This window comes from Thunnus thynnus, chromosome 11, assembly GCF_963924715.1.
Source record: "Thunnus thynnus chromosome 11, fThuThy2.1, whole genome shotgun sequence".
In the NCBI taxonomy this organism is placed as follows: domain Eukaryota; kingdom Metazoa; phylum Chordata; class Actinopteri; order Scombriformes; family Scombridae; genus Thunnus; species Thunnus thynnus.
Genome location: NC_089527.1, coordinates 11,343,057 through 11,487,235, shown reverse-complemented (window position 1 = coordinate 11,487,235; position 144,179 = coordinate 11,343,057). Strand labels below are relative to the sequence as shown.

Here is a 144,179-nt window from a genome sequence, read left to right as displayed (position 1 = left end):
CCTTCCTCCATAAAACTGAAATTGTTTTACTTTCCATTTCTCAGTCCTTCAACAATAACTTTGACCAGTGTATAAAATCAGAGCTTACAGTGCAGTCAGTATAATGCATGAATGTGTTAATGTATGAATATGTTGCAGGGGTATTTTGCATATATAACAGCTTTTGTGCAAGCATATGCCACCTATTTCAAATGAAATGAGCAAGTGATCCAGATGACTTACAAAGTGAAAAGGGAAACAGAGGGATTGTCAAAGACTGGGATGCATATAATTTTGAATGCAATATGCCTCTCACTCGCCTGTTATGCCATCTGGAATTGTTTGGGGGAATGCTGCAAGGCACATATTTTCTAAGCGGTAAGTGAAAATGAAAATTTATTCTTTTTGTCCTTATCTTATGCACTTGTACAGTGTGTATTTCACGGAACGCCATGCAGCACAAGACACTTCCACTTCCTTGGGGTTCTGTTATTTGTTTGTGTGTCTACAAAAGTGCAATGTTGCAAAAAACACATCCTTTATGTATACTGGGCATCACATGTTTTATGTTTAATGTTCATGGGTTCAGGGTAAACCAGACATAGAAAACAAGACTGTATAAAAATGTATCCTCTCTAAATCCACAGTAATACACTTGACACTCTTATATGTCTCTGGAATGCTTGACGCTCAAGGTCAAGTTCATACTTTTGTCCATTTACTGTAAAATCCAGTTGAAATGGTTTGTTGAATGTGGTTATTTAGACCTTAGCCACAAATAATACTTGTTTCTGATTGGCCTGATGGTGGTCATTAAAATTCCATATCAGGATAGCTCAAAACTTCTAGTCAACAATTTAACCATTGATCTACATCAGTGTGTAAAATGTATTACAGTAAACTGCAGGTAGCTGTAGCAACAATTCGTCTTTTGAGCATTGAGATTCATTCTTGACCTTGGGAGCACATACAGAAACTTTTGACTGGTACTGTATTTACATAGTTGGAGAGCTTTCGACCATTTTCACAGCCTTTTTCATATACGACCACTTAACTTCACCATTATCACATAACTGAAGTTCTGTACTCAGGTCAAGTGTTGAAAACTGAGCAAGTTTCATTTACTGAAGAACGCTGCGCAATACAGTCGGAGGCTCTGGAAAATGCTAGTAAATAAACTTTGACTTTTACCACAAGTAATTCAAGCCAAGTCAAGTCAATTTTATTTATATAGCACCAAATCACAACAGAGGTTATCGCTGGGCACTTTTCTCATAGAGCAGGTCTAGACCGTACTCTTTAATTTACAGGGACCCAACATTCCCACATGAGCAAACACTTGGCGACAGCGGCAAGGAAAAACTCCCCTTTAACGGCAAGAAACCTCGAGCAGAACTGGGCTCTAACTTTGATTTCATGCAACATTGGTTAACTCTCACAGGCATGGGCATCGTCTGGCATGGGCATTTTTTTCTTTAGCCCCGAATAGTTCTCCACTTTGATCGGTTTGTCAGTAAAGAAGACGACTGTGTTGTAATTTTGTATCTGCAGTGAACAGAATGGAGGCAAGACCAATCACAGAGGGTTTACAGGAAAATACTTGGAAATAGTTGTGTCTTATTGGCTGACAGTTCTCCGTCAATTCTTCAGCTGATGGGGTTTCTATGTAAAATGCTAGCTGGTTGGACAATGGGCATTTAAAAGTCTTTGCCTTGATTGTAGATAACATTCTGTATCGATGATAATTATAAAAATGTTTGTTTTACTTGCAAACTTACAAAGTAATATTAATCATTCATAGATTTAAAGGCTGTTCACTTCCTTGCAAACACTGTTTATTAGCTTCAGAGAACAAAGTTCTATTTCTTTCTTTCGTTCTAACTGCAAATAAATTCAGTCATTTCATTTAATCTTAATCTATTATCTGTTTCCCTTATACTGCAGCCTGGACAAGTTGGGTCGTAACAATCCTGAAGGAGGCAAAATATAACCAGAAAATATAATTTCAAAAAGACAGAAACCAGTCATTGTCTTCATTTTTCCACAGGTAACAATATTTTCTCGTGTTTTACTGCCTGTACCATTGAGGTGGGAATTATGGTTCATATCGAGGAGGTCCATCGGCAATGATTTTGCAACCAAATTATGAAAGTTTACTCATTCACTCTGAGTAGTTATCCATTTTCAGCTTTCATTCAGGATATAGCCATTGTATTATGGGTTTTTAGGATTTTTCATCATGTAGGTCTAGTGATAATGGTATATATGATATGATGCTCACGTACGTTAAAGTGACTACAAATAAACATTGAGAAAAGATGAAAAGACTAGATTTGCAGTGGTATGAGCAAATGAATGCATGCCAGGCTTCAGCTTCACAGTGTAGCGTTCTTCAGCTCCATCTTGTTTGTTATTTAGAATATCAGGACACCTTTTCATGTATTAGTGCTTACTTGTCTTTGTACACACAATTGATGTTATAATATTTAAAAAATATATATATATTATTCATGGACTACCGGTGCTATTCATGAGCGCCTCATTATATTGTATGAAATCTGAATAATCTGCAAGAACTTCAAAATACTCTGTAACAACCCGTGTTTGCAATGACTGACCCACATCTTTAGAACTAGACTACATTCTTCAACCTCTGGGTTAAAATATACTGTACTTTTGATGTACTGATCTCATATTTGCATGCTTGAAATGTTTTAAATTTATCACGGTCATAATGTGGTTTGAATCTACATGGTTGCACAGTTGGAAATGACTTGTGTTTTATGATGACATGCCTTGCAGATTTTTCACTACACTTCACTACATCTTGCATTCACAATCACATTTGTACCTGAGTAATCTGCTTGGCTGCATTTAGCTGCATTATTCAGGTATGCCCTTGGTCTGCAGATTCTTTGGAACAGTGGGAAGCCACATTGTGAGAAGAATATTCATTTACACCTTTGAAATGCATACTGCATATATGTATGTACATGGACTAATGCCCATATACTATACAGTAGCACACCAAAATACCCTGTAATTTGAACTGGGCTTGAAAATCATTAACCCAGTGTCAGTTAAACACATAATAAGTGTCTATATCTTGATGAGCTAAGAACTCAATTACACAAGCTAGAGAATGACATGTAAAAATTGTTTTCATTCTTGAACAAGAGAACCAGATTTGCACTCATTGTAGATCCACCATAAAGTTTCTTTTCCAGCTGGATATCATCTCTCATTCTCAAGGCTACTGGCATAATGGTGGTATGCTAAACTGGATACAACTCACAGCCGATTGAAGGTTTTTATTTTGTACAATCTGAGATTAGAAATATTGCTTGGTTGACCTTTCATTCATCGTGCATACCGTAGTAGGAAAATTGAATCAAGACATCAGCGGATCACAGAGTTTCCTTTATTTGAGGATATCAGTTCTGCTACCTGTGCATCTCACAAAATTTACTGCCACAGGGACTGGACAATGTAATGTGCAGCTTGCTTTAATTAAAAGCTAATTCCTTTAAGAGCACTAGAGGAAAAATGACTGCATGATAAAAAGGTCAGCATGTCTGGGGCTTCTAAGTTTTGATGTGGATTGAGGCCTTTATTAAAATGAGCGTCACACAGTCTCTGCAAGGCTTACAGCGATCAACGGTTTTCACAGGGCAATTTGAGAAACCATCCATTTCCCAAACTAAAAGCTTGGTGTTTCGACTCACAGACTGAGAACATGTGATATCGAACTGGATAAGGTGTCTAAACATGGCAGCTCATTCATTCAGACAAAAGCAGCTCACCCAGGGCATTCACTAAGAAAGTTCCTATCACTTTCACCCATTTCTGGTCATTTTTAATTTCAAGAGCTGAATTTAAATGTTTGTGATACTGAGGAAATTGTCTTTACAGTATTACCACCACTTATTTGCAAAAGAAGTTGTAAATAATAAAATAAAAGCAGAAATATATAAAAAATAATCAGACTTGATTTCATTCTTCTATGCCTCTTAGCTTGGGACACTACATTGTTCTTCTTATTACTCAACATAATATATATTGTATATTTAAACACTGACATGAAATGAAAGAAAGAAAGTTATTCCAAATTGAAATGTGAGTCTGAAGTCAAACTCTCACAGCAGAACTGTGCCTTTTAAGATGCTGTCAGCACTGCAGAAGTCAGAGCAGCTCCGCTTTCATCTCCATCTAGTGCCACTAAATGAAACTGAACAATAGATAACAACGATCTCAGCAGATCAAAAGCCGAGCCGTGCTCTGGGACGTTTCCTGCATATTTCCCTGCTGCATCTCACCTTTACTGTAGCTCTCACGCTGCAGCCAGAAGGGAAAGTCATCACTAATTAACATGTCAGAGCTGGCTGCTGCCATATGAGCTCCAAAACACTGATTGACTCATGGCCTCAGGTCTCTGGCATGAACTATTCAAAGTGCACTCCAACATGTCTTCAGGCAAAGACAACAATGAGGCTTATGTACTATTTATATTATTTAAGCTGGCTCTTTGTGTCTCTGGGTGACTCTGTCCTTTATGTTGTGGTACAACATTTGCCACAATAGTTGAATGCATACCAGACAGAAAAAAGGGAACTTGAGGAGCAAGGTGATCCCAGTGGAAATATGGCTCATGTGCATCCAATCCCTCACCTGCAGATTTTCTTGCATTGCCCTGGTCCAGGTCATTTCCATTTAGATGGGCTGGGTTTTTGGTGGTGAACTTTCTGAGACAGAAGACACGAGTGGATTAGCTCCACACATGGTTTCCTTGTCCTCACTGATGTATGGTAACATGAAGGACAGTCCTGAAGAGTCTCATCAGTCTGCAACCCCTACCCCAGTACATCATCTGCACATATGTAACGTAGCCTTGGTTAACCTCCAAATGTAACAATTTGACACCATCATCGCTTATGTATGCAACACCAGTGGTGTGTGATGAAGTCTCCTCTCACCTCCCTGAGAGCTGCATGAGCAGCTGTTTGATTCAGTTAGGATATCAAGAACAGTGAAGCTACTACATAAACCCAATGTAAAATATTTGAATGCTTAGCTGGTTAAAACATGGAATGACAACTGTTACTTATAACTGTACTGCTACTTTGTGATGAATGAATGTATACATAGCATAGCTATTGTAAATGTCAGGTGAAATAGGCCTGTTTCATGCTGGCAAAAAAAAAGCTGCCAGTGAATGCAAAAATGTGCAGGCATGAGAGGAACAATGTGTGGTTTAGTTCTGTCAAACACAAAGCTGCTGAATAAGTGCTTAGATTTCTGCTCATGCCTCCAAACCCTGTCCATAAATGGTCTGCACAGAGCCCTGCAGGTATCGGGGGTACATTATTCATAAATTGTTTTAATGAATTACTGTAATTTGTATTCCAAATAAGTAATATGCGTCCTAAAATTAATCATTCTTGTGCACCATTTGTACCCCAAAACCCTGCATGTCCATGCTACGCAGACTGCTGCTTTAGAGCACTGGCTGTTTCAGTTCAAACAATGATTTACTGTTCTTTTCTCTGTGTGTTTCACATGAATTTAATATTATAAGAAAACATTATGAGAGCAAGATAACCACAAAGTACCCTCTGCAGGAGACCTTTTTGGAGCTTTTTTGATAGAAAAAACTAGGGAATAGGAAAATATAGCCACAACCATTTCTGGACATAAAAATATGCATTAATATTTCATTGCTTTCGACATCATTAGTATGAAACTATTGCATATACCAAACAACAACCAATAAATTTAGCTCATCTGCTACATGGGAGTAATTTGCAATCAATACCAAGCAAATGTATACAAATAAATCAAGCACCATTATGGAGCAAATTTAGCAACCAGCAGTACTAGACATTACAGTATGCAGGAAGGCAATAAAACCAGGACAATTCTTGCCTATAATAAATCGAATCTCAAGCCATGCCAGCAGCAAGTACAGCAGAAAAGCTAAGAGAAGAGAAAATAGCCAGCAGCAGCAGGCTTATTGTTAGCTTACTGACATTCAACAAGCTAAAGCAGACTGAGCAAAGACATCTCTAACAATGCATGAAAGAACAGCATAAGATAATACTGTATATCCCAACGACTGTTCACAGTCCAGATGATTGCAATTATTCTCTATCAAGTGTTATTTGTTATTAGATATGTTATTTTAAAATGATTCCTTTCCTTGCTGAGTCATTTTATGTTTCTGGTTTTGTGGATTTGTCTGAGTTGCATGCCACAGTGGAGTACCAACAAATGTCCACAACACATTTATTGCACATTTTATGTGTTTACACACCATATGGTCTATGTTAGATATGTGGGATGCACAGATCACAGCCCAGCTGTATGTATAAGATATTAAAAGCAGAGTATCCCATATGCTACACATACAGACAACTAAGACCATCCCACAGTTGTACATTTTGATACATATCACTCAGTCATTGGTAAATAATAATCCAAGGTTAAACCAGAAAAGGAGAACCAAGTGCTAATAAACTCCGTTAACTGAAAAAAAAAAAACTCTTGTGGAGTTTTAACATGTTAAAGTTCATTAATTGAATTCTGTAAATGAATTTTTGCAAATGTAAGGATTATTTATATTTCATAGCTAACAAGCCAAGGTCAGTTTTCATTTTTGTGATAGTGCCTTGTATTTTTGGCTTTAGGATCTATTGTTCTGTGTATCTGTCTCTATCTTGACTGACTGAACAAGAGGCAAGGGGTATCTAAAAATATCAAGTAGGGCTGAGACATCCCATACCACAATTTAGCTCACTAAAGTAACCTCTGATAGATGTGTTTATTTCAGACAAAATGTTACAATTCAATATCAGGACCTCATCAGATTTTAAAGGACTAATTACGCCTGGTAACAAAGAAGGTTTTTCTTCTAGTTTTTAACATATCCTATTCAATCTGATGTAACTGGACCAGAAACAGCAGTGATTGTGAAGGTCATTCGAAGTGGCTGTGCACATATTAATGAGCCGCAGTCATCACTAATGGAGCTACAGTAATAAATATTGACACTATTGAATCATTACCATGAATCCCAGGTCTCACGGTGGCTGTGTACTTGGTCAAGTTCATTTTTCCTCATCTGTTACTTTTCATCTTCTCCACTTTCACACCCCATTAGTGCATGCCTGAGTCTGGCACACAAGCAATTTCAGATCAATGTGGATACTGTGCCTGCACCTCCCCTCCGTTGTTCCTCATCCTTCACACCCCAACAATGAATCAACAATGGATACATGTTGGCCATCAATATCATAATCTAAAAGTTTAGAAGGCACTTAAAGTGCAACAATATGAAGAACAATACTCTTAGTTGCAGTAGATTGAATTGACTTTGCATTACAGCCAATCATCATCATCACTGTGGTACAAGCATTTCATTAACAATTTCCCAATAAAACGTGTTTTTACTGGCCCAATGCTTCAAATGATGCACGTTAGTACAACCTAATTACTTACACCTTACTTACATTTAGATGATGCATAAGCTTTCTAGAAACCTCAGCATTACAAATAATAAATGGACAGTAATTAATTGACAAACGCTCTGTTTCAACAGCAGTCTCCATGTGGCTGACCCATATACTGTCGTAACATTTATAGCTCATAACATCAGTGGAGGGACTTCTTTGATTAAGCATGGGTAATGGACAAGACAGAAATGCATTGTAAAGCACTATCGTGCTGGCTCCTAATTGCCTGATGACTTTAATTAAACTTCAGGCTCTTATTCTTGACTAATCACACAGCCTCACAGTACCCAACCCTCCTTTCAATGGTACTCGCATGACTTTTTGCAGATGTCAGCATTCTGTTAATAGGAACTTGTTTCAAAAAGTGGCACTTAACAGGACTCATATACTGTACACAGATGAAGCCCAAGTGTTGTCAAGTGAGACGATTTGTCAGTGCAACCATTACAATTTGTCAGCAAACAGTTACCATGGAGTACAAATCAATATGCTCTCAAACAGCTACCAATTGCATTTCATCTCTGAAATTAAGTATCACTTTATTTTATATTAATGACTCTTCATGGTTCCTCCCAGTGACACTTTGTAGCAGAAGTTGTAAATGTCTTCCTTTCTTTGCAACTCCAACAATGTGCAACCTACGAGGTTACCTACATTTCTTCACACCTATGAATAAGATTTTGTGAGCACGCTTTTTATTGTTTAAATGATTCAGATGAAAATTGCTCCCTGCAGTAGCAGAAAAAGCACTCAGAGGAGAAGCTTTTATTTCTAGAGGTCCAGGAGTTCATGCCTTACTTTTATATTTTGTAACCTTTGAAATTATTCCAACTTTGTTACAATTCTGCACACACATGCAGTTGTTCTGAATGTAACCTTTAAAAAATGTGCTAGCTATGGCCTGAAATAATTTACATTACTCATCAAGAATATTGTGGATATTATTAAAAATGTTGATAGTGGACAAAAATACACAAGGTACATGAGGTACATTAGGTGACATTGTAACTATATGTGGACAATCTACTTAACATTCACTTCTTTTTCAGTTTCGTCTTTATTTTGCCTTATGTAGGTCTACATATTGTACTCTCTGGATAGCATAATGTACAGGAAATGAAAATGAACTGACATTTTTTACTCAGCAGTTATTTTGACTTCCAGTTATAATAACATATAATAACACTGAGGGAAAGTATTTATTCAAAGTAAATAATTCAAATACACTATCATTAACAGGCTTTGAAAATTGAGAAGTGCAATATATTGAAATCTCTTTGGTAGATAGTCTGAACATTCACACATTTACCATTTGAAGAAAACTCTTAACGTCACTGGAGAGATTGAGAGATATACATAAGTGAATTTACCAGTAGGGTTTGTTGGACTGTAAGTAATAATGTATGATGGTTGCAAAAAGAGGTATACAGGATACAATCAAGCATGATCTTCACTCATCAGTAAATTTGAATTTGTTCAGTAGACAGAAAACATCACCTTTCACTTGTAATGTCATTAGCGATCCAAGCAAATCAGCCTTGAAAAGCTCAAACGTGTTTATTTGAACCTAAGTGCTTTAGCACCATTATGTGGTGGTAAGGTCTGACCCCAGTTACTGTATTTCACTTAGAGAGATCAAGTAGAGATGAATAGCAATATTGTATTTTTTTTTAGATACAGAAAACAGATGCATCTTCAGAGAGGCATAGGACTTAAGAGTAAGGACAGGATCCCCCTTGGGAGTCTAGATGCTGATAGAGGTAAAGGAGGAGTGGAAAGAATAAGGTTGTACCAGCTGGGAATATACAGCAGATCTGTATGATGATAAGAAAAGTGATGGTTTGTTCAATGCTCTGACATTGAGAGATCAATAACACAAGCCAGTTGGTTCATTGACTGCAGGAAGATTGCTGAATGTTTAGATATGATGATTTGTGAAATTTGTAAATGAGAGGCTTTGTGCTTTGACAGTGTGGTAAAATGGAAATGATGTGGATTCCAAATTTATGAATGAAAATGACAGCAGGGAAAGTTGCACCCATTGACAGATGAGGGGTAAATGTGAGAGAAATTATCTTCTTTGTTGAATTTTTGCAAAAGCTCTCTGACAAATTGTTCCAGTCTCCACAAAAACACCACGGGATATCAAAAGAAAAGATCGCTGGTCTGTGAGTTTGTGACAGAAATGTTTGAGAAAGTGAGAATAGGGCATCTTAGTGCCTTATCTCTCCAGTGAAGAGGTGGACTCAAACACTGAAAATGAAATAGAAGATTTATTTTGATGTGAGACTGACTGCTTCATCCCAAGTCATACAAAATCCTTCTCTTCTAGCAGAAAACATGGCAGATATCCTACTTTCATGTAGCGTATGTGGGTGTATACTGTAGGTATTTCTTTGATTCTTTAGTTCAGATATCAGAGAGCACATGTAATAACCTGGTAAATCAGAAAATAATACCACTAGGCAGAAGACATAGCAGGACCAAATCCATAACAGTGAAATGACTTTGTTTTTTGTTTTTTTTTCACCTGCAGAGGACAAGATTGCTGAACCATCCTGGCTCAGTGCTGTTATGACCACTGCAATATTTGGACAATAATTCTCCAATGAACATTTTCTTTTCCTGGGTATCAAGTAAAATGTGTTTTAGTGGTGCAGAAAGCCAGTTCACTCTCCAACACTGCTGTACCATATTTTTCCTTTTTTTTTTTTTTTTTTTATTAAACAAAGAAAATACATTGTAGTAGCACATAGGGTGCTGCAGTCAAGGAATATAATTAATGAACTGCTGCTGTGTTTCTCCCTATATGGGCCAACACGGTTGAAAGTCAGGTTCGAAATGATGCAAAGTAAAACCTTTCAACTCAACTCAGCAGAAGGCTGTGTGATTCTTTCAAGCTGTTAGGACCCTTGAGGCACACAGCAGCAGATCAGTGTAGAAGGTAAAAATGGGCATTTTCCAAAGCTGGATGATTATTCTCACCTAGCCAGTCATTACTAGAAAAGAAGAATGAAGTGCATTCATTATTCGTGCCACTGCACAGCTTCTAACATCTCAGAGCAACATATTACATGCAGGATATATACCCTACAGCTCGCATCGAACACTCTGCCACTGGACACACATTCCGTGTGAAGTCGTCTATCATGCTGAATCTGACAGACGGTTCAGGTTATTGATTTTATGAGGGAGGCTTGGTGGGAGATATCTACGGGTGCCATCAGAGACCAAAGAAACTCCCACTGCTTAACATTTATTGGTTCACCAACTCGCTAAAACTTCCTGTGGTTTTTTCAGTGTTTAGACTGTAGTGTACTGTATGTCAGGGAGGAAAGTAAAACTTCTACGTGACTAAACAGTTTTGAACCCATGAACTTAATGAGCAGTCTGACAAAAAATAAAATGCTCATTGTTAAAAAGTTTTCATTGATGGTTGCACACCCAGTATGACATTCTTTGTAATTCATGTTTGTGAAATTCTCACTTCAGGCTGCTTTAGTCCATCTAAATCAAGACTATAAATAAGTATAAGACTATGACTGTGCTGTCACGCTCCATAAGGTTGATGTGTGGTCTATTTTGCTATCGACTTCCAAGGGGAACTTAGAGGTAAGAACCAGCTCAAAGGCACCCGGAGTGCCTTTGAGCTGTATAAAATATGCATGCCTACTGGACACAGTATATCAGCTCTTCTTAATGTTTTCCTTTCCTGTATCTTCACATCTCATTGTCCTTAATGTATTTTGCAACTATTTTATAAATTTATAGTGTAATGATTGAATAAGTGTGATACTTTTAATGTAAAGATATGACAGACTGTTTTGCTCTTCCTTTAGTAAACCAGTTTACTTTTTTGTTCACGTGTTCATTAGCGATTCTGTTCAGGGAACTGGACATAAAGCAGGATCCACTGGACTCCACACCAGAAGGCAATAAGAAATATCAATAATTTATGCCTCTTGGAGTGCTATTAAAATGATGAAAACTGAACCTGACAACTGAAGGGCTTCCTCCAAATGTTTAATGAGCTATTATACTGTCAGGGATGGTTGTTGTTGACATGGATATGCACAAACAGGCACACACACACACACATTGCAAGACTGTTACTGGTAATTATATGAGAAGGCAGACATTTCTCATCTTTTGTCATATAAACAATGAGCTGTAGCAAAATAGGTCTCACAAGCCTGCTATCAATCAAGACAGAGGGATTAGAGCGGCTTTAGGTTAAGCTTTAATTTCCATACACCGGTGGTGGATGTAGTTTTGGTTCTATCTCTCTATTTCTTTACCACACACTAAAGAGGGATGGACTCCCTGAGGTCATTAGATCAATGTAGGTAAAGCAGTAGTGGTTTGAATTAGCCAGCTATGAGCAATAACTCTGCAGTATGGTAAGTGATTTAAACTTGCACAGGAAAAATGTAAAGATTCATCCATCTTACTACTCCAGAACATAGGAGATGCAACATTAAATAGTGTCCCCTTCTTACTACTGGAGATGATGTGGATTTGTGCACTTATGCGTCTAAATGAAATTCAAGTGTTGCATGTGGGAACAAACTTAAACTAAACAGTGAAGAAAAAAACCTCATCTACAATGATTGAATCTGTCAGTGAGAGAAGTATTAGTAGTAGTAGCAGGAGTAGTACTGGTGGTAGTTTTGCTGCTTTACCACCTTGACCTCCACCAAGAAAGAGATGGTAATGAAGTCCTTCAGGTTAAACCTGTCACTGCACTTGAGGTCATTAAAATATGATGTTGCCGAGTGCAGATATAACACTGGCATTAATAAACTGTGGTCATCCATGACAATTCCAGATTCATTTTGAATGAATTTTGAATGACTTTCATCTACAGTGCAGAAGCATTTTCATCACATCTATTTTTATACTTCAATCTTGCATTTCACTGCCACCCTTGTAGCATAACATTGGCTAACTTGATGGTGGTCAGCTTGTGGGATTGATGTCACTGGCTGCTGTTATAAACAATCAAATCTTTGGCTGCACAGTGCACTGTGGCTTCTTGGCTGAAGTGCCAGAATGTTTTCTGAAAGCAGAGTGATAGTCTGAAAATATAAACAGGACCTGTGACAGTCCTCTGAATTTATAAGCTAGAGCTTTTAGCAGCATGGTGCCAGGAGAAGCCCTGCTGCCTTAAGTGCCTACCTTTGCACTAAAAGGTTTAAAAATATAATAAAATCAAATCATAATGCTGTCAGTTACAGGGGTGTTAAGAAAATAATGTGCAGGCACGTACATGTAATGAATAAGGAATTTCAGTGGAAATAAACAATTATTGAAAACAACATAGCAATTAGCAGTATTTGTCCACCCTTCAGTGAGCCAGCATGCACAATACCAGGATCCTAAACCAACACCAACAGCTAGATGAATTTCAGCATTAATTTCAGCACATCATTAGTTGTATTATTAAAACCTGTGCTTTTCCGACTGTGACATGTGTAAATGTTTTCTGTGAAAAAGGCCTATGTGAAAGGAATCGCTCATTTAGACAAACCCACAGATAATTATGACCTGACTCTGCAGTCCCCCTCAGCCATACATAGAGATTTAGTGTCTCTCAGCTCAGTGTTTTTGGTTTTACGGCCCACAACTTTACATCACTTTCATCAGCTGTGTTTTCTGACACAGCAGGCAGCAGTTCTCAGTGAAAACTATCTGATAAACACACTATACACACTAATTATCATCATTTTGCATCTTAAAAATGTGAAACATTGCTTTGTGGGATTGTTAACAGAAAGTAGCATATATGCCATTGAAACTACTTTCTTTGTTCCATTGTGGATTTTTTGAGGACACTTAAATAAAATTGTGGAGGGTAAATATAGTAAATAGGGAGTGATTTTGTACACAGCCAGACTAAGTTGGCAACTAGCTACTAACTGGTGAATATAGACGAGCATCTAACAGCTAAGAGTGATATTTCCCCTCAAGTTGTGAAGGATTGGCTTATCATTTTAATGTGCAGAGTTGTGCAAGGATGATCATTTGCTCTGTTAATGCATGCATGTCTTTGAGAGAAGGAATGTGTTTTAGGAGGCCCACTCCTCTCTTTCCATTCTGGCTTAGACTTAGATAAGGCAACATCTTGGATCTTGGAGTAAACAGGACAGATTAAAGGGTCAAAGGCCGCATACAGGTTAAGGCTCTTGCCTTCCTGTGTCCTTAGGAGATGGGCACATACATGAGCATGTAAATATATACCTTGTGGCTGTTTGCCATTGGCTGTAATCCATAGGTTTGTATGATTTGACCGATCGGTGACCATTTCTTTGTCTCTGAAGACTATAAGAAGGTTAGTTTGACTTTGTATTGTGAGACAGGGGAATGATTCACTTTGTGTGAGTTCTGTCTCCTTATTGATCAATAATAATTCCATTAATCTTCAGATTAACCAGAGTCTGTGCTTTTATTTCTGTGTTTGTGTCCAGTGTTTTTGCAGCATTTCCACGACAAAGTTAAGAACAAAACAGAAAAAAAATGAATGATTTAATTACATGTTCGCTACATACAACAGGATGTGGTTAGCCTAGCTTTGCATAAGGACTTGAAGTAGCTAGTCATACTTTCACCAAAGTGAAAAAAGCCCACTAGCACCTCTAAATCTGACTAATTTATATGTTGTTAGGGGGATTGACATGATGTATAGTGATTATTTCTTGGCGGCATCCTGGGGTTTTGTTGTCAAGGTGAGTTTGCCAGATTTAGTACCATTATGTGTATACAGAGACCCACACAAAAAGCCTGTGCTCACAACCAAATCTGGTAACAGATGCTCAACAGATGGATAAACTACTGGTCATCAAAAAAGTGTTACAACATTCAGTTCCTATTGGTGTATGCATCAAGTAAATTAGATACGTGTTAATTGGTGAGCTTTAGATTTGTTGGTAGGCCTACTTTTAAACTTTGGAGAGAACCAGGCTAGCCCAAATGAACATTGAAATAGGTTTTTCTTGCCATAATAATTCCTCCTGTTCATACTGACCATTAGATGATCCCTTCATAATGCACTTACAATGTCGGTGATGGAGGCCAAAATTTTCAGTTTTCCTCCTGTGCAAAAATGTATTTAAAAGTTAATCTGAAGCTAATATGAAGCTTCAAAATGTCCAAATTAGTCAATTCAAGTAGATATGTCTTAATGTTACAGTCTTTTTAGTGCCAAAGTCCTTCTTTTTGTAACTATACTTCCACCACAGCTCAACAGGGAAACACTGTCTGAGGAAACACAAAGAGGGAATTTGATGCTAAAAAGACTGTAAATGTGGCAGATATCCACTTGATATGACTAACTCAGACTGCTGAAGCCTCATATAAGCTTCAGATTAACTTTTAAATGCATTTTTGCACAGAATGACTGTGTGGACACACTGTGGATTTTGGTCCCCATCACTTACACTGAAAGCGCATTTGAAGGGATATATTTTAATAGCTAGTATGAATAGGATGAATGATTACAGTAAGGAAAACGTCTTTCAGTGTTCATATGGGCACCTGACTTGAAAAATTGTAAACCTATCCTTTAAGCCGGTCAGTATTGTTATAGTTCAATCAGGAGAGACATTGTGAATGAAGTAAGAATAATTGTTTATTATAACAGATGATGTAGTGGTGATTAAGTCTTGGTTAGGAAACTCGTTGGCCCTTACACTCTACAGAGAAATTTTTAATCGGGGGGCATCAGCCCTGAGCAGCAGCATAATAAATCCCCCCATGGAGTCCAGTGGTGGTGGTGGTTGGCTAATGACTTCTGCTGAGGCTGATAAGGCTCAGGCTTACGAAGTGATGAAACTGATGAATCTGCGATGACTAGGTGGTAATGGCGAGGTAGAGGGGCACGCATAACAGCAGCATGAATGCATTAAATGCAGAGGGGAAAACATATTTAAAAAGACAGCAGGAAGATGATAGGCTCACAATGGAGGTGTGTCGCTGTGCTATTGGATAGGCATGAACAGCTGATGTGAAAAGCTGATAGCTCAATTGACAGGCCCAGATAATGACAGTAAGGGAAATTATGTGAGAGATGTGAATGGAAGGATAAAATGAGAAATATAACTACAAGCCTATGCATGCAAAAGATAGTCTTCCTGACAGAAATTTCGCTAATTGGTCCATTTACTCAACTCAAATCTAGTATTTCTTTCAGCTGGGGCAGCAGCTAAAGATCAAGTACCCATGATTATCATTTGAACTGAAGAATCTTATCACACATAAAAGAATTTACAACAAGGCCCGCTTGTGTATTTAGTCATATCTGCTCTTTGTCTATATAGGCACAGCATGAGTTCTACTTATCCACATATTAAGCTTTTATATAGGGGGGAAATGTATTTCCTCTCTCTTATCTAATGTAGATCAGAATCACACAGTGTTGTACAGGATGTGTGCATTTTTAAATTTTTCTGCTATGTATTCAGTGATGCTGGTCCCAGTATGTTTTATTCAAAGAGATGGGAATTTCACCCTTATAGTCATGGAAGGTAGCTGATGAGGAAATGCACTACATCTTTTATCTCCATCTTATTCTCCATCTTAGGCATGATATTTTCTCCTCTATTCATATCACCCAGCTGCCAGGCTTTCAAGGCAAGGACTACCTTTCTTCAGTGCCAGTGATGACATCATGAGACAGACCTCAATGTTCTGTGCTTTTTAAAGGGTCTCACAGTTTGCTCGCTCTGCTGTCTCTGGGTACAGTTTCGAAAAAGGAAAAAAAAAAAAGACAGTTCACTTTTTAATCCATTATACCTACTTAAACCTTTTAAGGTCAATGGGGTTACATGTATAGATGTTTTGAAAAGGAATCTCTAGCTTAGAAGAGAACATATTCAAAAAACCTTGGTTATGTAGTCTTCAGAATATACAGTAAGGAAAAGTCATCACATTTCTGATAGCATTCAAAAAGAATGTATAGTGTATAGCAGCAGTTTTCACAGAGCCTGTAACAAATTCATATCAGTTGACTTCCAGTGTAATTCTTTTGGAAGAGCATAAATCTGACAAATATTTGCATTGCGGCAAACATTTCATGATAAAATGCCCACTGTTATGCCAGTTCTGTAGATGAATGACTTTGCTTTTGAGTGTGTTGGTGCTTGCGCATCCGTGCATGCCTGTGTGTGTTACAGTTCCACTGCTGCTTTTTCTGTGGCGCGTGGAGTTACAATGCGGCTGTTTTAATACACACCGTCTGCATGACTTAGTCCTACTGTCTCCTATCAGCCAGCGGAGATAAATCAGGGCTTGTTGGGTGCTCGCTGAGGCACTAACAGTACCGGTTATTCTGATTCTCAATACATTTACACAGCTTACAAGCTGCAACAGTTATTCTAATTCAAATCCCTCATGCTATGGATGAAGAAACAAGATTTTTAGACATCTTTATTCAGCTGAGTCAGGCCCTCTGTGGCATAGCTCATATGAAGAAGGGCTGTCTACTGTATTCAAGTAAAATACTCTTACTTAAAGTATAAAAAAAACATACATAATGTGAAAAGCAAATAATGCTGTCAGACTTCAATTTCACAACTATACTGTTTTTTTGTTTTCATATTTTAAATCTGCCTTTCCCATATCAGTCTTTTCATACTATTTATGCACCTTGTGCTCTTTAATACTCAATATACAATCAGTAATATTTTACCGTCTAATTGCACAAAAGGACAATGATACATCAGCAGGGCTTTGCAGGTGTAATTAATCATTCCACTCACAGTTAAAATAACCTGTCTTGTCTACACTCCTTTGCTTTGGTTCCACCCCCAAGCCTGATTTTATTATTTTATCATTTTTATCTCTCACCGGTTTTTACAGCCAACAGTAAAACAGTAAATTCATTTTGATTCCCACACAGTGAATAGAGCTGATTGAAGGTTACTGTAACTATTGTTTTCTCCTGAGTGAACAAGCATTAAATCATTTTGCAAAGACATCAGGTAATAACTACAATCATTTTAAAACACTAGTGGCACTGAGATGGCAAGGGGCACCCATTCATGTGGGTGAGTAGAAAAGGCAGAGCAGCGTGGAGAATCGGCTCAACCTCACCTGTGCTGTGATTGTCTCACACACATCCAAGTTGCCTCCAAGTTAAGCCATAACTTCTGAGGTAAAGAAATGACGGGGCAGTAGGCAGATGAATTTTAGGGTCTTGCAAAGGTCCATAATTACTTGGCAGATATTTGCTGCTACTGTACCCCTCTACCCCAACATCAGAAAATAACAACTGCAATGGTAAATTCATCAAAAAAATTCATCAAATCAAGTCTCTATTGTAAAAATGCATGTTAGTTGTCTAGTTATGAGCCAATGGGATGGTAGGGCCTAGAGAAATAGGTTAAGGTGGAGCTGGGGGCAATTCTGGAGAATGTTGTTGAATTCCTCACGAGTGAATGTTGTACATTTGTAAATCAAAATCACAATCTGGAAACTACACTCTGTGTAAATGCAGTTTGAGAGCTACACATGTAACTACGGTTCTATGAATTCTGGATGACCACCAGAGTCCTCTGTCACTCTGTCACATTACGTCATGCCAGGTCACATTTGACTTTGTTGACATTACATACTCGACCTGCATATGTGCGAGACGGATAGCATCCAGTGTTAAGCACTGCCTCTGGCAGCCAGGAAGAATGAAATAGAACATTTAATTTAGTGGCTGCAAAAAAATCTCCAAGCTGCAACAAACAACTTTAGGCTTTTTCCCTCAAACTTCTGTATTAGCCTACAAAAAGATGCTGGTTAACTAGGGTAAGTTGATGTTGTAATTAGTGGCCACAAGTTTAAATTTGTGGACTATTTTACTAATAAACTGCCACTTGTGTTCTTAAAAGAGCTCTTTGGTATATTGCTATGTTCACATTACAGACCTTAATGCTCAATTCAGATTTTGTAGTCAGATCTGATCTTTTTGTGTTGATGGTTCACATTCATGTATGTAAGTGACATCTATCTGTATCAGCTCTGGTAGGAACACCACTCAGGTCCTAAGCTGCCATGAATGTGTACAAGAATAACAATAACGTCATTCATGTGACAGTCAAACAGAATAAAAATAGAATGAAATAGAAAATAAATAAAATAAATAAATAGAAGCTTCTCCGTAATTGTCCAAATTTGAAACTTCCTCATCTTTCCATTGACCCTTGTCACTATTGTTGCTCTCCACCATTTTTACTGGGCTGTGAGCTGCTGACACTGAATGATGGCGACAGGCAATATGCACATGTGCAGAGAAGTAAGACATTAAAAAAAAAACACATGAATCTGGTCTGAGATCAGATATGAATCAGATCTAGGACCACATGTGCAAGTGGCCAAATTAGATTTGGTTTGTTCACACTTCCATGAATAAATCTATAATGTAAACATAACCAAATTTACATGCTCAGAAATGAGTCACACAGCAAGTCTGTTCCTAAGACATGACTCATCTTTGCCACCTTGAACATTTCAAAGGTGGAAATTACAAGAGTTCAGGTGGTTGCCATTGTTATCCTGCAGTAATGTTAATACCACAGCAAAACTCCAGGATGCCATATATTTGAAATGAATAAAATGGAATCATGAATAAATGGAGTTTGTAAAAAAGTAAAAGTAAATTGAGAGCCAGCTGGCAAATAACACTACAAAATAATCCTCTTTTTATATTTTAAAAACAGTATTGTTAGATGTATTTGAGCAGCCAGGCTAGAGTGGAAGCAGTCTCCAGACCCTATTGTTACCTTGCAACTCAAAAGCTGCACACTTTTTTATTATAATAGGATGCTTTTTTGTGTCAAGTTAGGTTGATTGTTGGTGCAGCAGTGAAGTCCAAGAACAGTGTCATACCTGTTGTGTGTATCAGGGTGAGGGAAAGCTTTTGGGGAAAAATCCATGAAAGTAAAGCACAGCTTCTGAAATGTTTTCTGTGTCCTTGACAGTGAGAGCCCCACTGAATCCTATGTTTTCCACACTTTTTTGAATCCTAGGGGCCACTAAGGAACAGAGACAGGTTGTTCTTCTGGAGATATTCTCAATGATTCCTGTAGGTTTCTTAAACTTGAGGGGTCCAAGGAGTGATAACATTCTTATATTGGAAATTCTTTATTAGGAATAACCCTTTGAGATGTACCATCTCATTTTCGAGGGTGTCCTAAATGACAATTATACAATATAAGCACAATTAGACAAACAAAAAAAACAAAAATAATTAAAGATTAAAGATAATTAAACAATATGAAGGACCTGTACTAACTAATAGGCTATCATTTTCACTGAATATGTTTTCCTCAGGTACTTGGTATCACCATTTCATCTCATATCATATGAAGTTCATTCAAGGCTCTGATGATGTCGCTCCTAATTAATAACCCCACCTCTTTCACATGAATGCGCTGGATAGGAAAATCCAGATTTGACTGAGCTAGTTGACAGCCAGCTTCATGACACTGGTTATCTGGATGAACTGTGTTTGGCTCAGTGAAGTCAGATAATGAAAAGATATCCTGGGTATATTGAACTTGCTTTGTAGTACGGGCCCCAGGCCTGAACTACAATAACAACAACAAAAAACAGTATATATCAAATAATAAGACATACAAGATCAAGAGATCATACTACAAGCAGAGCAAACAGATCATTCATTTACAAAAAAGTATTAATGTCAGTGATAGCATTAAGTAATAAAGTCATAAAATATAATTATAGAGGTGTTATTATGGACATGTACAACTGATCTCATAATAAGAAGACAGGGCATTTTTGAACAAGAGGAAAGATGACATGGATCAAATATTTACAGGTAAATTATTCCAATCAGATGGAGCATTAAACATAAAGGCTTTCTTAGCTATAGACTACAGGAACAGAAAAAAGAGTTGTACTGAGTGTCTCAATAGATAATTGGAGGAGAAAGGTACCATGAAGTGTTATAAATAATGAGGGTAATTGAAATGTATACAATTAAAAATAACCTGCAGCCAATGTCACTGTTTTCATATGATGAGAGAGGGCCAATTAAGAATTTCATACATTGTACGATGATGAGTTATGAAAGGACAACCAAGAGAAAATCTGCATAGTCTATTATAAACTATATTGACAGGATGAAGATTAGTTTTGAATGCAGCCTGATATACAACGTCAGCGTAATCCGATATCGGTAAAATGAGTTGTGAAGCAAGCTTCTTTCTAACAGTACAAGAAAAACAATTTCTGGATCTGTAAAGAACACCAGTACCGAAGTTCATTTTCTTCACAATATGATTAATAAATGAAAATGAAAGTCAAGCCATAGGCCCAGGTATTTGGTGTGTTCAACTCTTTGCTGTTATGTACCATCAAGATAGGCAATAACACATGAATGAGCTTTAAATTTGGATTTAATGCTTTGGCGGGTACCAAAAATCATAATGTGAGATTTAGTTTTATTGAGTAGTCATTTATTAGCTGTGAGCCAGTATTGTAGGATATTAAAATCAGACCGCAAAGCTGATTCAATCTGTAATAAATTAGTTTTAGAAGTGTATATTACTGTGTCGTTATGGTCAAATCAGTGCAAATTAAAGTCTTGGATGTGACTATAAATGCATAACATTACTGAGCAAATCAACTTTGACTTGGATAAACCTGGGATAAGCAAATATCAAAGCTGGGATGCACAAGTTTTAGAGACTTACAGTTTGAAAGTTTCTCTCTGGTTGCTGTGTTAGAAGCTGCAATAAAAGAAAGCTGAAAATAGTCCACGTTCCAGTATATTTCACTGCTGTGTTCCCCATGATTAATTACCTCTTGGTCACAAAAACACGTCTACTCAGACATACTAGATGTCAGCATGAAGCTGGTTGAATTGGAATAATTTTGACCAGTCTGTCCAGCAGTGTGCAGTGATGCATAGATAAGCGAGAACCTGCAGGGAAAAGTAATGAAGAAAACACCTCACACAATCCAGCTTGGAGCCACCAAACAGCAACACAACAGATACAGGCATGACTTGTTGTGAAATCAAAGTTGGGGAAAGTGTATATTTTTAGCCACTAAATAAAACCTATTATTGACTCCTTGGATCAAGCTAAGAAAAAAAAAAGCTGAATTTAATGTGCTGCACAAAACCGCATGCACAAAATACATTTAATGAACTAGATATTAAAGACATATTCTTGATATTAAGCAGGAGCCCCACAGTATCGCCTGTCTCTTAAAAATCTTTCTCTGCCTGGTTTATTCCTCTTAATCTCCTCCTATGAAAGGGGAAATCAATAAGGCATGATGTCTTTCACCTCTTTCATCTCACCAGTGACAAAGGCAAAATGTCCTTATTGTGTATATTCTGTGCAATATCACCAATAACACAAACCCGGAGCATCGTATGCAAGCAAATGATAGTGCCAGATTTTAGCAGAAAGATGAAAATCACATCTCACCATATTATGTGTAACATAGAATTGTTTCATCAATCAACTGTATGCACTACTCTGATTCCAAGCGGTGTAATTTTAACAAGTGTATATACAGTATGTTGGTAATGAAAAATGAGAATCAGCACTGCTTGTGTGATTCTTCTGGTAGTAGATAAAGATGGTGGGTAAGAAATAATGAAAATAATCTTTCCTCAGTGCAGGAGCAAAATATTCCTGCAGTCTCAGTATAATCACCACTTTCTCCCACAGTGTTGCTTGGCTTCCTGTCTTTTTTTTTTTTTTTTCTCATCACAACCTCAGCTCAAATAATCAATGAAAATTACATGTTCTTTCTTCATGTTAGAAAAATCTCAATGATCTGTCCTAAAATAAAAATCTGAAAACCTTTATACATACCTTCATTATGTTCCATTTGGAGTATGACTGTTAAATGTCTCTCTTCTGCTGACAACATGTCAACATGCCAGATTTTTAAGGTGTTTAACCAGCACTAAACAAACAAGAAAATATAACTGCAATGCTAACATCACTTGACTGGTTAATTCTATGATCTTAGTCATTGCTTTCAAAGCACATTTCAGGTGCTTTAATTCCACATCTACTGGTTCATTGTTTTGCTTGTTCAAAGGAGAGAATAAAGAAGTTTTTACAGTAGCAGATGGTAGAGATGGTAGCAGATTAGAACAGGTTAGCAAATGCATTATCACCTTCATATTTCATTCTCTGATTCATTTTCATATTTCACTTGTTTTAAACGGCCAATTTATTTTATTTTATTGCATGTTATAAAGGAAATTGCTTTAAAGTATGCCGGTGAAAAACAATAAAAGGTAATTGGGAAATAATGTGTGGACATATAGAAGTATATATATATATATATATCTGCACAGCAGGAAAATTGGTTGTAAGTTCCCATAATGACCAGCTACAAGCTCAGCACAATTAAACATATGCATAAACAGGATATGTCATCCAGGGCTCTAATCAGAATTGCACATTATCACAGTTGTATAACAGACAGCAGCAATCTGATGGAGGCATTTTGTGTTCAGTGCAGGAAAACTTTCTAAACCTTGTGAGATGTTGATGTGATGTATCTCTGATGTGATTTCCTCCAGGCCTATATTTAATAAATGACTGTTAACCTTCAAGTCTTGCCCTGTCGCCTCTGTTTCCTGCATGATGCAAAAGGATAGAAATCAAATTCAGTTCTGTATCTGATGTCATATTCATCTTAAATTCTTTTTTCTTGTTGCCCTGTCCAAAGGAGGTCAGAGTTTAAAGTCAGCTCTTGATAACAGCACCAGAGGAGCACCAGCTCCGATATATCCAACTTAGCACTTAATAACACGGAGGTGCCTGAAATCCAAGCAAACATGGGCACCTTACGTCAGCCAAAGAATATCGTTGAATGTAATTAAACCCAAATTTAATGGATATAATGTAATTTTGTCAATGCACAGTATTTTAAATCCTCATTCGACCAACTCAGTTATCATACAACCTTCCTGAGTTGTCAGATGACATGAACACTTGTAAATCCTTACAGGGGACATATCATGCACATTTCCCGTCTCTATATTTATATTCTGGGGTTGTACTTGTACATCTTTGCATGATTAGCAGTTCAAAACTCAGTTCAGCCTCTGTTTGAAACAGGCTGTTTCAGCTCCTGTCTTTTTAAAGCCCCCCTCATGATGAGCCCATTCTGTTCTGATTGGCCAGCTTCCAGCTGCTAAACATCCGACATCATAACAGTAAAAAAATTACAGAAAATCACAAAAAGCATGAGATGTCCCTTTTAACATGGGAATCGTTCTGATCCTTCCCATCCATCCAACAGCATGGCCTGGACATCCTTTTTAGCTAGTGACGTGGCTCTATAGGGGTGACAATGCTGGTCTGTTGGTCGGTCAGTTGGTCGGTTAATCACTTTGGTCCATGCTGAAATATCTTAACAACTTTGTTCAAACATGCATCTCTACGGAGGATGAATACAATACTGACTTTAGTGCTCCCCTGACTGCTCCTCTAGCATCACCATGATATCGACTTTTTTGTTTTTTGTGTGCTGTGATGTAGTTCACAGAGATGTCTTGTTCAACATCTGTCCACTGTAGGTTTTCGCTAAGGTTATGTGGTATCTAGCAGTTTCACAACATAAGAAAACGTATCCAGTCTGGAAAACTTGACTCAACTTCATGACTTGTGTGGCAGGCTTTGTTCTTTAAATTGTTACCCAGATTTTAAAATATAAAATGTGTAACTTTCTGCAAACTGTCACTCTCATCAGCAGCAAGAGGTAATAAAAACATTGTTTAAACAACAGCAAAGGTGATGGAACTGTTGTTAATATTTGGGAGGAAGCCTGCTGTTTATTTGAATTAGCTTTTGCAAAATTTGACAGATAACCCAGCTAGCAAGGTGCAATTTTCTTATTCACAAGTGAAAATATTCATTTCCAGCATGCTGACTGTTTTGAACAGACTTCCTTAGATGAAGACAAAACAGATTATCAACTGATGAAGTTATAAATCTCAGTTTTTCTCAATGCCAACCTCAGTTTTACAAGATCAGCTTTTTATACAAAATTATATTTTTGGCATTTATAGCAAAAATATGAGGTTTCTAACTAAAACCAGACCTGGAGAGACTTGCTCATGCCTTTGTAACCTGTAAAACAGATGTAAGATGTGTAGATACTGTAATATCCTTCACCTCGGTCTGCCTCAGAGGATTGGGGGACAGCTGCAGCTCATTCAGAAAGCCAGTTAACAGGAACTGTGAAAAGGGAGCACATTGCACCTCTCCTCAAATCACTGCTGTGTACTGGTTTCCAGAATGAACAGTTAGCTTCTCTTGCTTCATATAAAGCACTGAATGTCCTTGGTCCACAATATGTGTTGGGAAATGCTTTAGAGCTATGAGCACTACACATTTCAGTACACTACACAAGCATTGTAAGGGTCTATTCAAAATCTTGTGAAGCTACTGTTAGTTTTTGCTTCTCGTTGCTGTAAGAGCCTTTCCGAGGACTTGAGATATGTTCAGACGCCCACCTCTTTTAAAAGTAGCCTCATAACATTTTTTTTTTTTTTTGGAAAATTCTTTCAACAAAGAGTATCGTATTGAATAGTAGAAAGAACATGCATGGTTTACTGTATGCTTGTGAATGTGTCTTTTTTCTTTCTTTCATTTTGAATTTCATGTAAAGCCTATTGAGTATTTCCTTTTTATATAAAATATGCTTTATAAATTTAAGTTTCCCTTGCCTTTGCTGTTGTCAGCCAGGATAGGACCCAAAATGTGGATTTTTTTTTGCAAACGCATAATATGAAGAGCATTTCTCGTCTAAATCTAACTTGAAATCTCAACTGCAGATGTGCTGTTTGTTATGTTATAATACAATACACAATACTGTAATACAAGAAGTAGAGTAATAATATTCATAATAAAAATTTGCATCATGGATGACATTTTCAAAGCTGTGCTGCAGAAGGAAACAGTCACTCAACAAGCACATGGACCTACACAGACAAAGGATAAGTGCAACATTTTGGGCACAGAAGGCTGATGATCTGAAAGAGGTGTGAAGGAATCCATTAATGTCAGGCGGCGACAATCATCTCTCAGCAGTCAGGGAGGACTGTGACTTCACCTCTCCGTTTTTCAAAGCGTTGTAATAACCCCACCATTTTTACACCAATTCATGCTCTTACACAACTCAAGCAACGTCCACGTGATGGTGTGACTGCCACAAAGGTTCAAATGCTTCTTCTTTGAAGACGTGACACCTTTTCAGTGGACAGAACATGTATCATTTTGGTTTTCATTTTTCATTTTCTTGAGATAGCTAACTTTTACTTGTTAAATACACAAACAAAGATCATTAGCCGATACTGTTACAGTTACTGTAATGTTGTTACTGTTACTGTATAGGCATACATCTCCTCTATGTATGCCTACAATGCCAAATTGCAATAATTATTTGGTCAAATTTCAATTAAGACTCAAAACTGACTCACTGACATTTTCTTTTACCACATGGTAAATAGCGATAAGCCATAGAAATATATAATTTCTGTAAAAATAACACATCAAATGTCCTTTATAACTGAAAATGAAGTGAAAGCTAGCTGTGAACAGTTAATTATTTTTTTAAATGAAATTTTCATTAAATTACATCTTAGTAATTGATTTGGTATTTCACATAACTTGAAGCAATAAATCCAATCATGACTGATAAAAGAAAACACACCTGGGAAACTCATCCGCTAAAAGTAACTCGCTTAGCAAAATATCATTTGAGCTTGATAAAATTGATGTGATTTGGTGTGTTAATCATCAGAATAATCAGCCTAAAAGGGAACAACATGAAGGCATTAAAACCTGTAAAAATAATATCTGTCTTGTAGTTTCACAGACCAGCCTCAAAACTTTTTCTCTCAACTTCAGTGGTTCTGTACCTGACTTGGATAAATTATCATGCAAATGAAGAATCTGCATGTGGTCTTCAACACATCCTTATACGAGTCAGCTAAATGTAAGTGCATGTTGGACGCCGGTGATGATTATTTGTTTGCCGTTCTTTAAAACGCATCTGCTTCACATCCATGTTTCATTAAACTGCTGATGATCTGACTGAAATGATCATATTCACCATGTAAAAGAATGAAGATGAAAGAGTGAAAACGGATCAAACAAAACCTTCTGGGTAGTTAATATATTCCCACCCTGTATTCAGATCTTCTGGCTATCATAGATTCTTCCCTGCACAAGTTTGAGTGATTATGAAAAAGAAGTCCTTTAAATATTGGAAAAGCTTGGAAGTCTTGAAAAAACAGTAATTACCCAGCAATGTCAAATTTTGTGTCATTGCTTCTGCATGAGCTATTCTTTGCAAGAGGCTTTATTCTTGTCAGTTTTTGAGAGAAAAATGTATTGAAATATGAAATCCCCCCAAATTAAATTTATATATTGGATATGTGGACACAAAGAACAACCTTAAGTCTACTCTTGTAAAAAGTATTTCCTGTTGCTTACATATCTGCCCTTGGTGAGGTTTTATTAATTACATTTTTGAAAATGTCAATATTCTTTATGTTTTGTATGGTTTTATTGAATATTTTTAAGTATAACCTGGGAAGAAGTAGTTATTTAATATTAAGTGGATTCCTCCTCCCTACTCCGCCATTCCTTACAAAAACAAACAGTTTTGTAGAGGCTTTTTCATGTCTTTCCACAGCCTGTCTGAGTCCCTAGAGCCACTGGTGCATAAATGGGCAAAAGAAAGCTGAGAGCTGCATGCAGACCGAACACTCACACACACACACACACACACAGCCTCTCTCTCTCTCTCTCTCTCTCTCTCTCTCTCTCTCTCTCTCTCTCTCTCTCCATTCCAGAGTTACAGTCATTATACCACACTCCAGGGAGACTCGTTAAAAACATTCTGGAGATGCAAACTTTCATTCCATTTGCAAGTTATCAGTGCGGTTTGTCACAGCCAAAGTGCTGTGATGTAGCTTTGGTGTTCCCGTGACGGCTCTGTCAAAGTTCCCGTTCACTTCTCGCACAGCTCCAACCCAATGTGTACCTCCAGCAGTGGCCTGTTAAGCCCTGATGATAGTGATTAGATGTACGAATAATCAGTGGAAACCCTTCAATAAGCAACATGAGCTGCAGCAGGTGGGATGGTAATAATGTGTGCTCGTCAAAGAGCTTTTTTTTTTTTTTTTCTTGACATGGAGCAAGAAACTAGCTTGTACCCAGTGAATAGCAGCCCTTAAGTCAATCAATCTTTATCAAAATAGGCCATCCATCCCTTTGCTCCCAGTCGTTTGTACACAGCTATCAGACCTGGGCCACAGAAGAGGGAAAAGGACAGGCAAAGAGAAAGTAATGATGTTTGTGATGAGCCTCAGTGTTGACTCAAGTTTAGCTGCTAAATCCCTCGACTCTCACAGCCAGGCCATTTCATACACTCGGTGTGGTCCCCGTAAGCTGGTGGAAGGGCTTTAAGGGAGTGTAGATGCTCTTATTTGAGGCTGTTTTTTACCACCAGATAACTCAGCCCTGTCTACAAAAACTGCATGTTTAACCCTTTGAATGATTTCAACTCTCACCCAATTTTGCAGTGCTCATCTTATCTTATGATTTAACTATTTAACTGTCTTGATTTTTTCTTGCTGCACATCTGCCTTGACCCCCTCGTTTTTAAATAGCATGGTGCAGCATATGCAAACAGCATGGCGCCTGAATTATTTGAGGAGAACCTCAGCTCCAGTTGGGTAATTTGAAATGATTCTTTGCTCACTGTTAATATTTCCTTTTTAAGTAGTCTATTAGTCTCAGTCTATTTGATGAAACATATAGTTGTCAGATCGGAGTTGATAAAAATGCAACACCTTTTTATCTCTGACATTATTGGGACTAGTAATGTCAAAATGAAAGTATATATGTTAACGCATACACACCGTTGCAGTTGGACTTGTATGTCTCTGGCCCATTGCCTTCCTTTTACATTATATCTGTTAATGTGTTTCTGACATAGGGGATGTCATTAAGTCACACTATATGCAAAGGTGCGATTAGAATATATCCTGCCAGCATCATCTATCAACAAATGTGACAACGTGGGTCTAGAAAACTAAGACACATGATCTGAAAGACCTATATGCTATTACCGTAGCAACAAATTAACTAAGATAACCAAAGATTCATCTGGGAATTTTTTGAAAGTCACACAGCAGCCATGGTCTAAAAGCTTCAAACCTGTGGTCGTCATCTTTGATTAAGCTGCTTCTGGAGTGCAGGAGTATTATACATGATGAATAACCTTGAATATAATGGTTTCAGGCCATAACATTAAAAAAGGCTGCTATGTGCTGCCTGCTTCCAAGAGACAAAGCCGGTGAGGATGGCAGAGTTATACCTCCAGCAACAGAGACCGACATGAGCTGAGTGAGGACAGCTGACAGACAACAGCGGGTGTCAGCCTATAACCCAAAAACTCTTCAGTCCTCTTGGTTTTAAGAGCTTAGCTGCAATTTCCTGTCACAGAGGTGCTCAGTTGTCCACACTGTAATATGGCTACATAGAGGTTGGGAGGCTGCACTGCTTTAGGATGTTTGGCAAAAGTTGATCCGAGAACAAATTGGCAGAATTTAGAGAGTCAACATGTTGATCCTCATTTCCATATTTCACCTGGGTGCTAAGCCCAGCATTAGAGTGGTCTCCCATAAATACAAAAGCAGCAGAGCAGAAAAAACTGGTCTGCGTGCAACACAATGCTGCTTGAAATGCAAAGCAAACAGATATCACTTACAATTTAAATTCAAAACAAAAACAACCCATCTTTTGTGCTCTGCACATCATGGCACAGTGGGGGAAGGAGGGAGGGGGGGGGTATTTTTGTTGAAAACCGGGTAATTATCGTAAGTCTCTCTCTTCTCATTCAAAAGAACCGTTGCCCTGTCTCCCTCTGTTTTCTGACAGCATTATTCAGATGAGTTCTGCATTGCAGTCTGAGTCATGTTTACTGACCAAAGCCGCAGTGTGAAATCCAGAATAATTGCTCTCCACAACTCCCCTGGCATTCCCTGGCACATTGTGCTGTTCTGTTCAATTCAAGCAGGAAGTCCAACTGAGAGAGAAATTTCCAAAAATAAATTAAGTCAATGTTCTGTTCCTCTATTTTTCTGACACATTTTTCAGTGTCATTGAAAAATTAATGATAAAAAATCAAAAATAAAAATCCCCATATATTTTTTTTGTCATTAATGCTGCAGGGTGATAAGATGAAAAACACAAAAAGTCACTCAGGAATGTAGACACCTCCAGCCTCCCTGTCACTGAAAAAAGGTCTCTACAGTATATTTAGCACCACCAACTTTCACACCTTGAGATACACCTGTGATAAGGTAAGAGACAGGTAAGCTTTGAGATACCTGCTGTGTATCCACTACTAATTGCTTAAAAAATGGCAGATAAGCAAAACAAACAGATGTGTCAGGGCACAGTGTGCACAGCTCATTATAGCACAGCCTTCTTCAATATGGAGCCATACTCTGTGCCTGTACAAAATGACATGCAGGGAGGAGCTCATAGTGTGTGGTGTCAAGCGAGGCAGCGCTGGTAACAAGCAGATAACAGTCCCACCAAGATGGCATTACCAATGCTTGGCACAGGAAGGGATGGGGTTGAGTGTATCATTGCCATTCAGCGACGCACAAGTGTAAATATGCGCATGCTCTCTCACACACAAATCTCACAAGCAGCCGTGTTTCCTCTTGCCTGCGTGTCAGTCTCCCCAAATTGTTTCATGTTCTTTAGAGTGACAAAGTAAAACCAAAAGGCAAACAAATCCTCCTGGGACAGAGAGGCAGAGAAAATACTAGTGTCAGATATTTTGTAGTGCCGCCTGTGCCTAATAGGTCTTTCTAGTCTTGTTTCTTCAAAATGGCATTTTCTAGTTGAGCTCCGCTCTAAGGCTTTAATAGGAGGAAGCATCTCCAAAGGACTTACTGCCATCTGTTGGTACTGAATGTAACTGATTATCAGTCGATAATCTTTGTGCTCTGCTGTACAGTACATTCCTTTGTGATATGCATGCTGACTTGGACTACTATTAGCCATTGTAATAATAATAAAAAAAAAGACCCTTCAGAAAATGTGACCAATTCTAATTCACAATGGGTTATTCAGCTACCTCTTTACATATGGATTTTCTTACATTCAAAGCCTGAATACTCGCCTGTATGATAGCTGGAGCTGAAGAGAAAAATTTACCTCTGGAAGCTGCAGTACATGAAAAAGGCTCAAACATACACAAATCCTTTCCAGAAATAATGGTTATTCCTCAACACCTGGTTGAAGCCCAGGCCTACTAATATAAAAAAACCAAACATCAAATATAGAAATTGTGGTTAGGAAATCAGAATTAAGTTTGCTGACAATGTAACATCACCAGTCAGGCATCGGTTTAAACATACCCACTGAAAATTTCAGGATTGTTTCGCAGCACCCACGACATTAAAATGAGCTGTCTGTTCTTTAGGCTTTGTAAAATAACTTGTCATAATGAATGTACGTGGATCTCCGTTTTCATAACATCTTGAATCACCATCTCACTTTCATTTTTGCATGCTTCACTGAACCATAATTACCATAGTAAGTAGGTTGGGAGTGTAGTGAATGAGATCGTTGTTTGCACCTCAGGTCACGCATGCCAAGCTGCCTTTCGTGATTACTTGATTAGGTGAGACTAGAAGCGACCAGTCAGTTGGACATTTTCAAGGGTGTACAGGTTGATCTCTGGCACAACAGATGGATTTTCTAAATGAACCTTTTTGTATGTTTGGCTGCTTATGTATGACTTTTCACACTGAGAGTTATTTGATGTGACTAATTGTACCCAGCAATAATAAAGACATCAGTAATGAAAACCATTCATTTCCTTTTATTTTAAAAAGTCAAACTGTATGGTAAAGGAAAACAAACTTACAAAGCTACTATGGTTCTGTTACATAAGATGTAAAGAAAAAAAAAAAAATTCATTTTGTGGGGCATTGTCATCGTCACCGTTGCTATTTAAAAATGGCACAGGTCCGTCACCAATGATGGAGAAGAATCTAAAAACGAATTCAAAGTTGTCACATAATTGGCAGAAATGTAAAATTAGGTTACAAAAGCAATTTGCCTTTCACAGGACCAAGATATCATGGCTACACAGACGGACCTCTGGCAAACTTGAGTTTCAAGAGTTCCGTGACTAAATACTATAGCTGTGAAATATGCCTTCAAACTGGGTAATTTTAAAGGGAACCATTCAAAAAAAAAAAAAAAAAATCAAAAAAAAAAAAAAATTCCCCTTTGTTACATGAAAGGGGTTTCAATCTATTTAGCTAAATGTGGCACTGTGACCGGCTCCCGAAGGAGTATAAAGAAGAGTACAAGTATTGAGTCAGACAGAAAAACATGTCTAAAATTAAAACAATTATTACTACAACTATTAAAGCCCTTGATGAGGAGGTAGAAGAGAAAAGGGAGAAAAAAAAAAGAAAACATAAACAGACTTCTGTAACAAACTCTTCTACTGCATCTGATTTTATGTTAATGTAAAAAATACAAAATCAGGATAGTAGAGGTTCTTCAGTCTGCCTCCTCTTCCTCAGACTCGGACTCTGGAAAAAATAAAAATAAAATAATAATTAAAAAAAAAAAACAACAAACACATCTGTCAGCACTACGCACAAACATCAAGTTACACTAAGCATTACCACCAATGACACATTGTCTTAGAAGGGGGACAGAAAGCAAGACAGCTGGTAGCACTAGTAGCTTAGAGAGAAATACAAGGGATAAATCAGTTTAATCCATTTGTGACCAAACCCATGTCAAACATTTAGGAGGTGAGTGTGAGGTGCTTACCTTCCTCTGCGCTCTTAAGCCATTCGACAAACTTCTTCATCTGCTCAAGGAAAACGCTCTTCCCTTTGGCTAAGTGGGCTTCATTGTACCACTTCAGAATTGCCTCCTCACTCAAGACATCCGCTAAAAAAAGTAACCAAAAAAAACAAACAAACACATACATAAAACAAACAAACAAAAAAAAATCTATTCAACATGACGCCAGAAGCACAGATGCGTCTGCAGGTGCCTGATAAACAAATGTCGCCAGGCAGGTTGACGACATCAATCAAGAAAAACTTTTGGCTATAATCTCTGGCCATCTGGCATCATTCATACGTGCCTACATAGCTTCCCAATACAAAAATCTACTTTTTCCACAAATGTGAGGATGGGAACAAAAAGGAGCCTTATGGACACCAAATAGCTTACCTTTGTAAAGTAGAACAACTATTTTCTGGAAGGCCTTCATGAAATGGATGTTGTCGTAGCAGTACTCCTGGATCTTTAGCAGGAGAGTGAGTTCAGAGAGACCCTGGGATGTAAAGGCCTTCAACAGTGGGCTGTATTGCTGAAAATGCACAACAGGGAAAATTAGAGTTGTATAAATTCAGAAATGGTGAAATTTCAGAGGATAGAATTATTTTCTAAATGCTTCCATTACTTCTACTTTTCTGACTGTTAGTAAATCAATTGTCCTCACTGCTTCGTTCGTCTACGTTCTGTTAAGTACATCTCTCATTTCTGAGAGTGTGCTGTCATGACAGCGTGAGAGCCAAGGAATAGCAGAGCCGTATAACGAGGGGGTCACCTTTAAATGTTTGATGGCTTGTTCTGTGACGAGCTCCTCCTTCTTGTTCCACTCCACAGAGCTCATTACACTGGACCAAATTAGTCCAATCATCATCTGCTCTGAGATGTTGTTCTTCTTGATCTCCTCGCGGATGTTGGCGATGATCTGTAAGGCCCAAGCCCAGAAATGAACTCACATTATTGGCAAAGCAGGCAAACCATGGCCAGCATATGCTGAGGCTTATTGCTTATCAAATCCTGCAGACGTCTGAGGTATGAGAACCCTGGCAGGAAACAGAGGCTTGTGGCAACAGATAATATGTGCAAGTTGACTGGATTTCAGCAACTTGTCATTGATTCATAGCATCCTTTTCTGCCGCACTCCTCAAGACAAAAGGGGGCAGAGGTTAAGTAGGAAGCGATCTTAAGTGCCACCCCTCAGTGGTGTGATTGAAAAGAGGGACCCAGTAAATGTAAAAGAAGCTGAAAAACTAACAAAGCTTACATCTTTGAGGGGTTCCCCACGTGACATCTGCTCCTCAAGCTCTTTCTGCAGCTCTTTGCGGGCACCTATGGACTGCTGGTTTCTGGCAAAGTCCGAAAGCTCCTTGAGCCCTGCGTCTGTGAAGTACTTCGAGAAGTGCTCACAACTCCGCTTGTTGGCAGGGAAGAGCTCCTGAAATAGCACACAGTCAAAGCTTGAGACAGACCTTGCTCAGCAGACAAGACCTCTTCAGCAATTAAGTACTGCCTTGCACACCAAACTCAAATAAATTAATGATTATTAACTTTTGTTTTCATCAAACAAACAATCTAAAAACTGCTTACACATGAGTAAACAGACTGTTGACCCTTATTAATCTAAGAAGCATAATGCTTAAAGGTTTCTGTTAAAGGTCCTGTTAAAGGACCAAATCCAAATCCTGTTAAAGGTTTGATATTTGAGATGTCACTCTCACCATGAGTCTGTTGTCCATGCCAACCTTTCGGAGACTGGCAGCAACAGAGTTGATGTCCTTTTCAGAAAGCCAGGATTTGAAGAGTTTTACAGCAAAGGATGTTGAAACACCTGAGCAAATGCATTCAAATGTGAGTCATCTGTTAGTAACAGACCTGCTGGGATAAAGTTAGGCCTGAGTAAGACATTGGTAAACACAACTCCAGGATGCGATTAGACAGGTTTTAACTGGAAAAATGATGCATGTGTCAAAGAGTAAACAAAATTGGTGTGGACCAAAGGCATTTAAAAGAACCCCTAAATTCAAAGAAATACCATAAAAAACAACATGGTTTCAGTAGAGCTGCATCAATTATTCAATCAACAGAAAATTAATCAACAATTATTCTGATCAATTATTCTGATTCTAATCAATTAATAATAAATGATAATCAGTTTTTAAAGAAAAAATGCCAAAATATCTTTGGATTGTGGACTTTTGGACGGGACAAAACAAGACATTTAAGGTTGCATCTTGGGCTTTGGGAAACAGTGATCAACATTTTTCACCATTTTCTGAAATTTTATCAACCAAACAACTAATCGATCAACCAAAATAATCGACTGATTAAATCGACAAGGAAAATACGTTAGTTAGTTGCAGCCTTAGATTTCAGTAACATAGTTTGAAAACATGAAATGGACAACCTCATTACAGAGCTCCCTCCCTGGTGTAAAGGCCATGACACATCAAGCCAAGTGTTGACAACAACAGAAACAAAAAAATCAAGCCATCATTAATTACAACATGGCTAAGTAACTCTGCTAGTGGCATCATTAGTCACTTCTCACCTTTACCACTCTCACTGTATTTATTCCTGCTGTCCATACTGGCTGTGAAGAGATATGTTCCTCAGGCAATTTTAATGCAAGTGATGAGGAACAAAAGTCCTCGTTTTGTGCAAAAATGCATTCTTAAGGTCAGCTGAAGCTAAAATGAAGCTTCAGCAGTGGGGAAATTGTAAAAGAGTGCAACTTTGGAAAATACCCACTTGAACTGACTAACTCAGACTGCTACGTTGACTTAACAAAGGATTTCACTCCAGTTCTCTGAAAGTGTGCCAATTTGTGAAGTCTTCCTGGGGTAGTGTCTGGTTAGAATGAAAATCTTGTTAAGTGAAGCATTTAGGCAGATATAAGGATGTAAATTTATGTTAATTCAGACCTCAATCCTTAAAATGTTTGATAAATTTGCAAGGAAATCCTCAAGAAGACAATAAATCATTAATTCAAAGAGGACAGATGATTGGACAAACTGTAAAAATCAATGAGAGAGAAGAAAAGAACACAGTTTTATAATGTTCTACAAGATTAATTTGAAGGTACACGATGCTCCTCCTCCCTCTTCAAATCTGCTTCTGTCTGTGGACCTTATCTTCTAAACAATGAACTAACAAATAAACTTGGTACGCCTACAAGGCAGAAAAGTGGGTACCTTCTTTGACCAGGTTCTCATTGAAGAGGCTGCTGAGAATGGATGCAGAGATATTGCTGTTGGCCAGCAGAATCCCTGTCAGCATGGCCAGCTTGTTGCGCTCAGACTCTGTGAAGCCCTTGAGAAACAGCAGCAGCTGCCAAAGAGCAAACATACAGTATCAACACAATCCTATAGGTTGAATTGAGTCAGACATATTTTCAGAATTTTCTAGCTTTGGGTTGTAATAAAATAGTCATGAAGACAAAAACTTGACCTGAAAAGCTTTTATACTATGTGTTAAAAAGACCTCCAGCCAAAAACAAACCTTTTTAATCTCCTCCTCAAGTCCTTTTTCCAAATATTTGTAACGTCTGATGAGCTTGTTGAGGACCTAAAAGGAAACACAAAGCATTTTTTCATGTTTTAATACTAACTAGAATAGATTTTTAACTTCCCTGCAATAACATTTACAATAGTGCAAGACTGAAATTCACCTGTGCATATGCCTGCATGGTCTCCATGTCCTCTTGTGCTTTGAAGAGACAGAATTCTGTGCAGGTCATGTCATCTGACAAGGTACCACCTGGGGCTGAAAAACATATTTTCTGAAGTGAGTCTTAAGCATTACCTCCTGAGTTACTTTACTTTGTGCAATTTTGTTTCCATGATTGTATAAAAAAATTTGAATGAATAAATCAATAAGTTCTTTTTTTCTTTCTGTAAACATGTTTTTAGAATTTAGTACACATTGTCCACACACAACTGCAGGCTCTTGTTTGCAATTGTCATGGGTACTATTGTTAGTTAGATGATAATGCTCAGCTGTTCAAAGGACTGATATCCTCACAATCAAACCAATAACAACACCAAAAAAGGCCCTCTTTAGATATAAGTGCAACTTTTAAAATCTCTCTGTGAAGGCAGAACAAATATGAACGAGCCCTGTCTCTTACCCAGCATTCCACCGGCCACCAGGATGTCGAATAAAGTCTCAACATAGCGACGGTAGTCAAGTTTGGCACCAGAGGCATCAAGGAACTTTGCGACAGCCTCCAAATCTGTGCCACTTTGGTTCAGACCTTGTACGATACTTTCCTGAAACTGGGTAGGGTCAAACCTCTCCTTTTCATCTATTGAAAGAAAAAAGGTTCACTTGAGTTTCACCCTGAAACTTACATATGATCTTTTGACATTCTGAAGGAAATATCAAACCCTATGAACAGTTCAAACATATAGAGATGTGTAAATTGTGACTTAAGCTCTACAAGCCAAAACACTAATACTAAGCTGCTACCTTACTGTGTGTGCTTAATCTTCATTGCCACTGAAAAAAGAAGACTCTTTCATGTATATTTATTTGCCACAAAACAGTTTTGGGCTAAGTGTAATCCAGTTGCTACACACATCATTTACGAGTCATCTTGAAGTCTCTCACCTCTTTTTCGTGTTTTGAAACGTTGGCCTGTTAGTGTAGGCTTCTGCTGCCTTTGATTACTCATAAAAGACACTCTGGAGGACACAGGGAAAAGCAGAAATATGATTGGGATTAGCAACCAATAATGATAATAATCATCTGTACCCCTTATACTCCCTCCATCTATCATGTTAAGTTATGCATGTGGCTGAAAACATCAGTTTCAGCAGTCACCTCATTTTATTAAGAAACTGAGGACATTGTTCCATACTACATTCCTTGGTGAAGGTCGTTCTTAAATGAACATTAATCAAAAGATAATGGAAACAAACAAGGGAACAGCAGTGGAGTTAAAAATGGGTGTAATGTCATGCTTATGTGTAATCACACAAGCAGTGTGGGGTAAAACAAGCCAGAGTTACTCTACTCATACCAGCATCAACGATAGGTAACGTTACAATTAGCTAAATGTAGTTAACATTGCAAACACTATCACATCTAATTAACTGGATAGAAACTAACTTATCTAACTTACTCATAGCAAGTCACTAGACGTTTATACAGGTGTTCACTGTTATGATGTGAATCTAACAAACGACATGACGTTAGTTACATATTTTCTAAAATAACGATTAAGCTAAAATTGACAAAGTAACATTAAACTGTGACAGTAATGAACATGTCTAATGTTAGCTAAAGCCAGACAGAGCCAAGCAGGACTTCAGTTAACACCGGGAAATGTTAGCCAACTCCAGCCAGCTTCCTTTATTTTCCTGACGCAGTGCCTCAGAAATCAAAAATATATAACCACCGCTCAATTACGTTGACCTAAAACGAACAGCAACTCACCGAAGTCCTATTTATGGGCAAAAACAGTCTGTGAAACAAAAAATATCGCCACTGGGTTGTAGCTTAGTACAATCAGTTCCAGACAGTGGAGAGGAAATTATAGTAACGACGCATGCGCGTTAATGCTAAATCTATTTGGGTCATTACACTCCTGTGGGGAGAGAGTACAGTCCACAAACGGCTAAAAGTTGACAAAATAACGTTAGAGTGAAATAACAATGGGAAATTTACCAATGAATGTAGTATTTCGTGCATTATGGCTGCATTACTTCTCTGCCTGTGACGTTGGCAGGAGTAATATAACGACAGTTCTTGTAAATTAACCCCCTGTGCATTTCCTAAAATTAACGGTCAAACAAATAGGCTAGCAGAAATGTTTCAACCCCGTTAAAAACTGTAATAAAACCACTTTCCTTACCGCAGAAAAGACGTTTTAATCTGTAATACAGAAACACCAAACTGCCCCAGAGCTGGTATCGTCAAATAATTGATTAAAAAGTCGTTGCTATCTAGAATTAAGACACAGGAGGGGAGTGTTGTGCTGTCCGGTGGAGTAGTAACCGTCTGTCTTTGGGATAAAGGGAAAACTTTCATGATGCGTTCACTGTTGTTATTTCATCTCGTAGATCTTGTTTCTGATTCCAGCAACTTCTTTTACTCAGATAAAATTAGATGTTTTTAGCAACGGATTGAAATTGGAACCTAACAATTCCCATAATAATTTTTATATGCTAAACAAAACGTTGTTTTTTTTAATCAGCCCATCATTCATTCATTAAGTTTCCAGAGAGTCGTGTATACAAGAAACACCCACCTAGTCCGTGAAAGGTTATGCAAATATGGTTTAAGATGTTTAGATATGCTGCTTCAATCAATCAATCAATCAATCAATCAGTCAATCAATTAATCAAACTTTATTTGTATAGTACCTTTTATACGGATTAGTGCAGTTCAAAGTGCCATACATTGAATGACAAGCCGATTATATGACAAAACAATTTGAGACCAATGTACGAGAGAAATACAAATGATGTAAATTTAAGAAAAGAAAATATATTGAAATTAAAGCTGGACTAAAAAACTAGATCAAATATTTACATTTCAACATTAGAAGTGACTGGTGTTAGCTAAAGGTTTGATGTGGTTAACGTCTTCCCTCTGTGGGATTAATAAGTGATTCACGTGGACAAAAGCATATCTCCCAATATTTCCGACGACACCCGAACGCAACACAACCCCACCTCTCCCCCCACGCTGGAGGTGATTAACAGACGCTGAACTAACACAGAGACGCCGCTCTGGACGCTCCCTTCGACCGGCGGACAGTCCTCTCTCCATCCAGAACTCCATTCAAAGTGCTGAGATCCAGATGAGAGCCCCATTTCAGCCCCATCCAGCACAGCAGACAGGCTCCGAGTTAAACTAAAGACAGCGGGGAAGGGCTTCAGAGCCACTCCAGACTTGGAGAGTCACCTCTGGGATCCTACTTTTGTCTGTAGAGTGGATTTAGGACGAGAGGGAGCAACTCTTGCGGAGATAAAGAGGCAAGTTTGACATCCTCTCTTGCTTGGCTAGGTGCTAAACTGCGAGTCCTTTTGTTACTGTTTGATTCATATGTTTCACTCGTTGTAACTTTTCTCAAAAGTTAGCTTTACATGGTCTTTAGACCGTCTGCTTCTTCAGCTCATTCATTCCTCTTCACTAGGTGAAGGGAGGGGGTTGGGATTTTTGTTTATCTTTTTTTCTTTGTGAAGGAATTGTAACGGTGAGATGGTAAAAACCGTGACCATGTCCTAGATTAGTTTCGCCGTTTGTTTCTGTCTTACAGGCTAGGCAACTCTAATCAAAGCTTATTCAGCGCTGTGAATCAAAAAGTGTGGTCGTTAATTGCCTACATCTGCGGGTTTAAGCACCATCTTTGTATTTCAAGAGTCAAACCACTGCAGACCCAAACGCCTAGGGCAGTAGCAGATGTGTCAACTCTGAAACATACTCATTCAGAGTTCAGCCCTGAAAGTTTGGTTTATGCAGCGTGGAGCATAGCAGCAGCAGCAGAAAGAAAGAAAGAAAGCCAGCTCAAAAACACCCGTGTCTTCTTCATACGACTGAACAATGTGTAAATGTACAGCTCAAGTCAGCTTTAAATCAGACATGCAGGGATAAATGAACACGGTGAACTGAACTCTGGTTTTCTCATTGGGGTTGTTCAGAGTGAAACGACCACCATCTTTCACACGTTTTGCTGACTAAAAGCATATTCATACCCTATGATCTATGGATAAACATGGATATGATATAAAGAAAAAGATCAATGTCAGCTTAAAAAGTGGATAAACTGTCTGAAGTTGGGCTTACTCTGTGCACCCATGGTTTTAAGACGTCTTTATGTCGCTGACTGGAATAAATGACTGCTCAGCACGGAATGCATGAATAAAACTATTCACCTCCTCTGAGAAACATCCTTAAGTTCCCCATGTTGGAGTCGAAATGCTTTCTTCCTGCTGGGGTCCCCTGAGGCATCCAGCCTGAAACCCAGAGGATCAAACAGGAGGAATACCTTATGGCAGTGGTTCTCAAAGTAGGAGTCCTTGAGGGGCTTCCAAGGGGTCCCCAGCTAAAAGGGGAATCATTTATTTTCACTGTAATTTCATCCATAACACAATGACAGAATGTGTGACTATTTTGGTCATGGGTTTCATACACTTTCTGTAACAAAACATCCAGCCCTGGGACAAAATCTTATCAAATGGGGGGGGGGTACAATGGTCTAATCCGTGTCACTTTAGGGGCCCTTGACGCAAAGCAGATTGAGAGCCACTGACTTATGAGAAGAATATTACTTTGAAATAACAAAACAAAACCATACTACATTAGATAAAAATAGCCTGTAGACTACAGGAAATAATTAAAATAGGGGAAAATTCTGCTCTCTGGTCATCCTGGAGTGCCATTGAAACTGTCTATGTGTGCATGTACTTCAAAAATATTGAAGTTAAAGAGTTTGTTTGTTAGTGCAGCCTACTTGGTGAAGAAGTTAAGCAAGTCTGCAGTTTCTAAATGGAAATAGCAACTCTTATAATTATTCAGATCTATGATTCAAGGCCTGCAGAAACTGCTGATTGTACTCAGTCTAAACATAAATTGGTCCTTGACTTTGACTCAGATTTTTTTTTTTTCTCTCTCTCTTTTTGGCAATAAGTAGTCAAGACCAAACTATGAACATTTCCATAAAGTCTATAAATAACCATGCTTCTGAATTAACGGCCTTGGCTCGACCCAAAACTGATTCAACACATAAAGTTAGTTGAAATCTAATCTTTGTTATGCTTTAAATGTCACATGATCGCCTTTGATGCAACACTTGTTTTTATGCTGGACTGTGTTTTTGAACGCTGCAGTTTTTCAACTCCTAATTCCATCCGTGAACTCGAAATCCCGAGAGGATCAGATAAGACCGTCTTTTATAAATGATGTCTGTCTCTTTGTGGTTTTCCACAAATATGTCCCGCCTCTATTGGCCCTAGAGTCCCACTCGGGGAAACCAGATGGGAACTTTATTACCTGCACTGATCAAACAAACAGTGATGTAAGACGACTGTGAGAGGTAGTGTGTGGTAAGCCCTCAGAGCTGCAGAAAGACTCTTGGAAAATATAACAACCGTTTAGCTCAGACTTGGAAGAGGGCAGTGTGTGAGTCTGTTTGAGCAATTGCCATTGTAGTAGCTCCCCTCTGTGTGAGCTTGTTAAGTTGCAGCTGCTTTTTCTAATGTGCCAAAAACTTCTTCACGAACACTGTCGGGTGACATGCTCTGATGTAACGCGGTGTGTATAAAGGACCAAAGTCCTGCAGCCAGGGCCATGGTGATGAATAGTGTTTGCACTTGTCTGCCCGTGCAGCTTAGTCTAGTGAGGCGTGTGTCTTGTGTTAGCCCTGCATGACAGAGATAGACAGGGGCACATGTGCAACTCCACAGACTGGACAATGAAAAACCTTCAGCAGCTTTGCTTTAAAAGAGGATTTCCTAAACCTAGGCTGCATGAAAAGTCCAGTGGATTAGTTGCATTTCCAGTTCTGTGCCTCGTCGGCATCATAGGTCTCAGATGTGAAATTTTCTGTTGTCTCACATAAATTTGGGATCGAAAGGGTCAAAATCATACGTGGTCTTCAACCGTCCCCCGTGCTGTTTGACTCCGTCAGAGTCCACCTGTTCGACTTGATCGCTCCAACTCTACCTCCTTTGTCTCCCCATGAAGCTAGAGTAATAATGCTGCACATTCTGTTTCAGCTCTTTGTTGCTTTGTTTAGTCCAGGACAGCTGCTTTCTCCATTTTTACTATATGAAACCAAGCCAGGCCAAGTGTTTGACTGCCTGTTGTGCAGACGGTGCAGATCCAGCTAAGACAGAGCAGCCTGGGGAACATTTGTGTGTATTTATGTACTACAGTGAAAATTTGTAAGCTCGCAGGGCTCTCCTGTGTGCATTCATTTCATAGCCGACATGCGGTCAGGTCACTTTAAAGCTGTTGTTTTGTGGTGAAGTGCAACATTTCGAACACCCGAGGATCGAGAAAGGAGTTTCGGCTGCATTAGTCGTACAGACCGGTAAGCCCCGCAGGCAGGGTTTTCTTTAAATCTCTACCTTGCTAGGCTAAATATATTCCAAAAATCAGGATGCAAGTGTCATCACCACAGCTGAGCGTTCCCTTAAGAGTCGTGAGCGAGCGCTCTGTCCAGAGGAATGTGCCGGTGTTGTATATTTTACCTCTCTAATTGTTTTGAAGGCATTACCTGTTGACTGTGGATAAATGTGAGCACGCTTCATGTTTGGTACCTAATGGCACTTCAGAGGACTCAGAGAACAGTTCCCTCACGTTGCCGTTTAGAGCTGCCAACGTGAAAAAGGTGCAGAGCACGAGGTTACCTGCTACCTGTTTCACGACGCAAGTTGAAATCAGAAGTAAAGGCTCATAGGTTGTTTACTGTAAATCACTCTTGCAGTGTGTTTATACCAGTAAGGGGAATAAGAATCCGCTGAAGGACACCATCCCAAGCCTCATTGCCTATAAAGAGGAGAGGGAAATGGGCCAAACATTCATCTGCTTCATTTGTGAAATAAATAAATGCATAAAAGAGTAAAACTCAGTCTTGTAACACAGACGGAAATTCTTTAAAGTCCTTGAATACTTTGTTTCTAAGTTTTTTTTCTAACATTATATATTCATGACCAGCAAAAAAATGGTATTATAAGAGTTTAACACACAAACATAAACAAAACAAGTCCACAATAGGCCATAGACATTTCGACATGTGACAGTGGGGGGAAAAAACACATGTGTGAATAATGAAACTGAATTCCACATAACTGCTTTTTGTTTCTGTGCACGCTGGCTCACTATCACACAGTCATGGCACTTAAAAATACAACAGGGTCATCGTGCTTTTCCTACAATGACGAGTCAAAACACCGTGGAAAAAAAAAAAAAGGCCTGTCGTCATCATATTTTGAATCAGATGTTGCTTAAATCTAATTGGTGCACGGAAATACATGACATCACCTGTTTCCCAAAAAAAAAAAAAAAAAAAAAAAATCAGTGAGAAGAGACGCAGACGGAAAGTACAGCGATTTCTCATGTGACGTAACCAAAACTGTTTGCTTTGTGATCACGCGCTGTATTAGTACCTTATCACTCAGTCAGAGAGGATAAAATATGTTTTTAGGGCCTTTTTAAAGCTAACACATTAATAATCATTCCCGGTCCCCTTTTTGTCAATAATGGTTTTATCTGCCCAGTGAATGAATGATGGTATGGTTCCTCGATCCTTTTGTCATCTTAATGTCAGCAGCAGGCTCATGTTTTGCATATCTACTCGTCTTAATCTCTGCCCGCAGTTCGAGCTGTATTGTAAATAAAGACCAGTGTTTGTTTTTGGGTCGCAGGTTTATATTTAACCGGGCCGGATGGTTGAAAGGGATTAAAACACCACACCATACCCACCCCGATTTACCGTGTAGGTCTACATTTTAAGTTTTATCTAACGTTGGCACTTTTCACAGTAGATGGAAATCATTTAATAGAAGTAATTAAGTGCGAAATGTTCATTTTGTTCAGTCATTTAGTGCGCCCACAAGTGGAATGACTGCCAGTTTGTTCGTGTGCCAGCCTGTGCTCACTCTCTCTCACACACACACACACACACACATACACTCTCCATCTCCACCTGGAGTGGCGTCGAGGACTCGTGGATTGGTGGTCACTTTCCCCAAGGCAGCAGCTGGCTCTCTGCTCCTCTCAAAAAAAAAAAACCTCTGTCCTCCTCTATCCCGGGCCCCGCTCTTTGGCACGAACCCATGCCACGCCGCTGCTCTATTAGGGAGGGTTTTTAATCTCCATCATTGCCAGCAGGCTGTGATATTGTGACTCTTCTAGCCCCGTGACAAGGCCAGCTTGATCTGCGGGGGAATTTACAGACTATTACGCGGCGTAATAGATTTTATTATCGTTTGTTAGCACATAGAAGCCGATGTGTTCTCAAACAACCGCTCCCAAGGTAGAAATGACACCAATCATCTCTCGGTGTAGCTCACACCATACCCATTTAGTCTCTCACATACCGCATGTCATTGTAGAATCTGAGCTTGCTTTGTTGATCGTGATGAAAATGAATGGCCACTCTGAGCTGCCTTCTTTTTTTTTTTTAAACAAAGTCAAATACATGCACAACAAAAGCTGGCGCATTGGCTCAACTCCTTGCATTTTCACTATTTGTTGTGTGTTTTTCATGCATGTGAGTGCTTGCACGGCTGTTGACCTTTTTTGGGGTAAGTGACTTGTCTCCTCGCTTAAGGGCAGAAAAGAACACGTGGCCCCAGTCTAGAGCCTGTAAATAATACATGTATGTTTTAATGGTGTGTTGTTTTTTTTTTTTTCATGGTTTTCCCCCATAGCTTGAACTGGCTGGGAAATCTGGGTCAATGTCAGAGGCAGGAAGAAAAGCAGGTCTCATAATATCGTTCCCAGGTCCAGCCCTCCACTCACTATCAGACTTTCAACGATAAAAATCTATTTTCATTCTCTCCTGTCGAGCATCTTCTAAATACAGCACTTTAATCCGCTGTACGGTAAAAATCCCAATTTTAAACGGTTAATTCTGTGACGTGTACAGTATTTTTGTATGCGGGATCAAAACGGTGACTCAATAGTGCCCTTCTGCTGACATTCAGGGCGTGGTGCATTTGATCTCGCCGGCACGCTGCATATTGCGTGACACTAAGGAGACGGTGAGGGGGGGTGGACTGCTTAATGGAGTGCCAGTGACGGGTATTAAGTTGAATTTATATCGCTGATATAGCTTTTATGAAAGATGGCAGATAGTTGTATCAGGATGTGCTAGCAAGAAGTCATTTATAAGTGAGAGAATGATATTAAACGTCTGTTCATTTGGCCGTACGGTTCAGTTATCATTCAGTAAGTGTGCAATAAAGTTTCAATTTAGATACAGCCAAGATGTTTCAAACAGACGCTGATGTTTGCCCTGCTTTTTGGTACATTGGTACTTAAGGTCATCGTGCTGGTGAGGTTTTGGAGAGCAGGCAACATACTACCAGACAAGAGTATTTGACCATAAGTTTTGCTACATCACCGATTCATCAGATTTTTAGATTTGAGATTAATAGTAAGCTAAACCATGTGTGTGCTTACTGGCCGAACATGCATCAGAGAGATTTCATCAATCTCTCTGATGTATTTTTGCATCAGAGAGATTGATAAAGCGGGACACTTCTAATCCAGTTTCTAAGTGTAATTCGCTAAAGGGTCATACAGGGTTCATTTTGATTCAGACTGATAAAATTAATCTATTCTATCATACAAGGTTGACAGCTGGTTTATTGTGGGTTGTTTTTGTTTTTTTGTTAGTTTTTTTTTTTTTTTTGGAAGGACAAAAAACAAACTCTTTTTTTTTTTCTTATGCCCTTCATGTGTACACCGAGGCAAACCACAAAAAAAACAGTTTTTTAAAATCTACCATTACAGACTAGTTATATTCCTCATCTCTCTACCACTCAGCAGCGAGGATAATCCCCCGAGTTTAATCAAGGCTGTCAGGTTTTTTCTCTCATTCTCCCTCTTTTTGGATTCAGTACAACATTTAGCAGCAGGCAGCAACTCTTATTAATGGGATTGTGTCACTGGCTGCCTGGAAGCCCCTTCCAAATCTGGGGTAGTGGGTTATCAACAGAGGAGCTGAGGGCATCCGGCACCCAGGCTGCAGACAGATGCAATATGTTGTCGGTCAGAACGGCATAGGCACTCAGGCGACATGGACACATGGTGTTCTCCCCCCAGGTCAGTAGAAAGGCGTCAGCATCTGTTTTCACTGAGGAGGAGTGGGCTCTGTCCTTTATACTCTTGTTTGTTCATACCAGAGACCAGACTCAGCACTTTCAGTGTTGCATGTCTACTCTCTTACTGTCAGGCACTGGGTTAGCAGAATCTGGGTAGTTAATGACTTTGTAGTAATTGGTGCAACCAATATTGATTGTGGCAGGCTCATACAAATATTTCTCTGATGCTCTGGATGGCCAATATTCAAAGGGGTCATGATTGTTTTTTAATTTGAATGTATTTTCATGGACAGAATATAAATGTAAGACTAGAACCCTTTTACTGAAAGGAATTTGTTTAATTGCATCCATGAAATATGTGGATGAATTCCAACTATTCATAAGGGAGCTCTCGAGACCATAAATATAAACAAAAAAAACTTAGTAGCCCTATGAGAAATGGCATATTGGCAGTGCGAAGAGAATTCACAAACCGACTAAAATGAAACCGAGGAAAAAGGGGGGGGGGGGAACAGAAGAATCAGAGCAACACAACAAGGCGAACGCGATGCTCAGTTCTTGTCGAGAACAAACAAATAACCCTGGAATGCTGTAGCAAAGCAGCGGCGTTATGAAGTCTCACAGAAAGATAACATATGGGGTGAGATCACAGAGCAGGTGAATGCCGTTTCATCTCTGCAGAGAATCAGCAACTATGTCAAAAGGAAATAACTCGATTTTAAAAACCGCGTTGAAAACAACCAGAGCAGCTGGTAGACACGAGCCTTCACAAGGAATGTGTTGGCACAGTGCCATCATACCCAGTACTGGCACAATTCAGTGTTTTGGTGGGCACAAAGTCATATACTCTGCTGGACTGCACGTTGACAAGCAAGCAAATATTTCTCCCCCCCTGTGTTTGGTATATATCTGAGTCCATATCAAGCATCTTTGCAGCATCCTCGCCATTTAAAATGTCTTAATTGCAAAAAAAAACATCAATCATTTTGGTGCATTCTTCCCCCTGTCTGTCTTGGCCCAACTTTTAAAAGTTTTGTTTTCGTGCTCAGTGTGACAGTGAGTGGTTTTAGAGTCTTAGAGTCTTGCCTCCTACTAAGAGCCTGGCAACTTCTTTATGGGCCAATAACATTGTGCCCTGCAGGGGAACAGAAGCCAGGGGAAAAGTGAAGTGGAAGTCTACCCAGGGAATCCATTTTCCATTTCCAGGAACTCACGCTGTTTCTAAGTTACTGCTAAAAGTAAGTTTGACAGCTGATAGAGAGTTATTCCTTTGAAACAAAGCGAGGGTTTTCTGCGGGAGCTTTAAGTCGCCCAGTTGTAGCTGTCTGCGTTTTGTTTCAGATCACATAAAACCCCTCTGATCCGGTTGTTAGATTAATATGCAGAGAAGTTTTGAAAAGTGTCAGATGTCGGCCAATTTTAGGGCTTTCTCTAATTTCCACTCGCATCACTGCTTTATTCATCGAAACACATGTCTAAAACATCAGAGCGCATCATAAATGTGTAGCCTTGACATATTTTCATTCAGTGCCCATCAGCGGCGGTTACTGGTTATGCAAAAAGAGTCATCTGTACTACGAGAGCGGTGAACAATGGTCGACTACATGGCCTCATCTATTGGCCCGGTGTGGACAGTCTGTCACAACAGCAGACATTAGGTTTTTGGTACAGCAAAGCCCTGTATCCAGGCCCTGAATGTATCCTAGGCCCCTCTTTTATCTTCAACCCTATAGCGTTGGGATTACTGTCCCAAAGGCAACGGGACGCAACGCTGGACTGAAAACTGCCACCCCCAGCAGTGTTTTTGTCTAGGTGCACTCCAGCCCCAGATCCTTTACCGGCCCCAAATATTATATTGCTGCAACAAGCAAAGATGGGTGGGGGGGGAAAAAAAAAAGTGATGAATTTGGGGGGGGCTATTTCTTTGATGTACAAAACACCCAGAAGTGGGAGCAGATTCCAACTGAGGTCAGGGGCTGACTTCTCCTCTTATGTAATTACCTATGGGACATTCTCACATGCCAGAGGAGAACAAGACTGAACAGCCAATCGAAAGGCCCTGCTCCTCCCCTGGAGTCAAACCACTGCTGTACAAACATGTCCACCCCAGAGTTTATTTGCATTAGCTAATTTTAGGACTGTTTATTTACCGATCAGAGAATGTCTCTTAAAACTTTGCCGGAGACCTCGCAAATAATGGCCAACAAACAGAATAAAGGCGTCTTAGGTGTAACTGAGTGATACCTTTTCTTGAACCTGACCTAGCAATCGTCTCTCGCTTTTTTTAATGCACAGCATGATTGATGTATCTCTTCCTTCCTCTGTTGTTTTTTTTCTGTGCAGGGGGGGACACCGGCAGCCAAAATGGAGGTGAAGACGTCACTTCTAGACAATATGATTGGGGTCGGGGACATGGTCCTCCTAGAGCCCCTGTCTGAAGACTCGTTCCTGGAGAACCTGAGGAACCGCTTTGACCACAATGAGATCTACGTAAGTCTCCACCAATTTACATTCAAATAATAATTGCATTGTTGTAACTGAACTTCCATCCATGTAAAAGAAGTGTTGTATTGTTCTGATCCCTTTTTTTGCTCATCCCTAACTCCAAACACTGAAATAGAAAGCTTCCCTAAGGAAACATGCTTCTCATAACTCTATTGTTCCACCATTCACTCGCTCATTTTAGTCCTGGCAATAAAAGTAGCACAGATACAGAGACCACAGTAACCAGCCAATCAATAAATCACATCACAGAGGAATGTAGATGATACATTTAAATGAGGCATGAAATCCACTGCTCGGGGGATAAGGAGGGACCGGCTCGCTGGCTGGCTGTTCATCGCTAGAAGAAGGGAGTTGTTGAACTATCATCCCTGCATCAGACAATTCGTTATGGGCTTTATGCTCTGGCACTCCAGGATTTTCTCTGCTCTGCAGGTTGGCTACCCCAGACATCAGCCACAATGATTACAGCTCTGCCCTGATTGCTGTTGGCGCACAGGGCTCCTCGCCCAAGGGATGATGTCATCTCGCATAGAGACGATTGCCATAGCAGCGCACTAGATATTTTCTGGAGATGCAGCCCACATCCTGCTGAGGATTGGGAATGGTGTTTTCACATTTCTGATGCCCTCAATTTTCTGTCCTAAACTATAAGCTCAGAGCTTTTTTATTTCCTGCGGTGCTGACCTAAATGTTGTGGAAGAGGTTAAACATGCACAGTTGTTTTTTTTTTAAGATTATTTAAAGAAAAAAAGAAAATCTGCTTATGTTTTCATTACACTGGTTTAAAATCTTTAGTTTTTACATTTCAGATGTTACCTTTTTAGTTTAGTGCTGACTGCATATGAAGTGAAAGTAAAAAATAAAATAGCATTTTCATGGAAAGGTAAATAACATGGTACTAAGTCTATAATGGAGGCATTTTGGTGGCATAAGCTGCACTTTAAGAGTGATGACCAGGAAAAGCTCAGAAGCCTATACTTATCCAATAAATCTGTGGTGTGCAATCCTTGCATGTGAATGTATTTTTCCCCCATGTGCCATCATTCTTTACAAATGGCCCCAACCCCCCCACCCACCCCCTCACCCCACCCCCAAACTATCATATGACAGCTCACAGCAGAAGAAACATGACTTTGTTTTCCAGAGGGACAGTGCATCATGTATCCAATAACACTGTGGAAAAATCAAAGAGAACGAAAATTACCCTGTTAAGTGTTGCCCTGCGTCTCATGTCTGAAGCTCTCTGCCTTTTTTTTCTGAGCGAGAAGAGTCGATGGAAAATTTCAGCGTTTCTCAAAAGTTCATTTAACTCCTGAAGCTCTCTCCGTTTCAACCGGCAACTCCTCTTTTCCTTCGCACCAAAACTAAAGCAGTACGTCTCACTTTAACATAAGGATTTCCTCTAAAGGCATAACCAATAGATGTCCTGAAGTTTCACAGTGAGCATCAAAGTCTTTTTTTTTTTTTTTTAAATGGCGTGACAGATGAAGAGATCAAGACACCGACATATGTTTCGTACATAATTGCTTAGGTTTCAGCTCCACCCGTTTTTAATTAACCAATACCCTAGACCCCAAAGGCCTTTTCACACCGAGTCCCAAATGTTCACTTTTTTTTTTAAACTTAATCATATCCATGCCGTCTTGCACATAGATTTCTGGACATTAATTTTTAATGTTTTTTTTTTTTTGTGCTTTCTTGCTTTTGGTCAAGTGAAACCCTCATTAACACGTTACGCTGCTTAGATTGTACACACTCTTTCCCTTTGTACCCATCCTCCTGCACTTCAAAAGGGCTCATCCTGCCTCCAGTGCGCTATCGAACGAGAGGCTGTGGGAAGTTGTGGCTGTGGTTGCCACAGGGAAGGCCATGCTCCACTCTCGTCAGAGTGGGTTATGCAACAGCCATTACCATGGAGAGCAAAGAAAAATGTTTCAGGTTGATGTTTGAAAGTGCTATCCAGGCTCTGTTTTGAGCGTAGGAGGATGATGATGATGATGATGAAGATGATGGTTGGTTATGTCTGCTTTCAAAAATATCTGACAAGTGCTAGCTGTTGAGCGCTACCAATGTGAGTGTTATATAAAGGTGTTCTTCTGTGAGAAAATGTAAAAACATATAAAGCGGTGCTTTTATGTGTTAACAGATTTTTGATGATAAATCCACTGTTGACATGCTTTATCTCCTGCATTTTAATAACTGTGTAATTAATTTTTTTTTTCTATGGGAAGCCCTTAACCTAAATTGATTCTTTTCAAACATTTTCATTTTATCTTTAGGCTTTAAGTTTCTTTTGGTTGACAACAAATACCAATATCTAAGCCTATCAGGCATTAGCATGAATACTTGTGCACATATATTTACTGAAACCCTCCTTCGGCACCTTGACCTCTTTGCAGTCTGTTTTTACTGCCCAGCTAACAAAATCTAACATCTAAATCTAATCAACTTTTCTTTTTTTTTTTAAAACATATCTCCAGTTTCACTTCAGGCATTGCATGCCTCAACGATGTATTAGGAATACCAAGCAGGGAAAAGCTGACACAAACAGAATTCCTCCTATCACTACTCAACAATTAGCACCCCAAATGGATAGAGGGCTGGAAAAGTTGTTGACAGCAGTGTTGTTGTGAAGCTGAGAAACGCCACGTGGTGTCCAACTAACTGTTCATGTTTTTCTTCACCCTCCAGACATACATTGGCAGTGTGGTGATCTCCATGAACCCCTACAGGTCCCTGCCCATCTACACGCCAGAGAAAGTGGAGGATTATCGCAACAGGAACTTCTATGAACTTAGTCCACACATGTGAGTCTACCCGCCCTCCCACCCCCTCCAGGTCTTTCCCAAAACCACTCAGTTTTTATGTGTAGCTTAAAGGCTCGAGCACTTTCACAGTGAGGTTTTAAATTTTTATTCTTTCTTGTGAATTTTTTTTTTTTGTGTGGCTGTATCAGTGAACAAGTGACAAAGGCACTTCAAAAAAAGTTTTTTTTCAAGGCTTTGTGAGTCAGAATGTGTTGAGCAGGAACTGTCATCTGTCTGTTGAAGATACGGTGTGTTGCAAAACCTCTGCAAGGATTATCAATTTGGACCCAGTGACTAATGGGGAGGGGTGGGCGGGATTGAGATCAGAGGGACACTAGCTCTTGTATGGAGAGTCAGTCTGGTGGTGCTGCTGCTGCTGCTGGCCATTCAGCACCGTGGCACGCCATCTGTCCATTGGCAACATTAAGTCAGCATTGCTGTGAGGCTGCCAAGATAAAACAAAGCCCAACACTCGTCAATTAGCCTGCTGTGTCTCTAGGCTGCGGCTAAAAACCCTCAGAGAGACGAACTGAAAGAGCGAGAGTGCCCTTGTCCCAGAACAGACATACTCCCTGCAGACAAAAGCAAGCGTCTTGGCTTCACTTTACAGCCAGCCATCGAGAACTGACATGACACAGTTTCAGGCTGTTTTGCCCCTTTTTTTTCCTCCCTTTTGTTTTCCCCGTGGCTGTCTCTTCACTCTTTTCTTTTGTATAGTAGCTCGGACTACTGGTGTTTACAAGGACTTTTTCTCATGGTCATCGACTTTGTGCAGCGTTTTTAGGAGGTTGTCCTAGTTTACCTGTTGAGTTATGGGGACTTTAATTGTCCACAACAGATTCCCATTTAAAATAACAATTCAGGTCCTCGCTATGCGCTTTTGTTGGCTTAAAGCGGTGCTCTATCAAACACAGCTCACAGGCCAGCTCTGCGATTAATACCTTAAAGCGAGATGTTGCACAGAAGTGAATATAGAAGGTGGACTGTCAAGTCTTTTCTTTAATGTTTTTCCATTGAATTCTTATTTTGAGTACTCTTGAACCATTATTATAATAACAGTGATGCCAAAATGCCTCATTTTACATAGTTGGATACTGTATCGCAGACCTCTGTAAGGATTATGAATTTGGACTCAGGGAATTTACAGGCCTCATAAATAAACTTGGACTCTAACATAAACATCAACGCCGCTAGTGTTATATAAAGCTGGTAAACACTGGTGCATCTAAAAAAAAAAACCTGTTTTGCAGCGGACAAGTATTTTCATAAATGGTCCCTGCTCTGATTACCACAAGACCATTTAGATACCCAAGGCTAAAGGCTAAATACCTGACCATTTGTCAAAGGCTTTGCAAGATCATTTTCATACCATACTGACATGAACTGAAACGAGTGGCTGCTTTAAAAAGACGGTGCTGTAAAGTACGAAAGGTTTGTATGAGCTAAAACATGCAGAAACACTGCTCTGATCTCCCGAAGCTACTAACTTAAAGCCCTTTTTTTAAAAAAGAAATGATTTAAGAATATAATGCGTGCTGTCATATGTCTAGGAAAGTCAAAGTCTTAAAATACATGCTGATTCAGGAAAATAGTTTTTGTGTTATTTGCAATTTACTTCTCTGGTTTGGATGTCTGAGCCGTTTCAACTGATTTTTGTGTGAAACCACAGAGCCAGATTAAATGAGTCATGGTAAATCAGAGTGGCTGATTAATTATTTATTATTTATTATAGATATTTTAGCTTTGACCTGGTTCAGAGATAACTAGGAGCAATAAGGTGAAAGAGCCTCCTAGAAACATCCTCGTCTGTACAAGCTCAGCTCAAAGCCATCTCCCATTTCTGCATATCTAGAGATAGATGACTCGGTCGTATTGGCAGACAGAAATTTCATCAGTCGACTGAAACCTACATCCTCTAAACACATTAAACATCACCTTGCTATTAGTCTTTAAGTAAAGAAGATTAAACCCTGTTTAATAGGACGGGCTCTTGTAGAAGACCTAAAATGCCAGTCAAAGGCAGATTGTTTCAACATGCTACATAAATTGATCTTAATCCTCCGGTCAGGCCATCTGGACCAAGCTTTGTGGCTTTGCATTGATCTACCCCAAGTAATGTTAAACCCTCAGTCCAGCCAAATGTATCAGCACATTTGTTCTCAATGCAATCTCATGTTTAACTGATGCGCAAACAAAAAGAAGGCTATCTCGGGTCATGCTACCTGTCCTTCCAGCATCGGTGCTTCTTACATTATACCATATACTTTATTACTTATTTACTTACAACATTTTAATTGACTTTATTTATTTATTTATTGCTCACCCCATAACTGTGTAAGTGATGCCAAACACAAGCCTCAGCATTATTTTTAGAAATCCACTTCCTGTTCAGAGCAGGTAGTCGTCTGACATGTTATTTACTACAATAACTACCGGAGGAAATGGCTAGCTTATGTCAAAAGGGGAAATACATCCCATACGTAGGCGTTTCCCCCTGCTTCTGCGGTAAGCTTGAGTTAAACACACATGACAAAGGTACCTCAGCATTGAAAACACTGAAGAAATTGATGCTGATCTCCTCATCAAACTCTGGTTAAGGGGGGTAGCATGGCATACTGAAATGATCTGATTTAGTTTTAGCATTAATTTAGTCCTCACCACAGTGTTATGCCAATTCTAAAGCACATAGAAATCATTACTACTTAATGTTTGAAACACTGAAGAATCTAGTGTCCAGTTAATATTTTTAAATCAAAAAAATGACTCCCAATTCTGTGTAATGACTCCAAAACCAGACAAAGGTTGCTGTTTTCCATTTACCCTGTTTTTTTTTTTTTTTGCATGGCTGAGCCTCAGCTGACTGACCGGGCATTATTACCAGAGTGACCAGCCAGCGCTAAAGGGGATCAGTGTTGGGCTTTAATTAAGATAACGGGGGGTCCTACGAATCTTCCTCTTCCTGTCTTTGATCCTCATTAGACACTTCAGCAGTATAAAACCAGCAGCTCAGAACAGGTTGCAGGGGTGTTTCCGTTGCCCTCTCAAGATGCCGGGGGCATGCATATAAAGCTCCTTTTGACTTGCTTGTCTGGAAAACCGTGCACCCTCTCAGGTTTGACCGTATTTTAACTACTGTCTTCTTCTTGAAGTAAACTGGCGTTGTATGATTAATGGAAAGGATACGCTCAAGTACTTTTAAAAGCATTTGCATTGATGGTTATGTTTTATGCTACTGCAAGAAATTTGGTGAAATATTTGATGGGCATAATTAATATTGAAAAGAACATTTTGTTGCAGGATTGTTTTTAGAGATGAACATTTATTTGAATTGGCACCCAGCCTAAGAGAAGGCTCTTGAAAGCTTTTATTGAACATATACAAGAGGGAAAAAAAAAATTACCCCCTAACATATGTATTGGAAAGCTACCGGTTTGTGTGAATTTCTCACTTTACTGACACTGCAGAGATACTTTTAGAGAACAAATAACAAGCAGCAGATAACTGCTAAACCCTTAAACCCCCCCATACATCCAGACACGCAGTGTAAACAACACCGCCGTGTCGCTCGGCAGCACCGAATCGGACATTTAAGGATTTGTATACAAACGTGTCACGGGGCGCGCCGTGTCATAATGTCACAAATCTCTTTCCTGTGACATCCTGGCAGAACAATGTGCTTATGTAGTTATTGCCACTGTAAAGAGCTGCGCACAGTGACAAAATGTCAGCTGATGCGTCTAGCTCGTTCTCACTAAAAAACAATCACTGGTCCTCTCTGTCCTCCTGCTCATGTTCACACATAGCTGTGTCTGCTGTGACAGTTTGCTCACTGTTTAACTCGGTGGCGTGGGATTGTCTAAGCATCCTGGATGGTAATGCAGCTTAAGGATCACCTCCAGACATGTTTTAAGACATATGAACAATTATCTTCTTGGAATAATACATTGTCTGATGTTTTATTTTCCCCCCCTAAAAAGTTCAAATACCTTGATTAAAATTCACATCTACTCCTTCTCCCTCATTCTTCTTCTCCAGAATTTATGAATATTTTTTCCATTTCAAAAGTTTTAACTGCTAGATAAAAAAAAAAATCAAGTCTCCATATTACATTTGCGTGCGTTGCATACTGGACTACGATTGGCTCCAAACTAGTTGTGATGTCACAAATCATACCTATAGATACACGCCTTAAACTGAGATTTAAGAGACACCTAGAAATTTCTCTCTTTCAGCAGATACAGTACATCATTCTGCACAGTGAAGCCCAAACATTCAACTGAGGTAACAAGAAGAAAAACACATTTTTGAGTGGAGGGGGACTTGTTTTCATTTTTAAAAGCCAGGAAAAGGTGCCTGAGCAGGATTAGTTTTGTAAGATGTGTTGCTTTTGATTAGTGCTGTGGCATTATAATTGGGTAAGCGTGTGTGTGTGTCTGTGTCTCCATGGATGTCTTAAATACCTTGTGTATGTCTGGCAGTGCTTGTCCATTTATATGAGCACAAGTAAGTAACAGAGTGCGTGCAGGTGCTCATGTATTTCACACCTGCTCCTTTACCCCTAAGGCAAATAGGGGTGTGTGTTTGTGTGTGTTTTGTGTGAGCATGCGCACGTATGCTGGAGGGAAAACTGCAACTGGTCTCCAATCTCTTCAGTTGGTAGTAGACTAATTGCCTGTTAAGTTCCATCTTAATTAGAGTTATTGCAGATAAACAGTGAGGCCAGGGACATAAGTATCGGTCAATTCAGAAACAGTCAGATGATAGATGTTTACATGCAATTGTCAAGTACAATATTACATTTTCATTAACTGGGTTGAAGCAAATGAGTTTATCTCACAAGAAAAGAGGAACAAAACAAAGACATCAATTAGAATCAGTTAACAATGTTCTAATGTACCAGCTATAGGTCACACAACCTATATGGTACATTTTTGTGATATTGAAATTTTAAAAGAAATTTGATTGTCTCTTACTGTTTCCATTTGTACTAACATGCAAAAATCCCTGAATATAAACCCAGCCAGAGAGTTTATTCTGCTTTCTTGAGACCTGCACAGCCCACACCCATCTCTATTTATAGAGGACCGCTGATCTATCCATCATTTCCTTTGCTGTCCAATTTAGCAAAATTTTCTCCACCCAGATGAGGCACCCCATAATTAACTGGCAGGTGTTTTCCTCCCCCCCACACACAGGCAAAGCATTAGAGGTGAACTAATCAGCGGCCTTTCTCCATGCGCAGCAGCATTACAGATGGCTTAGAGTCATCTTTTGTATGTTGCTTGCTGCCCACTCCAGACAAAGATTGAGAGGAGTGTGTGAGGCGGGGGCTAGCCCCATGTCTCTAGAGTAGGATCATATTTCCCCAATGTTTAATGAGGTATTGAGACCACCAATGCTCTCAGCGCTCAATACCAAGTGCCACTAGAGCATTGGCTGCAGAGGGGCATCACGACTGGCTAATGGAGCAAAGAAGCCCCCCTATGCAAGGGGTATGTCAGGGCTTTCAGCTGTCATGCATACATGGTTATGACAGCTTGACTGTGACATTTGCTTTGTTAGACCTCTAGAAATATTATCTCCTTTATTTTTTTATTTAGGTTGTGTTGTCTCCTAGCAATGCCTCTTGCCTTGTGATGTTGCCACAGTCATTTTGGATTGTAGCCTCTAAATAGTTTGATTTAACCTTTGCTGTACAACTACAGTTAAGTTTGACATATGTCTAGAATGTCAAGTATGAAGTTAACTACAGTAAAGTTTGACATATATGTAGAATGTCAAGTATGAAGTTAAAATGGTAAGCAATAGCCCAACTATAAATAACACAATATGAAGAAACTCTAGTCATTACACATCCTTGGTTACGAACACAAAGATTCAAAGTAGTCATTGCTGTAACTGCAGTTTCTAGAAAAAGGCATCTGCCCTCCATGTCAGGGCATTGAAGAAGTCCAGAGATTGTATGTGGGAGTAAGCTCATTTACAGACTGCCTGTCTGACACTAAAAGCATTCCCTCCATGCAATCTCTTCCTACATAACGTGTTTTAGAGCTGCAACTTTTAGTCGTTTAAAATCAATCAGCATCTATTTTCATAATCGATCGTTTTGAGTGGGAAAAAATGCTCAAATCTTCTTGTTCAATCTACTTAAATGTGAATATTTTCTGGTATCTTTAGACCTCTATGATAGTAAACTGAATATCTTTTGGGTTGTGTTTTTTAGTCAGGACTAAACAAAACATTTTAGGTTGCATCTTAAGCTTTGTGAAACGGTGATTGACATTGACCATTTTCTGGAACTGTCAAGACCAAACAATTAATTGGGGAAGTAATCGACAGATTACTCGATAATGAAAATAATGGTTAGTTGCAGCTCTAATGTGTATGAATATCATGATTGTCTTGTGCCTCTCAATCCTTTGCATGTAACAGTATATGTGGTCCTGTATTTAGCTTAATTTCCCAGTGCAAGTACAGTCATGTATGAATAAGTAGTGGTGCTTTGGATTTGTCAGATTGGGGTCAAATTTCTGGCCCTGGTATCACTACGGGTGTCTTTCTGTCAAACTGCTGCCGAGTGTGCGAGAGCAGCACAAAACTCCCAACTGCCCATTTGTATTGGGATTCATTTCAAATGTTGTCATCAGGCGTAAAACTGAATGTTGTTTTACATCTCCGATATTGGATTGAGATAAAAGACCCATGGTGATTCACAGCTGTATCTGTGGGTAGGATGGACTTTGGAGCCATTTACTGCATCATGGCATTGCACCTGTGTTTGCCTTTCCAGTATGGTCGGTTGGAACACTGATCAAAAGGCAATATGTAGAAGTTGTAAATTACCTACACATAGCATTTGGGCAGTGCTCCCAAAATACATTTGCCCCTTGCTTTGTATTAGTTTTTCCTTCAAAAATCTGCATTGAAATCCTGCTTAAACTGCCAAAATACAGCTAGATTTGTCATGGATAAATGAGTTCCCCAGTTGAAATAAGGTGAGTGAACACTGGGTTGTTTTGCAGCAGCCCGAAGTGTCAGATTCGGCAGTAAACAGTATGAAAACCGATTGCACAGTAGATCTTTAATAAGACATATGGATGTTTCTTACAAGGAAGTCTAGTTTGATGTCATTGCTTCTTGACATCATAAACATAAAGTTTGATGTCAAAAAGACAAAAACTGTCAAAAGATGGGAACCATGGACAGGCTATAAAATGGTACACGTCCTTCCTTTTTTTTATCCATCACAGCTGCAGTGATTTGGTAACAAGCTTATAACACGTGACATGCCACGTTTTTGTAGCATATAAAACTGTTTTTGAGCATGCCTACATAAATTGCAGCACAGAACCTGTTTGTAGGTAGATTGAAGTGGGCACTTACTGAAATGGCATTTTGACTCAGGTGGGTAGAGTGAGTCCTCTCCAGTATGTGTGTTGGCGTAATGGAGAGCTTGGTGAGCCTAGAGAGAAATGATTGGGAAAGTGTGTGCATGTGTTCCTTTTTTCCACCTACATCTACAACCTGAGAATAAAATGCAAATGTATTAAACTGGATAATGCAACCATTTATAATCAAATCCTACATTTGTGCATACAGGCAAAACTTTCACACCCACCTACTCTATTAGCGACACAGAGCACTTGTATACACACTTATACATACACAATCCCGGTCTTTTGTTCTCCGCTAAAGCTTATAGATGCCCAGCAGAGCACGTTGTTAAATTGAAAATGTACCCATATTGACAACACAAGCCACTGACCAACCTAATTATGTTTCTTCGAGTATGTTAGTATTAGATAAAAAGAAATTACTTCATTGCCATTTGTATGTATTGAATTTTTCATACTGTGTGAACTGTTTGGTATCTAAAATTACTAAACCTGTTGGCAATCATTAATAGAGCGAGGTTATGAAGTCCCTCTGTTGTTTTCAGAAATAATGCATCTACCTGCCAATAGTTCAACACACGACTGATTAAACATTGCCTACTCTGTCATTTATTGCTTCTGTGAGCATAAGATTTCATTTTTATAGATTTTCTTTTGTCTGTGACTGTCCAAAACCATTGCAAACTCTCCCTATTCATAGTCAGAACAATGACTATTGGGCTTTTTATCTGTGCACAGAGCTTGCATAATAATATGTGAGAAGTATAACAAAATAAAGGAACACTGATAAGACTCCTATCAGTTTCTCCATAGAACCATATATCTTTGACTTTAACCTCAACGGTTAAATACAAAACTATGCCATGTACACAACTCCTATGTTTAAGCGGGTACTCATGCGACATATCTTTGGAAAGCTAAGATTCCTGTGATTCCATTGATGCAAACTATTTCAAGATACAGTCACAGCAGCAGATATAATCAAACAAACAATTACAAAATTCAGGCAACTCCCCTATGAAGCCTCATATTACACCACTGATCCATAAAACTCAAAATGGTCTTGTTACATTGGCAAAGGTCCAGTAAAATACTTCAAAACACATTATTACATCAATAAATATCCATAAACCGCTGTTGCATCATTTCAAATTAGCCGACAGATGTGCTTATCCTCCATGTATTTTCCGTCATAACTCAAATTAGCAGGTAAACATTAGCGATATCTTGGTATCAAAATGGTGGCTGCACTCTGACCTTTTCGATCGACACCGCACTTGACCCAATAGGAGCTTCCATGTCCTGTCCGCAGCCCACAATAGCCAAAAAGAATCGGCGTTGAAAGGAAGTGCCTGCCCCTCTGCTTTAGTGTAAAGACCAAGCCACTTGGAACAGATTGTGCTGATGACTTGCACTTCGTATAACCAATGAAATTCTGAAAATGACCATGCGCAGCTTTAATGGTTTCTATAAAGCCACAACAGGAAATGATGTAAATTTTAAATAGTTTGCTGTGTGTTGCCTTTTATATAAACTGCTTTTTCACCATAGCACTTGTTTTGACTCTCTTGTATGCACAAAGTTTAGTTTCAAGAAGTGGGGAAAAAGCACTATAATATGTATAATTTGCTTATAGTATGCTTCAGTTACTTTGAAGCACGGATCCTTTGGAGTCTCCAAATGGACTTTTTTTGGAAAACGCCTAGATACATCCTTAGAAAAACATTCATTTTCTGTGGTATAGTTTATTAAATTTGAACTTGGACTAGGTAAGGCTCCATGCTGTGGTCCCATTGTGTTTTCCAGCTATTAAGTCACAGCTATAGGTCATCTGCAGGCATCTGTTTGCAAAAAAAAATTCAGGCAGAAATAAAAACCCTCTACTTCAGTGTGCTCAAACTCCTATTACTCAACGCCAGTAGAAGTAACAATGATTCTTACTGTTAGGGGAAAAAACTTCAGCGTGTTAACTTTGAAAAGAGACCAAAACCATGCATGTACTCCTAATGGTTCAAGAACAGTTTTCAATTTACTTTAGGTATGCCTCGGATAGGCATTCTAGGCTAATTTTACAGGAATGGTAACATGTTTTTATTATTTTTTTTATTGGCAATCATCAAGAGGCCCATGCTCAGCCATTCATTCTTTGCAGATTCTGGGTAACAAGACAATGACATTATACTTCTATTGCATTACAGTACAACAGCGGTCCAGCCCTACACACGCCCAAAGTCTGTCACCACATGTCACATGCGTCTAGTGTATTTTAAAAATAAAGCACTTCCATGTTCATGATAGATAAAATAAAAACAATGTAACAAATACATTTACGAATGCAAACTTTACACACATGAAACATACTGTATTGGGGTCATTTACACCTTTCAGGTTGTGGATAAGTAAAAAAATATATATAACATTTAAACAAATAGCCTAAATCTTAACTCAACCCTTCTACACCATATAATCTACAGCCAAAATCTGGTGCAATGTATTTTTTTTTTAATGTTTTCCTTATGAGTACAATACCTTGAGTTACAACTACTGTATGGAAAGTGCTATGCAAATAAATAAACTTAAACTTACATAAAAACAAACATCTTAAAAATGCTGGTGATATCCATGTCTTATGCGTTTCATATATGGTCCAGCTATATACTAGGTTTCGACCAAGTCTTCTCTTATGTTATGTTGGGTTTAACTGCCACCGAAGCATCTTTTTGGGCTTCAAAGGTGTTTTCTTTACATTTTAATGCATGCATCCATATTTTGGTGTACTGACATGAGAACTCTATCAGGACCCTTCTGAGCTCTACAGCAAAACTGTAGAGGAACAGATCCAATGTAGGAACTGATGTTTATACTGTACAGCCGCTGCTAAGTCATGGTGGGGCAGCACGTGATTGGTCACATGAAATCAAACAAGCTGTCAAACCCGATTTTGAAGTGATTTGTGTGGATTGAGGACTCAGTTGGCTGTGGAAATTTGGCTGTGTGTAAAAACATTTATCTCTTCCAGACCTCACATAGGGCTGTACTAAGAGCACTAAGAGTAAGATTGGCAGTACACAGAGAAACTGTACATGCTAATGGAAATCTGATTTGACAGCCATCGTGTCAAGGTTAAGCCTGCATCAGCTAATGTTCACTGCCAAGTTAGTTTTATGTATGGGAATGGGGTTTGAGAAATTTGTGTATGTATATATAAAAAAAGGCTAAATCTGGATTAAATTACCAATATATACATTTCTTAGTTTGAAAAACGTGCATGTTCTGTTACATTGTGCAGTTTGACAAAGTAACTTACAGAAGCACCTGAAAATGGTCAAGATGAAGGAAACAATGAGTAGAAAAAAAGTAGAATATAAAGCTGTGTATACAGTATAATACCCAAAGCCAGTAAGGACATAGTTATAGATATAATGCTTAACCATAAACTTGCATATACTCATCAATCTTGACATATTTTTCTTGGATCCAAGTCATTGGCTGTTTTCTATCAGCTGAAGGTAGTATTAGTTGGTTCTAGTGCCCAAATGAAGATGGAGATGAGGAGCTGAGTTTTTTTTCTTTTTTTTTCCTGGCATCGTGACATGCTGCATTGATGAATTTATGCAAAGCAAACATACAGTGTGATTGATCAGTGAGCTCCTGCTCTTTTCCACTGAAGGTTAACGTTTTATTTGATGGACGTGTTTTTGTTTGAGGTGTTCTTTGTTTAAGGCGAGGCAGCCCGCATCTCCTTTCCAAAACGCTGCGGTCAGTATTTTCATTTGCTTTTGCATGAAGAGCTGATGCAGAGTAACCCTTAAAATCAGTTGCATTCAACTGGCTGGCATGTGTTGAATCAACCCAGTATTTATGATTTTTCATGAATGAACCAGCCGTGTTTCTTTCTTACTGTTCAACTGTGATCAATCAGCGTGAACTCAACTGTTTATTAGGAACCCCTCAACAACTATATTCCTTTCCTCTAAACCTCTCAGTCTGTGGCCTCCTCATTTCCTGGTGTGGAGCAGGAGAAGGTGTTACCCACCAGTGTGGTGCTGATGAGGGACCAACATTACACTGTCGGTCAGACCCACAATGACTCTGCCTGTTGTGTGAATGGGCTCAGTGGGTCACATGGTGGCCCTGAGGCCATTGCTTCTTTGAGGACATGCCAAGTGATCTTGTGCTAAATTAGGCATAACAGTTTATTTCTATGCAGGCTTTGTGTGCGTGACTGTATATGTGCTAGGGGAATTTTAATTTTAAGAAAGAAATCAATTGTTTGGAGTCAAAAAGACATCATCCACTCTTGCATAGATAGATCATCCACTCCATTATGGTGTCACAGTTGTAAACCTGTTAACTGCTGTATAGTAAAGGACAAATCCACCTAAAATCAATTTTAATGCTGTTAAAAAGCAGCTATTGGTGTTGCACTTTAAATTGGAAACAATCTGTTGATTTATTTTATTTGGATATCAGGCAAATATATAAAGTATAATTTGATGTTGAGATGAGCTTGGTCCAGTGCAGAATAATGAATATCCACAATCTATTACTGCAGTCAGCAATGTGAAAGATGTCAAAACATCCCCTAGAATTAAAGGGCAAGGGAGTCTCAGTGGACTCCTTTCTGTTGCAATATGGAGCACAAATGTAAGGAGAGATCCAAGTCCAGTACAATTTGTCTAACTGAATGGCAGTTGGTCTGTATGTCAGCAGCACTATACCTCAGTGTCAAGATGTGTTTTGTGTTGCAAGGTATCTGAGAGCCAGAAGTGACCACAACTGCCACAGTGGAAGGCTAAGACAAGGAGAACAGGGTTAAGAGAGGAAGTTCTCAAATCTGACATGGCCGGGCAATAAAAAGAAGTTTTGTTCTTCTGTTTCCATCATATTGTCTGTGGCTATACACATGTGGCTCTGTATTTTGTTTTTTCCCCTAAAGCTGGACTCAGAGTACAAGAGTTGTAAAATCCTAACCACTTTTGAAATCAGGTTGCATCACACACATAAGGAGAAACTTCACAGATGTTCTTTTCTCTAATCTCAAACATGCACACACACTACAAGATTTGAAAATAATGGTGCATCACACACTACAAGATATTATCGTGCCAGAGGGAGTAATGCACCACCTCACATAATCTCAAGGGGAAGCAGATGTAAACAAAATGTGGAGAGTAACATGGTGCAACAACTTGCTGTAGTAATGCTTTGTAGTGAGGAAAAAACAAAAGCAGAAGGCTAAACGAGTCTGAATGGGGGGGGGGAAATGGTTGGGGAGACGCAGACGGGTTGTCTGTTCTTCAGCAGGAAGTTTTAATATCTGTCAACAGTAGTATGCTAGCTAACGTTAGCCTCAAGGGCTAGGTTCTTTTACAGTTGCTTAACAACACCATCAGCTGCTCCAGGGCTAACGTTAGCTTGTAACGCTAACATTTAGCTACCTAGTCCTTGCAGACTTGTCTCTCTCATTGGCTATTGTGGTCCCGCTCGGAAAGTAGTGATGTTTTAACTCCTAAATATCAAACATATTTGAAATTATCGGGGCAACCCTGATGAGTCTGTGAGGTTCAAGATTGGATCTGTAAACACTTCACATTACCAGATAATCTGAGCCGAACATTGGTACCAAACAAGATCCTAGACCAGATTTCTCCTCTGATTGTCAGGAGGGGTTTACTGAGGATAAATCGGCCCAAAACTCCTGTAGTCTGAGCTCGGCAAAGACACAAGGACAAGAGGATGAAATGTCATGACTCGGAGGATTCAGTCAACTCTTTGAGGCTTTTGAAAGGACCAGTGCGTAGGTTTTAGTGGCATCTAACAGTGAGGTTGCGGATCGCAACCAACTGAATGCCCCTTGCCCTCACCCCTCCCTTTCAAGAATGTAGGAGAACCTACGGTGGCCACGAAACTCACAAAAAACACAAAGGCCCTCTCTAGAGCCAGGTTTGTCCATTCTGGGATACTGTAGAAACATCACAGTGCAACATGAGGGGCTCCGTGGAAGAGGACCCGCTCCCTATGTAGATATAAAGGGCTCATACTAAGGTAACGAAAACACAACAATACTTCGTTTCAGGTGATTATACACTAATGAAAACATACTTATGAATATTATATTCCAGTTCCGCTAAATCTTACACACTGGTCCTTTAAAACCTGATATTTGGAAGCTGTTTGAATATTGTGGGTTTTTGTTTTGAATACGCTGCATACAGATTCACACAAACTTGCAAAAAGAGGCTCATGAGAGTCTTTGTTCAAGTACTTTGTTTGAGGATGTTTTTCTACCTTACTCAGCATGCTTGTTTCCTGCTTTTCCAAGGATCAGACAAACAACTTGGAGCTGTGTTTTTCCCTGCTGTGGAACACTAAATTGCTGTGCAGTAAAGTAAATTAAAGCTCAGGACCCCCCTCGAAGTTTGATGTATGGGTGGGGGAGTATCAATGAGTAATTAGTGATTCAGGTCTCAGGCAACTTCTAGTGAGTGTTGAATGAATTAGAGATCTATGGCAGCAGTACTTCACTCTTGGCTTTTAATTTAGAAAGTGGAGGTATTCTTTATTGCACCTTGTTACTTTCACATTGAGAGTGCTCTTTTGAAGAGCGTTAGCATGATCTTGTGTTAGATGGTTGTGAGATTTGTGCTCCGTTTCCTGATCTTCTCCCTACCACCTGTTTTACAGTAATACATTGTCATAACCAATACACAGATGGGCCACATCTGTTGGAACCAGTATCTTTAGCATGCACATGTGTGTATCCGTTCCCCACCCACACATACACACACACGCACCAGCAAGTTTGCCACCAATCTCTGAATGCATGCCACTGTATTATTGTGTGTGTGTGTATGTTTCTTACACAAGCCACCTACTCTACCACCTGGACGCCAGGAAAGAGATGCTTCCTTGGCTGCTCCATCAGAGCCCGGCGGATTTCCTGAGGCTTCCTGGGGAAGTCAGATCACACTGAGATCACAGGCTACTGTACTGCCCCTCATACACACAAATGCATAATAGAAACTGCTCAATTTAGCACCAAAGTTCTATGAACCTATGATCAGGATCCATTTTAGGACTGGAAAAAGAACAAAGTTGTATTTTTTTTAATCAAATGTGCTATATGTTAGCATGAAGACATGGCAAACAGCCTCTGAGTGTTTGCAAAAATCCCTTTGTCATCTTCCAGTAGCTGGGTGGGCTGCTCTCCAGCCCATACATTACAGCTTCATTAGCATTTACAAATCACAACTTTAAACTGTGCTGAATCTGCCCTCAAAGTACTCCACCCTGTTAAGATTCAGGTCACACACAGCAAGCCCATCATCTCCTCCTGTGCCTCAGTAACCAGAGGTTGGTAGTAAAAAGAACTGACGAGACTATTTTCTACTGCTTACCTCATGCCAGTGTGGCTTTGTGTTCACCGCTGCCACGTGCAAGTCGAAATTACAGCCTGCAGGCAGATGTAAAGGGGAGGTGCCAAGCAGCACTTAGGTCCAAGGCCTTATCCCAGCCTAACCCCCACACACACCCAGCTCCGCACACTGATCAGGGAGACCTTTGAGATTTTGGTTCATCATTCACTGCTCCCCCTGCCTTTGATGATGACCTTGGTGCTTCATCATTATTTTCATGTCCACATTTGTGAAGTGGTACATCCAGTTGCTGTTCCCACTGCTTTAATGGTCTTCATGATAGCATAATGCGGTAACCACACAGATGTACAATATATCTAATCCTGCCTTGTTTTTGCTTGCTGTGCTTGTGTGTTCACAGATGGGATATAAAAACAGATTAGTCTCAGCTGTGACTTGGTTTTTTTTCTTTTTCATTTTTAAGATGTAAACCTGTGTACCATTTGGGTGTGGCCCCTTGCTTCTGCTGACCTCTATTCTTACTGTGATTATGTGACGGCCATTCATATTCATATGACCAGCTCTGTGTGTGTGTGTGTGTCTCACTGAGAAGAGCTCTTGGCAGAGGACCTCCCACTCCTATTTTACACTCTCTCGCCTTCTCCTGGTCCCCCCCCCCCTTCCTCTGGGGGCGAGATAATTGTGTGATGGTTTGCTCATTGTCAGGATCAAGTCAGGCAACAGAAGTGTTTTCACAAAGCAGACATCTGCTGCGCTGTGCTGCCCTTTTCAGCAGTGACGTAATGTCCTGTGGCAAGTCTCATCCATATAAAAAGTGCACAGTGGAGGGCTGGAGTGGAGGGTTGGTGTACAGGAGAAGGTTGGAGGGGGGGGGGAAATCTGAGATTGACTAATCAGTAATGGACGCAATCGTTAGTTCCCTGGTCTTACATCATGTTTACACTGGTTAGCAGTCTTCATCCCCATATTTTATTGGCACATTGCTGTTTCTTGGCAGATAACAGTAGAGGCAAACTGTGCTCTATAGCACACTTTTATTAACTAACTTCACTAGCTTGACATAAAGGCACTTTTATGGTGAGGAATGCTGCATTAGTGTACCCCTTTTCCTGAGGGTTTGCTAGTGGAGGGCCCAGGCTGGGGGCTGAAGTGGGAGGGGACTGGTTGTGAGGCTGCATGGGCTCTGGTCCAAAACGATGTGTGATGGTGCAGAACCCTAAGCTCCATTAGCCAGCTAGAGCTTTAACTTTGTATTGTGGCCTGGAATGCATTCATCTAGCTGTCCATCTCTGGCCCCTAGTCTGTCATGGCTTCTTACTAGCAATCAACTACTTTACAAATTGGAGGTCAGTGTTAGTTCAGAGTGTGATTATATGCTCCAAGTTCTGCTCCCCGCCGCACTGACTCCACTAATACATTCGTCGCTGTACTCCAAATCAGATTTAGGCATTTTTAGACATTAGTTTCTTTTTCCATGTCTTGACGTATTTGCGAATGTTGCAGTCAATAATAAAAAAAAAAAAAATTACAGAATGACGCTGCCCAACCATCCAGCATACAAATTCAAATGCAGTCTGAACATCTCCTGTAGAAATCACTTTGGACCCCATTTAATCTAGTTTTGTAGACTCCTTGTTGGTGCCAGACTACTTTTCATGCAGTGTGCTTGAATATGACAACAGCTTCGCCTCTTCAAGTAAACACATCCTCAAAGTGTTGCCTAATGCATGTAAGATATCCCATTTCAGACCCAGCTACAGAGCCCATTGGTTAGTGCCATGTGAAAATCCCTGTCAGCATCTGTGAATGTCAGACATTCCTTCCTGCATTCATGTCTAGTGCTCTTAGTGCATATAAATACTTGATTAATAATATTACTCAAACCTGGGAGACATGGGGTTCCCCCACCCTCAAGCCACAGAATTAGAGCAAATTAGACACTTGGGAGAGACTATTCTGATGCATTCCTCCAAAATTACCTCAAGCTATATTTACCCTGTACTCAAAGTGTAACATAAGACTTAAAGATGTTGATCTTAGCTTGATATGTAAAAAGTTGAGGGATTAAGCCCTTGATGGTTTTGCAGCTACTAGCATTGAGTTAAATTACCACCTGTATAGCTGGTAGAGATTCTTGCTCAAGGAGACTTCAGCAAGGCAGATGCTTGAGTTTGCAACTATTTTTTTTTTTCTGACTGACATGCTCTCCCCAGCAACATTACCCTTGAGTCCAGTTTCCTATCCCTCCTTTGATGATCCACCAATACAGATGGACTCAAAGAGACCCTCCCTAAACATGGTAGAATTCATCATGAATGTCTTGGATGACAGTGTACGCCAAAATCCACTCATCCTTGTTTCAAACTAACTATTTCTTAACAGCAAATACATTTTGAGTGTGTCATAAGGCAAAAGGGGGATGCTACATGCAACATTTCCCCCCATAACCACAGCTATTACCAGACGTGGCTTTGGAAAAAATTCCTGAGTAGTGAATGCCAAAGTACGGGGGGACGGGAGACGAAGCAAGCTCATTTGAAACACGGTTCTTGTAGGACTGTACTTGACTGTTTGCCTGCCAAAATGGAAGCTGTAAAAAGCTGTTGCTGCAGCCTCACCCTTTAGTATTCCTTCTCTTCGGGCGTATCATGTTGAAATTACAGACCACTGTGCCACACAAGATAAAAAGTTGTCATTGTGATATGGTCCTCATGCCATCCACACCCTACACTCAAACCGTCATAAGGGATTTGTCTGCATAAAGAGAACAAATAATATATTGTTCTGGAATTCAGTGGGGGTGAAACTGCAATAATCAGTCCCATTTCCCATTGTATCGCTGTCCTGGAATGTATGACAATAGGTTTCATTTTACAATAGGAATAGAAACTCCCCTTTTATCACTGACTAATCCACCACGGCTTATTTTACATTCTCATCAACTAATTGCATTATTCAAACACCTGCCAGGGTATGATTTGAAGCAGAGTCATGTCTAATTATGCATTTTTATACTAACAAACAAATCCTGAAAGTAATTACAATATGACAATTTAAACAATTAGTCTTTGGAAAAGAAAAATTGTCCTTGAAGAATGTAACTATTGTTTTCTGCTTTTTGATTGCAGTAGCTTCAGCAGCATCGCTGTAGCGGTTTAGTTTAGAACGAGCAGGAAATGGCTAGTATTCCAACTATCGGAGCCAAATCCCAAATGCAAACCGGCCTGTGTAGCTAAATAAAGCTGCAAGTTACTCCAGTCCTGTGGCTGTCCCACAGATGCAACCTAATTTCCAATACAGCCACATGTTATTGATTAGGGTAGACGCCATGCAGCCTGGCAGAGCAGTATACCATTTCTCTGAACTTCTTTAACCCCACTACCTTCTCATCACCCTCAAAATATGCTGGAAAATGGACGATTTTTCTGAAAAGCAAAGGCGGTTCCCACAGCAGATATTTACATACAGTATGTTAAAGAACATAATCATGAGGTGTAAAGTATAATCAACTATACTTGGAAAGAAGGGTGTTATGTAAGCATTTAAGTTGTATTTAATTGTATTATTAAGTCTCATGACTTTGTGCTTCTTTTCTTCCAGCTATGCTTTGGCAGATGAGGCCTACCGTTCACTGAGGGACCAGGACAAGGACCAGTGCATCCTTATCACAGGGGAGAGTGGGGCTGGGAAAACTGGTAGGCAGCCATTTTTGCATTTACGTTACATTATTTTAGTTTTTCTTCATTTCAGGGAAATTGACTGGTGCATCCACACTCCTGTCAAACACCATCCTGCGTCATGAATAAAATCATTCATGTTCATACAGTAGCTTGGATCTGCTTGATACAGCCACATATGTTAATGCTATCAGTTCAACAAGGAGAGATGATTTTGAACAATATTTATTGATGTTAGTGACAGAAGGATTTTTGGCGGTTAGACTCCACTCCATTGACGTGAAGCATTAGAGTGTTGGCTCGTATCAAGAAGGGAGATTGGACACGATCCCCCCAGAGTCTAGACACTGGTGGTGGTGGAGTAGAGCTAGCAGGTCCTTGGTGGAAACCTTTGGACGAGTCTGACCGGATATCATGGAGGTCACGGTGATAATGGGGGAGGAGGTGGGTTGTGCAACAGTAGATCTGAAAGACAGAATGTCAGAATTGCAGCAATATTTAAAGAACAGCCTCTAGTATAGAGACTGATTGGCTTGAGGAACACAGGCAGAAATATCATTGATCCAGTCTGGCAATTACGAAATTGTGAATTAAGGGATTTTTGACTGTGGGAAAGCAGATGTGACTGAGAGAAACAGAACAGGAAGAAACAGCTGACATTCACCTTTAGTCAAATAAAAGCAGAACGCAAGGGAAGAGAGCTTCATTAACACATCTGTTTGAAGCATGAACATAAAAAGTTCCTTATTTATCAAAAGCTAAGCAAAAAAAAAAACAAACCCAAAAACAATTTTCATAGATCCAAGAAAAGAGTATCTTCACAAATAACCCAGTAGTTGGTTAATAGATCTCTGGAAGATTAAAAATGTACTGTCTTGTCCGTTCAGCTCTTCTTGTTTGTAGTGCTCAACAAAAGTTTGTTCAAAGTGTAGTCAAAACTTACCTAAAGGCAACTGTAAGATGAGGGTTGTTATGTAGAAAGCTGAAGTGCAGATTTTTAGATCAGATCTACCTTGAAAGGCAGCTTGATGCCAGTTTTTGTTTTGAGAACATCATGTCAGTACACGAAACACAACAGTAGATCTGTGATGAGCCGTGTATGGTTGGCATGTAAAACGATAGTGGTAGACCAGCAGCACACAGAAAACATAACCTTCACACTGGTCAGGTAGGAAACTTGGAAATTCCTGTTAGACTGTGTGTCAGACTAGAAATACTTAATGGAGCCTAGAGGCAGCTGTGTTCTTCTCCTTGTCCTTTATGTCTGTCGGGGTTTTTTTTATATTTATGTGGCCATGTTCAAGAGTAGTTTCACATACCTTTACAGAAACCCAACAGGGATGGAATTTCCTGCTGTGTCACAGGTAAAAAATTAAGTTGGCAGCACACAAACTGTGGGAAGTACAAACTGTTGCGATCTACTCATAAAATATCTACCTGCACAGTAGAGACACACATACATACTCTTTAGAATTGTAAATCTTGACCTTTGCACTCAGGTTTCTTGACTGAGCGCTCTCATTACAGCTGTTGACTCGCAGCATATCAGTTTTGATAACCGTTTAGTGAAAGTTTGTTTTCTTTATGATTCCTGTCCATTTGGTTCCAGTTTAAAGTTACCACATGGCTCAAGGGGTGGGTGATATGGGAAAAATAATTATACCGACAACAATTATCACAGCATTATCTCTATCTTTTTTTTAATATTTACTGAATTAATGAATATGGGGAAAAAGTGAAACTTATACTTGTCCCATTGAGTGTTAAACTTGACCAAAATAATTTAAATTCCAAGAAATAGTGTTTAGGTTGTTATGTTCTGATTTTGGTTAAGCCTAACCTATCAATAATTTACACATCAGAATTGATCCATGATATCTCAACATGAGAATTTTGTCAAAATACAATCATAAGGAGAGATGATAAATGATATTGAATCATCACCTTGCCCTACTTTCTTGTTATGAGTATCAACACTGATATTTGTTTACTGCTGAAATTATCCTGTATCCACGGCCCGTATCGATGATATGACTTTCTGTTTTCATGCTGTTAATGGTTTAGCGCTATTGATGCATTGATCTCTGGCTAGAGCTCAGATTTCACAACATAACCTCCCCTGTAGCACTTTGGTAGAAAACATCAAGAGCCCTGAAGCCACACAAGTATTTGAACAAATAACACTGTCAACACTGTATAAGATCAGTCAGTTATTCATAATCATTTAAAATATTAACTATACATTTAAAGGTGAAATGCAGTGATACAATAGTAAAATAGGCCCAATACAAAGCGGCAGAAATCACAGCGCAGCTTGACAGATCATGTTTTGCATCATGTGGTATCCTTTATTTGGCTGCTCCCAACCTCTCATGGATATTAAAAAACCCCACTCCAAGAAGCTGTTCAGCCAAGTCAAAGAGATAAATTCGGATTTCAGTAATCTCATCGTCCCCCAAAGCTTTGTAGTGGAGTAAGGCCATCAAAAACAAGCCTGCCCCATCAATAAGGGTCACTGACATCCATGTCTTACTAAGGGTTTTCTCATGCCTCTGCGGCTTCCACAGGAGCGAGAGGCTATGACGAACATTACTATCAGATGCCAAATAGTGTGCAAGAGACATAACATACTGTAGTTTTTATTGCTTGAGAGAGATGACTGAGGACGTTTATTTTGCTACTCTAAGAGATAAAAAAAGGTGCTCATGATGTCTACATTTTTTGACGCCACATTTTTCTTTTTTTTTTTGCCCACCTTCCTCTATCCTGGTTTAAAATCTGCGAATGTGTCTGGACCTGTATGTATGCCAGGCTCATTAGCAGTCTGTACCAGCAACTACTGTCAAGCTCTTTTCTATCCCCTCTTTTGGCACATCGCTCACATCGTCAGTACTGGGTCATCTCACTGGACAGGAGAGATGATCCCGATGCCAATAGTCATCTTACAGGACATGTCACTCGGTTCAGACAGCACATGACGCCTTTTGAACTTGTGTCACATTTGTCACATCCAGAAAATTATGTTTGGGGAGCACGCTCCCCTCACAACACAAGTCTCTCAGATCAGCTTCAGTTCTGATAAAAGTGTGTGAACAGGCATCATCTCTGTAGATCTAAACGAAGTCATGTTTCTCCGCCGCATCCTCTTGTTTCTCAGCGAAATCTCTTGTTTTTAATGATGATAACATGATGCAATAATGGTCATCGTCTAACTAAACAAAGTGGGTCCTCATTTTGGGGTTTGAGAAATGAGGCCTCCTCCTTTTTGCTCCAGACAAATGATTGATGCACACCCTGTCTGGATGGGTGTCAGGGGGGATGATGTAAGAGGGGGATTTTATGGGGAGTGGTGAGATGGGTGGATATGTCGCACTTGTTCTTCAGTTATGTCTAGCAAAAGCTTTGACCTAATATTTATCTGAATGTGTGTGTGTGTGTGTGTGTGTTTCAGAGGCCAGTAAGCTGGTGATGTCATATGTGGCAGCGGTGTGTGGGAAGGGCCAGGAGGTGAATAAGGTCAAGGAACAGCTGCTGCAGTCCAATCCCGTGCTGGAGGGTGAGTGAAGCGCTCTGCATATTCAAGCTGCTCCCAAATCAAAAGGCTCTTCCAAATGCGGCCGTCCTTTGCCAAAATTTGCAAGATACAGATGTATAGTTGCAACTTTCAGCGACCTCTTTAACCCACTGAGCACTAGTGTTTATCAGAGTTTAATTTTATCACAATCTTTGATCATTAAGCTTGGTTTTAGAGTAAATTATGACCATAAAGATACATTTTATCACCACAAAACTTAGTAATTTTCTATTGAACACAATATTTCACACAACTACAAAACATAACCTTTTAGATATAGGATATAGACACTGAGAAACATAGAAACATGAATTTTACACACACACACATACATACTGTCTCATTCCTCACAGCTCAGTGCTGCCACCGGAACAGCTGTATTTTAATTGGGGGCAGTGGACAGGAAATGCCCATGAATGATGAAGCTGTATGCCTGGGTTGAGTCGCTGCAGAAAACCCTGCACATCTGCAAGAGCTTAGCTCCTGCAGATCTAATTGCCCTAACGCTAAAAAAGAGGGAGAGGGCAGCACAGTTAACCAGCTATACACAATGTATCTATGTCAGGCTCTCTCTGCGACTCTCAGTTTTGCTTTCACTCTCTTTCAGGATCTTAGTTTCATTCTTCGTCACCCCTTTTTTTTTTTTTCTTTTCATTTCTCGCCCTGACTCCTCTTACCCTTTTATCTTTCCGTTATTCTCCGTCTCTCTCGCCCCTCCAGCTGCCATTGTACCAGGCTAGCACCCCACACATTCACTTTAACGATAGACTTAAACACACATTAATCAGCTGTTATCAGCAATTAAGCAGTTATGCTAATAGCGCTGCGATGCATGACACATTAATAGCATTTTAATGTAGAAATGTGGTTGGAAGCAAACGGAGAGGCCCTGGATACTATATATTACTCTAAAAGGATCCCTTATGCACATAACACAAGAGGCACATGTGTTTGATGTATTTGAGGTGCTCACACACGTAAGGAATCATACTTTGTGTTTGAACATCATGTTTGTTATTGTTTATTCATAAACGTGGGCACATATTGAAGCACTCTGACTCGAATGCGGCGTGACAGCAAGGTTCATCCCATCCTAAGCCTGGAAAGCCCCAGTGCTTTGCTTAATCCATACAGAATTATGGGGCTTCATCAGTACAAATGGCTTTGACATCCAGCCCTAACATGATTGACAGCTAGCCGGAGTGAGACACAATGTTAAGGATCATTTAAATAAGGTTTTGCGATATTTTGTAAATAAGATTTGATCTGTCTTTTTAATATCATCGGCTGCAACTATATACCAGACAGATTAGCATAAATTATACTTTATTGTACTTTATTATGCTAATTATGGTTTTCCTCCTTTTTCAGCCTTCGGAAATGCCAAAACAGTAAGGAACGACAACTCCTCCAGATTTGTAAGTATCCCCTCTAGGATTAATAAATGCTAATGTCGTTTGATTAGATGATTAATTAGCTAATTATGATGCACAGCTTGGATGTTTTCATCCAGACTTAATTCATGCTTGTGAATAATCCAGTATTGTCCTCTATTTTTTTTTCTGTTTCCCTCATAATAAGCCCCGCTGTTTCCTAATGCAATGCATTTTTTTTGTCCCTCCATATTTCTTGTCATTTCCTTAGTGTGAGAATTACTAATTCACGTACTCGCATGATTCTGTCTTCCATTAAGTTGAACACGTAGGAGCTACAATATTTTGGAAATGAGTTTTCTTCTCCTTGTTCAGTTTGAGCAGGATCAGTAACTCACTCATATCAGTGTAGGTGTCACCTGGACACAAGTCCTGTTTTTTTTTTTAGTTAACAGCCTCTGCAACATCTTAATGGTTAAAGCAAAAGCCCGAAGGTGTTTACACATACAAAACTGGTTTGAAGCTCACAAGTTGTCAAGGTCGACGTTTCCTGTAGACACACGTCCTTGGCAAGTGATGCATGTTAGTACATGTTTCATAGCAACACGAAAAATACATGAAATAACATCCTCAGAATTGGACTCAGCGCAGATTCAATTGGATCTGTGCAGAACACCGTTCCACGCACTGCCTCAGTTTTAGCAGGCCTTGTACACTTGATATATTGCACAGACACATGCGAAATAGCCTTTTATAAATGTTCTTTACATGCCGCATACAAGACAGTCATTGACACACAGTGCGCTGCTTTTCATCAGCAGCACAGTGTGGCCAAATGCCAGCACAGACCAAGAAATCAGTTTATCTCTAACCAAAGAGAAAGCAAACTCTGGCACGGCTGCACTGATTTTTTTTTTCTCTTTAGTTTTATTTTATGTTCATTTCTCAATCGTTTTTAAAAATGATCTTGTTTATCAGTCGAGCTTCAGACAGTTTCCTATCTTGATCACCTGTGCAACCTACTGTGGTCTTACGATGAGTAATCTGAAGACATCTGATCTCAATGGAAGATGGAGATAGCATCTTAAGAACGATTCAAAGTCTGCTTCGCTTTCTGTACGGACAGACACAAACCCAGACATTTCCAGGCAGTGACTGTATGAAGGGAGGCAGGGTGTTTTCCGTTTTTTATTTTTACGAAGAAAGTATTTCGACACATTTACTGGCTAAAAGGTTTCAGGGAGGCCCGATCATGGATGTAGTAATAAAAAAAATTGGATCCCATGTTCCAACTTGGCATCTCATTCATTCTCATGAAGGATTGTCAGCATCCTCTGGCCCGGTTGACTTCCTCTTGGCTCCCCCGTACACACAAATAGCATGAAGTAATTTAATGATACAGCTCCTCCTAAACTTAAATAGACCCCAATGGATCAAATTCTGATATTACAAAGAGTCTTTTCAAGGGGACACTCAGAAAAATGAATTCACCGTTTTTACAGCCACTACTTCTCTAATGACTGTGTGTTAGAATAGGTCTTTTTGGCCAGTGTGTGTCATGTGATGCTGCAGTTCAGAGTGCTGTTGGTGGGGGCAGCCTGGTTCAGTTTCCTCCCTTATTTCATCACATTAAATTACCCCAATTGCGCTACCGCTTGTGTTTATTTTCTAACGTGTATTGTGTTTTATTTAACCAGTGAATGATTCAGCTAAACTGAAGAACTTCCATCACATGACTGTTTGGTGGTTATAATGGAAATGGTTATTCTAGCCAGTACCATGCTTTTTCACACTATGTTTAATCATCTACCTACATAGTACTTATGAATACACGCCAGTGCTTGGACTCGCAGTTGTAACAGAGAGTATTATAAAGGATTATGCCCCTGATCTGTTTATATTTAGGTAACCTTGGCATAAACCTCCAGGCAAGGACCTCAGACCTCCCCACTAGTTCATCAGAGCTCAATCAGTTTATCAGAAACCTACGAATCAAACTCTCTCTCTCTCTCTCTCTCTCTCTCTCTCTCTCTCTCTCTCTCTCTCTCTCTCTCTCTCTCTCTCTCTCTCTCTCTCTCATTTTGCTGAGTGCAGAGGACTTATTGAGTTTGGCTGGAGCCCACTCACCAGTAGAGCTTGGCCAGTTCTGAGGACCTGTCTGCTATTAATACATCAGAGGGTGAAACACACAGAACTCTCTGTTCTAACTCCCAAATTTCAGACAGAAGGAGAGAAGGGGCCTGAAATAGTTTAAGTCCTACACTAGAGGGAAAAAAAAAACTGGCATTAGTTGGGGGGGGTCTTTCCCTCCTATAGAGGCTAGTTATTTCATAGCAAGTCGTGTTTATGATTGGCAGCTGTCGCCTCAATCGTAACTTGAATGGGTTTGTTCAGAGATCCTCCCCCTGTGAAGTTGAACTGAGCTCATGAGTTTGGCTTCGGGCCAAGCTCGCAGTGTATATTAGAGTTAGAGTTATACCCACTTTCAGTTCTAACTGTCGTGCTCTGTTCAACAGGGGAAGTACATGGACATTGAGTTCGACTTCAAAGGGGATCCTCTCGGTGGAGTCATCAGCAACTGTGAGTAGTGTCAGGATGAAAATGCCCTCACCAATTAAAGATTTGAAGACATCTGAAACTGTGAACGCAGGAAATGACACGCACCATATTTCCTACTTCATCTTTATCATGTCAATTGCATACTTTTCTCTCTCGTGTCATGGCCTTCATCAACCGGACACTTATTGCTTTGCAAGCAACACCACTAAACTAAATATCTAAGTTATTCTACTTTGAGCATAGCTCACTTTCAGATTGCTCTCTTGCACCTCCATATTATTCATCCTCCTACATGGGTCAGTCGTAGCCAAAGTCTTTGCAAAAACACCAACAGAGAGCAATCCATCTTCTATTTGTTGTCAGTAGAAATTCACTAAAAACATATTGCGGGGGCAGACCGAACAAAACGCAGCCCTTCACCTATCCGACTCCCTTTCCTCAGCTTTTTTTCTCTGTTTTGCTCTTATCTTGCCTCTGTTCACATTGTTTTGTCTGCGCCGGCTTCCCCGCCATAGGTCACGGAAACAAAGAGCGGAGCTGATGGCGGAGACACAAGTGAACCTCTGTCTGCTGGCCTGAGTTAGTCAAATACAAGGGACTGTCTGTAAAGAAGAGCCACTGACATGTGACTTCTTCAGACACAGGCTGGCTGGCTGGCTGGCTGGCTAGACAGTTGGATGAGGAAGTTCTTGCAGGACAGACCTTAAGGAATTTCTCTTAACCTCCCAGTTCATTATTTCCGCTTGTATGTAGATCCTCGGTGTCATCAGTACTTCCTACAACTGAAAACAGATAGCTATATTTTTCGAAAAAAGCCAATTCTCAGTAGCTTTGGTAATAACGGGGTGGTAATGGTGTTTTGGCAGCCAAACAGCCAATTCCTTTAGTCAAAACATAACAGGATATTGTCCCCACATTGCTACTTTAATGTGTGTTTGCTTATCTAAGGGAGAGGGGAACATGTCCTGAACGGAGCAAACAATAAATGGCATTCAGGATGCTTTGCTGCAGAAAATGGGAAGCTGTGGCCCCCGAAAAAGCAATAAAAAAGATGACTGAACGGTTTTGCCGGACACAAGGTGAAAGATTACTTCAGTACCCTTAGGAGTAGAATAATCTGAAACTCTTTGTTGGCCCCCACGCTGACCCCCCCCTTGTGTTTTTCACAAAAAAGGTGTCAGACAGCTATCTACATAAAGTGGCTCCTCAGGGGTGTTTTTCTTTTCTGTCCTCCTCTTTCATCACAGCTCTGTATTGCTGTTGGCAGCCACTCAGTCCTGGATGTTGTTTATTATTGATGCGCTGGCTCTCCGACAGCCTCTGATGTCATCAGTGGGCAGCGGGTGCCACAGATTCACATTCAGCCTGATCTGCCACTAACTCTGACAACCCCGGGTCTCTGGACAGAGCTCTCTAGTTAGGTGCTTGTAGTGTTTCCACAGAAGTATTGTAAAGTAGCACTTCTGTCCTCTCAGCACCGACTGACTGGAAGAGTCAGTTTTTTTTTTTTTTTTGAAGCGAAGTCTGAAAGTTGGCAAAGCCAGGAGCCATTCTTTTATGGCTGGAAATTTGATCATCTTTTAAAATGGCAGTTAATGTGGATGTTTCTCCAAAACGTTCACTTCAGCGTAACATAAACTCCAGAGTCTCCTAAAATAAGATGTTTTCTAACCAGAAAAAATGAACGCTATCATCCAGCCAAACCCGGCAGTGAAGAGGATCTCAAGCAGCCTCAGCTGCTGAGCTCTGTAGTTGGTCTTTAATTAAATCATACTCAGCCTAATGCGGTGAACAGATGACGGTTCCCCTTTTTAATCAGGTACTATTGCACTTGGTCGGAAAGCTGTGTGCGGTTTCTTCATCATACACTTCCTGAAGCGCGTGTGCATGTATACACATGCAAATATTTACCAACATTGACTCGGTCACCATGGCAACTTTAAATACATGGTTAGAAGCCATATGAGCTCCACACAGATGTTGGGCATCCTTAATACTTTATTATAACAGGGTCAGCCATGTATTTACTACTCAAGAATACCCCACCGCACAAACATTTCCAGAGAAGACTATTGTTAGGGACGGACTTTTTGTCATCGTGTGTCATTGTTTCCTTTTTGTCGTCCCTCGCTCTTTTAGATCTGCTCGAGAAGTCACGTGTGGTGAAACAGCCAAGAGGAGAGAGGAACTTCCACGTCTTTTATCAGCTCCTGTCTGGAGCTTCTGACGACACACTCAGTAAGTCATATTAATACTGGAAATTGGAGTTGAACGGAAGCATGAGTGTGTGTGTTTTTTTTTTTTTTTTCTAAATAGCGTGCAGTTATATACACACACATCTGTACACAGGAAGTAATAAATTAAAACTGAACCAAAACAGTGGCTTGCAAGCAGTCATGTTCAGAGTAAACTAGACCTTTTAACTCTCATTGTTTTGGTTTCATTCACACCAGAATGGAAGGAAAACCTGACCGTGCACTTTGAGTCACCTTATTTCTGGGTTTCGGATTTATTCATTTCATTTCTATCCACCTAACTGTAATCCGAAGCCAGCAACACGCCAGTCTTTGTGTAAAGAAGTAACCTATGCAGCTGGGGTAAAAAACACATTGCTGATGCATTAAGGGCCCACTCTTCCTGCTTAACAAACACCGCAGAGAACAAAGACTGGCCGTGAAACCTGTTCCCTCTATTTACTTTTCTGCGGACAGAGGGCATTGTTTTATGTCCTGAACACAGGAGAACAATGTAATGGTCATTCACTCCAGAGTACACACATCAGAGGGGCTTGATTCAGCTGTAGTTAATGCAGCCGCTAATGAAATTCGACACATGCACCCACGAGAGGAATGGATTTCTTTGCTACTACATAGAGGGCTTTTAAGAGGGCTATTTGATCTTCCAGAATAATGTTCACAGCAGTAACCCAGTGAGTGCATATACTGTGTAGAAATTATGTTTGAAGTGACAATGGCCTGGGGGTTAGATAAATTAGTTCCAGGGTATCACCCATTTGAATCTTTGCGCCATGAAGTGCATTTTTTTTTTTTTTTTTTTTTTTTAGAAGGTACTTTAAAGAAGCAGATTACATCATTACAATATTGTGGTTTTTATCAGGCACCTCCCAGCTGTGAGTGTGTAGGTCTGTAAACGCATTACCTTTTCTGCTCACCCTTGCATTTAATGTAAATAATCGCCCTCAGCCATGCTGCTTGACCAATTGTAGTTTTTAAATGGTAACCACATGGTTTGTGTGTCACAGGGAAGCTGAAGCTGGACCGGGATTTCAGCAAGTACAACTACCTGAGCCTGGACTCAGCCGTAGTCAACGGGCTGGATGATGCAGCCAACTTCAGGACAGTCAGAGTGAGTACTAGCTGCATGTGCTTATGCATTATAAAGATTATAATGGTAAAGTTTATTTGTATAAAACCTTTCAAAAACCAATGTTACAAAAGCGCCGTACACAGACGGCAAACAATAAAAACAGAGTTACTGATAAAATCAAAAGGCAGACACCAGTAAAACCAGTATGTTACAAAGTTCTTTAGATAAACATGAGATAAACAATCTAAAGTGCAGAGTATAAAACATAATAAGATGTCATGCATAAAAGAAAAAAAAGAATCAAATTTGTTTTAAGAAATGACTTAAAAGAAGTTTTGATTTGGTGAATCTGAGCTCCTCAGGCAGATCATTAAAGAGTTAAGGTGACAGCAAAGAAACAATCCCCTCTAGTCTTAAATCTAGCCAGCAGGTTCCCATACATGTTTTTCTTTAAGGGTACGTTCACAATTTTTCCAAGTTTATCTCAAAACAACAGTCCAGTGCCCATATGAACAGTGAAACAGGTTTTGCTCGCTGTAATCGTTCCTTCTGTTCATACTGACCATTAGAAGATCTCTTCCACATGTACTAAAAACGTGATGGGAGACGAAATCCACAGTCCTTGTTTTGAGTAAATATGTCTTTAAAGGTTTATATGAAGATAATATGAGGCTTCAGCAGTCTGAGTTACAGTATTTTTAGTAAAAAAAAAAAAAAAAATCCCTATTTGTGGCCGGACAGACAGTGTTTTCCTGTTCAGCTGCAGTGGAAGAATAGTAACAAACAGAAGGAATTTGGCACTAAAAAGAGTACAAAAAGTAACTGTGAAAGACGATGACTTGATTTGACAAATCTGGACGGCTGAAGCTTCATATTAGCTTCAAACAAATTTTTAAATAGTTTTACACAGAAGGAGGACTGTGGATTTTGTCCCCCATTCACTTAACATTGAAAGTGCATTATGAAGGGATGTCTTAATGGCCAGTATGAACAGGAGGAGTGATCAATCACAGCAAGAAAAACACATCAATGTGCATTTTAGCACCTGAATATTATAATATTATACTTTTAATGATGTTAAACTTTAGCCATAATAAGACTTAAACCCAACAGTTCTCGTAAGCACAACCTCAAACTTAAAGTATCCCACTTGAAACCTGACACCCGAGACCTGATAGAGATGGTCTCACTTTATCAAAAAAAGTGCTGATAATGTTTTGGTTTTTTTTTAAACCACCAACCGACTCGCACGCAAATGACTCACTCATCACACAAGCGCCGTCTCGCCCCACTACCATTCAGCACCGACTGTCTTTTGTTGCATAATTCTGAGTTAATCAATACGCTGCACAGAGGTTAGAGGCGGTCTGAATCCTCCTTATCTCCCGAACATAACAAACTAACTAAAGTGTCGATTGTAAAATTGTGAAAACTCTCCTCCCACCTATTGCAAAACGCTTTGAACTTTGAACTGAATCTGTAATCGAAAGTGAACTTAAAACCTGAACTTCAGGTTTGTATTGATTAAACAAGGGAAATTTCATGCGCACCATTTAATACAATATCAAAACAACAGCGCAGGGGCAGCAGAGCTTTGTTGGGGAAATCCACCACAAAAAAAAAAAAAAAAACACCCTCACCTGCTTCCTATTTGTATTTGAATAAAGTTACACATGCGGGATCTCTCGTCCGCATGTGCAGCGCCACTCCTCCTCGTCTTTACCGATGACGAGACAAAGGATGTTGTGTCTATAAGAGACCCCTTCTACCCCGACCTCTATTGTTATCAGTCCCTGCTCCAGCATGCTCCACTCAAGCTACCGTAGAAGCCTTTTGCAGTCTGTGTTACGTTCTACTGTTCTCGTTTCCCCGCGTTTCACCACATCCTGCTTCTCATCCCCTCTCCTGTTGGGTGTTTTTTTTTTTTTTTTACAGTATTCCCCGTACAGCTGTATTTCACCAGCGGAAACACATGCGGACATTCTCACTAAACAATGAGTTCCTCCACATGGCCTTCTCTCTTACTGCCAAACATGGCCACACATTCCCCCCCCCCACCCCCCCCTTAAAACATTTAAACTTTTAGATACATGTTGTCACAACAATAGAATTTGGAGTGGAGTACCACAGCAAACTAGATTGTGGTTGTGGGTTTTTATAACACAATCATCTCAAGCACTTGAGTTCATTGTCTGTTTTGTCAGCTCTGTGAAGGGACTTGTTTCATATTTGGCACTAGTGTGATAAACTGGGATTCACTTCAAAACAGTTTATTTATTACTTTGTGCAAATGTAGTGTTTTTTATGAATAGATTGAGCTTATATGTGTTATGTTTTTGCATTTCCTTTTTCTTTGCTCTCTTTTTTTATATGTTATGTATATTAAATGTACTGAAGTCTCTCAGAAAAGAGATGCGGTGTGAAGAAAGAGAATTAAAGGTTAAAATTAAGATCTGGTTGACACATTTAATTGACTGCTGCAGCTCTGTCTTATTCAATCTTGCACAAATACAACTTTAGACAGTGATGTCTTTGATAAGGTGGAATTTATGCCTGCAGAAGACGTTTGTGTTGAACATGTATATCCTCATTTGTCACCTGATTACCATGACAACACCAGTGACAGCGCCGTCAGGTTGCAATGATAATGTTTCAGTCATATTAAACCGTTGTGTTTGCATAGACACCATCACAGTACGTTTATAGCTTAGTTCCCGTTGTGCCCATGTTTTCCTTTAGGATTCAACAGCTGATCAGTGACTCACTCATTCCATTTTTTTTTTTTTTTTTTTTTTTTGCCCTCCCAGAATGCCATGCAGATCGTGGGCTTCATGGAGGACGAGGTGCAGTCGGTGCTGGAGCTGGTGGCCGCCGTGCTGAAGCTCGGCAACATCGAGTTCAAGCCGGAGTCGCGCTGCAACGGCACCGACGAGAGCCGCGTCAAAGACAAAAACGGTGGGTTTGACGGACAGCAAACAAAAAGCAAAAGAGTCCCTTTTTACAACTAACTTCCTCCCTGAATGAAATGATTCAGCAGCATGGTAGTTAAGAACTGAGCTGTCTGGATAATTAGGTATGAAAAGATAAATTAGGAGAGCTTTATAATTGTATTAATTTTTTCATCATAGTGTTATTATTATGATGCTTTATTGTGAATTGTACATAAAATCCCTTTGGCCCACAGGCCCAGTTGACCTGATGTTGAGCCACTGCCCCCTATTGGCTGCTTCACTCTCCTCTGCAGTCCTGCTCACCAAATATTTGTGTTTTATGATTTGCGTGACAAGAGCTGTGTTTATCACTCCCACAGCTGTTCTCTTTAGGCAAATATTGCATTTACATATTTTCCTCCAGGACAGTGGAATGATCCAGTTTCACTGTCCTTACTGACAGTTTTGCAGAGAAAACACATTTGTGTTTTTGTTTTTTTTTTTCATATGACTCAAAGACCGTCTTGTTGAGATCATGTTGCAGCATGTTTCTTGCTAAGAAGATGAGCATAAATTGAGATGGTTTTATGTTTGTGTGTATTTAGCATATTATTACAGGAGGTTTTAAACTGCAACCACTGATAAAATGTTCCATCAGAACAAAGGAGCAAATTTCAGTGGAGTATACAAGTAGTGATCTATATCTGCAAAAACATATCTTAGCATAAGCTTTAACATAAAGGAGGAGAGAATAAATAAACCTGATAAACAGGTTGCTCACAAAGTTCAAGTTTTAATTCAAAATAGACAATAACAACATGGATCACAAGCAGAAATTGTTCATTGTCAGTGTTTTTATTTGTGTGTGATTTTTTTTTTTTTTTTTTTTTTTGCAGATCTGAAGGAGATGTGTGAGCTGCTGGGCATCGAACAGTCAGTGCTGGAAAGGGCGTTCAGCTACCGCACAGTAGAGGCCAAGTTGGAGAAAGTGTCCACTACCCTGAACGTTGCCCAGGTCAGAGGGATAGTTACAGTTATATGCATTTCTTGCATTTCCTGCTCCTTGTTGACATTAATGCACACACACACAGAAACACACACGGTGCATAAAAAGGGCAATTTCTTCCCCCTGACTTCCTCCGCCGGCTGCCGACTCTCATCCATGTCAATTTTACGAAAACCCCTCCATTATAGATGAGCAGTGTTCCTTCTGGAAATTCAAATGTAGGTCATATTTTAGAGGTTAGTGAGTTCACTCAGACTGTTAAGAAGTGTTCATATAATGTGGATGCTGTAAACATGGGCCCTATGTCCAAAAGCAGAAGAAGAAATGGTTTGGAGAATCACCCTGACCTCCAGAATAATGTTACCATGCAGTTGGTGTTGCCCTTTAATCTTCACTGTGTTTGTGTTTATCAAGGTTATTTTTTTTTGTGTTTCCTAAATGATTGACTTGCTGGAAATTCAAGAGATAACTTCCTGTTATCAGCCCTGTTATATTAGGTCTGCAAAGAATAAATACACACTTTTAGTTAGTAAAAATGAATTGATGCATTTTCTCTTTGTTGCTGCATTTTCACTTCATCAGGATTATTGTGTGTTTACTCACAGGCCTACTACGCCCGCGATGCCCTTGCCAAAAATCTCTACAGTCGTCTCTTTAGCTGGCTAGTTACAAGGATCAATGAAAGCATAAAAGTAAGTGATGTACAGAATTTCATTTATTTCATTTGATTTAATTAATTATTCTGTTATTTTTCCTTTTTTTTCATGACAGTTTGAAGTGGTAGTACACCACTATCCTCCTCTATTTCTAACACTGACAATATCGTCTCTCTGCAGGCACAAGCTAAAACTCGCCACAAGGTCATGGGTGTGCTGGACATCTATGGCTTTGAGATATTTGAGGTAAGAAAAAATGGCCAGATCAAACCTCGATTAAGCCACAATCTGACCACCAAACATTTTTTTTTATCACATTTTTAAAAGGAATTTTCCCCAGGCTGTTTGCATGTGCGTCGGCGTACCTGTGAGGAGCTTATCAACAAGAACTGAGAGCTGATAAAACCATATTCAGATCAGATTAGTTCAGCTTTATTGCTCCCAGGAGTGAAATCATTTTTTGTGGCGAGGTGATTCCGACACTAAAATCAGCATTTCACAGTGGGAAAAACGGACAGAGCATCAAGGCACTTATGAATACACACTTATCATAGACATCATAAACATGTTATGGACACAATATCAAAGACATTGCATAGTAAACAGTACATAGTGGATACCTTAGTAATGTTGCCAACCACATAGAAAATAAACAAAACACAAAAACAGTCAAGTGGACCAATATTTTGATATTTTTTTAGATTTTTTTTAATCTGACCATTATGTTCAATACATAGCAACTGATGCAGCACCAGACATTTGAGTATCAAGTGTTGTTTGGTTCAGGTGCATGTAAATGAGCATGTGCATGCAAACACATGTCAGAGAGTTTGAGTGCACTGTACAGACTAAATGGGGATGGAATAAATGTTTCTTGTCCTATTGCTTGATGCCTTCAGCCCCCCTTCCCACCCCCCACCCCCTCTCCACCCCCATATGTTCATGTCTTTCTCATATCCCTGCTTGTTCACTCCACTCACTCTCAAGTCCTTCCTCTCCTCTGACTGTTGTGTTGTGTCTTGGTCACCAGGATGGAGTAAGTAACACCTGCACCAGCCTGTTTTGCTGTGCCAGTGTGCATGCTGTGATCTTAATTCAGCTCCTCTTTTTTTAAAGACAATTCAGGGGGGTGCTCCTGGTGCGCAGCAAAGCCACACGGCTGAAAACACGCTAAAGACGCCTTTGCATCATTTGAATCAGGGCATACACATGGCTAAAACTAATGCGATCTGATACAACAGCCCCCACAATAAATCTAAAGGTTATACTGCTCAGCTTCTGTTGAAACAGTTTTAGGAGATGTTGATTGAACTGTGTGGTCATTCTGGAGGCTTAAATATGTGTTAAATATTTGTCCACCTGATGTAAATTTGAAGGATTTATTGTAGGGCTGTTGCATTAGACTTCATTAGTTTTTGCTACTGTGCGTATACCTAATAAACTGGCAACAGAGTGTATTGCAGCTCTATTGAATAGATACATATTAGACCGATGCTTTAGATGTTTTGGTTGTCAAACACTAATACTACACTGAGAGCAGCACAGAAATCAATTTCTTAACATGGGTTTGACAACTTCATCATGATTAGCATATTTATTTCATATGTTTGCCATAATAATAAATTGAGAGAAATCCAAATGAGATTCTTCTTAAAAGACAAATTTTTGTATTTATAAAATCATTTAGGGCCAGTGCTCCTTCTTAAGTATGGCATTTAATCAGTCTTTGCTCCCAACATTTTTCTGCCGGAAATGTTGTTGAGGTTAAATTAGAAAAGCAAAATATTAAGTCGAGGGACTTTCCCCTACCCTGTGACAAGGGAATACACACTTATGAGAAATGATCCCATTGTCTTCAAATGTAGTTTTAAGATGATTACTTCCTTAAGCTGCTGTAAACCGTTGGTCATAAAACAGCACAAGGTCATATTTCAGCCTGCTGTCTGCTGCCACTTGGGTATACACATGTATCTATATGCTATTGAGTGTGTGTGTGTGTTTGTGTGTGTTTATTAGGGGTGAAGGCGACTGTGGTTTCTCAGTTAAAGGAAATGAGTCTTAAAAGGAATAACCGATCTCCTTGTGGCGATCCCATTTCCTGATCACTGAAAAAACTCGCCGTGTCCTTCACTCTACAAGCTCTTGGACTAAACACGCTATTCTAACCGCCTTAGTGTCTTTTAGCAAATAAATACTAACCTAACCCCGCACACGATAAGATCTCCCAGGAAGCATGACTCTCTCGTCAACGGGTCATAATTGACAACAATATTAATTGTGTAACGTTGGGAGTAAAAGGTTTTCAAATGGTTAACACTCCATCAATGTTTAACGATGTTGTATGACCGTTTACAGGAACTTTTTTTCCCTGATAAAGGTTTATCATAAAAGTTCATCAGCGTACATCAGCAAGATTTACTGCTATCAGTTGTCAACTGTCCAGATTGATTAAACGTGTGTTCAGTAATGGTTGTCAAAGTGATGAGGCAGCAAATCGTCAAGTGTAAGAAGAAGAGCTGCAGGTTATAGTTTTTTCAACCTGGATTATTACTGATATTATATGCCATCAAGAATCCACCGTATTGAGACTTTTTGTTCTAACAGCATGTAACGTCAGAGGCTGTGCCAGACTAATTAAAATTCTAATTAAAACTGGCCATGCATTAGAGTTTGCAAATGTTTCCATGAGAGTTAGAATCATTGAGGATGTAGGAAAAATGTCATCCCCGCTCCAGAGCTGATACAAAATCTGGATTGACCGCTGGACCGAAGACGGTCTAGCAAGTATGTTTTCACATCTGTAAACACAAGCTGTCCTCACTGGACCGCTGCACACAAACAACTGACCTCTTTAATAAACAGCAAGTTGGACAAAGATGTGAAAAAGTTTTATGAAAGCTTCAGTCAGCTACGAGAAATGAGAAAATGGTGCAGGAAAAAAAACCCCTAACATTTAAGATTTAAGACAACCTTTAGGGTGCATTTTGTAATTGTAAATTGTGAATTACAGTAGAAATGACAAGAACCAAGCTCAGAAATGTAACAGATTCTAGTTTCCATTTCATCCAATAACATAACAGGCACATTCGGACTCAGCCTATCGATTAACAATAGCTGAAACTAATACGTTTTTTCCTCCCGCCGCTGCTCCCGCAGGACAACAGCTTCGAGCAGTTCATCATCAACTACTGCAACGAGAAGCTGCAGCAGATCTTCATCGAGCTGACCCTGCGCGAGGAGCAGGAGGAGTATGTCCGAGAGGTAAGTTTTTGTATACTCAACATTCACACATAGAACAGAGCACACAGGGCAGTGCACACTCGGATAAATTGCCCGTCAAGCCCAGCCTGTAGCCCTGGTATCACTCTGTCACCTGCAACTGTACATTTACATCCTTCAACATGTCAGCACTCAATTTGTTCAGCTGACAGTTCATCGTTGCAGGCCCCGCAGCGTGATCTCAACCTGGTCATGTCACTCATCTGTTTAACCTCCTTATGCTATTTTGGCTTAAATTTGCATTCTTGACCTCGACCCAAACACATTTCTAATTCATATATGTCTTTATATCCCATCTCCATCTTCTGCCACACGCAGTTTATTCTCTCTCCCCGTCTCCCTCTGTGGATCGTCTGCGACGGAAGTGATCCCTCACTTGAGCAAGAGTAAACACTCCCCGTTGTGGGCCTTTAAGCTCTGTTTGTTTTTAAAGCTCTATGCGTATGAGTGCTGCAGCGGTGACCCCCACACCCCTTCCCTACTGACACCACCACCAATGATATTCCGCTTCTGGCCTCTGTCCAGTATATTGCATGGGAAAATACCACAGAGGCCTGGAGAAAGGAGGGGAGGTCCACCAATCAGGAATTTGGCTGATCACCCATCAGTTTAAGCCACACCTTCCCTGCCTCCCTCCCCCCTTCAAAATATCTGTCACATTACTTACATCAACTGAAGCTATGTTCCCAACCCTTTAGGAGCTGTGAATTAAAGGTCGACAATGTGGGTTTTTTTTTTTTTTTTCAAGGACCAGTGGCCTTTTTTTTTTTTTAAAGGGCTGGATGGAAAATGTTTTCCTCTTCAGAAAAGCTTTATGTTCTCTCCTCACTCAGAGACAGACACGAGTAAAACTGAGATGGAGACGCAGCAGGAGAGAGAATATAACATCGACCCAGCACAGCAGAGACAAATCCGGCTAACCATAGAACTGTTTTTTTTTTGTTTTTCCTCCACTCATTTAAAAGAATTAGAAAAAAATGTGTCAATTTGTATGAATGTGTCAGGTCAGTGCTGTTTGTCTAGACTCGGTGTAACCTCAACTTATAACAATGCAAAACTCATTAGGATTTAGTTAAGAGGGAGAAACACATCAGAGATAAATTCACAGCCACTATCTAGCCGGCCAGACACACCATTTGTTTTCCGTTTTCAAAGTCAGGCTGTGGACAAAACAACATCTTCCTTTGTCCCTATGCCAGAGAGACTTGCTAAAAGCCACTTTGGTCGCTCATTCGGAACGTGCTGTAGATGTTTTGATGGCTGCGTTATTTTGCGAAGCAATCACCAGTGGAATAAACGTCCAGCTCTGATTCTTTATCATTATTAACGTGGAGCGTGGCTTGTTAATGCAATGTAAATAACTTTTTTTTTTTCTGTATGAAGCATTGTTGGGTTCAAATGACAAATTTCCCAAACTATAGGAACAGAAAATGCACCCGTGAAAATGAGCTGTTTAACAACTCTGGTTGTCTAGATGATGGACAGCATTTGTGGTTTCTTCAGACTAACTTCAAAAGGTTGGAAGGTGGTCATACTATATATTTTGCCATCATGTAGTGTTGTGGTACATCCAATACTGTTAGTTCTGGCTTATAAACTGTTCAGAGCTGTCTGTGGAACACTGCTGTGTAGACTACAGTACTTACAGAGTTAACGATGAGATCAATCTTTAATTAAGTAACTTTCTTTCCTTAGATACGCGACCAGGTGCTCAGTGTTGTGTTGACACACAGGGACGTTCAAGATTATCTCATCACACACTCACTTCTGCGTGGGTCTTGCTGACGTGGAAAATATTTCTTTTTGGCTCCAGATAGAAAAGCCATTGTATCTTTTGACCTTAATTTCTTTTGTTACAGGGCATCGAATGGACCAACATTGAATATTTCAACAATGCTGTTATCTGTGACCTCATTGAGAATGTAAGTCAGTTTCTCAGTCCCGAGAAACCACACAAACCAACTCAGCATAAATCCACATTTTGAGTCTGGCCTTGTAAATTGAAAGTAATCATCAACAGAAGCATGATTATTCCAGCATTTTGACCCAGGTCAAAAAGGCTTTTGTAGCACTTTTAATAAAAGTGTTTTTCAGTGGTCAAAAGCCAATTTCAAAAAGTAATACTGTTACATTTATAGTGCAGTATCAAACCGTTTATTACTGTGAATTTAAACCACTTTCATGTCTGTGCACGTTGCTTTGCCCAGAACCAAAACGGCATCTTGGCCATGTTAGACGAGGAGTGCCTGAGGCCTGGGACAGTCACTGATGAGACCTTCCTGGACAAACTGAACACCATCTGTGCTGAGCACCAGCACTTCGAGAGCCGCCTCAGCAAGAATTCAAAGTTCCTCACCGACCACAGCCTGCCACACAATTGCTTCCGCATCCAGCACTACGCCGGCAAGGTACTGGACAGGAGTCTACAGCAAATGATGAAGACTTTTCAGATGAAGTGCTATATAGTTGTTAATGTATACACAGTTGTTAAGAAAATGCAAAAAAACACTGAAGAGATTAGAGTCATGTTATGATGGTATTATCCATGATGCAGAAACGGGCATCAGTGAACTGTGAAGGATCACAAAACAAATGGAGAAAGGTGTAATGCTTAGTGTGCAGCCAGTATGCATAATTAAAATTTTTTGTTCAGTTGTTCCTCTTTTCATGAATTAATAAAAAGAAAATTCATTTTAGTAATTTAGTGTTTTTCATTCTTCTGTCCGTATCAAGGTGCTGTACCGTGCCGAGGGCTTTGTAGATAAGAACAACGACCTGTTATACCGGGACCTGTCACAAGCCATGTACAAGGCCAACCACAGCCTCATCAAACAGCTGTTCCCTGAAGGCAACCCAGGCAAAGTGAACCTGAAGAGACCACCGACCGCTGGATTCCAGTTCAAAGCATCCGTGGGGACGCTGATGAGGAACCTGCAGACCAAGAACCCGAACTACATCCGGTAATTTATACAGAGAGAATATCAGTTATTATTGTGTCAGTCTAGGATATTATGAGTATGTTTTGTGTGTGTGTGTGTGTGAGAGAGAGAGAAATTTTCTGTTATTGTTTAAAAATGTTGGCCCCAAAAATAGTGCTTTAATGGAAAATGACACAAACCTCCCATGCAATAATTACTGATATCCAGTACCATTTTAAACCCCCATTCTATCATTTGATGAGTAGAAAACAAGGTCTAATTCCCCCAAAACAGTCTTTTTCACCTTAGTATTATTGACATCAGCTATGGCATAACCACACCGTGACATAATAAGTCTTTAAAATGCTTCTGATTAAAGATTCAAGACAAATATGATGTCAATCTTGAATAAGCTGGAAAAACAATAGCTAGCCCATATCTGATTTTCAAATAAAAGGATGTTATCAGATCATTACAACAGTCTAACCTCTCATCTTGTCGCCCAGGTGCATCAAGCCCAACGACAAGAAGGCATCCCACATCTTCACCGAGTCTCTGGTCCGCCATCAGGTGCGCTACCTGGGCCTGATGGAGAACGTCCGTGTGAGGAGAGCAGGGTACGCCTTCCGCCAGGCCTACGAGCCCTGCCTGGAGCGCTACAAAATGCTCTGCAAAAAGACCTGGCCCCATTGGAGAGGGCCTGCCAGGTAATTGTTATATTTACTCCGAAGCAGTTAAGTTATGAGGCAGGTGAGGGGAGCAGAGTGGGGGGGCCCCCGTCACTGGAAGGTTGCCAGAACAAATCCTGCCGAGCTTTTTGGTGAGAAAATAGTGACACTGGAAACTAAGCACACTCCCAGGTGTCTTTAACCGAGGCACTGAACTTCCAGTTACTCCTGATGGACCGACTCTGTGACCAGCGCTAATAGGTTGTAGCTGGAGCGGTCAGCTCCCAGGTGTGATTGTGAGGACCTGTGTGAATGTGAAGCAGGTTGTTACTGGAAAACAGCTCAGAAGACTTTCCCTGGATAAACCAAGATTTATATATAAGACTAGTTGACCCAACAGACTAACTTGTATATCTTTTATTAAGCATAGTGTTCGCCTTGATGATTATAACTTTATTATCTCATATACATATTTAGTAATATGCACACAACACATCAAAGTCCTCTTAGCCTCCTCCTAGAATCTAGTAGCAGTTTTGTCACATACCACTTGTTCACCATTGACAATTTCCTCCAAACCACAACATGTTGAGACATTTCATCCTTATCTGTCTCCTCCGTTCCATATCAGCCAGACTTGCATGTTTCATCCACTGTGCTGGTAAAAGCACTGATTCCTATCTTGTGCTTTTCAGCCATCCGTCAGTGCTTTGTGTGGTTTCCTTATACCCTCCTCCCACATGTTTCTGTAGATATTTTGCTATCTTCTTTTTATCATTTTTTTGTCCATTTCCTAAACTCTTTGTAATCCATGCTGTTCTCCTCTGTTCTCTCCTTGTTCATTTGTGCCCATTACGTGTCCAAATTCTTATCACCGCTTCTATACATTTGTGCTTGTGTTGTTTATAACCACTTGACATGTGAAGGGTGCTTTCAATGACCTCTTTGACTCCTCTGGTTTCCCACAGAGAAGGAGTAGAGGTGCTGATGTCTGACCTCCAGGTCCCCACTGAAGAGTTCTCCTACGGCCGCTCCAAGATCTTCATCAGGAACCCAAGAACGGTAGGAACCGCACAGTAAAACACAAAATTTATATCCCTAAAATTATGTTCTTCCAGTTTTGACATCTGCTGTGTATCAACTAAACGCTTGATCTGGTAGATCAAGCTGTGTTTGAATGTTTAAAGGTTGAATCCAGTGTGCTCAACCGCCCTGTTTTCTCACAGTAAGATGTTTGTAAAGCAGGGTGGGCTGTACATCGAGCCCCCATTTGAGCAATTAGCATGCAACCACCACTCTGAAAACACATGGTTTCACTTATCCATCCCATCTAACATGGGAAATGAGCGTCTTTACTCCTCGCTCGCAGGCTCCTCAAGCCTGCAGCATTTGTGTGGACCTTCTCCCCACCCTGCAGAAGACCAAACAAAGCTTGGAATAACATGATCTCATAGTGGGAGAATTTTTTTTTTCCTTCACTCTAATTGCTTTCTCTGTCTGATCAACTTATCTCCATTAAATGTATCTGCCAGCTGCAAAAGCACTAAACAAAGCAGATTTTAATCCGTATTCTCAGACCATATTTGTTTTGGCTGTTAATCCAATGCAGCCACACCTTTTTGTTTAATTGTCATCAAGGTTTTGAGAAATTCTTTATTAGAAAACAAAGAATAATAAGACCTTGCCTAAACTAATGTAGCATCTCCTGCTTATCTAGACACAACGCTGATTAAATTCAGGTTAATGTGCAAACAAGATTAGACGACCTGGCATTGAGAAATTCTACATGTATTTTCAAGCGGTGATATCAAATGACCCGAGAATCTATGCCAGCAGATGAACCAATTGCATGAGTTTACAGCAGAACAATAAATGGTGTACTCACACCCCCTGATAAAGATAAGTTAATAGGTAATTTTTTATTGTCTTGCCGTAAACCAGAGCAATAAATGTGATGATTGTGGTGATTGGACTTTGTTCTTGATATCACTGAATCAATATTTGCCATGATAAAATTAAAAAAAAAAAAAATTCTATAAAGATAAACTTTGCTTTCTCCATGATGGTGTTACAGATGTTAAAAAGACTTCCCAGAAGAGAACTGGCTTTTGTTACCCCTCTACACTGTATGTAAGGGTGTTGTCTTGTTCTCTCTCTTGTCTTCTCTGCAGCTCTTCTTCTTGGAGGAGAGGAGGAGGCAGTGCCTACAAGACTTGGCCACACTCATTCAGAAGATCTATCGCGGCTGGAAGTGCCGCAGCCACTTCTTGCTGCTGAAAAAGAGTCAGATCGTGGTGGCAGCGTGGTACCGTCGATACGCAGTGAGGCTCTTGTGGAATTAAAACCAAAAAAAATACACACCTAGCAAGAATTGAAAAGACAAATAACTGATAAAATATGAAGTAAAACAAAATGCATGAAGTGTTGTTAATATCTTATCTACTCCTTTTTCGTCTCACAGCAACAAAAGAAATACCAGAAGATCAAGAGCGCCACCACTGTGGTGCAGTCCTACACCAGAGGATGGCAGGTGCGCATTTCTCTCTCTGTGTATTCATTTTGTTCAGAATAAAATGATGCAAGAAGCAATTCAGAAATCATGACATAAACAACATTAAAATATTTCCACCAGGCCCGCAAACTCCTGAGAGAGCTGAAATATCAGAAGAGATGTGAAGAGGCAGCAACCACCATCGCAGCCTACTGGCACGGCACCCAGGTACTGATGCATTAAAGTGCAGGGGGGGGGGGGTATCAGAGAGCGAGGAGCCTACCTCGACAGAGCATCAGCCTGGCTTTGATCCAGGCTTTTTTATTCATGTTGCAAAAAAAAAAAAAAAGACCACTCTTGAAGACTTAACAGTATTTCCTACATAAATCTTCATCTCATGCAATGCTCCTGCTAATGGCTCCACTTTATTACAAAAATTATGTTCCTTTCTAAAAATCTTTCTATGCTTGGTGGTTTTTTTTCTGCTGTATTCCTTTAATCCTGCCTCTTTTTGCTGATCACACAACTGCCACTTCTTCTTCTTTTTTTTTTTTTTCTCTCTACCCCGCCCCATTTCTTTTTTTCACTTTCCTTTCTCGATCCTTTTCCTTCTCACAACCTGTCTTACTCCTAACGCCCACCCGCATCCCACCAGGCTCGGATGGAACTGAGACGTCTAAAACAAGAAGCGCGGAATAAACATGCCGTGACAGTAATTTGGGCATACTGGCAGGGAACCAAGGTATTTCAACCCAGCTGTAGTGTGTCCCTGTCCCAGCTGTCTTGTCATCCCTGTTCACCATATCCCATCCCATTTCATTGAAAGTGCCTAATAGAGTAGCTGCCCCTCTGAATTAACCCCAATCCCGGTCCTTCTGTTATCCACTAGCCTGAATATTGTGCCTTATTGTTGTTTTTGTTCTGTTTTCTGTTTTGTAGCCGTTAACCGCGCATGCAGGATTGTCTTGAAAGTTTGCAGATTGACATGTTGTGGTTGTTAAGTTTTGTTTTTCAGTCATGGCATCATAGGCATATGCAACCGAAATTATCTCTGTAAAGCAGCCACAATGAGATCCTTTAACATGGCTCACATATTTTGAATTTTTTTTTTGTCTTTAGTTTGTTTTCTATCTAATATGTTTTTCTTTTATTATGTGTTTATTATAATTTGTTGCCCACCACACAGATCATTTTCACTGTATTCTTTACTCGAGCTCATGTTGAGAACTCTCAGTAAACTGATATGCCTACAACAAAACACAGAGAAGCTCTTACGAACAAGCATGGAATAATGACAATAAGATGGCAACGAGCATATGTGTATAATTACAGCCACTTCGACTTGTCGTCTGCACGCATAACATACCATTATTTTATCAGCATCTACATTATCATTTCAGATATCCTTTGTTGTTGTAAAAATTAATATTATATTTCAAGGTCTCATTCCGCTGATAACTATCAATTCAGGCTCATTATAGATGCCATTTAAGATTATTCTGTGTTGTATGAGAACTTTGCTCTTAGTAAACAAGGTTTCTTATTCGTCAACATTTTTACACAACTCTAGATAATATTTAATAATTTAATAATAATCCAGCTTGTCAAACCAGCAAATAAATAAAAGTTTCCGTCAAAAACATGAACAAAATACAGAGGCAGAAAACACGAGCAGCACTCAACCGGCATGTTGATGTTTAAATACACGGTGTCCCATCTCTTGACATCTTCTGTTGTCTTTCGTCAATGTTTCCTCATAACGCTTTTTTACACCTACGCAGTATCTCACCGCGGACAATTAACTTTTGATTTCCATTGAAATTAACCTCCTCCACAACTGCCACCGCTTTTCATCAGGCTCGGAGGGAGCTGCGTCAGCTGAAGGAGGAGGCGAGGAATAAACATGCCGTATCGGTCATTTGGGCCGGCTGGCAGGGCACCAAGGTATTTGGGAAGCCTGTTGACTTGACTTGTCGTGACTTGCCGCCTCCATCGACCCCCTCCCACCCACTCCCACCCCACCCATCCCCCCCCCCAAAAAAAACCCTCAACATATATCCATCAGTCTGCTTACCTCATTCTAAACATTACATTTATGATGCAAGGCAGTACCAGACACCCTTTCACATACACTCAGACTGTCGTCCACTGGATGGAGTCTTACTAATAGAAGCAAAACAGTTGTTATTGCAGTTACAGTCCTATGTCATTGAAGGTACAGTCACACACACACACACATCAGACAAGTCTCTTCCAGGTCATGTTTTTAAATGTGTTTTCAGCTCCTTCATCCAAGGTCCATGCCTCTCCACTGCACGCTGCCTGCTCTCCCTGCACGATTTCCTTCTATTTGTGTAGTTAATGCATGTTTTCTCTTCGTCTTGCAGTACTGTTTGTCTTTTTAGATGGAACTGTTTGGATCCTTTGAGGTGACCTCTGCTGCCTGAGTTGTGACTTTTGCTCTTCTCCTGTTTCACTCAAAGTTCCACTAAAAAGCTCCAAGTCTGTTTCCCTTACAGAGACTCCCCTGATAAATGTTCATGTGACCCACAGTGTCATGTTCGTTTCTGGAGGCGGGAATAGAAGAGCTGTACTTTTTACAGTCTCTTGATGGTCACACAGGGTTTGAGTGCAGTGGGTGTGGGCGTGTGTGTGTGTGTGGTTGTGTGTGTGTATGTGTGTTTTTTGATGTTTGCTCACCTCAGGCAAAAGAATGTCTCCCTCTTCTTCCTCTCATCTTCTCCTGCTTCATTTTTTCCCGCTCCTTGTCTCCTCCCGCCCACCCCCTTGAACAGGCTCGCAGGGAGCTGAGGAGACTGAAGGAAGAAGCCAGGCGTAAGCATGCTGTCGCTGTGATTTGGGCCTACTGGCAGGGACTCAAGGTACCTACCAGCCCCACAGCGCAGCTATCACCATCACGTCTTGCCACCCACTCAACACCCCTGACCCTCGTCATCCTCCACAATCATCTATCTTCAGAAAGCCAGTCTCTGCCTTGTATAGCAATCACACTTAATTCATAATGACATTGTTTCAAACTGTGTGCAGCTTTCGACACAAACGTCCCAGAGGTTAAAGACATTGAGAAACAAGTTGTTACATGTGTTTATCAGTTGATCTATTACATCAACTCTTGTTGAAACTCGCTGACTAAATATTCCCACCATCAAAACAGTAAAAAAATGTCCATAATCAACACTGAACTATACTTTTACAAAGATTAATATAGCATGAACAGACGTAGATTTATTTACATCAGAGTCAAGTATTGTTTTTCTTGCTACAGTTTTTCCCCTAGTGTTGCTTCTATATAGAAAGCCTAATCCCCTCGCCTTCGTGTGACTTTCTTGTGGGACTTGCAGGACTTGTAGTCCTTGAACATTTACCCCTGAGCCACCAATACGGCCCAGAGAAATGTATTTAACACAATAAGTCTGATCTCTTAAAACAAAAGAACATTTTCAGTTTAACCTGGTGGTTTTTCTTTGCAGAGGTTTTGAGACTTCTTCCCACCAGTCATTGCTCAAAGCACTGAAAAATCACACATGAAACAATGTCCTGGTTACTCTCTAACAGTTATCATTAGAAAACTCTGACTAGAGGATACGGTAAAACAGTTACATTTAAACATCCTCCTGTAATTCCATAGTTCAGATGAAATGACTTATTATTTAGGGACAGACGCTTTTTACTGGTTTTTGAGGGTTTCAGTTATAAACCAACACCCTGACTGACATGGCAGAGGCTGTCTGTCTGTTTCCAATCTGTTCTTTTCTTAACATCTTACTCTGTCCTGTTTATCTGTGCAACTAACCTCATGTAAAGCAGCGCTGATTCTGTACGCAACACTATTTGTTTCACCTCTTATTTCTGGCATATAAAGTATGTGTGTCTGACGTTTTGTTGATTGTGTTTCGTGTCTGCTTGGTCTTAGAAGAATCACACTGGTCATTTGTTGCCGTGTTAATCTTTTCATCATTTTAATTGACCAGCCTGCACCTCACAGTACACAGTGCACCTGTTCACAACTCAATTTGTGCAATTAAAGTCAGCATGAAGGTCATGTGTCATAACCATCATTGAGTTTTCAGTAATTAATTTGAAGCAATCATTGTAATTTTAATTAATTTCAGCAGCTTGGAGGTAACTCCGTCTGTTCCAGGTGTTCGGTGTTTGTGACTAACCAAATGTCTGTTGTTCTAGTGTGCTGTTTGTGTAAATCAGTGTCTTCCCTTTCTTTCCCGCCTCACGTCAAACTAATAGGTGACAATATGTGTTTTGACAGTTTATTTTTTTGCTGTAACAGGTCCGCAGAGAATACAGAAAATTCTTCAGGGCAAATGCAGGCAAGAAGATCTATGAGTTCACCATCCAGAGAATTGTGAGTAGAACTTGAATATTTGCTTGAAAGCTTAATTCAATAAACGTAAACACTGAAAACAATGATGTATGAGTGAAGGAATTTTGTTGTTGTTCTTTTCAATATTCAGTAAAAATGTAAGTTACCCCCCTACATTCAGAGAAATCAAACTAGATTCCCTTGTGTCTGTTTTTTTTCTAGATGCAAAAGTACTTCCTGGGCCTGAAGAGGGACTTGCCTTCCATGTCACCCATAGACAAGAGCTGGCCCTCCAGGCCTTACCTCTTCCTGGACGGAGTCCACACAGAGCTCCGGAGAATCTTCCACCTCTGGAGGGTCGGTCACAAATAACCTGTCATTTCATGATTTATACAGTCAAAGTAAATATTGTCGGTATCTGGTAGACGGATGCCTAGTAGAACGATGTCAGCATTTCAGTCACAGACGTTTGTCAGATATTAAACTTATGATATGAAATAGCATAAAGTACCAGAACCTCAGGCTGCAACAACCAGTCACAAAAGTAGTCAAATCATAAACGTGTACCAGCAGTGATCCTATCAATGATTGATCAAATACATATATAGATTAAGATGAGCTATGCATCACAAGATCCATTGAATACAATAGAAAATACCAGATGTGCAATAACACTACAAGATGAATGATATTAACGAGAGTCCTGTATGTGAACTTTTCATTTGTGTTTTCAGTGTAAGAAATACAGGAGCACATTCACAGAGGAGAAGAAGGCAGTGTATGAAGAGAAGCTGGAGGCAAGCGAGATCTTCAAGGATAAAAAGGCTCTCTACCCGAGCAGGTACCTGAAATCTACCGGAGCAGAGTTCTGTTTCTTTCATGGTATAGGTGTATATGAGTAATATGTATGGACACATGGGGGAAATGGCTCACTTTCTGATGAATTAGTTAAATGGGTTTTGAGAGTCTCTTCCTTTTTTGACTCTGTGTTTTCTGTCAGCGTGAGCCAGCCCTTCAAAGGAGACTACCTGGAGATCCGCAAGAACCCCAAGTACCAGAAACTGAACAGTGCTGTGGAGGAGAAGGTTCTGCTGGCTGATGTGGTCAACAAGATCAACAGGGCCAATGGCAAGGTAAGAAAGATCGCACACACTACAATATTTAGTTTTTACAAGAGCTGAAAAGTCAAAAAATATAAGCTGTGATCACATCGTGACCTGCTGTTTAGAGTCTTGCTCCACTTTTCGGCACAAGCCTCGTTGAGCACAAAACTATTAGGTTGTTTTGATGTGTATTTCACCCAGCTTTACAACAATCTGATGTTTTTTTGACATCCTAACAACTGACATCATATTTGCTTCAGCAGATAACGGACATTTCTTGGATAGATGTATTATTTCTTACTCTTAACCCTGCCCCAGAGAAAAAAACTAACAAAAAAAAAACAATTTCAGCCTTTACATCTTCCTTTTGCCATAATGTGGAGGTGAGAGGCACAATTTCAGATTGACGGACTGGATCTGCTCTCATTCGCAGGGTACAGCTCGGATCTTCCTGCTGACTAAGAACAGCGTTGTCCTGGCTGACCAGAAGACAGGCCAGGTGAAGGCCAGCGTCCCTCTGCCGGACCTCACCAGCGTGTCAGTCAGCACACAGAGTGATGGCTTCTTCGCTCTCAAACTAAAGGAGGTGAGGGAGACCTGTTGTGATTTATAGTTGTAGTGGAATTATGATTCAGATCAAGTCAAAGGAATAGTCCGACAATTTGGGAGATACACTTATTCCCTTTTTTGCCGGGAGCTAGATTGGAAGATCAATACCACTCTCCTTGCAAAAAATATGGAGCCAGAGGGGGTAAGGGATTAGCTGAGCTTAGCGTAAAGACTGGAAAAAAGGTGAAACAGCTAACCTGGCTCTGTCCAGTATCTGGTTTGTTCAATCTGTATTAAACATAAAAGTAGTATCAATCTTCTCACTATTCCTTTAAGGTCTGCTTAGACACTAATGTTGTTAAATGGTGGTCAATTGTGCATCTGTGTTTTTGACGCCCGTTCCATCATTATTTTGCTGTAGGGGTCAGCCTCAGCCGTCAAAGGAGACTTCTTACTCAGCAGCGAGCATCTGATTGAGATCATCACCAAACTCCACCACATCGGCTCCACCGCTGCGGACAGGGAGCAGCTCAACGTTGACATCTCAGATGAGTAAGAGAGCATGCAGAGTGCTATTCAGTTTTCAGGTTGAAACGTGTTAATATGCATCTTCCACCGGCATCCTGTTCAATGATTTTTTCTGTATAACAGGTTTCTGGTGCAGTTCAAGCAGGACAAAGTATGCGTCAAATTCATCCAAGGAGTCGCCAAGAACGGCAACAGCGTGTCCTGCAAGCGTAAGAACAACCGCCTGCTGGAGGTGTCAGTACCCGCAACAGCATAGAGCTTCCCCCTCAACACCTCTCCAGTGCTGTTCTTGAGTGCTCAGATTGGGCACGATTAAAACACCAAACCACCATCCACTCCGAAAACTCTGGTCTCAAGAACCATCACCCCAGTGCCCACAATGGGCCCAAAAATGACAGTGCAGTTATTTGAGCTTGTTGCGATTTTTTTTTTTTTTTTTAATTTTGTTTTTCGTTTTTTCCTTCAGTCTCTTCTTATCAGAGTTACCATGGCATCACTATAGCTGTAACCATGTGCCACCTTTTTGGCAAAGAAAGCCCTTGTCGGGGTTGCATGCCACAGAAATTTGGTGAAATGTTTCAATGGTGTTTTGTAAAACTGGGGTAAAGAGTTGAAGACGGATAAAAAAAAAAAAAATCTCGTGGGCACAAGAGATTTTTGTATACCAATGGTGATGTTGATAATGATTGTTCTGCCTGTATGTCGAATCAGTCTTTTGAGATAATGTTATTATAAGAACCTTGTGACAAGCTCCAGCCTCAACTGGCCTCGACTGATCCATTTTTAAGTATCTCTGTCTTAAAATGTGAGATGGATGGGGAACTTTTGGGCTCGGCCTGTCAGAATTAGTGTCTCTGAAGAGAATACTGCACTTGTCTTCACCTCGGTGTAACCAAAAGATGATGACCTGAAAATGAATTTGATTGTATGTTGTATTATTTTCTATATATTTTTTCTGACAAAAAAAAAAAAGCACAGCGGGCAGTTGAGGAGTCAAATGTAATTTGCTATATTATTGTAAAACCACTTTTTGTATCCGCAATTCCTATGTGCCATTGAACAGGTCCCATGACTTGTCACGTGTCAGTGTACAAATACAGACATAGAAAAACCATATAGGTGATGGACCCTGTTCAGTTCCTGTTATTGACAATATGATTGCCAGCAAAACTCTTTGAAAGGGGGGGTATATCATCCTGTAGTGGCTGATTCTTGTCATCTTTGACAGCACTGCACATGTGATCAACTTCCATTATTCCCTACTAGCACAGCACAGTACAGTTTGTGACCATTTCCAAGCTTTATTTAATCTCTAAAGAGTTATTGTAAACTGAATCCAATGTTTTGCAAAGGCAGTAACACGTAGAATGTCATGTATGAATCAAAGAAGCATTATGTGGGACTTGATTAAGGATACTGACAAAGGCAGTGCAGACATTCCAGTGGAAGTATACCCGACCACAAGACGCAAAGGTACCCAGACCCTTTGTAATGTCCTCACCCGATTTTAAAGCTTTCAGTTTCTCTGGTGCAAAGTGAAACCCTTGACATTGATATTTCTTTTGCGTGCAATAAATAATGTTTTTTTTCTCTTGATTATTCTTTTCCTGGCTAAACAGTAGTGACCACCAATAGAAGTCGCCATCACAAGCTGTACATAGGCTTTAGGCTGTAGCCCTGGCATGGACAAAGGGTTTCTTTAGTATCCTAACTTTAAATGCTGTGTTTATGAAATAGCTGTTTTTGCCACTGCAGCTTGAGCTATTGTAGTGCTTGACCCACTCTGACCTAATGTTTATTTTTCAAGGGGGAAAGACCAAATATTAAGCACACGTGACCATAGATATTTTTGATGTATCAGAAGAAATTGAGCAATTACAGCTTTTCCACCTTTCGAGTACTCGGTATATATTTACACACAAGCCAAATTTGATTATCAAAGAAGCAACAGTGCGCTATATTTTCAGGTATGTTGACTATAATCTTTATTTGGTTGTACTGGTAGTTTGTACTGATTTCTAAGTCAACCAGTGGTTTCTCTGAGGGAATAACACTTGGTCTAGTTGTGTTTTGCAATCCGATGTACCTTGGTTTGTGGCTGTTTTTTGTATTTTTTCATGTCACATACGACATAGGGATTTGAGAAATCGGTTGTTCCTGTCCCTTGCACAGGAACAACTGAGCTTAACGCCAGTCTTGATGTATTTGTTCCTTGGCTCTGCACAGTTTAAATGCAATTTTGCTAAGGGTGACATCTCCCTCCCCTCTCCTCTCTTCTGTGTTTTGTATTTGAACAATGGCTAGAACTGCAAAAATGATGTCTGCATTCTTGTGTGCCTAAAGTAAACCTGTGCTGAGACAGAACATGGAAATGTTTCAATAGAACTCAATGTAACATTTACAAGTAATCTTTTTTAAATTAAATAAAGATCAGTAATAAATAAATGTTGTGGGAGTTTGTGACATTCTTTGCATTGTTATTATAGTATTTATTCCGGAGATACTAATTTTAGCCATTCACACATAACCATAAAGGACATTTCTGACCCTCAATTGATACTGAATGACAGATGCACAATGTTACAGGGCATTTTCCATGTACAGAGCCTTTTGAACAGTCTTTTTATCTAACCTACAGTGTACAAGCAACAGTCTAAATCAACCACATAGTACAACAGATTATTAAATCTCACATTCCTGAGAGGGTCTTGGTTGCTATTTATCAGCAGTATCAACAGGGGGGTTGGTTGGGACTGAATAGTCTTATGGGGCTTAGTTGCATTGGGGCTGGGCAGGCAGGCCTTGTAGTCAAGCAGCTGGCCAGATGTTTTCCATCACATCTGGGGAGAGCTGTCCTGGGTTAAATTCCGCGGCTTGGGGAGCGCTGCCGGCAACAGGTCTCCAGGGAGCAGCCCTCAGATTGAGCCCAGAGTGGTAAAAATAGCATACCATTTTGGGCTGCCCAGTACCCGGTTCCCACCACTCGGAAGGCTGGGAAAGGAAGGAGGAGTCCCAGCCTCCCCGTGGATATTCAACCCTCACTGGGAGTGCAAAGGAACTATACAATGTACAATCCCATCTCCTGCAAAGCCAAAGCAACACATCAGGAAGTCTGGATCTGCAGTGAGTTCTGGAGAGACAAGGTCCTTGTGGAAAAAAATAAAGAATATTATAATGGTTCCTTCCTGAATATGAAGTACCACCATTCTAGGTTTGATGGAAACAAGAACTAGCACTTACAGGACATAGTTTTATAATGAAGGATCATAATGATATTAATTTGATTCTAATGAGAGGTGAACATGCTTATCATCTCTCAGAGGGGTGGGAGGTAGAATCATATTACTTCAGAGATTTGGTGATCTTTGGCGACATCCCATGGATTTTAAATGGTATTACAACAAAAACAAAAAAGAAAGCAAGGAGGATGTACAACAAGTAAATTGTCGTTTTGATGGATTATTACCAATCTAGAAAGCTATGTCTTGCATTAGAGAAGTGACATGATACTGGCTTTAACACATAAATGTCCTCTAATACATAAATGCACAAAACATACTTTAATAATACATATAAGATTGGCATTCAATATATTTTTTAATATTTTAGATATTATATTATTGTGATCCAAAATTTTGTATAAATGTTTTCCTGCAGAACCATTCATACAATATGTTGCAAAGTGAGTAGGCAGACTGAGAGCCTGCAAACAGCTGGATGTCTTGGGGAACTGTCCTGTTGGGATTTCACATCCTGTCCAAAATCCTATCAATTGAAGTGGATTGTAGTGCTGCTGGCAAAAAATGCAATGTAGAAAAAAATGTAGTCATACAACATGATTGTGCAAACAGAATTACATTCCCACAACATGAGGAATACCTAGACCACACACACACACACACACACACACACATGCAGGTGTGCCTCCTATCTTGATCGTGAAATCTTCCCTGTCTAGTAATAGATGGAGTGGGTGGACATTTGTTGGCCACAACTCTCTCTCTCTCTCTCTCTCTCACTCTCTCTCTATCTCTCTCTCTCACTAACAAGCTAACAAAGTTTGGTTATGGGCTTGTAGAGACCCAGAAATTATCATTGAGTATCCAATAGGAGTAGATGATGTGACTGTTAAATGGTACCACTCAGTGGGATGAGATCTAATCCCAATTTTTTGAAAATGTATATGGCTCGAGATAACATTTTGATATCCAAACCACTGCTGAGTGGCAGCTTTGTCACTGTGAATAATCACCCTTTACATTAATTGGTGCTGGTGCTGGTACCCCAATTTAGGTTTCCTTTTACTTCCTAAATCTGATTATATGGCCTACTGTAATGTCTCAAAATGAATGGGAGGAATGTATTAACTGTAATGTGAAATGAAAGGACTCCAGCACTTTCTTGCCTAATGAAAAACTACAAAACAAAAAATACAGAAACTCACAATATACTGCATTACATTACAGTGTACATTTTTTTACTAACATATAATGTTACATATAAGTACAGTAGGCCTATTACAATGAAAACAAAATTACATTTAAAAAAAGATATGTCAAAGTATGAGTAAAATGAGATAAGATAAAGAGCACAGTGGCTGCTCGCCCCTGCATGTGCCCTGTAGACTGTTAAAAAGTCACTGCCTGGGGATAAAAGCTGTCTTTGAAAAGTGCTGTGTGCCCTGATGTAGCGATAGTGCTTACCTGATGGTGGCAGTGAAGATAGACGGTGACCTGGAAGAGTGAGTGAGTGTGATAATAGCTTGTGCCCTGTTCCTGCACCTTTGTAGTGTAGATCTCCTCCAGCTATGGCTGACCGGGCTGATTGCTATCTGTTATTTTTGATGCTGGCTTTGTAAAGTCACCTCACGTCAAGCACACACAGGTTAACAAACCTCCACTAGGAATCCTTTTTTTAAAGGTGCACCCATAAATGGTCACAATCCTTTGTGACTGGAGCTATTGGTGGTTTTATTCTTCCTAAAATCATTTGGTTTTAAACACAGTTTGTTCTATCAATTATATAAAAAGCAAAAATCACACTTTTTATAGAATGTTTACTATCTTTTTGCTTTAACAGTCTGCTATTGATTTTTACATTTTTGCAAATTGTAAGAATCCATAATTCATTTCTTGGTTAAATTGTTCTAAAGAGTCTCTTATATCTTGTGATGTTTCCTTTATTAAATTTTCAGGCTCAGGTCTTTTAACTGTGGAGTTTTAGCACTTTATGCTCCAAAATCCCAACAGACGGGCCATAGGTGATACTGGCCCCCAATGAAATTGGACATATTTGTGTAATTATATAGCACAGACACTAGGGGCCAGTCAGATCCAGCTTGTGGAGCCGGTAATAACTTCCCTTAAGAAGCATTGATTTTCATAATCTGAAAGGAGGAAATTCTAGGCCCAGAGGTCCTTTGACTGCTGGTCATGAAGCTCTTGCTTTTGTCAACATCATTTAGGTGTATTTGAAATTGATTTGAGATCTTGATTTGAGTAAAAGCACATAATTAAATACATTCATTACTCATCAGTTAGTTCCTCATTTACATTCCCAGAAGAGGCTTTATGCTGGCATGTTGAAGCTGCTTCTCTTCCACAAGCTAATACTTACACATAGTCCTCCACAGTGCAACAGCACAACTACAACTACTGCCGCTCGCACTGTATGGAAGTTTTTACGGGACTTAAATAGTTGTAACCCACAGAAGACAATTCACAAGTGTATACCATGATCCACAAATATTTCGCTATCCATAAACATGTATTTTTTTAAAAATTTGTGTTGTGTAAAGGTATAGCCACGAGAGAAATACGGAGAAATTTGCAAATACGCATAACTTGTTCTGTAAACATTTGCACATTTATGGATCCATTTGTACATGTGAAATTGGTTTTACACATTTGTTGATCGCTTCCTGTCACTTTGCACTGTGGGGTCGCCAAGGAGAACTAAAATAAACCGAATAATATTAAACCTAGGAGGCTACCATTTTTATGCCCCTGGAAAATTACCACAGCCTTTCTCGAGTCCTGAAATTTACTGCTGGCTAAAGTCAATAATATCAAAGTGCGGCGAAAACTAATGAATCTCTAAATTCAACATGCACCAGCCTCCCCCACCCTTCTCCCAACCTTTCTGTCTGTCTACCTTTAATATGATGTTGCATATTATTACAGATGAAATCTTCATAAGTAACCTTTCGTCATAAAGTAGTGAACAATGAGATATTGTATAATTATATATTATAATAGCATATTGTCTGCCCCTTTGGAGAGAATTTCTGAACTGACAGTGCTCTCAAGCCATCTATTGTGATGCCATTTGTAGGCAGTATATGATTTGTTTTTCCAGCACTTTGGGTGGCAATGACTGCCAGCTCCACAATAACAAGAGCTAAGTGTCAGTCATTTTTTGAAACTGAGAAAAAGAGCAATTATAAAATCATGTGCATCTTTAAAGATATCTTCCCATTGCGGTCAAAAGAAAGATATTTGCACCCAAATTAGGGGTTTTGTATGGCAGCATTTATATATTACAAACACCTCCTATGTGAGCGGGAAGTTAGTTAACCGTATTGACTGGCTGTATTGAGCTGTCACAGCGTCAAGGCTGATTTCATTATTGAGTGAGGGAGTTTAGGATGTAGATGTCAACACATTGGCCACCAGCCGGGTGATTTACTTTGGCATAAATCTATGTTGTGATTTAAATGAAAGCACCCCTCATGACCAGAAACAGACTATCTGTCACTTGGGGGAAATTCATTTCTTTCACCTTCCATGTAGGATTAATAAGGTGAATGTCTAGCTTTGGAGGTCACCTTGCAGGTCATTTTATTGGCAATGTTATTATTATATTTGTGGAATTCGTGTCTTTGAACTGTTAAGATTTTTAATGGTAAATGCTTCTTGTCATTGGTAATTTGCATTTTCTCTGTTCTTGGTTATACAATGTGTTGTTGCTTTTTGATATAACAATAACAATACAATTACATCTTATGTGAGTTTTATTAAAACAAGTTATCGAGTAAATTCTTTTAATGATAAATGTGCACTGTGGTGACTGATGTGGACATAGGGACAACAAGACAACAAGAATACATAAAGTTACAGAGAAATAAAGGCAGACAGGGAGGGACACCCACACAGAGTATTACTGCCCCTGACAGTGTGTCAGGCAGTCTGGAGGGAGGGACAGGGGCTGGAATAGGTCTGATTAATGAGTGTTACTGGGTGGTGGAGAGTTTGTGTCCCCACTCACCCTCGTGTCACCAGCACACTCAATGGCTTCATCAATTTGTAGCCATTATCACGTCAATAGGCAAGAATGTAGGGAGGAGGGGACTTAAGGATTGAGGGGGAAAATGGGCTTCTGCTGCACCATCTGTGGATAGCTGAACATGGTTGAAGCAAGATGTAAGCATTCGTCTCCAATGTCTATGTGTAGCACAAAATAGAAATGTGTTGAATGTGGCCAAATCTTTATCACTAACTAGCAAACCAATATATTACATATGGTATGCTCTGTACCAACTCAAATGATGTTACTTACACACATTTTTACATTGTCACCTGACAAAAAGGCTTACTTTAGCTGATATATAATGTCAAATATTTAGCTATATGCTTAATGTAATTATAAGAGGACTAAATCTAATCCATGTTGTAGTAGTTTTCTGAGGTTATTTTGGCACAGCAGTGCTTTGAGCTAAATGCTAATGTCAGCATGCTAACATGTTCACAGTGACAATGCTAACATGTGGATGTTTAGAAGATATAATGGTTACTATGTTTACCTTCATAGTAGACCTTGTTAGCTTGCTAATTAGCACTAAACACAAACTACAGCTCAGGCTGATGGGAATGTAATTAGTTTTGCAGATATTTGGTTATAAACCAAAGTAAATTTGACCTGATGATGCCGTTAATGGAAAGTCAGGGGATTACCAAAATTATTACAATTCATCCTGACATAGTTGCAGAGATATCACACTAATATCAAAAATGTAAACCTCATGGTGGCACTCGAGGAAACATCAGAGGATCCTCAAAATCACAGGTATTCATCCACTGGGCATCATGTATATATACACACAATATTATATCAAATTACTGTTGAGATATTTGAATTTGGACCAAAGTGGTTGACAGACAGACTGACTAATATTGCGATTCCTTTAGCCACACTGTTAGCTTGGCTAAAAAACATGAAAGTATCCTTGACTGGAGTCTGGACATATCAACTCTCATATTTATGAAGTTTTTTTGCCCTAAACTGAGAAACTGAGCTTTGGTGGTAACCAAGAAAAATCTGTAGTAACAAATTGCTCACTTAAAATTCCTCTATCTCTCTTTCTTGTAGAGTTGTCTTTTCTATTTTTAAAAAAAGAAGAGACACAGGTAAATGGACAGTGTTATTGCTGCAAGGATACCCGCATGGCTAGGTTTGAGCAAGTAAAATATAAATCATCACTGTAGTGGCTGTTTGTGCAGAATCAAAATCCTACCTACTGAGGTGCTGCACAGTGTTACACAATTCTCACAAAAGAAAATAAGATAAAACAAAATACCAGTAAACTAAATATGCTAAACAAACCAGTAACTAAACAAAACAAATAACTGGCAAACAAAAGTACTAATAATCTAAACAAGATAAATACTTTGTCCAGAATAATTAAAATACTCAATATAAATGATGAATAGCTTGTACTATCACTATGCTCATTCATCATGTCTGCATGTATATCAGTGTATTTTAGTGAGTATGTGTGTCTGTGTGTGAACACAAGCAGCTGGAAGTGATATGGATAAGCAAATAGCTGCACACACATCATTAGGAGCTTATTTGCAGACATTAGGCAGGAGCTTGTATGCACACACACATATGTGACATTCCAGACCTGAAAATTTATGAAAATACTATTGTCAAGTATTTTTCCTACCATCACCTTCTTCTTTCCTTTCAGCTGCTCTCCACTCCCTACTCATTACATCTTACTGTGGTAGGAAAATGCCTGAAAAAAGCCAGGATTTATGACGTTTTACTCACTGTCTTTAATCCACTCCTAGCACCAAGGGTTCTTATCCTCTTTTCACACTATAGTGCAAGAATCCCTGAAATTTAATAACTAATAACTCAAACTGGACTCTCTCTCGGACTCTCTTTGGCTCTTCAGCGTATAAACCTTTTTTTAACCTCAGAGGTTCAGTTGTCAGTTCATTTGCGGCTGTGCGAAACGACCTTTTAGACCAGAGAGCGCTCGGAGTGAGACAGTGAGCATAGGCTAATCATTTTTCATTAACAAGTTCATATGGCCTCTAATGAAGTTAATCGGTTCAGCACCTGGTTTTTCATTGCATTTTAGTGTAACTAATTAATTTGTTCCAACTGCCATTAGACAAGCAACATCTGGGGTGGGGGCAAAAACGAAGCTAAGGGTGGGTCGAAGCAGAGGAGACACGGGCAGAAGGTAGAGCAAAACAAGACCAGAGAAGGTGTAAAGTGAGGGCGAGGGGGGGGGCTCAATTAGGGAAATGAAATCTCTTCAGTGTGGGACAACATACATCAAGCAGTGACAGCCCCTCCTTTAAGCCTGTCAGTCCCACCTCTGTCAAAACGACCAATTAAAGCAAAGCTAATTCCCCCGTTAACCCCTAGATAGCCCCTCTCTAACACAACCGCCTCTCTGGAAACAAGAAGACACAGAAACATGACAAAGTCGAAAATACACTGCGTACAGGTACAATTACAAAAGTTTATTTGGGAGTGTGTTACTTTTTCTCAAACGATGACATGCTTCTTAGCCTGGAACTAGGCTTTTTCATCATATATTTCCCTTTTTGCCTGCATTTATTCAACAGAATTAGCCTTATTTTTGACTGACTTTAGTAGCTGACACATATAGAATTTGGCTGTAGCGTTTCAGCTATTTCTGTGGCAGTAAATTTGTATTCAGATAGCTATAGTGCACAGCCATAGTGAAAAACATGTTATTGTAGTGGCTGTATGTCACCAATATAAAAGTGGATGAAAATCCGGTTGATAGCCTCTTTTATCTGAATTGCTTTGAAGCCATAAATCATCATGCGAGCCATTTAAATATACACTTACATACAGACTGTAGCAACATCGCCATAGAGGGCTATGAAGTGACTGCTAGAAACCTGTGATGGACGCACATTGCAGACTTTTCATATAATCCGCCTCATTTCAACAATAAGTGTGCTTTTCATCTGGTTTCATCAGGTGCAGTAACAAGAGGAGACATAAAAAGCCAGAGAGGAGAGATGATATGACTGTGTCAGGTAAGGTGGTAAAGAGTTATGTGTTTCCCTTCATCCCTTAACCCTAACCCTTCCACACACACACACACACACACACACACACACACATACACACACACACAAGCAAACACACACACATACACACACAACTGATCTGATTAAACCCAGCAAACATGAATTGGTGGGAGTGTCCATGGACCACAAGGCTAATTGAACTGTCTCCACTCGGACAGGATGGAGAGAATGATGAGGACTAGATTAAACATGCAGGAGTAGTCATAGAAAGATGCATACACAGAAAGAAAAGGAGGAGGGGAGCATGTCTGAACACTCAAGACAGAAAATAGGTAACAGAAGCAAAATGGGTCAAAATGCTGCATGAAATCCCTTCCACAACCACGCCATCTTTTATCTTTCCATTGTTGGATTTTGTAGGGATGGCAATGTCAGTCAGATGGTTGGGTGGCTGATACACCACGTTGGTCCAGAGTGTAATTTCTCAGGAACTATTGGATGGATTGCCATGAAATTTGGTACAGATATTCAATGTCCCCAGAGGAGGAATCATGCCCCACCATGAGGTTGACTTTTGTGGTTCAATGTGAAATGTCTCAATAACTCTTGAATATATTGCAATGAAATGTGGTACATTTGGACATTCATGTTCCCCACAGGATGATTTGTAATAACATTGGCGATCCCCTGACCTTTCCTCTATAGAGCCGTTTGTCCAATACTTTGGTTTATGACCAAACACCTGCAAAATCTGGTACCACGAAATATCTGGTGATTCATTCGCCCAGGTGTTTAGAGCAATTTTACAGCTGTTTTCTGAAACTTTAGGGACCATAAGCTAACTTTTTGAGTGATATTGCAGGTTTCATTTATTTTTTTTACACTATGATTGCTTTTGGAAATCAACACTGTGTTTTCTGTCATTTCAGTTTCTCTGCGACAGCACTGTGGTTCAGACTAGTTTAATAATATTTATATAATTCAGTAGAGTAGTTAAAAAGGTAAGTTTAATTTCTCTTTACCAAGTACTTTCTTTAAAGGTTTAATTTTAATTTTAAAAAAATGATCTGCTTCACTTGCACAAATATCCCCAGAATGTCTGTCAACAGCTACTGTAAGTCCAGTGCTATCCAGGTTCAGTCTTGCTTGAGTTGACCATTATAATCTATGATTTTGTATATACACATGCTTAAATTTCTCTTTCATATTTGGAGGATAAATTGTGTTCAAGATTGATTCTAATCCCCACCTTTAACTCGCTCTGTACATGCTGATACTTACATATGTAGTGTATCAACTTGTATGCCCTGCCTACCAGAGACTGCCTGGTCACAGTATGCATAGTCTGTTTGACTCTTGCTTTGTGCTCCCTTCTCTGACTCTGCAGAGCAGTCTGGGTGTCCCACAGTGCAACAGATGTTTAACTACTCTCCGCCGCCACCGCTCTGCTGCCCCGTCACTGCCCCTGTCTTTGTGTGTTAAACAGCTCTACGTGTGTCTGTCTCCTCCTCTCATTCATAGACCTCTGTTTAGGACTAATTAGCTATGTGCCTCCTCTCCTTTCCTCCTCCTGCTCCCGCTTTTCCACTTCTACCCCGAGGTCTCATTTCATTTTGTTGTCATCTCACTGTTTACTGTGCTAAGTAATAATCATCCAGTCTCAGCTCTCCTCCTCCCTTCCATCCCCTCCTCTTCTCCTCCTCCGCTCCTCCCTCTTGTCCTCCTCATTATGTCCTGGTCTCAGTTGTGACGGCCATCGTTAATCAACTCATTTTAAACAACGTTGAACCTTGCAACCCTTGGACACCCACCTCTGCTCAACCAGGAAGTATTCTATTCCCCTGCGGTCCATTAGACCAATCAGAGCAAAACTGGGGCATGACAATAGACACAACAATAGAGACCAGAAGCAGATATTAGACTAGATTCCACAATAGGACGCTGCAGACAGCAGGAGAACAACAGGCCTTATTATACTCTATCTGTTGGGGAATTAGGGGGATTTTCTTCTTCTGCCCAAATGGAAATATAGTAATATTTTACTTTATTAACACTCTGACCCTCTTAATCTGTGTCAGGCTCTAAAGAGGGTCATAAAGTCACAACCATGGTGAAATAAGTTTTCTATACTATCAAGAGGAGAAGTACACTCAGTTCATAAAATCTTTTACATTTCTTATCACAAACACTCTTTCTTTGGGAAAATCTTTTGTCACACAGGAGTTGATTACATTTATGTTTCTCTTTCTATACTATCACATCACTTTTATATTTCAGCAGTGGTTTATTTGGAACAAACTGAATATGAGCTGGGTAGTTAGTATTTACATGATACCAACTGAAACTGACATTTCATCAAAAGAAATTTAAAATTAGTGCTTGTGCAAGTCGTCTCTGCCAGCTGATCAATAATGCCATGTTATGTTACATTAGTTTTTACATGAATTTAATGCTATTGATGTTATGTTGTTTTGTGCTTAAAAATATATGAAAGTATCCTTTGTTTTTTGGTTTATCACCTCACTTACTGCAATTAATATCCTCCATAGAAATGACCCTTTTGTAATCGAATACGTAAAATCAAATCAGCCTTTACCCCCCATGCGGGGACGGTATAACCTCTTCGCCTCTTAACTATGGTGGTTTGACAGACGTCGCCCACTGGGTTAACCTCTTTTCCATTTGTGTATGAATAGAGGCAACATGAATGGTTCTTTTACAGCTAAGGGTAGAGAGGAGCTATGGGCTGAGTAGTTGTTCTGTGTCTCCCAGACTTGCTCTTGTCAGTTTCGCCTCTGCATGAGTATGTATATGTGTGTGTGTGCAGTCCAGTTCAAAAAAAGAGTACTGTGTAAAAGCTGCTATACATAGACAAACAAAGGGCAACAGTAAGATGATTCAATTTAGAAGATTACTCCAATGTCGCTATATTTAATGCAATTGACCACAACAAAATCATCAGCGCTGATGTAAGTCTGGCACAAAACACAGTGCCATTAAGTCTACACTTGTCAATAAACATTTTGGAGAAATTTGAATTAACATTCAACACTTGTCAAAAAAGTTTTGTCCTGCTGCCAAGAAGTACGATCTGGACTACATCGTCCTGGCCAAAATATATTTTGTCAAATATATGGGGTAGGACCAGAATCTGCAATAACTGCACTCTGGTTTTGTAAGCCACAGAGAGACACCCAACTAAGACAACTAGTTAAAGCAAGAGAACAACATCAAGCAAAAGCTAACTAGTGAGAGAGTCATGGCTAACTAGCCTCTGCTAAAGCTACGTTTACATGGTTTTCATTTTTTCCCTTAGCTGTTCTGTCAAAGGAAAACTACCCATTTTTATGTACCCAGATTTTGTTAATTTAGTTTGTTATTCCACTAGTAGCTAAATTAAATAATGATGAAGGATAAAAACCCTGTTAAAGTCCTGCCAAAGCTAAGATAACAACTTTAGCAGAATATCATTTAGCTGTGTAGCCTGTGGTGTTAATCTGAATTTTTGACATGTGGCGTGGTTAAGCTGACTTTGAATCACACATTTAAATTTATAAATGTAATAAACTGTAAATCAATTTATTATATTGATTTCAATACAGGTAGGAGATTTTTTTTGTAAAATAATCAGCCTTAAAAGGTATAAAACAAGGATATTACAACCTTTCTATTTGTTACATCTATCTGTTACAGCCTGAAATCACTTTTTCTCAACTTCACTGCTCCTGCATGCCTTTGTAGGGCGGTATGATTTTTTAAATTTATTTTAATCTGAATCAATTAGATTAAGACTATAAGATTATAACATACTTTTATGACACACCTCTGGTTTAATAAATGCTGGTGGAGATGAATGCTGTCATTAAACAATGTTTCCATTTTAGTCAGACAAGACATACAGCAGATAGGCCTGACTCATACACCTGATCATTCCTTCTACCCCCCTCTGACCAGACTATATTACTGTACAAAGTATCAAGTTATGACTGCTATCTATTTATGAATAGATAAATACTATGTGCGTGGGTTATATGAACACAATGGCTCTTTTGTCAAGGGTTATTCACATGGCAATCTAATGACCATAAATCCCAACTCCATAATATCTCTCAGTGGTGTGAAATTTCAAAAACTGTCCTTTATATCTCCATAGCCTTATCTTGAAGGATGTGATATTTGCGCTCAGATATCATTGTCAAGATATGATGTGCAGACTTTATTATATGGTGAGTTATATACTGTCTTTCCCTCATCTTATGAAGAACAGATCACAGAGTATTAATTATTTTACAACTGTCTTTTACCACCTCACTTCTATCTCAGTATGTCACACATTACTGCCTCACTATCAGTGGCAGGGGAAAAAATTACCTAATCATTAACAAATAAAGCACTTTTTTTATAATAAGTAATACAGTGTAGAATTTGATAACTGTTAATTTGAAATTAAATCATCTCCTCCTGCTTAATAACAGAAAAGAGTGACAAAACTTAGTTATAAGTTGCACAGATGCACAAGTTTAGTATGCACTGTGTTGTTTCCATGATTCATCATCTGTCTGACTGAAATAGTTTGCTGCAGCATGTTAACATTTCCAGGTTTACAAAATGTGTCCATATTGTAAAGCATCCAGTCTGATGTTTCTGCACCTATTTCCTCTAAATAGCTTTTCTTTCGACCCCTCTGTGGTCTAGATAGACCTGATTAGTACTAAGGGTAATATGGTTTTTTGTGTTCTTAGAAATGATTGATGATAACCTGTAAATAAGTAACCCGGGTCTCCTGTGAGACTAAATAGAACATCAAAGCCTCTCGGTGTATGTCTGTGAGTCAAATGAGGAAGGAGACTTTATCAGTATTTATGAGTTCATCACACTAAGCCTTGTCTACAACTGCTGTTCATGCACTCAGTACACTACAATTATAAGATAAGAGTGACTAATTAGAAACTTGAGAACTTTGATGTCTGGAAAAACTGAAAAACCGTCATACTCTGATAATCATTTGCCTCGATGGACACACACATAGACACACATGCCTGCACACACATACTGTATGCACACATTGGCCGTTTAGTTTATATGTTGGGTAGTTCAGCAGGTGTTAGTGTGTTTGTCTTCAAAGTGAGAGCAGTTTGTTTTCCCAGACTTATGGCTGTCACTTATCAGTCCTGTATGAACTGGCAGGAAATCACCATTGGTTAGACTGTGGCAGAAGCACATAGATGCAGAGTGTAAGTCCTTGTACAGAGCATTAACTTGCCAAGACAGACGGCAATCAGCTGACGTTGACAGGAAGATGTTTCCTGCAAAGATGGGCTTAGATGCTATTATGAGTACAGTAATATATGAACTGTACTGCTGCAGCCAATATAAAAGACACGGTTTCGTCAAGTTATCGGCGACCATATGCACATATCTGATCACCTTTTGTAAGATGATTGCGTATTATAGAGGGGGAATAAAAACTTAACAGGCTTTTGTGTCACCTGTCCACACATTGACTCTGGTTTGCAGGGAGAGAAAATGTGTTTGCAGTCTGTTGGTTTACTGCCCCTTTATCTGCTCCGTGGTGTGGTGATGACCGATAATCATAGCAGAAACCACTGATAACTGTTGGGTTTCTCTCAACCTTAGCAGGTCATAAAGTTTAATGAAGAGTTAGTTGTAAAATGATGAATTTCTTCATCTCGCTAAAGTCAGATTACAGTAATTATGGCAAAAGAGTCTCTCTCTCGTTCTCTCTCTCTTTCTGTGTGTGTGTGTGTGTACATCTTACATGTTAGTGAATGTGTAATACAATGTGTGCTTGCTAGACAGTGTGTGTGAGAAATATGTACCTCAATCACACCTGAAACAGGGAATGGGAGGTCAAACTGTCAGACAGATAGCAGACAAACCGTCATAAAGAAAGAAAGAATGTCACACACACTTTATTCTTTCTTTCATATATGAATAAGATGGTGAATGCTTGCTGGATTGAAATTAAGCAGAAAATATTGACTATATTTTGAAACCAGCAACTCCTACTAGAAATATTACCACAATACTCATGAAAATACTTTAAATGTTGCTATAAACGTTGTGTAGTATTTGTATAGAATTAAACATCAAGCTGATACATTAGTGCACGAATGCCCATAATTAACCCTTTAAAAGAAAGAGTGGGCCTATACCCTCCCTACGCGCCAGGACTCTGGCCAATCACAACGCAGCAGACTTTATTGTGCCATTGGGTGCGAGTAATTTTTCAGCTCACTGTTGAAGTGGGTGAAGTGGTTTTTTCAAGTGGAGTGCGCCAGATAGAAGACATTTCTTCAGAAGGGAGGAGTGACAACAGTTTCCGTTAACTTGAAGCTTCTACATACTGTGTTTTGTAATTAGAGACCAATTTCAGTCCATCAGAGGACTTTATTTGGTAAGTTTAAGTTGCAGTATTGAATATAAGATACTGACAAGAACAGGAGGCCAGTTTCATACGAATTGACATCAGGTGTTCTTCGGGCACTTCGTGGACAGAATGACTACCACCATGGAGAAATCCAAAAACTTTCGCATTGATGCGCTACTGGCGCACGACGTGGAGCAGAGGACTGATGGTGCGTCCCCCGAGTTGTATTACAACAGGAGCCCCAGCGACAGTCCGGTGTCGAACCGCGGCTCCGAGACGCCCTCTCCTCACCAAAACCCAACAAATACCTCTCAGGTCCAGCCAGGACTTCTCTCTAAGCCACCCCTCTTCAACTTGTCACAGTCAGGATTCACTGCTGTGCACCAGGGGGGATTCTTTGGAATGCACCCGAGATCCATGTACCCTCTGGCGGCTCTTGGCGGTCAGCACCCCGCCTTCATCTATCCCGGTTTGACGCAGCTGGTCCAGCCATACCCGGAGCAACTGAAGGGGTCCACGATGGCCGGGGCGATCCCGCTGGAGCCCTGGATCAGAGCTGGAATGATGATACCCAGACTCGGAGAGTATGGAGGTGAGCGGCTTACTCTGTCTGGTGCAGCCTAATAATAAACTTTATAATATAAAATAATAAACTCCTTAACATGGTGAAAGAGCCAAAATGCATGATGTTTATCTACTTCGGAATTTGTGGATCAGAGTTTATCTTTATAAAACATGAATGTTTTAAAGGTCACAATTTAAAAAACAAAAATTTGCATAATACATGATTGAATTTATTAGATTAAATGTTAAAATATGTCTATAACGTCTTCGATGAGTTTATTCGATTTCATCTTATTTATTTTTCAAATTTGGCACCAGGTTTATAATTTGAAAAATAAAATTTCATTTACGCTTATAAGTGAATTTACGCACACACCTTAAAAAGATCTAGTAAGATCTATAACCTGTATAGCAGACTGATTAAAAATATGTGCATCATGTAGGCTACCACATCATTATTTTACCTTTTAATTTACCAGTCCATGAGGAAATGCTGTATTTTGGCACGTTTTTGTCCAGTGATGAGTAGGCCAACGTCCAATTCATGTTTATGTTTTAAGGCCCTCGCCTGCGTTCTGGCACTGCTTTTTGAAAAGACCGTGACATTGAGATGCTGCCGCTTAAGGACAATTTATGTAATAAAAAAACAACGTGCAGCATTTACGGTTAAGGTAACACCTGAAATAGACCTACCACTTAATCAAATGATAACATTTACGGTGTTTTCATTAAGGTAATGGACCTCTATGATGTTTTATTGCCTCTCCAAAGCAATATCCTCTCACACGTCCTCACATCAAGGCAATAATGGCAACAGACAGAAGCAGCAAGATATACAGGCAGGTAGGCCTGTGGCATCCAAACAATGGGATAGAGACAAAATGTTTGATTCTGTGAGGATTTCTTTGAAGATTAATTAAAGAAAAAAAATCTCTAGAATGAAACTGTTTCTTTTTGTGTTTCTTTCTTTTACTCATAGGCCTGCATAAGTGAAATACTCTAACAGTGCAGTGTGGAGCTGTTAAAATAAATGGCTACAAATGTAAATAGCAACAAAAAATGTAAATAAATAAAAATACACAAAAAAAATCACTCTCTATTTGTCTCTGCCCCTCTCTTGCTCTTTTCCCTTCTCAGGCCCAGCCCAGGCAGGTTTGTTGGGGAAGTGTCGGAGGCCCAGGACAGCTTTCACCAGCCAGCAGCTGCTGGAGTTAGAAAACCAGTTCAAGCTCAACAAATACCTGTCTAGGCCTAAACGCTTTGAGGTGGCCACTGCACTCATGCTGACCGAGACTCAGGTAAGAGCCTCAGAGGCTGCAAATGAATTATTATTATATCATATTTATTCTGTAAAATTGTGTGTGGGATTCATGCTGCATGGCATCTTTGAAAGTGTGAACTGATTTAATGCTTATACAGATGCAGGACTGGAAAACCTTTTAGAGGCCTGCAGAATACATTTCTTTGCAAACCCACTTTTTGTGGTAAAAAGTACACTCATCAATAATAATTTAGGAAATGCGTGTTTAATGTATTTCAGCCCTTTCACTGTTAAAATATAGGATAGCAACACTTTTCACAGACACATTTCACCTATTCTATATATGGTACAAGAAAAAAATACAAAACATGCTTTTCATCAGTGATGTTCTACTAGTTTTATTTTTAATGATAAGGTTTATGGTAAGCAAAAATAATAAATTCTGTTGTTGTGCAGCTACAGTATGCTAACTGTAGCTGCTCATTAACAGTGTGTCTGCCAATTATGTTGCTACTATAAGCATATAATGCTTAAAGGCACAAATATTGATAGTTTCATAATCTTTGTTCAACATACAGTGATAAGAATAATTAAAAAAAAATCCAAATGAGTCTGTCAAACAAAATAACATGAAAAGAAACAAATTGAAAGTTTTGGTTTTATTCACTCTGGCTTTGAGGTGAATGGACTTTCATTAAAAACACAAAAGATTCTGTCACACCTGAATTCAAACACATTGCTTTGGTGTGTATTTCATCAGTGCTTTGAGCACCACAAACAAAATACACTCACCTTCATTAAAGGCAGAAGTCTATTTCTCAAAACCCTAGCAAACAAAATTAAAACAATATCTGAATGGCTAGATACCACTTGGGGGAAATATTTAAAAAAAATGTGTTATGTGATTTGGGTGAAACAGCCCTTTAATAGAAGTAAAAGCAGCTATGTATCCTGCCAAGTCCCTGCTTTTTAAAATTTTGTTCATCACCAGCCTTGTTTTAATATTGTCTGTAATATCAAAATTATTACCATCCTTCTCCTCTCCGACAACAAGAGAAGATTTTTCTCAAAGTATCTTAACTCCATTGTGATTCCTGTTGTTTTTATACCAGGTTAAGATCTGGTTTCAGAACAGACGAATGAAATGGAAGAGAAGTCGCAAAGCCAAGGAACAAGCAACCTCCGCACTGACTGACACAGAAAGGACTGAGATGGGTATACACAGTGCCAAGCCTCAGGGTGACTCTCACAGCTCGAGCCTGGAGGATGAAGAAGAAGGAGAGGATGAAGATGAAAAAGAGGAGATAGAGGATCTGAGAGCAGGTTCTTCAGGCTGTATAGGCGTCATGAGGCATGCAGGAGGAGGAACAGGGAACTACAGCTCTTATTTAGAGGAGGAGCTGGAAGAGGGAGGCCCAAGAACAAGAACTGGTGTTTTCCCATAGTTATAAAGTTCAGCATGCTTTTATTGTATGTCTTTTTATGTTTATTGCTCTTGAGAAAACAATGCACAATGAAATCAGGTAGACAAATAAGGTGGCATAAAGCGGATCATTCATTTACCACATCCAAATAGTGCCATATCTGTATCTGCAGCTCCCAAATTAGCAAAGGGCTTGTTGACACCTGCACATCGAGCTGGCTATGAAAAATTATTACATCGAACCAGGATAATGCCAGCTTTATGTGTCTGGACATTTGATGGTTTAATTGCCAGCAATCCATCTGAGTTATTACTTCAGCACCCACAAATAATTCTGACTTATAATGGACATTTATATGCATGGTTTATTTTTGATTTAAGCAGTACAAACACATTGAAAGTCAATGTCCCTGCCCTGTGATTTGCAATAAACTAATTTATCTATGAATGTACATGTACTTAAAATTATATAAATGGCACTTTGGTGGGAGGATGAAGAAACAGAAAAAATAACTTGGAGACTGAATTTGTAAAGAGAGTAGTGTTACATTGTTATCGGTGCTTCCTGGTCTGTTACAAATGCTGGACAAACATTTCCACCAACATGTGAAACCTGAAATATTTTTAGGAAGACACAAGTAATGGATTTATAATGACCCAGTATAAGTTTTAGGGCATTGTAATAGAGTGGCAAGAAAAACACTACTATGTTTATTGTAGTACGTTTTGACTATATGGTCATGAATTTTAGTTGTGTAATATTCAACTGTTTGTTTTGTATTATCTTTTTGAAACTGCATGTCATATACAGATGAAGCCACACAGAAAGAAATGGCTGCACATACTATATGGTATTTGAAATGTGCTATTAGTATGACATTTTCCCTGTATTTTGTAAACCTTTTCTTATATTAAGTGTGTTGTTGTCAATATAATTTATATAATTTAATATATTTCAATTTAAATGCAACAGTGGTTCTTTTTTGTGGAGAAAAATAAAGTTTAATTCATGACTTTGTGCTGATCCAAAAACTTCAGACTGACAAAGTGAATGAAATGTCGCCTTTGCCTTTTAAATTAGCGGGTTAAAGTATGTAAGTCGGGTTAAAGTATGTAAGTCGTTAAAGTATGTTTACCCACTATGAATTCTGCCAGTTCGCGATATGTATATGTCCTTCTTGGCCTGCCGTAGGCTAATTTCTAGCGCGATACAAACAGTTCTTCGTTGCCAAGGAAACGCAGTGGACAACAAACTTCCTTAAACTAGCCCGGTGACTGTTGTTAGCGGGGTTTTCACCACTCAAATGCAATAAGTTGTGATTGTTTTCAAACTTTATAACGTTTGAATGAGGTAAGTGCGGGTTCGTCACTTTGACCAACCGTGCTCTCAAGCAGTAAACTGTGTTACAGTAATTGTCCGTCTCAGTTTATAAGGTATTTTATGAGTGTTTAGCTAGCTTTTATAATTGGCTTACACTGAAGCGGGAATATGAAATTTGTCATTTTTTAGTAAGACTTAAAATCCTCATCAACACGGTCCACGCAAAACAGCTGCTTCCGGAATTCGCAGCCATACTGTATCATAGTTTGTTGTATTTTGTTTCTTTCTCCAGTCATGTTAGCTGAGGCTCGGGGTCCAGACCTTTTGGGATCAGGCGCACAATGGAAGCCCTCCACCTCGGGGAAGGGTATCAAAGTAAACACCTGCAAGAGCTCGTCATCATCAATGATTTGTTGCCTGTTTTCTTTTTGTAGCCTAACAGACAAATACTGTCTGTGTGCTGAACTTGTGTTGATCCCACGCTGAGTAAAAATATGGTTTGCAGTGGTACTTAAGTAAAAGTACCAATACAGCAATGTAAAGATACTCCATTATAAGTAAAAGTCCTGCATGAAAAATCCTACTTAAGTAAAAGTGCATAAGAATTAGCAGCAAAATATACTTAAAGTATTTCAGTAGTGGTTTGGTGCCTCTGACCAATTATTATTAACACTGAAGCATCAGTATTTAAGCAGCATGTTACTGTTGTAGCTGCTGGAGGTGGAGCCAGTTTGAACTGCTTTACATATGTTTAGCTGGTTTAGTCCAGTGGTTCCCAACATAGGGGTTGAGCCTCTCCTAAGGGTCAACAGATATCTCTGAGGGGTCATGACATGGTCATGTAATGGGAGAGGAAAGAAGAAAAAAACAAAGCTCTGATTTACAAATCAACAGACTACAGACAGTGGACATTGCACTGTAGTAAAATTAATCTCATTTGTTCATCTGTGCATTAATTATTAGTTTTGAAATAATGACACTTAAAAAAGCCATATTTTCCTACTGTTCTATCCCACAATGTTTTCACAAGTATGAAAAGCAAGTGCTTGTACAGAATGTGACTTTTTCTGCAATAGCTGTCACTATATGGCTGTTTCAGTTACAATAAGTATTAAATACTAAAGGTTCAATGTATAGAGTTTTAAAGCCATTTATCTGTTTCTTTTTCCAAATCTTACATCTTCTGCATTGCCTCACTTGGCAGCATTCAGGGAATAAGCATAGGCAACAGGGAGCAGAGCACCTGCGACAAGCGTCCAGCCGAAAATGCTGCTTCCTAGGACTGGAAACGAGGCCAGAGCTGGTCTGGGAGGACTGGGACCTGGGGAAAGAGTTCACCAAGACATTAGTGATAAAGAACATTCAAAGCAAGCCGCAGAAGTTACACTTGAGGTCTAACAAAAGCACACAGACACGCATATGTATAGATACACATACTGTATAAGCTAGCTGTAGTGTTCACACAAACACACACAGGTCAAAGCTTATTGTTTACTCCCAAGCTAAGCAATATAAATTCGATGGGTATCCACAGGCTAACATATCCTGTCTTTGCCCCCTCACAGACCTCCAGTGTCCAGATTCTTCACCACCTTGATTCCCCAGATAATTGTTGTCAGCCCAGGGACTTCTTTCTCAATACCAATCACCTTTAGACCACTCCAAAGGGTAACACATCACAATCTTAAACAGAATGGCATATATTAATAGATTGTACCAGTATTTTGAAAGTGTTGTGCCCCAGGGATTTCAAATGTGAGTATGCATTTTGTATTCCTGGACCACAGGCATCCCAAGTATTTGTAGTCTTACCATTAAAAAATGGTCATATACTGTAACTCTAAATAATTCCAAAAAAACTCCTATCTACACCATAATATAACATTGCTAAAGTGTCATATTTTGTATCATTCAGAGCAGAGAAAGTTGTGTAAATCATTCACATCCCCTCAGAAAGCATACATGGCTATAAAAAGATGAAAGATTGTTACTCATATAAAAGTATTAGATATGTAACATGATCTGCCTCTCCTGTTAAAATGTTGTCTGTCTGTGTAATGGTTTGTGTGTCTGTCTGACTACTTGGGACAGTGTGAGTATGAGGACAGCGTTGAGTTCCAGAGTAAAGATGGCAGCTTCCAAGTATGCCTCCGTGCCATCATTCCCTGTCATGCCCTGGAGGTGCCTGACTCTGTGTTGCTGCCAATCTGTGCTGTTCAGCACTCCACATATACTACCTTCCTGCTCAAAAATGTCAGGTACTCATTAGAATGTTTGAAAAAAATGAGAAAAAGCAGGAGGAATGAATAACCTGGGAGTGAATGAGGAAAGGAAAGGGATTCCTTTATTCATATAATGTATATACAGTACCAGTCAAAAGTTTGGACACACTTTCTCATTCAAGTGAATGAGTATACATACTGTATATGTAATATGTTTTATATGATTATATTTTAAGTATTTGCATGTTCGTGTTTTTAAATGCATTTTTGGAGAAAAGCAAATTATGTTAAAATCTCTCCTCTTTCTCCTTTTAATTATTTTCATCAATCCCTCTCTCCCTCCATGCTTTTTCTTTATCTTCCCCATTTTCCTGCATACACTCTTCACTCAGCAAACTCCAGACATGCTTCCAGTGGGAGTGTGCAGCACCTTTCCAGCTGGGGCCTGAGCAAGGCCTGTTGAAGCCCGGCCATGGGTGTCACATCACTGTCGTCTTCCACCCACAAGAAGCACTGGTGTACCAGCAGCAGGCCTACTGCAGGTTTGGAGAAGAGGGGGACAATGAAATGAGCTGCTGCACTGTGCTCCTGCAGGGACTAGGTACCGTTAACATAGGCAGACACATAAATCAGTATCTTAACAATTAGTGTTGGGGACACAGTTTGTGATATAAATAAATTGTATAAATTGTCCACTACCGAAATCAAAGAATATGATTGTAAATAGCTTTCAAGCTGATTTATGGTTTGGTTACATCAGTAAAGTTAGTAAAATTTAAAAAAGACCTGTGAGTTTAAGTATGCTTGGTTGGGAAGCACAAAATGCAAATATTCATGTTTATGAACACTGATTTCACCAAGCTGTGCTTAGGTCTGACTGTGTATTTATTTAAACTGCAATTTTATTATTTATATACTAACATAATAGCGCTGCATTATGGATTGAACCATAACACTAATCCTAACCCCAACCCTAGTTGTCAGAATACTGTTTGTCAGAAGATGAGGGGGAAAGGAACTAATACTCCTTCACTCACTTCTTGTCTCTCCTCTGCTTCCCTTGACAGCCAAATACCCATGTCTTCAGCTGAGAAGTAAGAGTTCCAAGAATGAAAAAGAACAGGGTGGTCCAGTGCTGCACTTTGGCTCTGTGGCAGTTGGCCAAAGTTTGCAGAAATACTTTGACATCTTTAACCCCTCCCCTGTGAGTGGCACCCAAAATATGCACAAATGCACATATACACTCTCAGTGGCCTCCCCTCTCATCTATCTTTCCCTCTCTTTCCTCCAGGTAACTGCATCTTTCTCTCTGTCAAGACTTTCTGGTGGAGTGCCTTTGTTGGGGTCAGAGTTCAACTGTGATATCACCAGGGGTAACGTGGCGCCTGGAGGATCGCTACAGGCTACAGTCACCTATACTCCTGCTGTTGTTGATACTGTCTCTGTTGAGTATTTGTCTCTAAACTGTAAAGGGGCACTCAACAAAACCCTGCTCAAACTCACTGGAAACTGTATAGGTAGGGGGCACACACACAGACAAACATACAATGAATGAATAAATGCGTTAGTGTATTCTTTAACTTTTTTTATGAAAAAGGGAAGGGAATTTTTAGAATCTAGAATCAGAGGCATGTGTATAAAAATATTTCTTTTTGTAACTAGGTCCCAAAGTTTCCTTGTCTTCCTCTGTGGTGGACTTTGGCTGTGTTGAAGAAAGAGGAGCAGTAATACAGACAGTGGAGCTGGTCAATTCTTCACCTGTTGAGGCTATCTACCAATGGGACCTTGACTGTAGCGGGCACAGTGTGTTCAGCATGCAGCCAGCGAGTGGCACTTTACGCCCACATAGCTGTATAACACTGAAAGCAGTGTATAGGCCCACACAGCCTTTTGCACACCACAGGAGAGTGGCATGTTTCATACTGCACAGGGTAGGAGAACATAAATGTGAACACAGACATCATTAAGACTATTGATTCAATCTACTGTCTTACATTATCAATCTCCTCTTTTAGGACCCTGTGTTCCTTGACCTGATTGGTACCTGTCACTCAGAGTGCCAGAAACCAGCTGTACTGAAACCCGAACACTTGGTTCTGGACAGGCTTCATTGGAACCGCAGCGAGGACCCACCGGACACTCTCACTGCCATGCAGCAAGACCATAATATACAACTGGACCAGCAGAGGGTCCTCTGTCCACTGGAGGAGGTAAGGTGCCAAAGAGAGATGTGTTACCATCTCTTTTTGTCCATTTTGCTTACTCTGTTTTTTTCCTCTGTGTCACTTTGTTAGCAGTCAAACCAAAGACCAGACAGTGCTGCTGTTGTGTTGAGCACTCCCATGGAGGACTATTACCAATTCTGCTTGGGGGGCATGGATCTTCTCTCTTCCAGTTTGTCTTCGTTGTCTCCGCGTGTATCTGTGGTGCCCTATGAGCTGCTGTTTAATCACAAAATACCCTCCTCCTTGTCTACTTCATCCACTTCCTCTCAGGCTGTCTCCATCACCAATCACACCAGACGGAAAGTCAGGTACAGTACCACCTGCCTGTCTTTTATTTGTGGCTTCTTCTCTAGAATATCTGTTCTATTGTATATACAGTATCGCTTCTACTGCATGTTTTTCTTTTCCAGCCTGGTTTGGACTGTTGCCCAAGAATCTCCGTTCTCTATCTCTCCCTCATCATGTGACCTGGCTCCACTGAAGTCCACTTCATTCAGAGTGACATATGACCCCAAACAGCTCAATACTCTGCACGGAGGTCAACTGGAGTGCTTTGCATACTATAAGGTAATAATGGAGTATAAACTACAGAAAAAAATCCATCACAACAAACAATGATGCCTTGCTTTTTTGAATGAATAAAGTGAAAAGTAAATAATTTCGTTATTATCATTGTTATCTGGAGGTGTATTCTATCCTTTGTCCTCTGTATCTGTTGAGACTACAACTATCAAATTGTATTCATTTGCTGCCACTAAACTATTACCTGTTTGGATTCAGCAAGACAATCATCACGTTGAGGAGCGACTGCTACATCCGCCCTGGTGTGTGATTGTCAGAGTCATTGGCCACTCCTTCCAGCCAGGCAAAGAGCACTTTATCCCACGCTACTCCCTTAAGCCCCATCAAGTGGTGAGGCATAAGCACTACAAAGAAGAGTTTTGCTGTAATCTCAATAAACAATAACAGATGACAGTGGTATTTCAGCTGATGCATCTCATCATTTCCCTCAGAAAACAACTGTCAAGCTAAAACTTTTGAAAGCAGTATGAAGCACATTATAACGCTGATACACACTAAGAGACTATACTCGGCTAACTGTAATATTTTGTTCTTTATAGGTGTTTCCAGGCCTGAGTGTTCTTTGCTATCGGACAGTACTCCTCCAGAATGTTGGAGACCTGCCGCTCACTTTCTGTCTGGACCCACACCACAACTCAAACCCCGCCTTGGCATCGATGTCTGTAGTGCCGAGCTGCGGTTTGATCCAGCCAGGGGATCACAAAATCCTCACGCTCAGAACAACTCCCACAGAAGACAGTCCCAAACAGGGATTTAGTTTCCAACTGCAGCTCAATGCAGCTAAACACACACAGGTACACACATGAACACAGAGGACAAGAAGAGTAAGACACACCCACACTGTGCTTGCATGTTTTTCTATCTGTGCATCTCTCTCTGTCTCCTTTAGGAACTGACAGTTGTCAGCGTGGTGGAAAAGCTTTGTGTGTCTCTGGAAGAAGACAGCAGTATATATTTCAAGCCTACCGCTGTGGGCTCACAGACTCAGCGCACCCAAAACCTCAGGAACCTCAGCCGCCTGCCTCTACGGTTAATTGTTTGTCTGATTTATAATGGTTGTTATCCAAAGGTTGTTATTCTGGTTATGTATTTCTGACATTTTCAGTGTATTGTTTGTTTATCCAATCATCATTAATCTTGTCTACAGCTGGTTTTATGTGATCATCCTTTATGATAGGTTCCAATGGAGCATTCCAGAGTCAGACCAGGAGCTTATCTTTGTTGAACCAGATGCTGGTGAACTGCATCCCAATGAGAGCTCAGTGAGAGACTGAAAGGATCACACACAAGTTTATGCAGACAGTGATTTTGTGACTTCTTGAAGAAAGTTACTGAGCAACTGACTGTATTTACTATTGTTTGTACATCTTGACATTACAGGTACAGACATGGTCCTTCAGTCCTCTGGCAGAGAAAACATACACACTCAAACCTACTCTCACCTTCTGGCCGACCCAGACTCCTGAATGCAACATATCACACCTTACCCTCAAAGTGGTGGGAACGGGCTCCATAGGCTTCATCAAGGTGTGACTCTCATCTTGGTTTGTTACATATGTGTGCGTGTGTGTGTGATGTTCATCTGAGCTGTCACTTTTCAAGCAAAATCAAATGATTGTTCCACTCACCTTTTTAGAGCATGTGTTGATCTGGAAGCAATATTTGTTTACTCCCCAGGCAGAGAGAGCAGTTGTAGATGTGGGGGAGATTCTGGTTGGAAGTTACCGGTCAATTGAGATTCCTCTGGTGAACAACAGCCCCTGTCCTGTCACCTTTTGTCTCTCTGTACAGCAGATACTACTGGATGAGGAAGATATTTATGACCCTAAAACTGAGCCAAGTGGTATTCTCTATTGTGGTGTTCTTATGTATATTTAAGTTATTAATCCGTTCAAATCAAAATGACCACTGATCATAACTAGTTGAACCACTAACTTGGTCCTGTCTGATCCATTAAGTCCTGCAGCTGGACTGTGAGAGGGGAACCATTGCCTCACATACCACAGTGCTGCTCCGATCCACGGTCAGGCCACACAGACGAGCCCAGTACTTGTGGACCATAAACTACCAGACACTGAACTCCAGTGGTAGACAAAAAAAACATACTCTCACTCACATTACTCAATGTATACTATCATTTCATTCTCTATTATTCGATTCTTTAAGCTCTCTGTCTCTCTCTCTCTCTCCCTAGGTTTTGTGTCATCCCCTCCCCAGGCAGTGTGTGAAGTGCGTGCTAAGGGTGTGTTCCCCACCCTACAGGTGACTGATGCATGCAGTAGTGGCAGTGTGGACAGGCTCGACAAAGTGCATCTGTGGAAACTCTTCTCATTGGATTGCCTCAATGAGCACTTGCTCTCCAACCCTTCCACTGTAGAACTCACTTACAGAACCCCCACCAGGCACAGGTTAGGGGCATAATATACTATACCCAGTGAAATTGGAATTGTACTTGGGGAAAAAAGAAAAAATAGAAGACCATGATAGCTTACTGTGGGTCTTGAAATTCATACAGTTTTTGTTGGATTCCAATTTTACAATCTTACTTTGATTTTTTTGTTTTTTTACGAAATAAAACTGAATATCTTTGTAACACCCTGGCCTTGTCTTCTCTTCCTGTCTCTAGTTTGCGCTCTTGTCCTTCTGTCTTTACCAAAGTCTTGTTGGATTTTAACTTCAGTGCAGCTCCCCTGAATTCACACCCCTCTACTATCATGTTGATGTTTCACAACCCTGGCTCCATCCCTGTAGATTGGTGAGTAAAAAAACAGACTGTATAGTACAGAATATATAATGTACAGTTAAGCCAAGTCAAGGATAATTGCGTTTAGCATTCTATTTACTTTTGTTAAAATGTTCAGTTTATGTATACAGTGCAGATACAATAGATAGACTGATGAAAATAAGAAGAAAGAAAATAAAGAAATTGAGAAGAATTTGAAAAGAGTGTTCTAAGGATTTATTGATGTTTGGCTTCCTCTTAGGACATTCTTGTTTCCAGAGGATCAACAGATAGAGTTGGAGTACTGGGCCGAGACAGGAGAGTTCAGCAGCACTGAACTGTACCAGATGAAGGTCAGACATGTCATGTATTTATCTAAAAACATGAAGGAATTTTAAATATCACCATCTCCACAGTGATTCAGATATTTCAGATATGACATTTTGCCTTCAAAAAAAAATACCGACACAAAGCACAAATATTTTCATTTTATTGGCAGGTCCAAGAAAACCAGCTTTTCAGCATTTCTCCCCGCTCTGGAACTTTGCTCCCTGGCCAGCAGAGGGCAGTACAATTCAGCTACAGGTCAGAGATTATTTTACAGGATACAACACAGACTGGTGTCCAAGTCAGAAAAGTTTGTCATTTTGGCAGTGGCGATTAAGCTGTAATGCATTTATTTGATTATTCTGACATTTCAGGTTTATTTGGAAACTGAAATGATGACAAATGATGTCATTTTAGCAGAATGGCAGACCTTCTAGATATGTGATTATACTAATAATGTGATCCCAAAATAATCTAAACTTTGTCCTTCACAGCCATGAATTTGCTGGGGCAGATCAGTTTCCCATCGTGTTCAAACTCTCTTATGGCAGAGAGATCTTGGTGAGGCACAACTCCTGATAAATTTACGTGAGACTATTTATGCTAACAAAACAGCAATAACATTTTGCTTAACAGTAACTGTATGAACAAAAATAAATTGTTTCTTTGTTAGTTGTGCTATTCCAGTATTGTCTCATTTACTTGCTGTAGAGCTGGAGGAATGCAGTAAATTGATATATCACTAAGTATGGTCTGTTAACTTGATGTACTTGTGTTTCTGTGTGCAGCTGAACTTCCAGGGGGTGACGGTGGAGAGAGACAGACCGTATCTCCACTTCGCCTCCAATCAACATGTCTTCACCCCTGTAACTATTGGGGATTTAACTCCTCCAACCCAGGTGTGTGTTTGATTTCTCATTAAGCCTTAACATAAAGTCTGTATGAGTCACCTATTTACAGTTAGCTGAAATGTATATTGCACACTTATCATATAATATTTCATATATCAACTCATATTAAGTGCAACAGCCTCCACAGATTTCTCCAGATAATTAACTTGCAGGATTGTTTTCCATTAGGAACCTCAACATAGATGTGATCCACCAAGTAGCAATTAAAAATCTTTTTACTGTTCTCACACAAAGATAAATTGGTAAATACAGTAGCAGCCTGAGCTACCTGAGCTATTTTTTCCAAAAACAAAATTGATTTTGTGTATTACATTTTTGTACTATTCCCAGACTTTCCATAATACATTTGTTTGGTCTGTTATACCTATAACTACACACCTGTTAAAATTAGACAAAAAGGTAGACAAAACTTGACTCACTTAAAATATGTTCATCTTTGGTTGTCCTGTAGGTGTATGAAGTATACAATGGCGGTGCAGTGCCAGTCCATTATGAAGTGGATACAGCTGTTTTGTCACAGCTACAGGTGGACAACTTTAATCATCCAGTGCTGTGCTGCCTCAATCCAGTGGGAATCGTCCTACCAGGGAGGACAGCCATGCTGGAGTTTATCTTCTCACCACTGGAGGCCAAGATATACTATGTATGAATCGAGCCATACTCTGCCTACCTTCTGCTTTCTTCTTAACAATACCCCTCTCATCCCATTATAAAGCCCTTTATAGAAGCAGTTTGGCCAGTTGTAACTGTGGTCACATGTTAATGTCCATTTTACTGCAGTTTTTTTTTGTATTTTTCTCTTTTGTAGCATTGTAGTAGTCAGTCACATAGCAATTTAGGAATCAAGCTGTCAAAGAAACTCAGTTACTGAAACTTAGTTTGTGATTTTGAGACTTGTCTGTTGTTGTGTATTACCAGATGGATATTCCTATCTACATCCAAGATGGAGACTCCACACTGGTGAAGTTTGAGGGATGTGGGTTTGGATCTCCAGCACTGGGCTCCTCAAACCCATTTAAATGCAGTGATGCTGAGCCAACTGTACCCTGTGTGCAGAGAGTGCCTTTCCCAGGACAGGTGAGAGCAGCTATGAAACAAAACAGAGACTGACACTCTTCAACATATTTTCATTTGAATCTAACGTAATTCAGATTCTGCTAAAATACCAACAGTCTAGTCCTCATAAGTCTTCTTGCCTTTGTGTTTGTGACCATTTGTAGCTGTATATACGCGTTCATCCCAACATGTGTGTGTCTGTGTTGGTAGGTGGTATTCCTGTCCGAGGACAGTGTCTCTCTAGGCGACATCCCTGTGTGCTCACGATCTTCAAGAATCTTTTTCCTCACAAACATGTCCCGCAGAGACACCGTCCACTGTACATGGGACCTGGCCACGCAGTGCAACCAACAGGTACAGAAAAGTGCATTTGCAGCCTCTGCATAATATTTTATGTGTGTTAATAACGCCATTTTGAGAAAGAAACAAGCTGACTCTCCCTGTTGTGTGAGCCACGTCTATTCAGAATTTCAGGTACTAACCAGGTTTGTGTTTTGTGTTGTGTCAGGTGGTGCAGATCCATCCAGAGCAATGCAGTCTTTGTCCAGGGGAGAGTATCCTTTGTGTCCTAACCTTCACCTCTACTGACTACCCCACCATTTATCGGCTAGATCTCATCTGTCAGGTACCACAACAGTGCTAGTGCAGAAATAAAATGGCAAGGGCCTGGTGAATTTATGTCCAATATTGACTGATATTTTAGTCCTGGTTTGGCAAACTATTGCCTCTCGTCTCCTCTCCTCTCCTCTCCTCTCTTCTCCTGTCCTCTGTTCTGCTCTGTTCTCTCCTCTCCTCTCAACTCAATCCCCAGGTTACTCAAGAAGCAGCACTGGCTCGGTATCATGATGCTTTGCAGCTTTGGGAGCAAGAGAAAAAGAGACAGCACGATGAATTCACTATTTTGGACAAAGACCTTACAGAGAGCCAAGGGGTTTGATAGATGAGATCCTAACTCAAACAAAGTGCCATATATTTGATGATAATGTGACAGTCATCTTCACAGCTTTTACCCTTTGTCTCATTACAGGAATCTGTAGCAGTTCCCGTAAGAAAAGGGCCACAATTCAGGAAATATAAGGTGACTCTTAGAATTTTAACACGAGACATCTCATTTTCATTCTCATCCCTGGTGTACAGTACCTGTGATGCAGTTTTTCACTGCTATAGATTATGTATTTTTATGACTATATACAAACAGCAGCAGTGTAACGCTACCAAAGGAAAATAAAACCATTTAAAAGATTGCAAGGTACCCTCTGTATGATTATTATAGCACATTATTCACATTAATTTATAAATAAGCAGGAAAAAATCGAAATCTTTGAGAGTCTATGATGCACTGCTCTATTTTGACTTTTATGTCTCACTTTCTCTCACATCCAGACTCTTCCTCCTATCTGTGCCAGTAGTAGTTGTGAAACCTTGGGCACTATATGTACCAAGCTAACAAGAGCTGAACGGCGGGCGCATCGAGAACCAGCGAAAGTGTGGAAGAGTCCTGAACCTCCTCAACCTGCTCTGCTGCATCTGGAGGTTACGGCACGCTCCCATGGCACCCTGGAGTTCCTCACACACTTCCCTGACCAGTTCAATAAGCATTATAGGTAAAGCATTATTTGACAGTACACACTAAGCATCACCAAGCAAAATCCAGACTTTTGAGTGTCCTTTATAAATCTGTTTGCACATGAAATGTATTTAAAATTTAGGAAATAAATTGTGACTGCTGCTAAACAGAAGGAGATCAGGTTTCAGAAAACCCTGATCTCCATTGGATTTGCAGTTTTGTAGCAATAATGTTTTCATCTGTGCTGCCTTGCTAAGGTGCCTCCAGTCAGTCAAGTCCCAGAGGCCTGAAACCACTTTGTCCAGCACACCCCTCCCTGCTGGGCTGCCTCCACAGACACACGTCCACCGCCCTGAGAGAGACATTCTCATATACATACTTGACTCTCTGCTCAGGTAACAGATAAAGTAAAGACTCATATTCAGCTTTTATGGTGATGGTTGGATTTACATTTGGGTTTAGAGCAGTTGTGACAAGAAATAAGGTGTATTTGTGTGTGTGTGTGTATATTTAATCTTGCTCCCTTTCTACTCCTCCCATGCTCCAGGGGCATACTAGATGATGAAGCCTTCGCTCAGACTCTGATTACTTTGGCGTCCAGGCCCGTCACCTACCAGCCACCCCTGCCCCCTACACCCCAACCTCAAGATCTGTTGAACGGAACAAAGGCTGAACTGAAAGAACAGCACAGCCCAGTGGACAATGATGGGACTGCAGGATGTTCAGGGAACAGACTCCAAACAAAGACCACACTGAGCACTGAACATGTGCCTGCTGACATGATTGAAGATGTTTTGCTGAACACCCTCCAGAATCTGATGATGGAAGCTGTCAGAGGAGAGCTTGTCCTTACTGTGCACCCCCGCACTATTATCTTGCCACCTGTTTCTGCCAGGTAAATACAGACATACGCTGTGCACGCACATTTAGCTTTGGCATTGTTAACTCCATGGTGTATTTGTTGCATGAAACCTAAATGAAATCTGTACTTTAAGCAGATATAAAATATTACATGATATGGTTAACATATTGTGTGTTCCATCAGAATCAGGAGGGTGTCCAGAGCCATGGAGGAGGAGAAAATGTGAAAATCAAAAAGAAACCAGCAGGAACCATCTACCAGCGTCCCAGAGGTCCATCTCCCTCCTCTGTTTTCACTGAAAACCAACTTATAGCCCATCAGTATGTTCAGTTTGACTTGCCACATACCATCCCACTCAGTGCCATCAAATGTTTGCTTTATTCATGTGTCTCTCCTACCTAGCCCAATATCTCTGCACTCACTGGACTTTATCTTTGATTCTAAGCGATTACCTGGTAACCAGGCTCCTAACAGAAACATTTCATTTGTGCGGTTCTGTTGTAAGTCATTACCACATATTTTGGACAGTAATTAAAGAGATTCCATCTTACTAGTCATTTCTACATACTAAATGTTTCTTATTGCATTTGTGTTGTCTTGCAAAACTGTATTACATAATAATAACACAACTACTGCAGTATTACACTGCACATAAAACTGAAGACAAATTATTTTGTATGCTTGAGGAGCAGCGTATGTTCAAATGTTGATTTTGTGTGACTTCATTAACCGACTATATACACTGCAAACAAGCATTTGCAAAACATTCACGTTTTAGCTTTTGCATATCAGGTTTACTGATGTCTCATTTTTCAATCTTAAGCCTTAATTAAAAATTTATCTCTGTTGCTGTATTTGTCTATATGCTAATGGGCAACAGTAGAGTGTATCTTTACAGACGTTATTCATTGTCTATGTACAATGTACTCAGAATATTTTTATACAGATCACTGATATTCATTTACAAGCATGGCCCCTGCACAGTTTCTAACAACTGTTCTCAGTGTTTCCTATTTTGAAAAATCAGTCCACCAGATAATTTGAGGCAATTTATGGTATATCTTCAAGCATTTAATAAAAGCACAGTGCAAATCACACATTGTACATCTCATGTATAGCTATAATTTGAACATCAACATTTCCAGACCAATTTCAAGTTCACATTCTTTTTCCAACCCCAAAGAAAATCATGTACAATTAACAAGGCATAGTCACAACCCTGTGCAATTAAATATTTACATAACCTTTTTAAATTATTATTTTCTATTCACTTATCATGTCCTTTTACCTGTGTAATAAGTTAACAGAATAGAAATGGTCAGTATTGTTATTTTTATTTTTTAGTCAGTTTGACTATAGCCATTGACAAAGTAAAAAAATCAGGTCACAAGGTGCATATATGAGATGTATAGTCACGCATGTGGCCAAGGAACTGGTAGTTCAGCTGTTAAATAGCTCCATTATTTAAGGGATATGATTTTTCATCTTTTAATGGGAAAATTATTATATCTATCCACATTTATCTAATTTCTCAATTCCCTTAACAGACAGCTTTGATATCAGCAGCAATGTTAAAAATATCTTTGAAAAACAATCCATTGGCATTTTTTTTTTACCTTAACGCTCAAAACAAGACAGGTCAATTCTTAAAATGACAGAGAACCAGGGGATCAAACTGTCAGACCATCACTCATATATTTATGTTATACAGTAACTTCGGTTTGTAACTTACAGATCTGTGAAATATTTTATTCTGAATTATTCCCAGACAGTAAGATTAGTATCCTCCTATTATGATATGTCTGCAGTATTTTCTGTCAGGCATTATATCGTCTTCATATTGCACTGTATATAACAAGTGTGCAACACTCAGCTAAATGTTCATTCAACTCATTGGAAAGTTGGTTGATTTTATACAATAATGTAAGAATCGACCATTAAAAGTCTCTGGAGAATCTTTAGTTGAAGTTGTACTCAACCTGTGAGTCAACTGTGATTGAACTTGAAGATGGTGGGGAAGATCTTGCTGTGAAGATATTGGACCTGTTCCCTGTGCGTTCTTAACTTCTCAAATTCAAAGTAAGGGATCTGTAAGAGAAAAAAATAGTAGAGATCTAGTTGGGAGCTGGAGAGGAAAAAAGTATGTCTTTCATTCTTGTTTCATTTTCTCTGGCTGAGAGTTCAAGACAAATAAAAAAGGCGCTTGGACATCTTAATGCTGACCATTTTTTCCTTGAATATCATGCCTTGAAGATAACAAATAAATAGAGATGCCAATACAAAAAAAATACTGCAACAAGAGGCCAGAGGCTGAGTCCATTATAAATCACATCTAAGCATGTGTGTGAACAAAAATGAAAAATACTAAGTGTATTCTCAAAAATTACAACATAGCGTCAACAAATACAACTGTAAGTAAGGCAAAACATATCAATGTCTAACTAGTAGACTTAAAGAGGAAGTTGCAAATCAGCAGTGAACAAAGCTGTGATGCCTAGATGCAACAATCTAGTTTTATGATCATGATTTTAATTTTAATGCAACAATATTTGCCAAACATACCTGCACCACCTCATAGCCCATCCTACGGAGGTGTCTCCTCTTAGTGGCTTCCTTTCCCAGCAGGTGTTGCGTGTTGCTGCAGAAACGGTTTTGACCATCTAAACACAGTGCCATCCTACACATGAACAAGACATAACATTGTGTCATTTTGTTGGGGTGAGGAAGACGATTAAATAATCAGTTCAGAAGAGTCTGTTAACTTCCAACTGGTTCAAAATGTAAATGGTGTGTTAATCAGTGTGTGTTGTATTTTTTGTAAATCTAACACTGCAGCATTTGGGTTTCTACCTTCTATACGTGTGATCCCACTGAGACAGGGGCAGAACAAATCCTTCCTCATCCAGGCATATCTCCACATCTGGGCAGAAAAGGGAAACAACAAGTTGTCCGTGAGTACAGCATGAACAGTAAGGTGTCCAGACACATGGAGCTCATGTGAGCCACATGGTTGATTCTTTTTGAATTTTGAAGGGATATACCATTAAGTATTTCTAATATAGCATATATCATATACTTGTGTATATCTGTTTGCTTGTAGCTTACCTACAGTGTATCCACTATGAGTAAATATACTGGTGGAGTAAAACTTTCCCCCCAACAGCTGTGTCAGCGGCCGTTTGACCTGTTTGTACAAGAGACTCTCCATGGGTGTCTCAAAGGCCTGGTCCACAGACGAAAACCTCTTCACATGGAGGAAGAAGGGCAGCCTGGGACCCTGACCAGAAAGGCGAAAGAAGAATTCATTCCTGTTATCAATTCTCTGACTCAATCCTTTTTCTAAAAGCAAAGTGGAAAGACATTGCTTGTGCTTCACTTATTCAGACAACTACTACAAGTAATTTGACATAAAGTGAGTATACGTAGCTCAATTAATACTGTTTAAGCTTTAAAAAAACTACAAAACTTAGGTTGTGTGATGCTCACCCAGTAGTGACTGCACTCTAATGATGTGGAGAGATGGAGCTGTGTCAGTTGTCCCAATGCGTTCTTGTCCAATGGCTCCCCCTGTGCTGTAGGACAGACAAGGACAGCTTACATCATAAACATTACATAGCCTGTTACATACATATTACATACAGTGAAATGTTGTACATCCATGTGCTGTAAACAAGTAGCTTCGGTATGACAGCAGTTTTCTTTGACAAAAAACAGAATAACCACACTCTAATAAATAAACAGTATGGTACCAAAGACACTAAAACTATTACAAAATCCAGCCTTGTATATACAGACAGCAGCAGGTGAAAGAGTGATATAACAGAGCCCAAGAGTATTTTGAAGCCTGTTTGTTGAAGCAACAAGCAGTAAAGGGCACGACTGACCCTGACACTTAGTTGTGGGTGTATTTCTGAATCCTCCTCAGACAGAAAATATGGGAACACTAGATGAAAACATGATGTGACAAAGTTTCTTTCCCCTCTCTCTTCTTCTCTCACAGTAAGCAATACAAAGCTTATACATACCTTGCAGCCTCTGCAGGAAGTACGGGCTGAAAACTTTGGACATGTAGTTGAGCGGGAAGCGTTCTAGGTGGATGCAGGCGTGCAGCACCTCTATCAGCGAGCGAGGCTGGAATTGGGAAAACCTTGATGATAAAATGCTCTCCAGCTTCTTAAACATCTGATTGGAGCACTGAGGAGTAAAGGAGAGATTAATTACTACAGATTATTTTTATAGCATGCTGAGGAACCTATTTTTTGTCCAGAAAGGATGTGTGCTTGCATTTCATTGCCTTTTGATTTGTGTGCAGTATTACAACAGTATAAACAGCCCTCACCTGTGGCAGGTAGTTGAGTCTCCCCATGGCAACAATCTGTTTGGCTATCTGGAGGGTGGTGTGTCTCTCAGCATGGAGTACAAAGTTCTCAGCCACAGCTTCAAAGATGGGCTCAGAGCGGCACCTCGTTTGCAGACAGTACTCCATGACGGTGCTGATCAACTCCGGATCACACTTTCCCAGCCTCCCTGACAAACACAGCAAAATAATCCATGATTATCTCAACATTTCCTTATCTTTACATTTCCTTATTTTTAAAAAAAAATAATAATACAGAAAGTTTTGCTAAATAAACCACACCTGGCACGTGTTTCTCCATAGCAGCCAGGAGCTCTTCATCATGCTGTCCCAGGATCATCAATGCAGAGAGCACCTTAATCACTTCATTGTTACTGAAAGCTTTAAAGACTCGTGATGCTCTGTGACTCAGCCTCAGCACCAAGGAAATGGCCTGTCAAAGAGGATATTAGTATGATGTATTAATATCCTTTACATAAAAAGGGATATATCACAACCATTACATTTATTTTTAACTGAACATGTCTTCGTAAAGAAACTGAATTATCAAAAGGACAATTAGATGTAAGGTGTTTAATAAGTGAGAAATCATCAGAATCATCAGAAATTAAAGAGAACCTGAGAAAGGACTGCTCTTCGTACCTGTCGGTGCTGTAACTTCAGCAGGGACTGCAGAATGTCACTGACTTGTCTGGCTTTTAGCCTGTGGACCAGCCTTTGTGTGTGTCTGTGCAAAGTGGACAGCAGGAGTGTCTGCCGCTGGCTGGCAGGCTGGTAACACAGAGCCAGGAGGGAGTAGACCCTGACAGCCTCGCTGGGAGAGACAATGTCCTCTTCTAAAACTGCACCTATGGAGTCCAGGACCTCTGTCACCATCGCTGACTGGCGGCCTTCCAGGGCGTACGCCACCTCACCCAGGTGGCAGAGCTGTGCCACCCTGATGTCTCTGTTGGAGAGGAGCTCCAGGCACTCATTTATCAGTCTAGAGACTAGAGGGTTGCGGCCATCCACACCAAACTCAACACATGCTCCCAGTAAAGTGGCCAGTCCCTCTGCCCTGTCATTGATTGGGAAGTGTGTCAGCCTGGTGCACAGCTCCTGGATGACTTCCCCTTCAAACAATGAGTGGATGTTGACAGCTGTGTTACTTTGTGGTTTGGTGTATGGGCTGTATGGGGACAGGTGTGGGGCCGATCTTGTAGCCGTTTTAGGTGTCATGCGTCTTCCAAGCTGGTTCAGTTCGTTCTCACTTTTCCCCGGTACATAGACCGGGATGGGGAGAGGGGCTGCACTCACGTGCTGGACCGCTGCTGTATTTACGTGTGTACCATGAAAAGCACGTACACCGGTTACGCACGGTTGTTGCGCAACTACAGTTTTACTGGCAAAAACTGCATTAGTGCATATACCCACCGGACTGGAACGAATTAAAGCACGATTTAGAGAGAAACAAGCTGAGGTGTGCTGACACGCCGTTCTCACAGAGGTAGAAATACAAGCGATGGACTTCATTGTTGCGTCTGTGATGTAACAGCCCCTTCCTGACAGAAAAACACACTAAGACAAGAAAATCCACTGTCAGGGCATTTTCTTACTTTTACACTCAGTGCTTCACATGTGTAATAGTCAAAGGATTTAAAGAAAGAGTAAAATTAAACATAAACACATTGTAGAAGACGCAAAGACGAGGACACTGTCAACTTTAAAATGAATGAAGCGGAATTGTACTTACATCGTTTAACACTTTGACAACATGACTAAAACTTAACTTAAACTCCTGCTCTGAGTAACTTCTCCCTGTGTTTAGGATTACAGACGACTTACCTCCAGTGAGGCAGCGGGATCATAGAGGAGGGCTGCGACTCATTACCGAACAGTCTTCAGCAGCGTTTGGTAACAGCTTGTGTAAGTTGACATGTGTTTACATGTGCTGCCACCCTGTGGCCAACCTGTATACTGCACATTATGTAGCCTACTCACGTGCACTTTGATTAGACGAGCCGTGCCACTCCGGATCCATTGACAGACCGCATCAAATGTGGTCATATATTGTGGCCATAGGTCATATTAATTTAGCAACACTTTATCTTCACTGACTTTAATGACCTTCTTCTCTTAAAAGTGAATTAATGCCATGTATTTCTTCAAAGGTTGCTCTAATTAGCTATTTTTATACAAATAAATAAGAATAATGAAGTCTAAAAAGTTTTTAGTCATTTTGATTTATCATATTTTATTTATTGGGTAAACTTTTTAATTATATTTATATATGAAGATCAATAAATACTGTTTTAAAACCTTCTCCACGTTGCCAGAAATAAAATTGTTGAGGAAATGCTGAATACTATGTTAAAATCGCCACAATGTGTTAATGTTGTTTTTTTTTTAGTTGAAGAGTTTTAGTCTCCCCAGAATAAAATCCCACAGTTGTGATCAGTCTTTCCTACATGTCTTACAGATATTCATTGACATTCGCAGGAGACCTGCTTCTCTTGCGCCATCTTTAAAAGGGAGCCTGTGACTGTAATCCAGCACTACAAATATTCAGCAACTATCTTGGATAAGAAACTTACATTTGATGCCAACGCTGATTTTACTTACAAGAAGGCAAACCAAAGATTGTTTTTCTTAAGGATTCTCAAAGGTTTTAGTCTCTGTTAAAAGTGATTTATACTTCTTTCACTGAGTCATTTCTAACATTTATGATCAGTGAGTTCAATTTGCTTCCATCAGGGCGGAGGTTTTACATCCCAAGAGGGGACACAAACAGATAAAACAAAGTCTTTTACTCCAACAGCTATCTGCTTTTTAATACGATGTGATTAGGCCTGTTACTAGCTGTGTGTGACACAGTGTCCCCTGGTTCTGGCTTCTTTTCTTTTGTTGCTTTCTCTGATGGTTTAGGTGACAAATGACAGCTGTGATGTTGGCGTTAACTTGTAGTTGTGTTTTTTTTTTTTTGGATTGATTACTGTTGTTACTCGTTGAATTCTTTTTGTATTTATTATTATGGACCTCTGTCTGTAAGCCAAATTGACCTCGAGGGAACATTAAAGCTTCACTCTACTCTCAGTTAAATAAGAAATATAGCAAACATGACCACAGTGTCCTCCATGGTGGCTGTATGGCCCTGAATAAACATGTGGCTTGTGTCTTTCTTTATCCTCAAATGAAGCTACTCCTCACATAGTCCTTAAATACACGCTTAAGCTAATACAAAATATACAGATACCAATTTATGTTAGGTTATCACATTCATTGCATTTCTTCTAGCCCCTTCACCACATTTTTTTTTATAGATTTTTACTTTTCTGTACATATGTATATTTGTACATATGACTGATAGCAACTTCTGGGGTGTGCCCGAATACAAATTCGTTATGCGGCAAAGCACAGATATTTTAAAAATTATTTGTTTTCGTGAAGAAAAAAAAAAACATGTCAAATACCAGGTTGGTTGTTGCAGGTTGGTTACATTACTATCTATCTAAGTCTCTGTCCTCTGCTCCACTGTTATGTCTATCAGCAGGTCTCAACGAGGGGGTTCACATCTACTTACTACATGACGCACATTTCCTAATTTGGACATTGCTCCTGGAGTTGGGGGTGTTCCCCAGAGAAAAACCTGAGCTACTGACACATGCAAAGTGCTCCCAAGGGACTCTCCATAAGCTATTGTTCCCCTTCTCCTTTCCACAAAGTTAGGTTGTAAAAAATAGGCAATAAATGAAAAGTGCAATGAGAAGTTCTTCCCTACACGTTACACGGTGTGCTGTCTCTGTAGAGGTCTGTCTGCAATGAGGCCATGAGTAAAGCTTTAGCTCAGCAGTCAGCGCAGTCTGCTATGATCAAGGAGACTCCTGTTCAAGACCCGGTGTGGGGACCTCCTTCGTAAGGTAGGTTATTCGTGAACACCTATTGTAACACTTTAATTTTCTAAAATTAAAAGTGTAATAAAAACAAAAACAGAAACAGAAACAGGATTTTTTAGCCTCTTTCCACTTTTATTTTAATACAAATACAAATACAAATACTTTTTCTGCCTCAACAAATACAGATACAAATACAAATACTAGGCCCTCTGCACATCCCTAATACATATACCACTGTGCAGCCTATTAATGTGGTGCAAAATAAATAGTGAAAGTTGTCAGACCATAAACTATCTAATCTAAATGAGCAGCTTGGGTGTAATTCAGTATTGTTGGATAATTTTATTTTTATAATTTCAATTATAGTTCTATTTTAGTTATGAGTGATGATGAGAAAACATTCACAAGATTTCCATTGACACTAGGGGTCTTATTCATTTATTAATAATATGTAGTCACTTTAATTTATTGTATGTTCCTTTAGGTTTGAATCATTTATAACTAACTTCAAATCCACCCCCCCCCCCCCCCCCTTCAGTCCTCAGTGTCTGTCATGTACTTTTAACAAATACCACAAGATGGTGCTGCATACAAACAAACGGACTTGCCTCATGGTTCACATCGTCTCAAGTCACAGCTGAGCTTAATTTCATCCACATGGAAAAGGAGGGAATAGGCCATGTGTGGGTATGTTACAATAACAGCTGGGAAACAGCATAAATCAGCATTAAAACGATCTCTCACACCTAGTCACACAGATCTTCTGTCCAGTAAGAGCTTAGTAATGGAATCACAAAAACAAAAACAAAAAAATAAAAAACCAAAAAGAAAGAAAGAAAGTTTCTCTTACTAGTCAATTAAAACGAGAAAAGAAAATCAGCTTTTAATTGCTGTAAGTGATGCTTAATATGTATAAATGCACCTAGTTAAAGCAATACAAATGCAGTGATTTTTAGCAGAACCTGCAAAACAACTGTTTCAGTTGAAAATTCGTC

At 39.7% G+C, this 144,179-nt stretch overlaps 5 protein-coding genes across 11 annotated transcripts; 3 read left to right on the top strand and 2 right to left on the bottom strand.

Annotated features, from left to right (window-relative positions):
- Nucleotides 1–31,368: 31,368 nt before the first annotated feature.
- Nucleotides 31,369–38,419, bottom strand: LOC137192452 (eIF5-mimic protein 2-A-like). Of its 2 annotated transcripts, none has more exons than XM_067603177.1 (12): nt 38,229–38,419; nt 36,983–37,056; nt 36,501–36,677; nt 36,042–36,136; nt 35,873–35,938; nt 35,566–35,701; nt 34,093–34,202; nt 33,639–33,809; nt 33,153–33,299; nt 32,774–32,912; nt 32,363–32,485; nt 31,369–32,115 (listed from the first exon to the last, which is right to left on the bottom strand). In XM_067603177.1, exons 1-12 carry the CDS (start codon nt 38,402–38,404, stop codon nt 32,084–32,086), a joined length of 1,446 nt encoding a protein of 481 aa, XP_067459278.1. In that variant the 5' UTR covers nt 38,405–38,419; the 3' UTR covers nt 31,369–32,083. The 2 variants fall into 2 exon arrangements, with proteins under 2 accessions (XP_067459278.1, XP_067459279.1); XM_067603178.1 differs by lacking the exon at nt 38,229–38,419 and adding an exon at nt 37,811–38,015.
- A 635-nt stretch (nt 38,420–39,054) lies between these two features.
- Nucleotides 39,055–103,662, top strand: myo1b (myosin IB). 4 transcript variants are annotated; one of them, XM_067603173.1, is made up of 32 exons: nt 39,055–39,354; nt 48,499–48,645; nt 51,352–51,467; nt 69,841–69,935; nt 73,369–73,473; nt 74,863–74,909; nt 77,381–77,444; nt 79,563–79,661; nt 80,686–80,789; nt 83,558–83,705; nt 84,577–84,695; nt 85,292–85,378; nt 85,523–85,588; nt 88,499–88,603; nt 90,481–90,543; nt 90,829–91,029; nt 91,355–91,581; nt 92,046–92,246; nt 93,176–93,269; nt 94,379–94,528; nt 94,669–94,737; nt 94,840–94,926; nt 95,354–95,440; nt 96,556–96,642; nt 97,494–97,580; nt 99,005–99,079; nt 99,260–99,394; nt 99,772–99,878; nt 100,038–100,170; nt 100,574–100,726; nt 101,111–101,241; nt 101,341–103,662. In XM_067603173.1, exons 2-32 carry the CDS (start codon nt 48,520–48,522, stop codon nt 101,471–101,473), a joined length of 3,501 nt encoding a protein of 1,166 aa, XP_067459274.1. In that variant the 5' UTR covers nt 39,055–39,354; nt 48,499–48,519; the 3' UTR covers nt 101,474–103,662. The 4 variants fall into 4 exon arrangements, with proteins under 4 accessions (XP_067459274.1, XP_067459275.1, XP_067459276.1 ...); XM_067603174.1 differs by lacking the exon at nt 95,354–95,440 and having other exon boundaries at nt 39,056–39,354; XM_067603175.1 differs by lacking the exons at nt 95,354–95,440; nt 96,556–96,642 and having other exon boundaries at nt 39,057–39,354.
- A 13,997-nt stretch (nt 103,663–117,659) lies between these two features.
- LOC137192450 (motor neuron and pancreas homeobox protein 1-like) lies at nt 117,660–122,144 on the top strand. Its single transcript, XM_067603172.1, has 3 exons — nt 117,660–118,504; nt 119,614–119,774; nt 120,850–122,144. Exons 1-3 carry the CDS (start codon nt 118,042–118,044, stop codon nt 121,180–121,182), a joined length of 957 nt encoding a protein of 318 aa, XP_067459273.1. The 5' UTR covers nt 117,660–118,041; the 3' UTR covers nt 121,183–122,144.
- A 229-nt stretch (nt 122,145–122,373) lies between these two features.
- On the top strand, nt 122,374–135,795 carry cfap65 (cilia and flagella associated protein 65). 2 transcript variants are annotated; one of them, XM_067603168.1, is made up of 35 exons: nt 122,374–122,511; nt 122,747–122,856; nt 123,686–123,873; nt 124,047–124,149; nt 124,573–124,739; nt 125,096–125,304; nt 125,771–125,907; nt 125,995–126,220; nt 126,366–126,634; nt 126,719–126,913; nt 126,998–127,236; nt 127,339–127,495; nt 127,709–127,840; nt 128,050–128,304; nt 128,400–128,539; nt 128,688–128,772; nt 128,891–129,037; nt 129,188–129,353; nt 129,469–129,597; nt 129,705–129,918; nt 130,137–130,265; nt 130,495–130,585; nt 130,732–130,817; nt 131,054–131,120; nt 131,348–131,458; nt 131,922–132,113; nt 132,389–132,547; nt 132,737–132,880; nt 133,035–133,151; nt 133,338–133,457; nt 133,554–133,604; nt 133,910–134,130; nt 134,351–134,488; nt 134,641–134,988; nt 135,139–135,795. In XM_067603168.1, the coding sequence occupies exons 2-35, from the start codon at nt 122,776–122,778 to the stop codon at nt 135,179–135,181; spliced, it is 5,256 nt and encodes a 1,751-aa protein (XP_067459269.1). In that variant the 5' UTR covers nt 122,374–122,511; nt 122,747–122,775; the 3' UTR covers nt 135,182–135,795. The 2 variants fall into 2 exon arrangements, with proteins under 2 accessions (XP_067459269.1, XP_067459268.1); XM_067603167.1 differs by having other exon boundaries at nt 122,375–122,511; nt 122,774–122,856.
- Nucleotides 135,796–136,877: 1,082 nt separating this feature from the next.
- On the bottom strand, nt 136,878–141,246 carry LOC137192449 (FAST kinase domain-containing protein 3, mitochondrial-like). 2 transcript variants are annotated; one of them, XM_067603169.1, is made up of 10 exons: nt 141,137–141,246; nt 139,955–140,869; nt 139,595–139,745; nt 139,295–139,482; nt 138,981–139,149; nt 138,442–138,527; nt 138,061–138,232; nt 137,806–137,875; nt 137,518–137,632; nt 136,878–137,043 (listed from the first exon to the last, which is right to left on the bottom strand). In XM_067603169.1, the coding sequence occupies exons 2-10, from the start codon at nt 140,822–140,824 to the stop codon at nt 136,942–136,944; spliced, it is 1,923 nt and encodes a 640-aa protein (XP_067459270.1). In that variant the 5' UTR covers nt 140,825–140,869; nt 141,137–141,246; the 3' UTR covers nt 136,878–136,941. The 2 variants fall into 2 exon arrangements, with proteins under 2 accessions (XP_067459270.1, XP_067459271.1); XM_067603170.1 differs by lacking the exon at nt 141,137–141,246 and adding an exon at nt 141,045–141,124.
- Nucleotides 141,247–144,179: the final 2,933 nt, after the last annotated feature.

Coding starts and splice junctions, on each gene's coding strand:
- LOC137192452 (XM_067603177.1), bottom strand. CDS start 38,404: ATGAAAGTTTTCCCTTTATCCCAAAGACAGACGGTTACTACTCCACCG. Junction 35,939..36,041: donor CCATGCAGGCATATGCACAG/GTGAATTTCAGT, acceptor GTTTCCTTTTAG/GTCCTCAACAAGCTCATCAG. Junction 32,486..32,773: donor AGTTGTTCTACTTTACAAAG/GTAAGCTATTTG, acceptor TACTTTTTTTAG/CGGATGTCTTGAGTGAGGAG.
- myo1b (XM_067603173.1), top strand. CDS start 48,520: ATGGAGGTGAAGACGTCACTTCTAGACAATATGATTGGGGTCGGGGAC. Junction 83,706..84,576: donor CCGCGTCAAAGACAAAAACG/GTGGGTTTGACG, acceptor TTTTTTTTGCAG/ATCTGAAGGAGATGTGTGAG. Junction 96,643..97,493: donor CCGGCTGGCAGGGCACCAAG/GTATTTGGGAAG, acceptor CCCCTTGAACAG/GCTCGCAGGGAGCTGAGGAG.
- LOC137192450 (XM_067603172.1), top strand. CDS start 118,042: ATGACTACCACCATGGAGAAATCCAAAAACTTTCGCATTGATGCGCTA. Junction 118,505..119,613: donor CAGACTCGGAGAGTATGGAG/GTGAGCGGCTTA, acceptor TTCCCTTCTCAG/GCCCAGCCCAGGCAGGTTTG. Junction 119,775..120,849: donor TCATGCTGACCGAGACTCAG/GTAAGAGCCTCA, acceptor TTTTTATACCAG/GTTAAGATCTGGTTTCAGAA.
- cfap65 (XM_067603168.1), top strand. CDS start 122,776: ATGTTAGCTGAGGCTCGGGGTCCAGACCTTTTGGGATCAGGCGCACAA. Junction 129,354..129,468: donor CCCTAAAACTGAGCCAAGTG/GTATTCTCTATT, acceptor TGATCCATTAAG/TCCTGCAGCTGGACTGTGAG. Junction 129,919..130,136: donor AGAACCCCCACCAGGCACAG/GTTAGGGGCATA, acceptor TCCTGTCTCTAG/TTTGCGCTCTTGTCCTTCTG.
- LOC137192449 (XM_067603169.1), bottom strand. CDS start 140,824: ATGAAGTCCATCGCTTGTATTTCTACCTCTGTGAGAACGGCGTGTCAG. Junction 138,528..138,980: donor CTTCCTGCAGAGGCTGCAAG/GTATGTATAAGC, acceptor TCTGTCCTACAG/CACAGGGGGAGCCATTGGAC. Junction 137,633..137,805: donor TGGGATCACACGTATAGAAG/GTAGAAACCCAA, acceptor GTTCATGTGTAG/GATGGCACTGTGTTTAGATG.